The sequence below is a fragment of the Podarcis liolepis genome (assembly GCF_965112155.1).
Source record: "Podarcis liolepis genome assembly, chromosome: 9".
Taxonomy (NCBI): Eukaryota; Metazoa; Chordata; class Lepidosauria; order Squamata; family Lacertidae; genus Podarcis; species Podarcis liolepis.
The window spans coordinates 30749126-30893304 of NC_139564.1; the positions used below are offsets into that span (position 1 = coordinate 30749126).

General features: G+C 40.5%; 1 long non-coding RNA gene across 1 annotated transcript; it reads right to left on the reverse strand.

Moving 5' to 3' along the window:
• Nucleotides 1-9566: 9566 nt before the first annotated feature.
• LOC310686572 lies at nt 9567-89708 on the reverse strand. Its single transcript, XR_014515999.1, has 3 exons — nt 89633-89708; nt 79848-79943; nt 9567-9644 (listed from the first exon to the last, which is right to left on the reverse strand). It is a non-coding gene; the product is annotated as an uncharacterized lncRNA (long non-coding RNA).
• Between the last annotated feature and the right edge of the window lie 54471 nt (nt 89709-144179).

The following is a 144179-nucleotide window of genomic DNA, read 5'->3' on the forward strand; positions in this document are numbered from 1 at the left end:
CCCCTGGAATGGCTGGCTTGGGGGCTTTCCATGATTGCCACCAGCAAAGAGCTTTCCAGTGGAACTTCTGCTTGCAACACTGAGCGGGTGAAATGTGGAGCTCTGCACCAGTGGAGTGATAGTGGTGTCATCTTGCAAGTAGAGGCTGGCAATGAGGTAAAGCGGGGTTGGATTGCACCCTAAATAAAATAAAGTTTTAATGCAGTTAACTAATTTTTTTCTAAGGAGTTCCTCATATCCATGTTCCCAAATTCCATCTAATAAAACATTCAAGGTGACTTGGGAGGTTATTGCTCAAGCATGACATTTGAGGAATTTTGAGAAAAGCTGTAAAAAGTGTTGCTAAGAGCAGCTGGGTTTCTCAAAAGAGGTTTGCATATCCCTGTTTAAAATTATATCATTTACTGGTCCAGCTTTGGTTGGTAAACTATACAAACATTCATGTTTTATGGATGGAAGCCATTTTGAAAAAAGATATACTGTACTTGCATTTATTTTGAATCTTCTATGCGATGAGCCCAGGAAAAGAAATCAACAGCTATTTTGGCAATCAACTGTAGTTTAAGGTAGTGACTGTCTTTTTAAGTTTTAAACAATCACCCTTCTCAATGGAAAAAAAATCATTGGATCCGTTATGCAATTCCCAAATACTGTAGATTCAAGAAGGAAAACAAACAGAAAATGTGCACTATTTACAGCATCTGCAAAGAATGGGGGAAGTTGCACAACTGAATTCATACTAATTTAGTAATTTTATCTTCCTTCCATGAACTTCTGGAATAGCTTTTATAAGATTATATTAGGTGATATCATACTCCACCTTGCCTCAGCCAAATATGCAACAGTCAATGTTAAGTGCTGGAAATATGGCACTAATAGTGCCAATTGGTTCCATATTTATATAGAATGTCCTAAGTTTTTATCCTAGTGGAAATCGATTATGAGCCATATAAAAGATAGGATTTCTTATGAACTACATTTACTTTTATTGATACTTTTTTGTTATTTAAGAATGGACACTCCTCTTAGTGGCATGAGTCTTCTGTCTTCTTTTGATGCCCCGCCTCTCTGGGTGACATCATTGAGCATGCCTTCTCTTCTGAACGACTCACTCTGTCACAGCAGGCTGTGCCCCTGAGTCCTACTCAGTTTCCACAGGCTAAGAAGGGGCAACACCTGGATCACTTGCCTTGTCAAGCCTAGATGCATCTGGGGGCAGCAGAAGGGATTCATCAAGCATACTACTCTACATGGTCTTATTATCCTCCCACTTCTCCTATTTCTAGCCCAATTCCATTTGCCTTCTCTCCTAATAAAGCAATAGACTGAATTGTTCTGGCACTTTTTGACATCATTCTTTGGCCTCTCTGCACCAAACCCCTCACACATTTCCTGTGGATCAGAGCGCTCTTGCACTCAGACCCTCCTTGTTGGCTTGTCACAGGAATCTGGTCGGCCACTGTAAGAACAGGATGCTGGACGAGTTGGGCATTTGAGAATTCATCCAGGCCCGTCTGGATGCATTGTCATGCATTTTAAAATCTTAGTAGTTTTCACTATTGATCAAAATGCATGATACTATTCCTCCAAAGGCTGGTGTGCTATGTAATATCAGCAATAGGTCAGTACACTTCAGAGTGTGCATCTTGTTTGCAATATAATATAAATGCAAGTGTTCATATTATATTAGAAACAGATGCAATTTCATGTAATCCATACTGATCAGGCCTTTCAATTACTTTTTGCTTTAGCCTTTCCAGAATTACTTCTGACATTTTATTCACTGGCATAGTAATCACAGGTCATTTTAAGTGACCCATAACTAGCCCTTTGCCAAAGAGGCTTAGAATATATTTTCTTTCTTTCTTTCTTCATTTGTGGAACTGGAAGTTTTGGAGTAAAGGTTATCCAGGAAAGGGTGAGTTAAAATTCCACAGAGCAAATTGCATGGACAGATTTCCATACAATCATATGCACAATAGAAGACAAAATAAAAAATGTGATTGAGAGCAATGAATAGCAGGCTCCCCAGCAGAATGTTGCCTCTCTCTTTTTTTGGGAAACTTCTTGTTCCTTTATTTTTGAACTGGAAGTGACAAAGGTGGGGAAACACTTCTCCAACTTTTCGAGAGGGACCATAACACCCACTGCTGAGAGCCCAGTGCCAGTCCAATACTTACTGCTGCCTGAAGCAGAGCCCAGATGGTATCCTCAAACCTGCAGCTGAGTAGATCAAATCCAACCACCTGCCTTTTGCTTCAGGCAAATTTACTGCACAAAGAGCTATAACTGCTCTATACAAACAGGTGTAAACCACCGATCTGGGCCCACATTCTGTATCCAAGTCATTAAGCACATTTGGAAAAGGTGAGACACACTGGCTATTCACTGGAACATTATTGCCCTCTCATAAAAACCCGCAATGCTTCGGTGAGTTTAACAGAAGAAGCGACTGTGCATTGCTACCTGGAAAAAGTAATGGTTCCAAGCCCTTAGCGGTTGCTTTTTCACAAAAATTAGGACACAGTATTGTTCCTAATATTGGTTAACTTTCTATCATCGTGGCACAGAACTTACTTAAAAGTTTATGTTGGTTTATACTTCAGGCCTGATCCTGACTGAGCAATTATGCCTGCTGAAGAGTTGCACGTCTACTTTAAAGGAATGTTAATGTCTATACACAGTGACTTCAAATTCACCTTAATGCAGCTAGGTTTAGGATCAAGTATTATAAGCAGACACAATATGATGAGGAAAGGTAAGGGGATATTGTTAAACTGTATTCAAGGGGAGAACTTTTAGGAAGCACATCTTTGTCCATAGCTGCTCTCCTCCTGCCCAATCAATGCATGCCCCCTCTTTATGAATCTTTGACAGATAAACTTTTTTACAAACTTTTTTACAGCGAGTATGATTCGCTAACATTACACAACATGTTGTAGCTCCATGATAAAGAGCATATGCTTTGCACACAAAAGCACCATGCATCTCTGAGTATTAGATACAGGTGAAACTTGAAAAACTAGAATATTGTGGAAAAGTTCATTTGTTTCAGTAATTCAACTTAAAAGGTGAAACTAATATATGAGATAGACTCATGACATGCAAAGCGAGGTATGCATCTCATTTGGAAACCAAGGACCCAGAGTCTGGAGGAAGAATGGGGAGGCACACAACGCCAAATGCTTGAAGTCCAATGTGAAGTTTCCACAGTCTGTGTTGATTTGGGGAGCCATGTCATCAGCTGGTGTTGGTCCACTGTGCTTCATTATGTCCAGGGTCAATGCAGCCATCTACCTAAAGATTTTGGAGCACTTCATGCTACCTTCTGCAGACGAGCTTTATGGGGATACTGATTTCATTTTCCAGCAGGACTTTGTCACCTGCCCACACTGCCAAAAGTACCAAAACCTGGTTCAATGCCCATGGGATTACTGTGCTTGATTGGCCAGCAAACCCGCCTAACCTGAACCCCATGGAGAATCTATGGGGCATTGCCAAGAGAAAGATGAGAGACATGAGACCGAGCAATGCAGAAGAGCTGAAGGCTGCTATTGAAGCTTCCTGGTCTTCCATAATACCTCAGCCGTGCCACAGGCTGATAGCATCCATGTCACGCCGCATTGAGGCAGTAATCGATGCAAAAGGGGACCAAACCAAGTACTGAGTACATATGCATGCTTCAACTTCTCAGAGGTACAATATTGCTCTATTTGCAGTCCTTGTTTTGCTGATATCATTTAATATTCTAATTTTCTGAGATTGTTCATTTGGGGTTTTCATCAGCTGTACGCCATAAACATCACAATTATAACAAATGAAGGCTTGATATACCTCGCTTTGCATGTCATGAGTCTATCTCATTTATTAGTTTCACCTTTTAAGTTGAATTACTGAAATAAACGAACTTTTCCACAATATTCTAATTTTTCGAGTTTCACCTGTAGCTACCTATCATTTGCAATAAAAACAAAAAATTCCAAACCCCAAAATTCAAAAAATACCATGGTGGTGAACAACAAAACTGAAACAAATACAGAATGCATCCTAAAACAACAGATCAGTATACTACATAAGCATAGCTAGATCACCCTGCAGAAAAAACCCCTGGGTGAAAAACAGGGTTGGGAAAAAATCATTTCCTGTTTAATATAGCCATTGGCAGCTGCATATGGCTGCTTGACCACTGTGCTACAGTTTTTTCCCTACCTGCTACACCAGTGGTGGCTTCATCTCTGACCCTCCAGATGTTGACAACATGGACGTACTGGCCAAACCAATCCAGTGCTGCTGCCTGTGGTCAAACCCCAGCCCCACTACCAGTGGCAGATCTTGCGGTCTCAAATTTCAACAGTGCCCAGTGTAATGCCAGAATTTGGTGCACACCCCTAGCTCTTGTCTTCTACACTACATAATAGTTATGGTGCCCCTGAAACTCCATGCACAGTGTGACCAAACTGGTTGCACTTCCCCATATCTGCCTCTGCCACTACCCTGCTCTGCCCCAGCCCTGCCCAGGTAGGCTGCATCAGCGCCAGAGATGCAAGGGTAGCTCCACAGCTCTGCCCCACCACACTGGCCACTACTGTTTGGATACTACAACTCCCATCATCTCTGACCATTGGCCATACTGGCTAAGGGCAGCCCTGAGGGCACAAGTGAGCCACCCTTGTTCAGAACTATCTGATAGTATAGAAAATAGGCTAACTTGGCAAATGAATCACAGAAGCTAGATTCTTTCTGAAGTACAGCTTTTCATCAAATGCACCAAGAACAAGAGATAGCATTGCAATGGCAGACTGTCCTGAACCCCAGTCCTGCCAGACAGCAAGTCAGTAGGTCAATTCCAAACTTCAAAATCCAGGGGTCAATACACACAAGCAAAATCCAAAACCCAAAGGTCAGGAAACACAGTCCAGAGTCAATTCAAGTAGCCCAGTTTAAAGTCTAACAGTTGGGATACAGTCCAGAGTCAGACCCGAAGCACAGTCCTATAGAGGTCCTAGTCAAGGTCCATCAACACACGCAATTAAGCAGACCTAGCACTTCAGCTCTGCTTCCCTTTCGTACTTTGCCTGGCGACTGCAGCATCTGGGCTCGATGAGGCATGGGACTCTCACCTGTTCCAAGCCTACTCCAGCTGAGGAATCACACAGCTCCTCCCAGAGCTAGTGAGCCCCACCTGGCCAGCTAAAGAGCTGGAAGGTGAGCCCTTGCCCCCTTCAACCTCCTGTAGTGCCCCTCCTGCTATTCCCTATGCCTCAGAGCCCGCTGTAGACAGGGGCCCCTCTGGCTCTTGTGGTGGGTCCTGCAGTTCTGGTTCCTGTGCACTGACCCCCCATCCCTTTGCCATCCTCCATCACCCTTTGAATACTCCTTTCCCCATTCCCTGCTTGCCACAGTATTTCCAACACCCAGATACACCCCCTCACCAGGATCTTCTTCTTCCTCTTCCTCTTCCCTGTCATCCTGCCAGTTCACGACACAGACTTTCTCCTCCACACTATGTGCCTTTCAGTGTCTGCTTGTAATGTACTGTATGCACATAGGCACATTGCATAAGCACAGTGTAGATGTGTGTTGGGAATGGGGCAAAGTGAGTCATAGCTATCATAGCTGGGGCTTGACATTCTCAGGAACAAGTGGATAGTACCACAACCTAATGGCAAGCAACATGTGACTAATAATAATTAATAATAGTAATAATAATAGATTACTGCTTCTAACAATAAGCCTCACCAGCAGTGTAGGTAGGCACAGTCAAAATTTCTGCACATTTGAGTGCTGAAACCATATTTGTCTTGGGCATCTGGCAATGTCATTTATTATGTTCACATGGCCTTGCATGCAGTTAAGCATGCACTGTGTATTATTTTATGATGTTTGAATTGGAATCACACTTTCTGGGTTCAAGTATTCATGCTTTTGCAGATTCTTATGTAAAGCCGGAGAGAGCCTGTTTCCAATTTCATTACCGTTTATCGCTAATCCAAAATGACTGCAGCGTTACCTACAGTCAGGAAGCTGGATAGGGGCTTGTGTGTTTTGGAGATCTCAGGCTCTTCCCAGGAAGTACTATGAAACTAGTGATTTGGTTACATGAAGGGAAGGCATAAGTCAATTCGTGGACATGACAGCTGCCTAATCGGCATTTACTTTGCCAACATTTAAGGGGTATCATAGATAGATACTGGTTGCCTAACAAGTCCTCGTCCATTTAAGGTCAGCTCTTCCATTCACATGTTTATAAAATGTTGCTCAAATTTCAACAAAACTAAGAACATATGATTTCTCTCTCTCTTTCCCCATCCCTGTTACATTTTGCTATGACTGAGTGGGATTAGACTTCAAAATATTATATGAGCCAGTTATTGTCATGCAAACAAATTAGGATGACTCCAGAACTCTTGGTGTAAGACTCCTAGAATGTGAAGCGACAGATCTTCTGTGACTGAGGGATCTCCTTTGATAATGGCATAGAAGTATGGGGTGTTAGGGGAGCGGTAGGATCTCTGATGGGGAACACCTGCCAAATGGCCATCCAATCTCTGTTTTAAAAAATCCAGTGAAGGCAAGCCCACCACCTTCTGAAGGAGTCCATTCCACTGTCAAACAGCTATTACCAACAGAAAGCTCATGCTTTCTAGCAGAATCTCCTCTTGCTATGAATGTTTTTTTTCTTCTTAGTTATCTACCACAAGGTTTTTTTTACAAAACATTTGGACATAACACATTATGAGCTGCAGTTTATTGCTGAGATTTGTTAGGACCTCCCAGACCTTATAATTCTCAGAAGGATTATTGTTAAATCACTTTAGTTCAGTGAGGGGAATAGAGGTGTCCTAACAACTCTCAGCTTCCAGTATTTATTTTTTAGGGGGCATGACTGTTAAAAGTGGTATCATAGTGCTCTGAATGTATGAATGTGGCCTGTGTGTTGCTGATATTAATTGCTTTTATAGTTTTAATAATGTTTTTGATATGCTGTATTTTATTGATTACATCTGTATACTCACCCACCTCTGGGCTGAAGGGTGGTTTAAAAATAATTAGTGAAATATAACATTCATCATATTCAGAATAGACCCATTTAAATCAATAGGCTTAAGTAAGTCCATTAATTTCAATAGGCCTACTCTGAGTATTTCTAGTGTTGGATGATGATATAAGAAGAACAATAATAACAATGTATATATCCTGAACGCAGGTCAGCTTTGAAACATTTTATAATATTATGCATGGAGAGATATTTTAAATGTATACAATATTTTTAAGCAAGTGTCTAAAAACACAGAAAACCATATAGGATTTCCATATGGGAATGAATTGCCCCCTTTGTACCCATTTTATTGTTCGCTGCAGATAGTTAAATGACACAGATTGCATTCATTTTATTTTTCTCCTAAAAACTTAGAGGCATTTTTACAGATCCCAAGCATACAGTTCACCCAATAACTGAACCCTGTCACAGATGTACTGTAACCACAGCGGAAATGTTTCTCCAGAGTATTTCTGACTACTCCATGTTTTAACACAAGGTCTATGAAAGCTAAAGCAAAAATTATCCCCAGCTTTTCATGACCTTGATCTTCAGGAATCCATGTCTCTTTATACTTCATTCTGACATCTTTCAGAAGGCTTAGCGCAATGATATCACACATTTTAGCTTACTCAAAAAACCTCAAAGGCTAAAATCATATGCACACTTAAGTTGTTTCCAAACTGTCACTATTTTGTGGATGGGATTCAGTCATATACTGGCAAATGTAAGTTGAACAATTAAAGTGGATTTGCTGCTCTTGTACAACAAACTAGGTAACTTCCTCTCTTATTCTGTGCCTTCTGAACACATTTCAAAGGCAGATTCATATACAGTGTGTGTCAGGTGTTTCTTCATGTATAGAAAATTGTGGCCAGATCATTTCTCCAGGAAGGTGCATCAACTGAAGTTGATGAAAAGTACTATGAGGTATGGGTGTCACTTGAGCCAATCAACAATGTGGAATCTTATTTTTAAGTGAAAACATTCCCATAAATGACAGAACTTCCATTTCTTGATAAACCACCATAATCCAACAGTACTTCTGTTTGTTCTACTCAGTTTCAGTTTATCACCAAAGGTATTTTATTTCTAGAAGCCAGACTAAAACAGAATTAATATATATATATCCAGGAATGCCAGGAAGTCAACCACCATCTTGTGTTTTTTATAGGGAAATGTCTCACTGAACATTACAAAAATCAGAAGAACCCAAGGGATGTTTTTTAAGAGCCTTGCTTTCATTCTCAGCTGTGACAGCACTAATGTCTACAAACAGAAATTGTGTCTGGAGTAGGTAAATAGGAGGCAAGACAAAAGTAAGTGGGCATGAAGTAGGACCACATATTATTCAGTTATGATGTCAGTGGAAGGTAAATGCTATGGAAGTAACCCAATTCAACTTGAGCAAGCCACCTTGCTCAGGACAAGGGCATGACTAGATCATAAACACTTACCTGAGCCCCACTCTTAAGATGAGTCCCAGCCCTGGAACATACAATTCCTGGTGGGTGAGACTAGTTAGTCCCAAAGGCATTCCATATTCAGCCCCACAGATCACACAGTCTGGAGGGGCTTGCATCTAAATACACCTCTAACCTCCCAAGGTCTACAGATAATGACGTCATGACTCCCATTCTACTACAGGAAAGCCTCATCTGTCCATTCCAATTGCTAATCACAGCTAATGGATACAGAGAATGCTAAACAGGCTAAATGTTATGTAAGAATTGGTGTAGTACTCTTTTGTAATGTGTTACTGAGTTTTTAACTAATATTTTACTGAGTAGCTACAACCCTGCTGAGGAGTCTAAGGAATAGTCTCATCATGCACAGCTTTGCAGATCATATTCTACATGGATGAAAAGTGTGTAAGAGACTTTGGACACACACAATCAGAAACCAACACTGTTAGAGCTCCATGAAAAAGACATGCACCTCAGAGCTTATAACACTAGTATATGTAGCATATGTACCATTTTAAATATTTCAGTAGCAGCCAATTCCTGTTATTTCCAAGATCTAGAAAATAATGACAAAAGTAGATGCACATGACGCGTACAGTATGAGTGAAATACTATGGATAACACTGGTAGGACTGACAAATAGATGTATTGTCCTGCATCTAAGCAACCCACTGCGAAGTCTTTACAAAAATGGTGGAAAGCTCTCCATTATTTGAAAGCATCTACCATCTTAAGGGAAATGAAGAGGCAGCACAAGCCCCCAAACTGGCCTTAACATGCAGCAAATTCACAGCTGGCTGCACAGCAAAGCTGTTTTTGGTTTGGTTTGGTTTGGTTTTTACATTTTGCAGCCAGAACCATTTCCCCCCTTTTTATGTTTGAGCAATTATCATCGTTTTCAAAGCAATGGAAATTGATTTGGCCATGGAATGGGACAATCTAGTTGCTATGTCACGTGATTGTCAGCTATGAGAAGATCCACAGTACCAATTTGATTGAAGACTCTTAAGAGACAACAGAGAAAGCGTTTCAGTTTACCTTAATAGATGATTTGGTACGGCCCTTGGGATGCATTGGTAGCACATGTGACTCCAGATGGAAGTCTTTGTGTTGAAATCACACCAGGGTCATGCATCTGCCTTTGGGGAGAGGGCATAGATCAGGAGTAAAGTACACATTTAGGCTATGGAGGAAACACCTCTGTGTAAAAACCTGGAAAACTCTTGCCTCTTCAAAGTAGACAGTATTGGACTATATGGGCCTGGTAGACAGCAACTTCCTATGTTCCCAGTCATCTAGATTAGGTCTGAATAAAGGTCAAGAACAGCATATTACTTTTTAAGATTATCTTCTACAGGCTCTACGTTATAGAAGTACACAAATCATTCTGGAAACAATTTCATTTTAAAAGTTACATTGAAACTGGCTGTGCAAAGTGCATATATAGGAATGAAATTTTATTTGTATGCAAATAGCAATATTGGCACATGTATCTATGTATTGCATTTCTAAAATGAATACATATGTTCCAAATGCAAGTGTATAGGCAGCCATTTTAGGCACAGACATGACCTAGCACAGAAATGGCTTCAGAAAAATTGATCGTAAAGTCTGCTAAAGAGCAAATAATTTTGGTTTATGGCTTCCTCTGCTCATCTCTGAGGAAGAAGAACTCTGAAAATCTGGTGTCCAGGTATGTAAAAGAGAACAGGAAATGATTCTTTATATTTCCTTCTTTCCTAGGCCTCCTTCTTTCCTTCTTTCCCCATTTTCACCCTCATGCCTTGGATATTTTATACACTATTCATCCTCAGGCATTCTCCTTTAATGCATAGTATCTAATCAAGAAATGAAAAGCCATGAATACACTGTACACTTTGACTCAAAACACATTTGCTCAGATGTATGCTCTTTCAATTTTGAATTAGTTCTATTATGATCACAGTCTGTACCACTTTAAATCCAAGAATTACACTTGACTTGCCCATTATTATTATTATTATTATTATTATTATTATTAATAATAATAATATACCGCCCTACACCCGAAGGTCTCAGGGTGGTTCACAGAACAAAATCTGTTACTAGCTGGTTCCCTCACCTCCCTGCATTCCTTCCCCAAAGCTTAACTTTCTTTTGGTGTTTGTGGATGGATGACTTCTCATTGGGTCCCAGTTCAAAATAGGGAAAAGGTCCAACACTTCTCAAAGAGATGGCAGTGTGTGGCAACCCCACCTGCAGGGAAAACAGCAGCCACCAGGACAAGTGCTGGTGGTGTGGGTCAATGAGGGGCCTGAGTTCTAGCTGTGGCTAAAATAAAACAGATATAGGGTGGAACAGTAAAACCTTAAATGGAACCCTTAAATCAAACTCAACAAATTGACTACAGTGATATTAACAATTGATACTAACACAGAGAGAGTGGTGACACCACCAAGCAAGCATGGCAATCTAGCACAAGACTCTCCTCCCAATCTGTTAGAATTAATCTAAAGAAAGCCCGTAAAACCATCAAAAAGATCACTGAAAATTAAATACATTCGTCTGGTGTGAAACGAGCACACAGGGAGTGAAACGGTTTACATTCTCAACTACTTTGCCTTCACTATGAGCTATGGAATTTTGACAGCAGACAATGACACCTGTAAAAATAGTATTTTACAAAATGGGTTAGATGCTAGTTGATAAAGAAAGTATCTCTCTCTCTCTCTCTATATATATATAGATATGATTACAAAAATATGCGCATTGTCTCTTTTTTCAAGTTGCGTTTTCTATGGATCAGTTTCATTTGTTGTGAGACATTAGTGTTATGTACAGTGTTAGGTTAGGGAGTAAAGAGGGGGGAATGGTGAGTGGGGTGGGGTTGGGTGGCAATGCTTCTATTATTCTACTAAGTGTATATGGGGGATTTTGTGGCAGCGTCACTTGTGCGGGTTCTCTTACTATTCACTTGTTGTATTTCCTTGGTGGTGAGAGAGGTTGGGGGTGGCCTAGGGTGTGGTTGGTTGTCTTTGGTTGGCTGTAGTGAGATTTGTTTTTGTGGGTGAGTGGGGTATGTCTGAGTGTTTTTGGATCAGGTTAGCCAGACTGATTTGTATGCTGCTGGAAGATGGAAGTATGTAGGAGACAACACGCTCTCTGATTTAAAGGCAATTATTATTATTATTTTAAAAAAGGGAATTATAATTCTCAAGGAGGGTAAGATAATGCCAGAATCATAAAAATTCTACTTTGATAATAATGAAGAAATTTGGCAAAGCCTTCTCATGTAAGAAGCACACATGTGGCATAAGACCAAACTGTGCTGGCAGAACACTGTGACTATGTTCCCTGGAAAATTCTCTTAACACGTTTTCACCAAGACTGCAGATTAAGCAGATAATTCTTGAAGCCACAATACTCTGATTCCCAGAACACTCACAGATCCTCCTCTGCTAACAGTGGAAGACATGCCGGAGAAAAGTCAACAACAGAAAGTTGCTAGGTGTTTGATATTTTAAAAACAAAACAAAACATGTTTATTCTTTTATATACAGAATTGTTGTAGGTCTATCTCAGGGGTAGGCAACCTAAGGCCCAGGGGCCGGATGCGGCCCAATCACCTTCTCAGTCTGGCCTGCAGACGGTCCGGGAATCAGCATGTTTTTACAAGAGTAGAATGTGTGGTTTTATTTAAAATACATCTATGGATTATTTGTGGGGCATAGGAATTCGTTCATTCCCCCCCCCCCCGAAAAAAATATAGTCCAGCCCACCACATGGTCTGAGGGACGGTGGACCGGTCCACAGCTGAAAAAGGTTGCTGACTCCTAGTCTATCTTGAGAGACAATGGAGTGCACCTGTGGGGATGAAGTTAAACTGCTGCATTAGTAGCACCGAAGTGACTCACCCAGGGCACAAGCCTGGGCAGTTTGTATGGAGGTCCTAGACTGCCCAGATGAGAAGATCCCATTCTTGGCCTCACTAATGTGGTCCAAAGGAAAGCAGAACAATATGTTTGGCACAAGCTTGGCAACAGGAGTTGTCAGAAGGAGATGCACAGCTTGCCAACCAAGCATCTTAGGAATTCCACTCTATATTTGTGTAGCCTTTTCTTCTCCCAAATATATCCCACAAGGCAGCAGAGGTTTAGGATCAGAGTTTTCCTTCTCTTATACGGGCTGCCTTCCCAGGTAGACTAGACCCGTCTGTCCCTCATTTCCCTCTAAAGCACATACAGAAACTATCTTCTTGACTGTTGGACCCAGGGGTGCCAACTTTAATAAAATTGGGGGGACGATGACTAGGCATAAGCAATCACAAGATGCAGTGCACACACATCACTTGAATGGCAAATGTCCATCAACTTTGGGGGGCTTCGCCCCCTCAAATATTTTATTGGGGGGGCACAGACCCCTTGGGCCATAGGAACTGCTCCTATGCTTGGACCCACTATTGGTCTCATCCACTCTATCCACTGGAGCCTGTCTTTGCATGCAGAGAAAATCCCTAGCTCTCTGAGGGTTTGAGACCCATCAGCTACCCTGACCTGGTTTAGCAGGCCAGTTGTTGTTCCCGGGTGTGGCCACTGTTGCAGGCTGACAGCTTCTAGGAGCCACAGGAGAGAGCTGAGTGCAGAGTGGGGACCAAAGGTGGACAAACTATCCCTGAAGGAACATGATGTGTCCCACACCAGAGGTACTACACCTCCCCTAACACCAAATACACCCAGTACTAAATATCACAATAATATTCCACTGGATGGTAGAACACTGAAATATACTTGGAGTGATTTCATGCTCTTTATTGCAGCTTGTAAAACAGTAATTGAATTTTCCCCAAAACCTCAGGCTTTTATATACATTATTTACACAATGAGTCCCGTCTGATTGGCTGATTCTGCTTCCCTCCTGGAGCATGATTGGTCTTTTCCTGCAGGCCAATCATTTGTTGCATTCTACGATACTATCAGCCTAATAGGCTGATTAACTTTCTCTTGGAGCCTGATTAGTCTTCTCCTGCAAGCCAATCAGTTGTTGCATCCTAGGATCTTACCTGCCTATTGTTCTAGGATCCAAGCTTAGTATATAACAAACATACACACCACTAAACTAAGATACAAAATGGAAGGCCAAGTTCTACCACTATGTAGTTGTTGTAACACCTGGCAGTGCCGGATTTAGGGCGGTGGGGTTGGTTCCCCTGTACAAGATGCCAAGCCACGGGATTGCAAATCATCCTCATCATTCCTATATTTATATGGGTACCTATTAAAAGTACGAAAACATGAAATATTTGGGGGGCACTGAATTTTGTACTTGCTCAAGGTGCCATATTACCAAAGTCCACCCCTCCATCTGGTAAAAGGCGCTTCTAGCCACTGAGCCTTTCTGGGACTCCAGTGACAAAGTGAGATGCAAAAACAGCCCCAGACTGCATACCTGTTGCCTCACAGGAAGCACAACCCCACCGAAGGCAGGCAACTGACCAATTTCTCGGACACAGGAAACACTCTCAGTGCCTCCACTGATGCACAACTTAGTTTCCCTCACCCGTCGCACCACTGCATCCAGGCACTGTTCCAGGGCCTGCACATCCTTTCCTGATTTAGATGTTATGGAGAAATAAAAGCTGAGTGCCATCTGCATACTGTTGGCACCTTGACCCCAAACCCCTAGTGACCACTCCCAGAGGCTTCAAATAGATGTTAAATAGCATGGGGTATAAAATAGTGCCTTCTGCAGCCCATAACATAACATGTCTACTCAGAAGCATCCCATAACATAACTGCTACGCCCAAAAGTATTCTCCCAATGCCACTCTCTGAACTCAGTCCATTAGATAGGACTAGAACCACTGTAAATAGTGCTCATAGTAAATGATAGAACCATCTTACACAGGAAGCAGTGATAGCTACCAACTTGTATGGGTTTAAAAGAGAATTAGCCATTATTGCTATGTTCTACCGCCTCTTTCAGAGGTGCCATGGGAATTGCAAGTGGGCAGAGTGCTGTTCCATTCATGTTCAAATTGGAGGCCACTGTGAGAACAGGATACTGGACTAGATGGGCCATTGGCCTGATCCTGCAGGCTCATCTTATGTTTGGAGCGTTGCTCTGCAGACCCTCTTCCAAGAACAAATGTAAAGCCTGGGACTCCTTCTCCCCCCCCCCCCCCGCCCAATATTCAACACAATTCTGTTCTTTTCCATCTCTAAACCAAACAACTTTTTCATAATTTATATAATCTGATTCATTTGGCCTGTTCAGGGTTAAGTCTGTAGAATGTAGCCTTACCAGATTCTTAATACAATAGTGACTTGCAGTAAATTAAGCTATTTTGGCACTTCCACTTTTTGTGATCTCTTTATTGCAATCAGCTGTTCCTTTGCTCAGGATTGTGTCACTTAGGAGGATTCCAAAACTGAAATTAATTCATCATTTGCAATGATTCTGGGTATGAATGTCATTCATGGTTTGGCTGCTAATAAGACATTATACGTGATGGGGTCAATATATAGAACTCATTCCTTCTGTTGATTACATTTTCCTTCTTCTGATTTGCCTCGATGCTGCTCACGCTCTCACAACCACCAATTTACATGATGTGCTGTCTGTGGAATGTTGTGGTCATTTCATTTCATTTTCTATCCTTTCTTTCTTTGTAATATTCTCTAATTGGTGATTCACTTGTCTGTCATTTCAACATCTTGAATTGTATTATTCTCATTTTTTCACTTGTGCACATTTATTTTTTTTTGCATTTAATTATGTCTTCTTTCTGATGCAAAGTTAAAATGGGGTGTATTATTTGGTCTGGTTTTATTTTTCTGACAGTATTCACTCTGCAGTAGTTTAAGGGGTTTCTATCAGGGCATTACAGAACTGGATCTACCTTAGGTTTTATATCTTGGATTTCATTATTTGCCCAGATGCTCACTAGTGCAAAAAAATAAAAGAAACTTCTTTTAAAAGTTGTGCTAATTTTTACCAGCTAAGAATTCTGTCTTCTGAGTATCAACTTCCATCCCTCATCAACCTTTTCTTTCAGTTACCTATTCCCAAATTCCAACATATCTTATTTCATTGGTCTCAGGACAGGCAGAACTACAGAAAGGATTATTTGTTATCCACATTTATTCAGAAGCGACTATGTGGGCCAATAATTTCTCCTCTAACAGTAAACACCACCAACACTTGTTCACAGACAAATATCTGAAAAAGAATGGTGGGTTAACTCAGGAAATAACAATAATTCTAAACTAGACAAAATCACTATAAACTGCTCAGTCAATAGTATGTTTCCATAATGACTGAGTAAAAGTTACACTACTTGTGATGGAAAGCGTTTGGAGATGTGGGCATTCAAGGGCTGATATGAAAGATATTTGGTGGACTCATTCAATAATTAAAATCTTTTGTGGAGATGTGATGAAGACAGTATCTTTAATGACACCTTATACTTTCTCATTAGACCCCCTGATAATTTCATTAGGATATTTAGATCAACAAATATACCATAAGGAGTTAATATAGAATCTCACAGTAGCTGCTCATCTGGATTTTTCACAGAAATGGAAAACTGGGTCCCCATCGTAACTGAAAGAGTAGTCAGCAATTTTTTTCAAGGCGGCAATATAAACTTACGGAATTGATTAGTGTGACAGATGGTAGACAAGAGGAGAACATCTTAACGATAAATGGATTCCACCAATTGAAGAGTAAATAAAATATATATGTTCGTGAATATAATCACTTTTCTGTGCGGTAAAATACTAATTATTTGTTGTAATTAATGTATGTCCTTGAGATTTAATAAAGTGTGATAAGAAAGACATTGTACCTTTTTGAATGGTTGTTTGTTTGTTTTTTGATGTTGTCTCAATTATTCTGCTAAGAGATCAAGTTCCATAGCTTAACTATGTGTTGTGTGAAGTACTTCCTTTTATCTGTTCTTCCAACATTCCACATCATTGGAAGTGTTATAAGAGAAACTTTGGAAAAAAAACTCTTTAAAAAAAGAGATCAGTTCAATAATGCCCAGATGATGCGTTTTGTCCTCAGAAACAAGTCTGCCATTAAATAAATAGTGGGGGGGGGGGGTTGCTCAACAGTTTTGAAATGTACTTATTTTGATATGGGCATGTTCCTTTTTTTATTAACATGTTGAGATTTTCCAATGTAAAATAGAATACAGTTCTTTCCTAAAAGGTTAGGCTGCAAGCCTAATGTTTCAATGTTGATGGCAGATGGGGAGGGACCAGAAGGCAGCACAATTGCTTCTCCACCCAATCCTGTCCTCGGAAATGATTGCTGCTGATGGAGAGGGAGAGGCAAGAAGTTGCCGCCTGCAGATATTCTTCTGGCAGAAGCCAATGTTGCTGATATCACGTGATCCACTTTCAATACTGTTTGTGCCTGAAAAAGACTTTGGGTGAAGGAAGACATATTGCTTTGTTCCAATTGGTGCATATCCTAGAACTTCCTGCTGTAATCCTGTAACTTTTTATACTACAAATGTTCCCTTTTTTTTTTATTTTGTCCAACTTTTGTAGCATTATAACACAGGAGTGCTCCTCCAGCTGGCAATAATGAAGAAATGCTGAGGTAGCACTGCAGAACAAAATGGAAGGGTGGGTGAGCAGTTCAGCATAACTGCTAAGACACTACAGTGGTACCTCAGGTTAAGTACTTAATTCTTTCCGGAGGTCCATACTTAACCTGAAACTGTTCTTAACCTGAAGCACCACATTAGCTAATGGGGCCTCCTGTTGCCGCTGTGCCGCCGGAGCATGATTTCTGTTCTCATCCTGAAGCAAAGTTCTTAACCTGAAGCACTATTTCTGGGTTAGCGGAATCTGTAACCTGAAGCGTATTTAACCTGAAGCGTATGTAACCTGAGGTACCACTGTATTATTGCATCAATAATATATTGCAGAATACACTTGCAAAAACAAACAAACCCCAAACCCACCAGTTTGGAGTGGCCCTAAGTCAAATGTGAAAATGTGAAAGTGGGTCCCATGTTGCAGGCTAGGAGTCTGAGGACTGGATGAAAGCAGCACTCTTCCATCTTCATTTTGCTTATAATATTGCAAAGAATAGCAATCTGGAGTGACCCTGTGTCTTTGTTCCTTGCACACTCTCTCTCTCTCTCTCTCTCTGTGTGTGTGTGTGTGTGTGTGTGTGTGTTGCAGACTGGCACACCCACATCAAGAAACTTACTGTCAAACAAATCTTTATTTTCCAAACATCAGCACCGCTATGTTACTACTAGCAGCTGCTTTTCAACTAAGAGAAGAAGACTTCAGGATCCACAGTCTCTTAAAACCTGTGGGTTGCTTTGCTATTTTCATTCTTCTTTTATGAGCATAAAAGGAGTGGGGAGGGGGATACAGCTGGTAAGTTGGGATGAATTCTTTTTTCATTAACTTCCCTGTATTTGAGGCAAGGCATCCCATTTCAGGCTAACTCAGCAAAGGGAACTCTGCTGGTTACAGGAATGTATCAGTCATCATAACCGGCATCACTGCATTTTCCATTGCAAGGCAGATAAGTTCATGCCAAACAACGGTTATATAAAGCCAAAATAATGTTCTTGTAAACAAGTCTACGTAAACACAGGGTTAGCAGTCAGGCAGATTTCTCCAAAATTACATATCTAAGAATATAAGAATTGACTTCTTGTGTTTGACCAATATTTATTTAGTCCAGCAGGCTCTTCCCAGCAGTGACCAGCTAGTTGCCTCTGGAAGCTTACAGGAAGGTCAACAGGTAAAGGTCATCTCCTGGGTTTGTTGGGGTTTTTTGTTTTGGTCCCCAGAAAAGAGCAGGCAAGTGAAGAATGTTGAGGTATCATGAAGGGATTTGGAACTTGCAGCCCTCCATATGTTGTTTAATGCCAAGTCCCATAAACTGCCAGCCAATATTGCCAATGGTCAGGTGTGATGGGAGTTGTAGTCCAGACACATCTGAAGGGCCACATTTTCTCCTATTGGTAGATATCACTCTTCCTTGAATTTTTTTATAACCATAATTAGAATACTTCAAATAGCTAGTAGTAGGGTCACACAGTCTTTGTCAACCATTGAGAAACTCTTTGGCTGGCTACACCTCAGGGCAGGACTGCCCACAAAAAATCCTTAATTCAAACAGGCCCATTACTGAGCAAAGCCTTACTCATGGACCATGAGTTGGCTGCTCCCACTCCAGTCCACCAGCAACACATAAAAGCCTGACGTGTCCCCTTTTGGCCCTACCAGTGTGGGATCTCCAACGGTGGTATGCTCAGAGACATGGAAGTTGCCGTAGCACTGTGCTACTTCACTTGGTATGTGGTGAACCAGCTTCACTTTGCCACTGCTGATTCAAGTATGCAGAGAGGTTCCTATTTTACTCCCATAATCGTACATAAATTTCAGAAACATTCTAACCACTGATACCATATTTCTACGCCATGCTGTTTGCCAGTGAATCAAGCTATCACCCAGTAACTGTGCTACTTTAGATATGGTACAATATCATCCAGACTCTAAAATTAATAAGATATCCTCTATTTATTGTTAACTATCAAGTTGTATTAGGGTAAATGTTGTTATCCTTAAATTGGTTGCCATTTCTTTAAGGGTTTTGTTGTTTTTTGCTTTTGTAGGGTTATTATTATTACTAGGAGCTGCCACCTCTGCCTATCTGCCAACTCCACCTTCATATCTGAGCTTCCATAGCTTCTTGCCTATCTTCCACCTGTCTCAGCTCTAGCATTCACACTTCAGTCTTCAATCTTCAATCAGTCTTCAAGCTTCTGTAGCTGCTGCTGCTTCTGGTCAGCACTCAAACAGTCACCATGCTAGAACTGGACTATTTATGTTCCAGCCAGCCTACCATTCAACCAATCAGATTTGAGTGGCATAGAATTCTCTCCCTTCATTAGACCACTTTTCCCATCCAATGAATGACCAAGAATTTCTACCCAGCAAGTCAACCAGAAGTGAAATTGTACAGTCCCATAACTCGGTATAGAAAGAACCCAGATTTTTCCAGACTAGTCTTATGCAACTAAGTAAAAATCAACTGACCAGCCACCAATGAAAACTTACTATTGGAAACTTCATATAACTTTACACAGCACCCACATACGCAGTAAACTCTTACACATTGTAGAAAAAGATCGTCTCAGTAAATTAAACACCTTTAAAAGGTGCTTTCTTCATTGACACAAAGGAGAAATGGATCTGTCAATGGATCGTATTTTAACTTCTGTAGCTCCTAGGACACCCTCCCAGGAAATATAGGACTGCAGCCTTCAACACCTAAAATATATCAATAAAAAACCCACTGCTGCCATTATGGGTATGCCAAAGAACTCCAGGGGGAAATATGGAAGTCTTTTATTGTTTGATTGGAAAATCCTGTCTATACTTGGAGAGATTTGCTTTATTTGTCAAAGAAGGACAATGAGCTGAATAGCCTGTGATAGCTGGAAAATTTTAAAACACTCATATTTCTCAATTCCTGGACTCAAAGTGCTGTTTCACAAATTCATTTACAACCATTCTTGTCAGTTGATGATTGACAGCTGAATTTATGAATTATCTCCATTGAAAGATATTGCCTTTGACATGATATGAGGTGCTATGAAAATACTACCTCTAGCAGGTTTCCACATACAAGTTTAATTTGACCTAGCAATATTATTTATTTGGTCCTATTGAGTTCTATGGCCTTTTAAGGCTGTTTTTGAATGGATTTGAAGACTTTGTATTATATGGTGCTACCCATGGTGGTCATTTTGTACACCGCCTTATAAAAAGCAGTTTAAAAATCATAAATTAAATAAGTAAATATTGAACAACAGAAAAGCACAACAGAAGGCTCTCAGAAACAAAAATGAAGCAAGCAACAAAATGGAAAATGGAGGGCAAGACATTTCCTACAAATAGTGGAATAAAACAGTTTATAGACAGCTGGAGAACATTGTAGAAGATTATTAGGAGGAACTGTGAATTTTTAGGCATTAGACTATTTTGTTCCATTCTCCCTTACAGAACTGAAATGTGTTTATAAATAAACAAAGTACATAGCCTAAGAGAAACTTGTAGGATATCTGAAACTACAAATGCAGGGAGTTCCAAGAGAAGGAAAAATAAATGGTGAGATAAAATGTTCTCTAATGCATGTGGAGACAACTCCTTAAGCTATCCTGAATAATTGGCATTTGAGAGGAACTTCATATCCATTTCAAGGCTTCTGGCCAATGAAAAGTGTGTCAGAACAATTTTTTTAAGAAGAGTTCATAAATTTTGTTTATATTATAAACATGTTGTAGAAATGACTGATGTGTACTATAAATGGTTTTAAGTACATTATTTATAAAGGGTCATTTCTGAGGATTATAAGTTGTAAGTATTTGTCAGCTCCTGCTGGACCAGAACTGTGTGTTGTAGATGGCAGTTTTATCATGGGTTTATGCCTTCTAATAGACTATGGAGCACTGTGTAAGAATCCAGTAATAGCCATTTATTTGATGGATAGTCACTTAAACAATCCTCTCACACACTTTTATTGTTATTATACACTTTATATCACTTGTATTTGTGGTTTTAATCATTGATTTATTGATCTTATGATGTAAAAACACTTGAATATAACAGGTATTATTTAAAACCGATGTCCAAAGAAGTACAATGTATCAATATTCTACAATGTACAATATGCAGAACAGGGTGTTACAGAGGATAAATGACACACATATTGACTTGACTTTTCAGGAAAGTAAAATGAAGGACCAGTTTAACCAGAAGGCCATACTTTCCTAAAGATCATTTGTCCTAGTTTAATTTGCAGCTGAATCTGTGAATTGACTCAGTTGAAAAGTACTAGATTTGAAGTGGTGCCAGCAGGAAGAGAGTAATTGTCAGGTAGAACTATGGTCTTATTCTTTCATATAAGTAAAATCAGGGCGAGTGGAAGAGTTGAGTCATGATTCAGCTAATAGCTCTGGCCTCCCTCCATTCACACAGCTGAGGAAGGCCTGAAGAGGTGAACCTTCTCGCAGAATTATTTCCCCCACAACTGTAAACTTTGTTGTTGTTGTTTTATAATAATATTTATTAGTTTTCCAACAAATTGAACACAGCACTACAAAAAACCAAAAAAAAGAAAAAAACATACAACAATACAATACAATACAAAAAAAACACTGCAAAACACTAACATACAACTAACAAAACAAAACAAAAACCATTTAAAATACAGTCCAGTTTCAATATCTTATCTTTCTTTCACTAATTTCCACGACCTCCTCACACCTCCCTTTTTGTATTCCACTTCTATTAATTGTTTCAGCAATTCCTTTCCATCTTAACACAATTGTCTTAACACATTCTAACCTTATTTTTCCCTTTAATGCTCTATTAATCTATTTATACTTAATTCCTTATAACATTTCTACTAAAGCCATATAACTTCATTCCAACATTTTTCTAACATTCATTAATTTTACAGTATTTCTGTAAATAGTCTTTAAACTTTTTCCAGTCTTCTTCCACCGACTCCTCTCCCTGGTCTCGGATTCTGCCAGTCATTTCTGCCAATTCCATGTAGTCCATCAACTTCATCTGCCATTCTTCCCTGGTGGGTAAATCTTGTGTCTTCCAATACTTCGCGATGAGTATTCTTGCTGCTGTTGTTGCATACATAAAAAAAGTTCTATCCTTCTTTAACAAGAAGCCAAGAAGCACAACTGTGAACTTTGATCATGTTGAGTTGGGATACTAAATTCGAATGGATGTCTATAGAAATAATTCATGGGGAGAGTGGCAAGGTCTATGACTTGTAAATCTAGATTGTTTAGATTATCAGCAGTCTATGTTGGTTGGGATGGGAGTGGCGCTGTGGTTTAAATCACGGAGCCTCTTGGGCTTGCCGATCAGAAGGTTGGCGGTTCGAATCCCCACAATGAGGTGAGCTCCTGTTGCTTGGTCCCAGCTCCTGCCAACCTAGCAGTTTGAAAGCACGTCAAAGTGCAAGTAGATAAATAGGTACCACTCCGACAGGAAGGTAAACAGCATTTCCGTGCACTGCTCTGGTTTCAGTGTTCCATTGTGCCATAACACCATGCTGGCCACATGACCCAGAAAAACTGTCTGCGGACGAACACCGGCTCCCTTGGCCCATAAAGCGAGATGAGCGCCACAACCCCAGAGTCATCTGCAACAGGACTTAATTTTCAGGGGTCCTTTACCTTTGCCTTTATGTTGGTAGTAGGGAACAGTTTAGTGAGATCCAATAGTTCAGAAAGGCTTATGCTACATAATCAGTGTTTAGTTGTCTTGTCTTGGTTTTTTTAAGAAAAAAAGTTGCCTGAACTCACCATGAAGTTGTTACAATAAATGCCACACTTTTAACCGGTGTGTGTGTGCTGATACTGCATACCCTTGAGTAGCCCCCCCCCCCAAAAAAACCTGCACATCATTATCAATGTATTTATTAGGGCTGTACACCAGATCCAGCCAAGTCCTGAGCTAAATCAGGTGTTTTGGGGAAAACTTGGTTGCCAGATGAACTGGGCTGAGATAGCCACATTTCAGTATGTGTCAGTTTGAATAGTCCAGAGTGATTTGTGGCTTTCAAGGGGCAAGACAGGAAGCAGGAGGGAGAGGCAGGTAAGGTGGGAAAACCTTCCTTGCTGCCAGATGCCTCCTCAGCCGCAGGATCATCCTATCCGTCAGCAGTTGTTGAGTGGAGGGGGTGAGCTTGCAGGATACAGGTGATGCTTCATATGCAGCTTTCTTTTACACTTGCAGAGCATCACCCTCCTCCCCTATACCCAACAGCCTTTAAATGTGATGCTGGAATAGGGTTTTGAAGTATGCCCAGGAATAGCTGAAGGCAAAGGGCTCAGGTGAAGAAATTCTGGCACTCTAGCTGCCCTGCCCTTTGCTGATTAAAATGGAATTTGTTGGGCACAGTGGAGAGGGTAGTTGCCAGCAATTGCCTTGTTCTTCTCACTTACTTCTGGGACAGGGTTGCCATCTTTTGAAGAACAAAAAAGAGGACACATTTTTTAACTTTTAACTATAAATCTCTATGACGACTCTCATTTTACGGACCCATGAAAAAGAAGACTTGTCCTGGAACAAGAGGACATGTGGCAACTCTAAACAGGAGCACTCAGTGTGGAGCTGCCTTCACTCGGGAGTCCTGGAACCAGCTTTGTGCAGGCTACGACTTCCAGCCAGACTCCCTTTTCAGGGATGGAAACTGGAATTCTGCCTGAACTGTCAGCTGTTGGCATCTAGCCTGCTTGGACATGACAGGTATGGAGGACCAAAAAAACTGAATTATAAAGGAATGGTCATACTGCCTCCTAAGTAGCTTTGTTTTTACTGCTAGAAGATTCAGCAGCAGCAAAAAGCAGATGCTTATTTGGTGACAGAGGAATATAAACTTTGACAATGCCTATCAAGAAGACTTTATTCATTCAGCTCTGCCCAACCCAATCAAGGTCATCTATATTATTTTTCTTTCTCTAATAGACATATGCAAAGCCCACAGGTGGGATTCAAATTTAAATTCTTTCTGGTTTTCCCATTGCCCGGAGCAGATTTCTGAAGAAAAGCTGTGTACCAATTCAAACCCCATTCAGTTCTGTTTGCAACCTTTAGTGCTGCAGATATAACTTCAGCTAAAGGCTGCAAGTGTTTTACTTGCAATCACATTGAATAGTGAGTTGTCTCATCTTAAGTCAGCAGAAACCAGCTTTTGTTGGCATGTGCTCATGAGAAAGAAGATTGCTTTGTCCAAGTGAGTTTAAATATTGCCCTCAGTGAAGTTTGGTCCATTGGACACTGCCCCACTGACCTTTGTCTGTTTTCAACCATTCCCCACTTGCTGACTTTCTTACTTACAGCTAGATACCTGGCTGTCAGCTCCTCCTCTCCCCCCCCCCTTCTCATTTTTGCCCTTGTAAAACACAGCAGTGAGGACAACCAGGACAAAACTAGATTGAGTTTGCTCCTGCTCTCACTGCCTCTGACTCCACTTTCCTGTAACTCAGACTCCACCTGCTGTTGCCCTCCTTTACTTCTAGCCTACCAGTGTTGATGGGCTCCAGCCTCCTCTAATTGCCAGAATTCAGATGAAAGACACCTTGCAAGTGCCATTGTAGACAAGTACCTTAACTGTCAATGACTGCTTGTCTCTATTTTAAAAAAATATTGTTCCTTCCAATATCTTCAAGGGCTTTTTGCTGTTCTCTCAGCCTACTGAAATTCCTTACTGAGGCTCAGCAAGCATCATTCTTTCATTCATTGAACTTTGTGGCACAATAAAATAGATTTGGTTAAAATAGAGGACAAATGCTATAAAGACAGCAATAGCAATCTAGTGCTTGAAATATGGCTCCCTTGAGTAAATGAAAAAAGTTCAACCTAATAGGAAGACAGACAATGGCACAACCCTATTTAGTTGAAATATCCAGCAATATAAATGTAATGATCACAACCCAGCACCAAGTCAAGCCCATTTATTTCAGCATATGTGTTGGATAATGCCATGATACACAAAACATGTCTGACAGAAAAATCCTGGCATTAAAGGCTGCCATGTGACCCTTTTAGCAAATGGGTTCAATCAATCTGCATTTACTGTTCTGCCTATTGTAAAGCAAGACTCTCTGAGCAATGCACTTCAAGGTGAGATTGGCTGATCATGTTTTGCTCTTCCACAACTAACTTTAACCTGTGTGATTATCCTTGGCTCACCAACATGGTGCCATGGGCACCAGTGTGCCCTCCTGTACCTCCTAAGGCACTCATGAAAGTTATTGGTAAATGTTCTCTCAAAAATCCACAATACATGAAAAACTGTGCTTCCTATTTGTGCTGGCTCAGCCTCTCCCACATCAACACACACACCCTTGAACATGACACATTTCATGAGATGCGTGGAGTGGACACCCACCTGTTCTAACCAAAGAAGAGATGCAAAGACTTTCTCTCAGTAGCCGATGTCAGTAGCCGATGTGTATATTTGTTTTCCAGTTGATGGTAGGGGCATCTTCACACCATTTTGTGTTATGCCACCTTCCCGTGACAGTATTTTTGTGATGGTTGCCCTATCACATTCTTAAAATTCCAAAATTGCCCCTGAAAAGTTGGCAACCCATGGATTATCAACTGTCTTTAAATGCTTTCCATGTTCTACACTTCACATGAAAATGACATCTCACTTCCAATACCAAACTATCATGTTTGTAGCATCCTCATGTGTCAGGGAACTGACATCGGAGCTAGAGGCGGAGGGAAGGCTCTCAAATGATGCTGGAGAAGGGCCCAGCAGGGAGAGAGGCAGCTCAACAGATGGGGAAGCAAATCAGCGCAACACCAGGGATAAAAGGGGGCAGATGGGGGAATCGGAGAGAGGGCTCCAGGACTCTTCACCAGACACCAGCGGGGAGAGCACGGGTCCTCCGCTTCCCATGCCCTCCCTGTGCAGAAGACTTCCGCGCAGGGAGAGTAGGAGGAGACTTGGCGTCAAACAACTTTTATGTTGGAAAAGGTTTAAGAAACGCCCACTGACGGATTCTGCTAGCGACTGAGGCAGCCACGAAGTGAAGGGCTGTCCAGACAGAAAGGTTTAACAAGGCAACACAGCCAGGAGTGGCGGTAACTTACGCACGAGCAACCCCACACTCATTACATCATGCAAGCACAATATTGGGAATGTGGGATGCTGCTGTGACTCACTTTGGTTTAGGCTGCAAATTAGTGGTGGCTTCCAAGCTACCATTTAAAGACCAATGTCCTAGAACACTCATAACAGTGTTCAGGATATACTTGCATGACAGAGCTCTGAAGAACATAAGTTTGTATGATTCAGAAATTTAATTAGGAAGTTCAAAGGAATAGGAAAGAAGTCCACAATGTTTGTTTAAAAAACTTTACATTTTCACAAAAATAGTATGTTGTGTTTCAGAAGTATGCAACCAAGCACAGAGTTGATCAAGTGCAATACTATGTGATAAACAGAATCTGTGTCCACAATGTACTAATGATTTGTAAACAATCACAGTGTGTCATCACCATTACAATGAATGCATCGCCTTGGATTTCTGTTGAAATATAGCAGTTTGACAACTCAGAATTTGCAGTAGTGGTATGACAAAAGTGCTAAGCAGCCAGAGAACACATATGGACTGTGAGTTACAAATTAAACTCCTATGAACACTGCAGCAACAACAACAACCTCAGCAATAAGAAATTATTCAGAAATGCCCTAAATTCAACATGCTCAATTCAACTCAGATTATCACCACTATGAAGAGCAGTTCAACTCATCATGTGAATTGGCCCTGTTGTGCTGCAAACTGTGGACAGGATCCAAAGAGGTATGAAACAACTTCTGCAACTCCACGGAGTTTGTGTTTTTGTTGAGCAGCAGTTCCCGATGCCACATGCCAAACTTCTTTTGAAACTGGTCAAAGTCTCGAATGTGATTTGCAATATTGCATGGAAGAGAGAGAGAGAGAGAGAGAGAGAGAGAGAAACCCACCAGACTAGCTCAAGTTTGCTATGTGATCCTGGGCTCTAGGCAGTGAAAAAGCCATGCATGTACACAACCAATGTGAACCCTTTGTCTCCATTTTCTTCCTTTGTGTTGTTTCTCTTAGTATCCTAAATGACAGACATAGAATGGAGGTTTAACAGAAGCAACCAAATGAATACAGAGGATGATTAGGAAATAAAAACCCTGTGTGTGTGTGTGTGTGTGTGTGTGTGTGTGTGTGCTCTGTTTAAAAAAGGAACTCTAAACCTGTGCATTTCTGGCCAAAAGTCTGCTATAAAAAGGATACCGAAATCAACAGAGCCAATTTGCTCCATGAGTGGCAGCTGGTGCCCTGAAATCAGATAGCATGCAGAGACTGTGCTACAAGCCACACACAAAACCACTGACCACAGTCAAATCAAGCTGAAAATACACACCCAGTATCCAGTACAAGAACACATAATGAGTGAGTCATAGACACAAAGAGATTCATTAGAGACACATTCACAGAGTTAGCTGGCTTCTCCACCTCCCATTCTGAGATGACAATGATGGTGATCATAGAATGATTTGCAATTGCATTAATCTCATTTAAGAATGGCATTTTCTGAAAATCACCTCCCATGGATTTAAGTTCCCATTTCACTCAATCTAGACGATAAGAGGGTTGTGTATTGTTGTTGTTTTACTGTTGCACTAAGAATACAAAGAATTCTCACATATTGTACACATATATACACCCCAGGCTCCCTGAAGGAACTGGTGCATAAGCTGATATATATAGCATTATATAAAACTGTATGAAAATACTCATTACAAAACTATGCTACAGAAATATAGTAGTTTGGGACTTGACTTTTAATATGTATTATACTTATAACTTTTTATCTATAATTAAATAATATATTGGCCTGCTTGGCAATATCTCATCTCTCCTACCTCAGTTGTCTGGCCCAGAGCACTACCTCAGGCCTAGAATTCTGTTTTTCTAGGTTATCAATTTAGCATCCCAGGCCTAAGTCACGTCACCCCAGGACGGTTCCAGAGAGCAGGCATGCTAACTGAGACAACCACTTCTTACCACATAGGTAAAGGTAAAGGTAATGGACTCCTGAACGGTCCAGTCAAAGGCGACTATGGGGTTGTGGCACTCATCTCGCTTTCAGGCTGAGGGAGCCAGCATTTGTCCACAGACAGCTTTCTGGGTCATGTGGCCAGCATGACTAAACTGCTTCTAGTGCAACAGAACACCGAGACTGAAGTCAGAGCACACAGAAACACCATTTACCTTCCCACCACAGCAGTACCTATTTATCTATTTGCACTGGTATGCTTTCGAACTGCTAGGCTGGCAGAAGCTGGGACAGAGCAACGGGAGCTCACCACATACAACCAACCAGACACATTCACTGCCTTTCATGCCCAACTAACTTGGATGGACCTGATCCAACAGGCTTCCTTTTAATATAAAAGTTACCATGCACTCTTATAGTAAACACCATTGAATAAGTAAATACTATTGAGTTCAGTGGGACTTACTCCCTGGCAAGTGTGTGTTATGATTACAACTTACTACTCCCATATTAGGGATTGCCCAAGTTTATGCTACCATGAGACACCATTAATTCTCATATAAAAATTTCTATTAAGTGGACACCTTGTAGACCGGCTCACTACAATGTAGCTGAGGGTTGTCTCATGGCAACACTGTCACCTCAGTATATCTGGCTTTAGTTTTAGAGGATCAGGCCCTGAGCAGAACAATACACTTGGGTTTATTTAGGAAATATTCAAGCAACAGTAAAGTTTCCTTGGAAGTGCTGTATACATATTTCCTTCCACTCACCCCCCCCCAAAAAAACCACTTTAAACTGGTAACCAGTCAACAGTGGGTGATGAATTTTTCCATGCAGGAATGTGTTCATACACTAGTCAAAACAAATAAAGACAAGAGGGGAGTACTACAATGGTTCCAATTTAAAATCTATCATTTTGGCATAAGCACCAATCCACTTACATTGTTGAGGTTTTGAAAACTTTTAGAGACACAAAGTACAGACAGGTACAGACAGCAGAACAGGCTTCCCTGTATGTTAGTGCCATCTAGTGGTCCTATATGTCTTCAGAGTCTGATAATATCCATTGCAAAAGAGAAAAAATAAGACTGAGGATAAATATTATATTATGTTATTATAAAATGTGCTACCTGCCCTTCACAGTCAAAGGAATAGCACATTATACAGGGTTCTCATCAGTAATATTCCAAGTAATACCCTAATGAACATTTCCCACCTTCTCATCTTTTAAAAAATATATAGACAGCAATCATATATATTTACTGAGGATAAAAGTCTTATCGGAAATAACTTTTAATAGATATACATAGGGAAGCGCTGTAAGTTGGTTTTACTCTTTACTCTGTGTCATATTAATTTTCGGTGTTCTGAGCATTAAAATTTGAATGAATGTAAACATGGAAGCAAATTCAAGACAGGGTAACATTTCTGTCAACCTTCTGGTCCATCCCAAAGCATTGCATTAGCCAAGAGATCCTATCCATCTGTCACCAGGCAGAAAAATAATGTGATAGCAAATCTGTATATTAATAGACTCTTGGCCCAGTTCATGCAATTTCCTCATCCCTTTTGTTGTTGAGATGGCAATCCAGCACAATAGCAGGTCTACCTATTTGGTACACCCGCGAGCAATTATATCTGTTCTGAGCATGTTCAGTGCTGTTTTTTGAAGACCACCCCTCCAGAATTGCAAAGCTCAGGGCCAGCCTTGTTTGATCCTTTAGTACTTATTTCAGAAATTTGTGTGCATGAGCACCACTGGACAAACTTTGAGTTTCTTGTTCATAAAACAAATGGGATTGTCTTTTTCTTATTTATACCATATTTATTAATGGATAATTGGGATGACAAATTGTTTGCTAAAATGTTCTTGACACATTTCCTGCAGCAGCTAACTCTCATTAAAGGCTGATGGAACTAATTATGCTAAGAGGAGATGGAAGGGAAGGAAAGAGAAAAGAAGGGAGTCAGTTTTTCTTTATATCTGTTGTCAAAGGCATGCTGGAACATAAAAAATGTAGGAAGAGCCTACTGGATCAGGCCAATGGCCTATCTAGCCCAACATCCTGTTCTCACAGTGCCCAACCAGACGCTGACAGGAAACTCTCATGCAGGACCCAAGCTCAACAGCATTCCACCCATTCCTGGTTTCCAGCAACTAGTATTCAGAAGCCTTACTGCCTCCAACCATGGCTAATAGAATTTGCCTTTTTCTCAGCTGCCACAATGACCCTGAACAATATATCATGGTCAGAAACCTTCACCTCACTGCTCACCCCTAAATCTAGATTGTTTATGAATAAATAATAAAACACATGTTCCAACAGTCCTTGTGGGACTTCCTATATCTCTCCATGAAGAGACCTGTCCATTTATTCCTACTCTCTGCTCCCTGTTACTTAACAAATTCTTAATCTGCACGAGGATCTGTCCTCTTATTCCCTGACTTCTAAGGTTACTCATGAATTGTTGGTGAGTTACCGTGTTGAAAGCATTTAAAAGAGCAAGTACACTATTATTCACCTTTAGAAATATGCTTGCCTACACTCTCAAAGCACTTTTAATAGTAGGTTCATTAAATAGGACTTGCCCTTGCAGAAGTCATGCTGGCCCTGCTTCAGCCAGGCTTGCTCTTCTTTATATTTGGTTATTTTATCTTAACAATACTTTCCACCAATTTATCCAGGACAGCGGTTAAGCTAACAGGATTGCAATTTTCAGGGTTGCCCCGAATCCCTTTTTAAAAATTGTTACATTGGCTTTCCAGTATTACTTCCATTCATCAGGTACAGGGGGTGATCTGAGCAATATGTTTTATATTTTGTTTAAAGACCAGCAATTTCACATTTGACTTCTGTCATATGATTTCTGGTGAATTACTTGTACAACTGGAAAAAAGAAACCCTACAAAATCAATTTTGGATTTATTCCAGGTGCTTTTTGCAAAGACTATTGATGAGGAGAAGAAAGATGACAACTTCCAAACATTGCTGGATATGTACTCAGAGGACATTGATTCTGTTGTTTTTGAAGACAAATTACAACACTTCCTGCATTGTGTCAACAATGAGGACTTTGAATCATCAAAATCTCCTACTGCCTTTTACAAGGTCATTATTAGTGGTTTGAGTGTCTCATTTCCAAATGTAGAGACAACTCTTTAAAGGTTTTAAACCTTACCCATATTAAATGTAACTGGTGAAAGATATTTCAACACCCTTACAAGAGTCAAAGTATATGTGTACTACTATATCTCGAGAATATTTAACTAGTTTAGCATTTTTTGTGATTGAACGTTCTACATTTTAAGATGTAAATATTAACAAGTTGATTGTTTATTTTGTGTGAAGCAAATGTAAAAAAAACCCACACCACACACTATAAAGCTGATGGCTATCTATTTAGCTCCATCATATTTTCAGACACATTGCATATTTTTGGGTAGACTAATAATCATCATCCTGAAGGTCAGTTCAAGAGCCTTGCAAACCATAAATCTGCCACTGTCCTCATAGAGGAACTAGCTGTGAACCTTTCTGCAGAGATCAATGGACACTTCCAATGTTGGATCTCTCTTTCCCAAGGTAAACCTCTTCTGCAAAGACATGTCTGTTTCTCACTCTAATGGTTTTGCTTTGTGAGGCATCCAACCAACTCAGATCCCCATTCTGCATCTTTCTTGTGTCGTGGGATGAACCACTTACCATTGTTTGGTGGTGATTGGTGATTGTGGCCTAGTGTAGCCATGGAAGAATCAAGGGAGGACTTCTGGTGGCTCCTTAATCTAGGTAGAGGGGAAAGGCTGGAGCCCAACCTCTTCCCCACTCCAAGGAATTGTGGTAAAGGGTTAGGAGGGGTGCTTCTGTCTGGATGCTCAGACAGGGGTTGATAGGCCAGGAAGCACACACACCCCATGGTGTTCCTGGAGGGATCACCCCAATTTGATGTATGTCATAGGACAATCCTTAACACAGGATTGACCCTGGAAATAATTTGCCAGCAGACGGGTTGGTTGATACACACCCAATGATTCATCCCTTGACTCCCAGTGACTATGGGCTCACTGCACAGTAGGATGCCCAATAATATCTAAACCAAGGGATGTAAACAGTGCAGTGAATACCTCTGTCCCACTTTATTTCTTAAAAAATCAACTGCTTAAATTTTGATAAAGTTTTGGTATGTTCGCACCTTACTCAGCATTAACAATTCCCATACCTAACCAGATCGAAGCTGATAGTTTAAGCCCTGTTGCAGCTGAAGATCAGGAGAGAGGTTAAGTGACTCTCAGCTCCCTATTTTTTACCTTTTAAAAAATGAGAGAGAAATATTTTATGGTCCCATGGAATGGTCTGAGAGCACATAACGCAGTCACCACACTAAAACTGAGCAGGTGTGAGTCTGATCAGTGGCTGGATGTAAAATTTCTGGGAAACTTCTTCGAGTTCTGAGATGAAGGAAAGGCTTGATATTAAAGTACAAAATAAACAGGTACCTCAGTCCACAGCAGCGTAGTTTGGGATATTAGGAAGGGAAGAGGAAATGGGTGTGCTGAACAAATGATTCCAACCCTCAAAACAAACTCCATTCAAACAGTATTCTAGGAAAGACTGGTGTGAATGCTTTTGCTTCTGTTCAGATGCCATTATGAGGATTGGGACATGGAATTTTGCAAAATGGATTTTTGTTAGTTATGATAATAGAAATATTATATGAAGTTTCGAGGGACTATTTGGGTCAATGAAAGAAGCTGATAATATAAAGAACAGGTGAAGCTTGTAATCACAATACCTCAGCAATCACCTTTGTCTTCATAGCTTTATTCTCTGACCTTCTGGGAGGTATTACACCTTTCAGTGTGTCACAGAAAGTAATTTATAAGTTTTTAGTAAGGGCCAAAGTAAAGTATCTGAGCTACACAGTTCCTAACAGAGAGCCTCATAAAAGATAAATTGGGAAAAACAACCCACTCAGTGCTTTAAAGAGCCCATTCTCTCAAGAGGTCATTGAAGACAAATAAATTTCGTAGGTCTTTCCTAAGCAATATTTTAGGTGTAGTTAATATGTCCCTGAATACCAGTAACAAGTAGATGCAAAGGTCAATTTATTAATATATTTTCAATGGAGTCTTTATTAAGCAGCAGACTCCTTGTTCAGCATCCAACTCATTGAAGGGGGGTTGGGTGGGAATCAGAGCATCAGTTCTAGGGAGGAACCTGTCCCGCCGATTCATACATTTCAGACACCTGGCTAAGCAATATTCAGTTAGCCAAATGTCCTTGGAAGCTATTTTACTTCTAACTCCAATGCAGGCCAAAAATAACTTTTCGACCTGGTGGGAAGCAGGAAAGTCCCACACCCCAGCTAACAGTCAGATGAAGTATGACCTCACAATCTATGGTTCAGTTCAATTTAAAATTCACTTTTTCCATACCTTTATCTGTTGTTCTTTTGTTTGGCCTAGCCATCCCCCAACCTAAGGAATGCAACAAAACCTCAGAAACAGATTTGTGATGGAGACATGTCACCTACTACCAGCTGATAATAAGTTGCTTGACTTTGATGTGAAAAAGATGCAAAATAGATGATTGTTTAGAATACGTTTCTAGTTCTCTGCCCTTATACCCCTTTAAAAAGAAACTTCTGTGTCATGCGTCTAGCAACAACCTAACCAATGTGGGTTTTCACCACCCAGCCAGTAATTTCTGTTCCAAGTGCTTCTTTAGGTAGATATTACCATTCAGCAGGAAGAATTCAGTTCACATGTGCTCACCCCAGGGTATAAGGGAGTCTATAGCCTTAGTCATGCATGTATGGGAGTCTATAGCCTCTGTCATGTGTTACTCAGGTGTAATGAGTTGCCATATTTATTTGGAGCTGGGTTGCTCCTTTCTTAAGCAACTATTCATTGCCTGCCTTTGTCTAAAGAGAAAGCCCAGCAAAAGAGCTCTTACATGCATTGAAGGGCTTTATGTGATTGGACGGCTTTACATCTGGGACTTTACATCCAATCATGTGGAGCAACACACAGTTCTTTGAGGATGAATTTGCAATATTGAGGTGGGGCGACATAACCCCCAGTAAACTATCAAAAATGTATAGAACCAACTCAAATTTATGCTGGAGGTGCAGAGAGTTAGAGGGAACATTATACCACATGTGGTGGGGTTGTAAGAAAATAAAAAGCTTTTGGGACCTCATATATAATGCATTTTAAAAATTGTTCAAGAAACGTTTAGCAAAAGACCGGAAGCCTTCCTCTTAGGTAGGCATCCCCAACCTGCGGCCCTCCAGATGTTTTGGCCTACAACTCCCATGATATCTAGCTAACAGGACTAGTGGTCAGGGATGATGGGAATTTTAGTCCAAAACATCTGGAGGACCGAAGGTTGGGGATGCCTGCTCTTAGGTATAATGGCACCAGACATCCCAAGAAAGAAAAGATGAATCTTTTTGAATGCTACAACGGCAGCAAAGATGCTGGTTGCCAAGGGGTGGAAGGGAGATAAAATTCCACCAGAAGAGGAGTGGCAAGTAAAACTGTTAGAATATATGGAATTAGCATATATGATGGAAAAAAATTAGAGATCGGTTGACCCAAAAGTTTAAAGAGGAGTGGGAGATGTATAGACAATATCCAAAAGAAGAGTGTCCCCATATAAAAACTTTAGAATGCTTCAAATAACTCTCGAATTGAAGTAAGGTAAAAAGAATATAAACAAGACTTAAGGTAAAGGTAAAGGTACCCCTGCCCGTACGGGCCAGTCTTGCCAGACTCTAGGGTTGTGCGCTCATCTCACTCTATAGGCTGGGAGCCAGCGCTGTCCGCAGACACTTCCGGGTCATGTGGCCAGCGTGACAAGCTGCATCTGGTGAGCCAGCGCAGCACACAGAACGCCGTTTACCTTCCCGCTGGTAAGCGGTCCCTATTTATCTACTTGCACCCGGAGTAGTGATCGGCAAGTCCTAGGCGCTGAGGTTTTACCCACAGCGCCACCCAAACAAGACTTAGTACAGATCAAATTTATTGGAATATCAGAGGCAAGGAATCAAGGAAACAAGGACCCATATCAAGGAAGTCGGAAGTTGAAATATTTCTGTGCATTGGTGAAGCAATGTTACATATTTTTGTTTATTTGTTTGTAAAAGATGTATTGTATCTTTTTTCTTATGTATAATTTTGCTATGTCTTTGCTTTGTTTTTTTCTTCTTTGCTCTTTTTTCTAAATGTTCTTTGTGTGTATGTGTTGATTTTAAACCAATAAAGATTAATATAAAAAAATGCCCTGCTCCAAAGTAATCACAGTAACACCCTACACATGAATAACACAGGGCTGGTGTGTATTTAGATGTATGTATATAGGGTCTGTGCATTGGTTTGCTAAAAGTGTGGAGGAAAGGGCTAGGATCAGGAGGCATGTCACTGATCTCTCTCACACTCAACCATTCTATCTGAATACATACTTGAACATGGCTCCTGTGATAGGGGAAAATGAAGAAGGCGGTGTAGAAGTTAGTAAGTCATTTTTGAAAGATGAAATACAAAGCACCCATCAAGAAAATGGCTATCAATTAGTCTTTGATGACACTTTCTTTGTGGGGGGTGGGGGAAATCACCACCTTGACTATGTAGCTCTATGTATGGCCTCACACCACCAACCCAGCACCCTATTTTTTAGTGCTGTCTGTGATAAAGAGGACAGAGCAAAGTCTAATTAACGGTTATGTCCATATACCAGTGGGAAGGACACCTAAAGAGACATGCTTGATGACCAAAGTCTACCAAACTGGATAATGTGGCTGCATAGTTTCAGAGCAGCCGATGGACTAAGGGTCTAACATTAAATATATTTTTTGCACATAAAGCTGCTATCTGTTTCAAATAAACATATTTACTGGGGGTATGTCCTGGAAGCAGACTTTCTAATGATCCAGCATGAGAAACTCAGTAGCCTGTCAGCTTGGAAATTTATTGTTATTGTCACATTTTTGTAGAGATGTTTGCACAAACAGCTGTTTGTCTTTGGTAAACCACGCCAAGTAGCTGATATTTTAATAGAGGCTTTTTTTATTGTCGTCGTTGCTTTCTCAGGAAAGTTGGGCTTATTTGTGAAACCTCAAGTGAAGCAACTCGGGGATGCAAATTTGCAGCATGTGATGTGGGAGCCCTTCAAAGGGAGCCTTTCTCCACAGGGTAGGTGGTTAGAGTCCTTTTGCCAGATACGTACTTCAAAAAGTGCAGAGAGCTGTGAATCAATAAAATGCTTGTGTACTTTACAAACTTGGAAGTATTGCTCTTCTTCATCAGAGTTTACAACTCTTTCCTAAAACAAAACCCAGCCATTATGACAAACTATTCTCAGCTCACCACCTGATGTTTTACAACTCACTCTGTAATTGTTCCAAGGCAGCAGCCATGTGTGGAGGACTGAGAGAGACAAACATATTGAGCAGGTTGTGACTGTTGTGTGGTAATAAAATTTGAAAACCTAAGAGGGGAAACTTACTTCACAACAGGGCAGAGGGCCACAAGTGGAAGCTGCATTCCCCAATTGGATGCTTCCTCAGCCCACAATATCCAGTTAATTGATTTTCCACATAACAGGAACACAGTAGGAACATAAGTATCTAATATTAATTTATTAAGAGTATTTTTAGTATTATCTCTTTCTTGCTTATTGAGAATATTTTCCATCATGCAATCCCAGAGTGCGATGCAACACAATCAAAACATGGACAAATTTTAATAGCATTAAAATAGAACTAATTACAATAGAACTAAGAACAGGTAAAAAATCAACATGTTCATTCACCCACGGCGGCCTTGTTGTAGTGACAGACTATGTATGACGAAAGTGAAAAGCCTGTAAAAAAAATGGACACACAGGTAGGTTTCTACTTGAGTGCTGAAATGCCAAAATAATTGCTGCGTGTCATACTGTACATCAGGAGGGAGGCCACTTCAGAACTGTGGTGCCACCACAAGGAAGGTCTTATCTCACATCACCACACAATGTACTTCTCCCAATAATGGGACAATGAGAAGGGCCTTTTGCTATGTTGGTGAACATGTGACCCTCCAAATGTAGTTGGACCACAATCCCATCATTCCTAACCAACCACTGACCATGCTGGCTAGCTCCTTGATTGGAAACTGGTTCAAAAATAACCTCTAGGAGACACCAGGGGAGGGCTGCTGCCTTAATGCCCTGCTTTTGCTTTGCACAGAAACCACTGATGGAAGGTGATGTTGGACTAGGTGAACCCTTGATCTGATTCAATGGGGTCTTTTTTCATCTAGATATATTAAGAGAGATCTGTAAAACATGTTGTGCAAAATATAATTCATATAAAACAACTGTAATGTCTTCCTTCCTACTACAAAATTTAAGAAAGCATAACAGCATTTATTTAGTGTTGCTAACCCATTCTACATCCTAAAAAACAACAGACAATTCACTCTTTAGCACAGTTCAGTAGGACAGTTCAAGCCAAGCAGAGAATGCTATCATTCTAGTGAAATCACACTGCATTTTCCATAAGGAAATCTTTACGAATAACATGTCTTTCTTTCTACTAATGATTTGGGTGAGGAAGGTAGGCAGCCAAGTCTCTCTTATTTGCTTTGGAAGGTCAGCTCTGTCATTTAGCATCTACGGTTTTCCCCCATTATAATTATGAGGCATGTCTGAATCCTTCAATGGTGGGTGGACAATTTCACATGTCAAAACTTTCCTTTCAGGTAATAACAAAACGGCATGAATGGCAAAGGTGTTCCATGAACCTTCAAATTAAATAGCCCTACATCATATTGGTTGTTCAGCTGAAATAACCAGCTAGGCGGTAGTGCTTATGGAAAGACCCCAGGAAGAGAGAGAGTGATTAAACGGGACTAGTATTTAGTCTTTCAAGCATGGAAACCATACTTTGGCACCCCAAAAAAGAGGGGAAAGAGAACCATTTGTGCAATATTAATATAATAATAAGTGTTATGTGAAAGTATTAATGATGCTTAAAGAAAGAGATGGAAGTAGGGGAGGGGGTGGAATCTCCTGATTCCCACCACATCTTCAAAAGGCCATTCATTGTGTGCTTTGACTTTTGTTCTAAGAAGAAATTGTGTGGTCTGTAGAAGTCAACGTGAAATAACACTGGAGCCTTGACTGGAGCCAAGGATTTTTTTGTATGCCAAGACTCAGTCTCCCACAGTTGTACAGTAAGACAAAAAGCATTTGATTAGGTATTTCATTCCTAAGAAAGAAGCCACGCTAACACCTTTTACAGACACTGCTGTAGAGCTACATCACAATGTAGCGCTGAACTTAACTGTCCGTCAAGGCAAGTTGAAGATTGCTTTCACAGCTGCAGGTAGGCCTTTTCTGAGCTGCCACTGGGTCCAGAGTCTTTTTAGAGGAGAAGTGATTCTTCTCTTGCAGGCCTTAGCAAGGCAGCATTTTTGTTTTCACAGAGGAGTTGGCCAGATTAAAAAAGGACAATACAGCCAAAATGAATTTACTCCTAAATAAGGTGTACCTCTTTCCCCTGACCTTGGATCCACTCTGACCACAAATTGCTTTAACTGGTTTTAACGTATTTTTACATTTCTGCAACCCACCCTTGGAATGCCTTGGTGAAGTGTGGGTAAGAAATATAAGTAAGAGTGGCAATAAAGATTCTCCTCAGCATTCTTATCTGGGAATTTACTGTATTCTGATAATCCCTGAATACCCAAAACTGAGAGACCTCTTTGGCAACCTAGAGGAGGAAGCTTCAGCCTGTAAAGGGCTCTGACATCTAGCTGCTTCAGCAGCTGTTTCTTGGGGAAGGTCTAATACTCCCAAGGCCTATTAAAGCTCAGAAATACAGCCAGAGAGTAGCAACTGGAGCAGCTGAGAGCTGAGCGGCCTTGTAAACATCTTTTGTCACCTCCACCTATCAGTGACTTTTGCACTTGCCTCCATGAGCCAGGAACCGCAAGAGACATCATCAGCAACTTAGGCAAGGAAACCCCACCTGCAATGAATATGAATCACAGAACAAGGATTGGTACAATCAGTTCTCAAATGAGAATTTATATTGCAGGCTTCCTTTGCTTCAAACAGCTACATGTGACCTGAAGGCGTGTCCACAAATTACCAGTTCCAATCCTAAGGAAAGTTTGCTAGTTCCCAAATTATTGTTGTGGTCGGTGATCAGCATGCAAGGAAACAAAACAGAAAGCAAAGCCCATAAAACACATTGTTCAAATGTGTACAAAAGAGTAAAAGAGAATAAAATAAGGTGGATAAAAAGCAACAGAGTAAAATAAGATGGGCATCAACAACAAGAGAATGTCTATAAACTATTACTCTACGACCCAGTGAAGAATTCCAACAGTCTGATTTTTATTGCCCTTAAAGTGTACTCGTGAACTTCAGCTAGAAGGAAAGTAATAAATGTTTTAAATGAATAATGTTTGTGAGATAGTACCTGAGTATTTGACAGCCAAATATATTTTATTTCAATATGCAAGAATATATAAAAAAATGAATATATTCAGTGATTGACAGTACTGTTGGCAATAAATGGAATTAGGAATCTGACAGCATACACAAGATACTATGTAATATTTTTGACATAACTCAGAGCTCAGGAGATGAAATGCCAAAAACTGCAGTGCACTTAAATTTCATGGTAAATTTCGAAGTCAAAATCTGACTTTGATTTTGAAATTCCACATTCAAAATGTAAATGGCATAATTGGATTAATTGGTGGACGCTATATAAGATAGAATTGTAGACCTGGAAGGGACCACAAGGGTCATCTAGCCCAAGCCCCTGCAATGCAGGAATCACAAGAGGATCAAATGGTCCAGACATCAATTGAACTGCTTGGGTGTGTAGAGGAAGGGTGGGCAGGAGATACAATACAATATAATACGATACAATAAATTCCAATACAATACAATAATCTTTCATTATCCCATACAGAACAACGAAATTGAAAATCTACATCAAACATTCAGAAACCAACAAGCCTGCTATCCCAGCCTGGTTAGCCCCCTAAAAACTCTGATACCCCATAATTAAATACAATATACTCCCATAGAGACTACCTTACAGTGCGTTTAAAACCAAAATCGCATTTGGATAGAAACTGTTTCTCAGGAGGCTAGTCCTAGTCTTTATAGACCTGTGCCTGCTTCCAGAAGGCAGAAGCTGAAAGAGATCATTTCTGGGGTGTGCACTATCCTGCACTATCTCTGCAGCTTTCTTATGGCACCTGGAAGCATAGATTTGATCCAAGGTAGGGAGAGTGCAGCCAATTATTCTCTCCGCAGTCTTTACAACCCTGGACAACATTGTTAATAAATAAGTTAATACACTCTCAACAGTACAATGGTAAAATGCCATCAACTTTTCACCTGCTGGACACCCCAGTCCAAAGTTCCTGGAGGATTACAGATCAGTGGAAGACTGTATTACATGGCTGGTCTGGTTTTCTTGGAAGATTCAGGTCAGATAAAAGAAAATACTTCTTTATGCAGCACAGAGCTTGCTCCCACAGGAGACAGCAATGGCTACCATCCTAGCTGGCTTTAGAAGAGACTAGACATATTGATGGAGGACAGGGCTATCAATGGCTGCTAGTCATGATGGCTATGTTCTGCCAGCACAACTTAGCCATAAGTTCATTAAAATTGATTTCAGCATTAATCTTTGCCTTATCACTGAATCAATACTATCTGCCATTATGAATAACTTTGCTAAATGAATAACTTTGCTAAATATTAAATTATTGGGTTAGATTTTGCTGTTCTGGTGGCCCCTGTTGTAAAGATGACTTAAAAGTTCTCTGTGTGGTGTCTGATTGGTGAGTATTTAAGTATTGGCTTAAATGTTTTAGGTCAGATCAATAAGTTATTACAACTGCGGAATTGGTCTAACGTCCTGCTTATTTTATCGCCTCATTGATTGTTAAGCAAAGGGGATGGGGAAAACATTGAGCATGGTGACCATAGGACACAGGACAAGTTTCATGTCCTGCTACGTGTTCCACATGTTACAAGTTACATGTTCCACAAAGGGATGGGAAGACTTCTAAATGGGGCTGCCATTTCAACCATAATTAGGGAAGATGGACATGAATGTCTGAATTGGCCCTTAGGGATGTCTTACTAAGGAACCACCCTAGAATATTAATGTGAATGAAATGTATTGTACTGATACTGATTTCTGATTATTACATGTAGAAAATCAGTAGAAAGTCAAGCATACTTGCATTTCCTTGGTTTTACTGCAATTTTACTTGGCACTCAAAGAGTACTTTAAGAAATCTACATACTTCTAGATTTGTAGAGTATGACATGTACATATTGGGCTGTATCCAGAGCATGCTAGTCATGCTTTATTCCCACTGAAACCAATGAGAAAAATTAGTAATGACTATCTGAACGTGACTAACCTATTCTGGATCCAACCCATTGAGATGGAGGCATTCAAAAATCTGTCCAAGTGATTGCCAGCAACCAGAATCTGTAGTAGTCATTTGCTCATTTCACTTGTTCTCTGTTTTAGTATGAGAAACTCACATACTGTAAAATGAGTGCATATATTTTCATCTGACAAATGCTGGAAGGTATATTATTGGCCAGAGACCTGGATTTTGAAGAAATTGATTAGAGCTTTCAGTCCATGGTGCTTGCATTATCAAGATACAAAAGGCTTGTGTTTATTCAAGATTAATACAGAAATTAATGGAGAAACAAGAAGTCTACATTTGTGTCACTGACAAGAAAATTGAGCTTTAAATTGAGCTGTCCTGCACTGTTAATGTGTTTTTCATAATATGGGAATGGTGGAATTAAATCAACCAAGTGAGTATTTCTTCTTCAGAAGGAAATTGGGGTTAGTTTGCCATTGTAAAAACACTGGAAAATGAATGAATATTAAGAAAGGAAAGGAAATAAAAGATAGCCCAAGGCTATAAGGAATTCTGTGTTCCATACAAGGTGATTAAACACACACAGTTGCAATATAATTTATTTAGCATTCACCTAAATCAGGCATAGGCAAACTCGGTCCTCCAGATGTTTTGAGACTACAATTCCCGTCATCCCTGACCACTGGTCCTGTTAGCTAGGGATGATGGGAGTTGTAGTCCCAAAACATCTAGAGGGCCGAGTTTGCCTGTGCCTGACCTAAATGCACTGCATTGTACTGGAATCTAAAACAACAACATTTTTTTCATTTGTTTCTACAGCACACTGAAGTAGTTTTTGCTGTTTCCTCTATGTGTCCTACAGTAAGGCCCCACACTCTTGCAGGTATGCCTGTCAACCGTCTTCCTCTGAATCTCATTTGCAAAAGTAGAAGAGGTTCATCTGAGAACTCAGGGATAGGGGAAAGTGGAAAACTTCCTTTGGCAAACCCTCAACCTTTCACCTGCAAAAGAAAAGGCCCCATCAAATAATGCCCCTTCCCTGGAAGAAGTGCAGAAGGAAATGTTCCATCTTGCATTTCTCCCTAATCCCGAACCACAATTATATCATGTTCCTGCATGGCCATTTTAAGCCAAATCTATACAGATTTTGCAAGAGCTTTGAATACAAAATAACTAGTTTTATTATTCTGTGTGAGCATATATCTGTATCGCATATATTAGCTTCTCGTGGTACATTCATATCTTAAAATCTTAATACGAAAAGGAAACCCAGGCTGTGATCCAATGCATGTTTTCATGGGAAGTGAGCACTATAGGACCCTGATACTATACTATGTTTTCTTTGCAGCCCCTAAAGCAGGTCATACGTTAGATAAATACTCATTTTCTTTCTTTCTTTCATGTTAAGGGGGATGGAGAATCCTTTTCAATAGAAAGTCTGAGAAGTCTTCAGGCTTATTTCAAGTCTTGCATATCAAGCTACTGCAAACTTAAAAAACAAAGCGTTTTTAAAGCGTTTTGCCTTCAGATCTCGCTAAGCATTATTCAGGTGTAACATTTGATTATTATAGAAGCAGATATTTCAAAACGTGTTTAGCAGTGTTGTTAAATTAACAGATTCAGAGGCGAAACAATAATTCTGTCCTTCTCCCTCTGTACCTTTTAAACTAGGGAAAAAACTTGTATGGACACCAAATTAGATCCTACCCTTCCCAGTGGGATTACTTTATTTGAAATTCAGGCCCTGTCTTCTCTTCTCTCCCCTTCTCCAAGCCCCATGTCACCACTAATCAAAATTATTCTTTCTTATTTATATCTCAAAGTCTCATACATTATTATTTTTTATTTTGCAAAGTCAGAATTCTTGACACACTGTGTGGCCCATGTTGAAAATGAAATAAACTAAAGTTCTGGGGGTTTTGTACAGTTCTACGAAGACAAATATGTATTGGCAACATTTCAGAACTTCTCATTGAGGAGGCTGAATTTTGAATTCATAATCCCCCTCTCTCAAACTTTGAAAGCTTTCTAGACATTATTATTATTATTATTATTATTATTATTATTATTATTATTATTATTATTGCCTAGGACCTCTTTGGGATGCATAGGCAGCTATATTAATGGTTAGATGGGGTGTGTGGGTGTGGGTGTAATTAATGCCTTTTCTATATACCATTCAGAAAATTCATCTCACTATTTGACAAGGGGGTGATTGACTATACCCACTGTAACCAGCAAGCTAATGCAAGTCAAAAGAGTTCCATCCTAGAATAATTCCCTTATATCCTGATGCTGTTCGTTTATTCAAAGCATTTTTACTCTGCTCTTCAGCCAAAAAGAGTGGCTTACATAAGGTAATAAAAACAAGATGGTCCCTGCCCGCAGGCTTGTGGTCTGAATGACACAACCCATAAAGAAAGTAGGATGAAGGAATCCAAAAGCAAGCAAGCCTGCAGTACAATCCTTAAATTGAATTCAGCAGGACTTGCTCCTAGGTATAGGACTGCAGTTTCAGACACTAATTCTGAAAGTTACAAAGTTTATTAAAGCAGAAGATGTGTGGGAAGGAGTGGATTTACATTGCAATTATGTCACAATTAGCTGCCTCCTTCTCGTACCCCGGGGTGAGTATCTGGGCCTGAGGGCAGGTGAGAATTGTTTCCAAGGAAGAGGAGGTGATAGTTAAGCTCTTCTGAAAATTGCAGCTCTTTGATGGAGTCTCCTAACAGCTCTCAGCACCTTTAACAAACTACAGTTCCCATAATTCTTTGGGGAAAGCCATGACTGGTTGCAGTGGTATGATACTGCTTCAAATGTATACCACAAATGAGGCCTAGTTCACTTAAGACAGGGTCTGAGAAGAGTTAGCAGACAATTAAATTTGAGTCTACCATGTTCTGTGCATGTTTCGGGTTGCACTTATGACTATGACTTTAAATGTACAGTGCTGATGCAGCCTTACCTGTGAGTAAGCCCAACTGTACACCGTAGGAGTACTTCTGGGTAAGCATATGTAAAAGGTAAAGGTAAAGGGACCCCTGACCATTAGGTCCAGTCATTACCGACTCTGGGGTTGCGGTGCTCATCTTGCTTTATTGGCCGAGGGAGCCAGTGTACAGCTTTCGGGTCATTTGGCCAGCATGACTAAGCCGCTTCTGGTGAACCAGAGCAGCGCACGGAAATGCCACCTGCTGGAGCGGTACCTATTTATCTACTTGCACTTTGACGTGCTTTCAAACTGCTAGGTTGGCAGGAGCAGGGACAGAGCAACGGGAGCTCACCAGGTCGTGGGGATTTGAACCGCCAACCTTCTGATCGGCAAGCCCTAAGCTCTGTGGTTTAACCCTCAGCGCCACCCGCGTAGCACTGAGCTATTGAAAGTTTAATCTCTGCTCTCCAGGTGCCATTCTATTACATGGGAGTAGGGATAGTCAAATCTGTCAATTTCAATTTCTCTCACTTTTCTCATTTTTCCAATCTTAATTTCAGTTTATTTATTTGTACTGATGATTTATAATGTATACATTTTAATGCAATTTTGCCCAATATATACATTTTGCAAGTGTTTTCCCATAATGCAATGCATTTAAGTATTTCTTTTCATTAATATATGCATGTTTTTGCATCCTTTACCCTAGTATATGCATTTCAGTGCATAACCTAGCTGGCAAACTGCACTGAAAAATTCAGTGATGTGTAAATTTAAAGGATTTGTGTGTTTGAGTTCACATATTGTTTCAGGAAGTGCAATTTAGACAGGTTTGCCTTTAAATGCTAATTTAATGGGATTTCTCCCTCACCCCTGCTTGGGAATAAACTGCATTGAACAAAGTGAGACTTGTTTTCAAGTAAACATGCAAAAGATTGCACTGGAAATAATGTTGAGGACACAATAATGAAAAACACGTATTTGCAACAAACCCACATTTTAAATAAAATTGTGACAGTGCAAGGGGGGAAAGGATGTGTTTTTGTTTTCCCTAAAGCACCATCACAACCATCTACCATCTGCAGAGTTGTAGAAATTCACTCTACAACAGCAGAAGCTTTTGTCTGTGACCTTTCTAAAGTCTTCCCAGTTTTAACTTGTGGAGTAATGCTACAACTGACAAGTCAGAAGGGATTATAAGTGAAATCCCATGTCTCTTACTATGGTATCATGAACCGCGCTGCTATAATATTATTGCTGTAGGTTAATGTGATCCTTTATACACGCCCCCTCCTTTCCTTCCACAGTAGCCTTTTTTCCGAGAAGCAAAATGGTGTCATTTGAATTGCAAATCCCATCGCATATATAGTTTTATTCTTTCAACTCAGGATGAGTGACAGTGCTATATTAGATTTAACAAACCTTACCCAGTTTTAAATACATTTCTGGTATTGAAAGCTAATAGAGCTGAAAACTGAATGGGCAAAGGCTCTGTTCTGGTATTCATTCCTTTATTGGGGCCCATGAAAGGACCGTATGGAGGGAACCTGATAGAAAGTTTGTGGCATCGCTAAATAGAACTCAGTCCAAGGTAGTAAAATAAAAGGTTAGCTCAGCGGTCTTTTATGCCATTTCATTAGTGGTCGCCAACTCTTTCAAAACCAGGGCCAGGGGCTGTACAGACTGTTTGATTCAGCTGGGCCCAGAACTTAATGGAGTACAGGCCTCAAAGAATCACTGAACCAAGCCTTTTGAAAGGTTCTGTGTTTCAAGAGCGCAGCTCCTTTGCAGCACATGGCAGATGAAACAGAGTCATAAGAATGTGTGGCATGCACCGTGTAATACTTGCTCAGGCAGCCTCGTACAAATGTCTGTTGTGGCGGAAGATTCCCAAACACGTCTGCCTCTTTTTATTATTTTAATCTCATTGACTTTTTTTTTTTAAAAAAAACTTCATTATTATAGAAACTCATTTTCATGTACAGCATGTGGAAAGAATATATTTTTTAATGCTACCACCTCCATGGTTCATATATGGTGAGAGCAATTCATTCTCAACACTCTTTTTTTTTTTTGCCATAAAAGAGTATAGTGGTACCTCGGGTTAAGTACTTAATTCGTTCCAGAGGTCCGTTCTTAACCTGAAACTGTTCTTAACCTGAAGCACCACTTTAGCTAATGGGGCCTCCCGCTGCCACTGTGCCACCGGAGAACAATTTCTGTTCTCATCTTGAAGCAAAGTTCTTAAGCCGAGGTACTATTTCTGGGTTAGCGGAGTCTGTAACCTGAAGCGTCTGTAACCTGAAGCATATGTAACCTGAGGTACCACTGTATCCTTTCATTTTCTATAGTATAGCATTTCCTCTGTCCCAGGACAGGGTGGGTTTGTCTTGGTCTCTTTCATTCTGGAATGGGGACACATGAGAAGAGCATCAAGGCATCTTGGTGCAAGGGTGATGTCTGACCAGTGGGGTGGGGTGTGTGTGGGTGTGTGTGGGTGTGTGTGTGTGTGTGTGTGTGTGTGTGAGAGAGAGAGAGAGAGAGAGAGAGAGAGAGAGAGAGAGAGAGAGATCTATTGTCTTCATAAGGTGGTGGCCCCACTTCTCAACTTCTTCAAACAAAGTGTGATAACCCACCCACTTGCCCCACTCTAGCAGTTTGGGATCACTTAAGTCACCCTTTGGAATGGGAAGGGGGAATGGATAGTGTTTATCCTGATTAGCTATGGGGGGTGTCACCCTTTTTCACCTACACTGTACTGTCTAGATACACAATGGTGGGACCTTCGTTTTATTTGTCTAATTGGTTACTGTTTCCTTTCCTTGGTCATAATTTGCAGGAATTACAGGCAGGGATGAAGGTAAGAGACATTGCCCTGTTAGCACCCTAAGGCATCCGGGGGGGGGGGTGAAGTCCTGTTTCTGTGCTACCTCTCTATGCCGTCCAGCTAGAAAGGGAATTGTTGTTGTGCCAATGTTGGTTTCAGCCCACTGAAAGCCACCATCAGGAGTGGGGTACAGCAGTCAAGTCCGCCTCTCATTTTGGCCTTTCCATGTTCAAGTGATGGATCAGTGAACTGTCTGAAGTAGCCAGGTTAATATTTCTCAACAGGGAAAACAGGTGGCGTCTCAAGTTATAGGAAGACCACAGCTGAGGTGAGTGTGTCAGCTACTTGTTATTTGACCATTGTATTGAATAAAATATGGTGTAGTGGTCAATGTTGAACTACAACCTTGAAGAAGCCTGCTGGGTGACTTTGAGCTAGTCACTATCTCTCAACCCAACTTACCTTACAGATAAGTTGTGAGGATAAAATGGAGCAGGAGAGACGTGTATGCACCACCTTGAGCTCCTTGGAGAAAAGAGGGGGTATAAATGTAATAGTAAATAAATAAAAGTTGTGGCCTTAAAAATAGTCTCCTATGCCTTCATTCTAGTTCCAACGTGTTCAAATGTTCTTCTGTTGCAGAACTGCATAAGGTGAAACTAAGGTCAGGATCACTGGTCCCAGACATTCCAGCCTGGCCCCCTACACTGCTTGCATTGGAGGACGTTTGAAGCAGGAAGTCTGCTGCACTCATGTAGGGTTGACAAAGAAAGAGCAAAAAAGAGGACAGAGTTTCCAACTTCTACTTTTAACTATGGATCGCTATGATGACTCTACCCATGAGAAAGAGGGCATGTCCTGGAAAAAGAGGACACGATTTAGGATCTAGAAATGATCAATGTCATGTTTGCTTTGACAAGCTTTTCCAGCTGAGTGAAAATATCTCTGCCGCAGATGTTTATTCTGCACTGTTTTTAAACCTAGCTTTACTTGTCATTTTTTGCATTGTTTTTAAAAGCTATTTCAGTTCTCTTTATGTACATCACATTGAGACCCATGTGGAAGGTGATTCATAAACTAAGTAAATGATACAGCACAGGCTACCCTCACATTCCTTATTAGATCAGTGATTCTAAAAATGTGTTTTCGGCAGAATGCGTAATCAGTTATTTTTTACCTTCAGGGCAAAATGTTCATTCAAAGGAATATTGATTCTTTGTGTAGTCCACCCACTTCTGCTGCAACACAAATATCCAATAATTTCAGAGAGGTTTGTTAGCTCCCTCTCTTTGTTTTAGGGGAATACTGTTACCTAGCCTGTTATATACGAAGATTGCAGTCCTAACACTTATAAGGGAGTGTGGCCCACTTGAATACAGCAGTAATTACTTCCGAGTAAAAAATGGATAGGATTGCACTGCAAATTGCATACAATTTATGATGTGGTAGTTCAATGGCTGTAATCAATTGACTATTAAATATAAACAGACTTGGGAATGAGATTGAATACAAAAAAAATAGAGCTCATCAAAGCTTTGACAGTAATTAGATAGTGTATTTTTTTCTTTGTTTTCATCTTAAAATTTATTTGAGAAAAACAATTGTACAGCAAGGAGTCTCAAGCAGCATTCAATGTCGTACCAAAGAAAAAACAAGAATATCAAATTTTTGCATATTTCATCTATTGAAAAGAAGTAAGAACACTTTACTAAGAGTAAATTAAGACTCTGCTTAACTATGAATTGGCTTCCAACTTAATTCCCATCACAATTTATTTATTTTTAAAATGGCTTCTTATGTATTTAGAAAGAACAACTATTCTGGGCTTCTTTACAACAGGGGTGAAGAACCTGTAGCCCTTCAGTTGTTATTGAACTCCAGCTTTCATCGGTCCCAGCCAGCATGGCCAATGGTTAGAGATCATGGGAGGACTGAGAAATAGCCATTGCTGCTTTACTAGATCAGTTATCAAGAGATAATTATTGTGGATGCCTCATAAATGCTCCTCAAAAGATTTTCTCCCCATATTTTGGAGTTCCCGATTACCAAGTCTTGTTTCTAACTTAAACAAGAATTTAACTGTAAATTTTAATAATGCACAGTTGTCCATTGATAAAACACTGGAAAAAATGACCTGGTGTAGGTATCATTCCATCATAATTGCTTTTGTGTGCACTTTTAGCTATGTGCATTTGTACCAGTGCACCACAACTGCCCACCCCCCGACGTCATTTTTATGTGATTCCATGTAATGCTGTCTCAGGGTTATTTTTGTGAAGTGTTCCATGAAAAACTGCAGGAACCTTGGAGCTACTTCCTGAAAGCATTCCTATGGCATCTGTCAGTTGTAAAGCATCATTTGTTGCCCCGCTGTTTGGCATCAAGCTAAATTCAAGAGATTGCTCATTAAGGTGCCTGGAAGAGGGGAGGTCAATATTAGGTGTTTTACTGGTCTATTTTATTAACCAAATGTATCAACTGTCCTTCATTGCCTAGTAATCAGGGGGCAGTTTCCAACACAGTAACTAAAAGCATAATACAAATAAATCAAATCATACAAAACTAATAAGATAAAATCCAGTGTAACACAATTATAGGTAAACAGCAGCAAATCAGGAAGAGTTATTACACAGCAATCCATATCACTGATCAACCATGCTGAAAGGGGGGGTGTCAGATGATGTGTTCCTCAACACAGCCCTGTCCACTTCCACTAGCCTCTGCCAGGAATGGAAATGGGGGAACAACGCTGGTGAAGAGCACTCGCCCTGAAAGCAGGGAGACAGCTGATAGTAACCATTCCATTAGTAGTCACTGGAAGCCCATGCAAATGGGATGCTTAGGGTGGGTAGGAGGCTTTCTTAGCACATGATCGACTTGACCCTAAACCTCCACTGTTGTCATCACATGATGAAAATGGACCTTATCTGGGCCTTTTCAGTGTGCCAGCCAGGGAGCTGGTGCAGCAAAATGAGTTTTTAACCCGCCTCCAAATGAGAAGAGGGTGCTGTGGATGTGGCAGCGGCTACCCTGCCCATTTAGTCCCATTGCTGCCATATAGTGGTTTTGATTGCCACCTACGACCTCAGGCACAAATTCAAGTCAAAATACCTTAAATGCGTCCAAAGGTCTGAAACCATAGGTGTGTTTTAAGCAGGCTTCAGAAGCTTAATTGTAGCTATCTCTGCTTCTAGGGAGAGCGAGTTCTACAGCCAGGATGCCACTACAGAGAAGACCCTGTCTCCATACTACAGAGCATTACCCTTGTCAATTGCAGATTATTGGAGAAATAAAAATTTAATTCATGGTGAGCTGTATTGTATTGCTGAGGACTGATAAAAATTCAAAATCAGTCCAGGGGGGAAAGAGACAGAGATTTAAGAACGAGGGCTGTAATGTGTCATACTTTTTCGACATGCCAAGCAGATCTACAATCTTCATCCTCTAAGTAGAAATGAAACAATGCAGACATTTGGACCACTCTTGGCAGAGATTTGCCTTCACACTTATGAGGCTTTTCACTACCATGCAGAGCAGTCATAAACCAAGGCTAGTTAAGCAGGCTGGTTTCTGTTTTGCTTTGTCAGAGCAGCAGAGTATAATCCAAAGCAGTCAAAGCATCATGAAGAAACTACTCTGAAACAATGAAAATCAGACCATGGTTTCAAGTCATCCTTTCCAAATTGGGTCACACCTAAGCTGGAGCTCTGGATAAGGGGGCAAATAACTATCTATCTATCTATCATCTATCTATCTATTTCTTGTTAACAGTTGAAACAGTTTAGTCACTCTTTTTATATGTATTAAAGCCATATAACCTTAATGGAAACTTAGTAATGATCAGCCACAAAGAGGTGAACAGCAGTTTTGATTTATAAAGGAATCATAGTTTCTGCATTAACTATGGACTTGCCAATGGCATTTCTGAAAATCAGGAGTTTGATTTGGCATATCTCCCAGCTCTGGGAGTTATCTGAGGCTGTTATCTGAGAGGGTCACATCACCAGAAAAGAGGAAATGCATTACCAAGAAAGAAAGAGGGCACTCTCTGCTGAGTTCTACAAGGGTAAAACAGATGAGGAGGAGAAAGCAGTAAGCCATGATCTCCCCCTGGACTGTAAGAAGTCAAGTGGGCTTGGAAGAATCAAGACTGAGGTTGATAGAATAGTGCCCTGTTAGTGCTAAATGGCTTCTGCTGTTTGTGGAATTACTCTGATGCCATCCAAAGACTTGGCTCTAGAGGGCATGGGTTTAGTACAAGTCAGTGGATGATTTCAGACTAATTCATACTTCGAACAGATATATTGAAATCAATAGACTCACGTTAGCCATATAGATTTAAAGGGGTCTTTTCTGAGAATGTCTTAGACATATATCACCCGATAAAAATGTATCTCAAGCATAACTCATATTTGACACATACACTTGACCAAGAATTTAGCTGATGGAATTAAGACTCTTACAATGCCTAGTTTCTTGAGCTATGAGCCTAGAGCACACTGATAGAAAGAGTCCTGATGAAGAAATCATTAGTCAAATTGGTCAACAGAGCTATTTAACTGAATGGAAATCAGGCTATTATAAGGTTCTGGTACTAACATGTCCCATCTCTTGATGAGATGAGAACTTAGAACATAGTTGCCCATCCAATTTGACACATTCACAATTGTGCTCTTACATTGTTATGTTGCTGATGACCAGAAATGACCTGCTGTTGGTGTGTCACTGATTTGGATAGCAATGGCAGAGGTACATTTGGTTGCAGAGAAGATTAGGAGTGTCTACTGTTCAGAAAAGTTGTCAACTGAAGTGTCATGACTTTTTTATTTCCCTCATGCAAGTCAATTGTGTTAAGCTTTTCATTAAGGGACTGCTTATAACCCTGATTGCTCCTGCAAATTCCATTTCACCAAACACTTCTCTCAGACTTGTCTAAGCTCCAGTACTCCAAAAGATGTTTTCTGCTATTGCAAACTGCAGTGGTGTTTTGCTTATTATCTACTTGATGGATGATGCACTTTTTAGAATCAAGATGTGGTTCTTGTTCTCCCTTTGATGTTCCAGGAATGGCAAGACTTGTTCCAATGTGGTCTGCCATGATTAATGTGCTCATAAATCCTAAATCTGGAAAGAACAGAAATATACTAAATAATCTGTGAATCTTGCTTTTGTGCCCCAATAGCAAACATCAGAGCAAAGCAACTGCCGTCGTTTTCAAAACTTATGCCTGCAAATCTCTGCTAACCCAATCTTCTTGTCCTAGTGTTTTTTTTTTTAAATCTATGGTTGGACACCTGGATTCTGTATCTAAGTTATCCAGGAGGGAAGATACATACCGATATAGTGTAAATGGAATCATGTTAAAATACGGCAACTTCCTGGGTATACTTCCTGGGCAACTTCCATATAGCAATCAAGGAAGTTTATCCTTTTTCATTCTGTTTTTTCACATTCATTCTTTATGATACAAGTGGTTAAATATCTATGTCTTTTGTTATGAGGGCCTATGTGAAAGGCAGAGTTATATAAAACAAATGGCAAATCTACCAATTTTATATTTGTATTTATTGATTTAAACAGTCACCTGCTCTGCACCTTCGGGAACAGAATAGGCTCATAAGAAATCTTGAGCTGCAGCCAATTTATGTTCCTAAAAACAGAACTTAGCCACTCTTTTTACTTTTAAAAACCAAAGCAATCTGGTTCCAAAATTATGTGAAAAAGGAAAGTTATTTGCTGTGGCCATACTCCCTGTCTCTTCTTACATAGCTACTATGGACACTGCTTCCTCTCAATAGCAAGTGATCTCTATGAAAAGCAGGCACTGCATCCGATTTTAAAAATAACACTCTCCTCCCCCTTAATGAGCTCCAATCACTTTGCTCTGTGAAAAGGGAAGTGAAAACTTTCCCCAACTTTTCATTCTTTTTCCTGAACTTAACATTTTACCTCTCCCAGTTGACCTGCCACATGTACAAACTTATGAATGACTTTGCTTGAATGAAAGTAGCCTCCTTGTAACAGAGGAACATGAAGCTTGCCTTTATTTAGTGAAGAGAAATTGCTAGTTTCCTGTATGGAAAAATGAAAAGAAAAAGAAAGTGATATGGGGAAAGGGAAATTTAAAACTGGGGACAGAAAAACTTGAAGAGTTTTATTTGAGATAAAGTGGTTCCACCTACCCCAATAAATAAGTAGAAGACAGTAGGAATGAACTACACTGGCCTAAAAATAGTCAAAAGTTGTGAAAAACAGAGTGAAAAACAGAGTGAAAAACAGACTCTGCATAGATATCTTTATTTAGAAAGCTGTGCTTGGATTTACAAAGAATGCAACAAACACCAGGTAGAAGCGTTCAATGCTCTTCAAATTTGACATCCTGTGAAACTGACTTAGCTTCACTGAAGCCAGATATAAGAGGAGGAGAAGGAAAGTAAGTGGGGGAAGCAAGCACACAGCGTGTACCAGGTTTATTAACTGAGATTGTTATGCTGCCATCTCTCTCACGTACACATACAGAGAATGGGAAGGAGAATCTTCATAGGTTTCCATGTATAGTACAATAAAAGTATGTTAAGTCATTGAATAGTTTTAAGAATTAAGAATACAAAGTATCTCCTGAAAAAATATTTGGAGGGAATCAGAAATACCCTCAGGAAGTTAGGCTGACACTCCTGGAATGTAAAGTTCAAAAGTCTGCTTTCAGTATTTTCACTGTAAACGAAAGAGCTAAATGCAACTGCAGTGGTAACATGAAGTGAGTGGAACAAAAGAGGAACACTGAAGAGGAACTACAGGTGAAACTTGGTAGCTTTGACTTGATTCTGCCTTTCCCCACTTAACATCTCACTGATACGCTACTTCTAAACTAGAAGCTTTTAAAAGGGAGGGAAGTAAATTAAATAGTAAAATGAATCTCATTGTGTGACAAAAACAAGCTAGCCACTTTGTTATGAACTTCAGAAGCACCACCCATATTTGGCACCTCGATTATGTGGACAAGATGCAAGCTTCTTCTTCTTTACATATTCATTAAGAGTTCCCAACAGCTGCAAGAAATAGTTCATTTGGTTTCGGTCCTCCTCTAGGACTCACTTACTAACACAAGGTTATTTATGTTCCAGGAGAGAAAGTCAAAATGCATACTTGTCTCCTCAAAGGGCTGATAGCACAAGAGCAGCCATCAAGCCCACAATGCCGGCTCTTTCAGAACGTTCCATGAAGTGATTTCGCCAAGACCATCAGCTATGGCAAGGAAGTGAAGCAATTTTGCATGCTCCTTCAGACCTAACCCCTTTCCCATATCTCTCAATCTGACATGGGGCAAATGAGAGACAAAAGACACTAAGTGTGGGACGCAAGCTCTGAGCGGCACAGGCATCTTGAAAAGTCACAAGGTTAATGTCTTTTGCACACAGGGCATTGTCAGGATTCATGGTGTAGAGTTTCAGACAAACGATTTGCTGTACTAAAAGCGGAGGGAAGAGTGTTTCTAAAGAAAGAAAATACATTGGGATGTAAAATGAGGCCTATGCTAAATAAGCCCTTCGGAATAATGATGAACCTTTGTTTTTATTCTTCAGAAAGGGTTCAGTAAAGAACTGGACAGTGGGGGAAGGGGAGAAAAGATGTTTCCTTAGTACTTTAATAAAGTAAACCTATCCTGAGACTGCAGCCTACAAAAAGAAAGTCAAATCCAATAGGACTACGCCAAAGAAGGTCTGACTTTTTCAAACTAGTTGCAAATAAAGGTCATCTCAAGATTTGCTTTATTCAACATCTTAGTCATCTGAAAAGTTATTTCAGTTATTCCCCACAGTTCTAATAACAGGATTTAAGTGCTTAAGACATTATGAAGAACACATGTCTTCTTACTTAGTATGTTTATATTGTCCCTGGATCTGCCTGGACTCCAAACGTCCCTCTGTTTCAACCAGCATGGCTAAAAGTCAGGGGTGATGAGAGCTGTATTCTAATAACAGCCTACAGCTTTCCCCAAATTATCAGTGCATACAACTTTGACTTAAGACATGGAACTTCATGTCAGCTCTTGGTTCCAAGACTTCACTTGCTGTATGCCTTCTTTCCAGGTTAAACCTGTAACAAGATGTTGAAGTATGGAGTGCTGCTGTTTAGGATTCCACCCACTCCATTCCTTCATCTTTCCCTCTGGTTTTCCATCTCTCCTCCTCTCCCAATAATTTGACAGTCTCCTGCAGCCAGCATGGCCAATGAGCACCTTCAATCCTCATTCAGCTATCTTTGAGGTCCCCCCCCCCCCCAGGGATCTTATAAATCTGAGCTTTTTGGAATTCTGCAAACCTCAAGATCCTTCCCATGGCAGATGATACTTCCCTCCATCAAATGGATTTTGGATAGGAAAGCAATTGCTCTCACAACCTAAACTACAGTTGCATGCAATTGATGGCACCGGTGAATTTTTTTATCAATATTAATGCATGCTCTTCATCTGTTTGAATGATTTTGCAAGGCTGGAATGCATTTTTTCCATTCTATTTTTTTTTTAATACAATCTAAAAAGAAAAAGATTAAAAAGGGGGGGGAAAACCATCATATATATGTGGCCCTCATCAGACATTAAAAGTGTTTTCTTTCTGAGCTGGTTTGCAGGTATTCAAGAATGGTATAAATTAAAGGAAAAGCATATTACAATTACATTGCAGTTCTGAACCTCAAGAACCATTAAACATTCCAAATACCACCATATCTCGTTGGAACAATCTGAGCATTATTTACCTCATTTATATCAAAAATAAAAAATAAATATTCTTTTTCTTTACTTGTCCTGGACTTAATTTTAACTTTTGTATTAATTTTTCCATTGCAACTAGAAAGCAAACCTGGCTATACCATGCCACTTGACAGAATAGGTATACTCTCAAACTGCTTCCAGTTTGTAATAATGATCTTCCATGCTGCTATTAACAAGTATTAGACAAATTCCTCATTTGCTTCATCTTTGAATTGTGATCATGTCTCTTGCTTGCCTCCATGGAGGGCAGAGAGTGGTATATATTTGTGTTATGGATGGGGGTGGGGGTCGGACCTCCATCTTGCCAGGCAGGGATACAGCCTACTGTACAAAGCTAAGAGTCGCACCCATTGTTCCTCCCAATTTTGCCTCTTGCCCTGCCAATCACTGGTACGTGGTCTTCAGAAAGTTGCCCACATGGGAACATGGCTCATGTGCTGAAAACTCTCAGCAATGAAAGAATTTCAACCAATGCATCATTCAGATAACTACTTTGAAATAATTACTGGCACTAAATCAAATAGCTACACAAGGAAGACAAAGGAGATCTTTGTATTATACACACAGACATACACTCCAGAATGAATTCTATTATAATAGATGATACCCATCACAGTTATTATTTTATATCATTCTGAGCTGAGAATCATGGTTAAAATCATGGTTTCCTATTTTACAACCTTTTTCTTCTTTTAAATATGTTCTTGGATTAACTTAAAAGAAAATCAAAGCATATGGTCCATTGGAACACAAGCACTGGAAAAAAGACATCTATGACCAAAAAAAAACAATTTATATGTTTGATTTTTGTATTGGCTCTACACATTGGATTCTAATTGGTGGATAGGAATGCTACAGTTTTACTGTCAGTAAGGGATGGATTGTCGGGGATTACTGTAATTGTATCTCTCCCTGTAATGTATATGCTTTTGAAACATCAGTTGTTTCACTTGTTATTTTAAGTATCCTTATTTCAGTTATAATGTATTGTGTTTTCAGGATGTAAACTGGGATGTAACAAGCCACATTTAAAACAGTTAATTCCCAGCTACATTTCAAGAAGGAAGCATTTAATTCATGCCCTCCAGCAATCCCTGCTTACAAGGTAGAGACCCAGGTTTTTGGTACCTGGCAAATCAGTGGAAGATGGATGGGTCTGGGAAGAAAAATGATGGCAGCTGACTGGTGACTGTGAAGTGGTACTCTGTCGCAGTTGGCAGCAAGATTAATCCCACTCTCAAAATACTCAAAAGCAAGGTATTTCCATTTTGCCCTATAAGGCATTTTAGCTTGGCATTATTTTTTCCAAGTATATCTTAAATTACCCTGCTTGCTCTAGTTAATGGGCACAGCATAAACAGGCAGCGAAGGGGATTCACCAATATGCAATGATGGTGAGGTGAATGGGTTGCGTCTCTGATATCCTTGATTGACAAGCTTTTCCAGCTGGATGAAAATGTCCCTGCCACATTTATTCATTTCGTATTGTTTTAAAATAGAGCTCCAGTTATTTTCTGTATTGTTTTTAAAACTATTTTAGCTGTTTTTTTATTATATGTTTACAGATCTTGAAACACATACAAAAGGTGATTCATCCATTCACAAAAAAATAAATATGAGAGTAGGAATGGTACAACTAGTCCCTGGTTTCCTCAGTGGAATGTTGGAAGGTAACTGTGGTCTCTGAAATAATGTCCACCTACTGTTAGCTAAGCAGTGCATAGGCAAGACGGTAGATCTTGATCTACTGGTCAATTTACTGTAGATTCAGTTGGATTTCTGGCATTTCGGTGTAACAACAGAGTAGGAAAATGAGTCTCTCACATACTGAAATGGGGAAAAAGTGGTAGTCAGTATTGGATTTTATGTGTCTGCAAGGATTGTGAACTCTATTCAGTTCTGGCACTCACTATAGGTTCATAGGCTCAGTGCCTGTCTTTAGCACCAGATTCTGGTTAGTAGGTCTCAGGATTCCAGTAAAAAAATTAAAAGTAGAACCCACAAGCCTGAAGTCTGCCCACCCTGGGCCACTTGTACTCATTCACCTTACTTGGTGAGTTCCATATTCCGTATCTGCAGTCCTTAAATTCTTTAAAAGCCATTTGCCATGCTAGACAGGAAGAAAAACAACTTAAACCTGTGGACGGAGGGGAAGGTCCTTACTTTCTCTATAGAAACCGTAATTTCAGGAAGTGCCTTTGTCAGTCCCAGTAAATTTTTGACAGTGACGCGTAACCTCTGCCATTGACCCGATAAGTCTCAACTGCATTTTAATTGTCCCATCTGCAGAGCTATGAAGAATTTCTCTGTGTATACTGTAAAATAAAATATATACATTTCACGCAGCTGAGAAACAGAATATCTCCTATATCCAGAACTGCTGGCAGCACAATAGCACTTTTTACTCATGAAAAACACCGAAGCCATCCCACCTTCGCAAGCCCCAAATTCAGGTGTGCTGGAAAAGCCAAAAGTGTAAAAGTAAACATTTAGAGAGAAGAGCATAATCACGGGAAAGATTGAAAGGGCATAAATCATTCCGAGTAGAAGTGCAAAGTTGAGTGAAAATACTGCTGGCTTGACAGGTTTCCTTTTCTCTCTCAAAGCAGGCATTGACTAATATGACAGAATGTAAGGCTCAGATATCAGCAACTAAAGTCATTAAAAACAGAATAAAATATTGTTTTACAGAATTATCATAATATTTCTGTTCTCTGTGTTGGTAATTAAAAATCACAGCAAGGGATTGAAACAGGAATAGCCAACATGGTGCCCTGCAGATGTTGTGGCCTACAACTCCCATTATTCTTAAGCATTGGCCATGGTGACCAAGGCTGATGGGAGTCCAAAATATCTGGAAGGCTCCACATTGGCTATCACTGAATTAAAGAAGCTCCCAAAGCTAGTTCAGCACGACTAAAAGCTCATTTTTCATGAGCAATTATTTATCAAAAGTACACCAAACATTGTAGTAAAATTGTTTTTAAAAACACACTGACACTCTGATATAATTTACCAAACCACTTGTTACCTGAGGTAACAAGCATTTCACTTATTCAGTCAAAACTCCCCCAAACAGACCTTTGTGTTGCAAAACATTGAAATGTGTTCATGAAATAAATAGTATTTATGTCAAAAACAAAACAAACATTGAATAGTGAAAAGAAGCAAGCATTGCCAGTGGGTATTTGTCTATTTACAGTTGGACGCAGGATTTCTCAGTTCTTGATAGGGTTGGGCGGCCCTATTGAGAGAGGTGCCTTCCTTATTTGTACTGTCATTGAGATTTAATGGGAACTTGGACCCCATATAAATGGGGGAAAGCTGATAACAGGACTATCAAATCTATGTGCGAATGTATGTATGTATGTATGTATGTATGTATGTATGTATTTGTGTGTGCTGAAGGTACGTGTATGAATGCACCTGAACACACTGAGAATCCCCCTTCAGACCTTCTAGTGAAAATATCTTATAAAATACATATTAGAGGAAAATTGTTTTGCAAAAAAATTGCATATTAGGCAAAATTGTCCCAGGAAACTGCTGATAAATTTTCAGGAGGTGATGGTTTATTAAACAAAATAATAATTGCGAAATGATGAGGAAATGTGGACAACTGAATTTAAGATTGGGAAAATGAAAAACTTAGAGAAACCAAGATGTATGGATTCACGCATCACTACCACCAACCTTGTGGATCAGATTTGAGGAGTATCTGGGGAGTGCAAGGGGGAGGCGAAATCCGACTGTGTGAGCAAAAGTAACCTGCTCTCAGATGAACCCAATTTGATGTGTCTCCATGTTTCCACAGAAATATTTTTGTTTAGTGATATAAGCAATCTCAGCAGCAACAACAACTTAAGCAGAAATTTCTAAGATCATTTGCGACTTGCAGAACAATCTCCTTGTGGGTTGTTTGCCTTTTATTGATCAGACAGGCATGGAGTAGCAACTGCCCTTGGGGGGCGGAAATCATCTTCAGTTTCCTGGATCATAAACACATACAGAACTCAAACTGTAAATATAGTTTTATAGTGAGCATGGAACAGGTGATAATAACACCACGATGCTCCTTGCTGGGATTCATTTTCTGCTGTCAAGCACACAGGTGTAAGTCATTTATTGCTATCTACTGCTTTCTGGTAATTGAGAAAGGAAATAAATTCTTCAATTTCTCAACGATGGCATGATATTAATTGGATAAAGGGTTCAAAAGTGAACCTGAAAATGAGTTTCATAAGGGGGGGGGGGATTCTCCCAAACTACCTGGAAGTATTTTATAGCATTTACTTTGTTGTATCAATTTACAAAGCCAGCTGTTGTGACCAGATGTCAAGGAATTGTTTTACATAAGCCACGTTTAACAATTATGTATTCTCCCTTTATCACCTCAGATGGGAACACTTAATTTGACTATGAGTGTTTTGGTTATTAGCCAGTTCTAGCATTAGCACTTGGTTTGAAGATCAGATGTTTGACAAAACAGCCTACAGTGAGAAAGCTGTGATTTACTTCTACACCTTAGAACTTACAAGGCCTCCACACATGCTGCAGGCTTCCATGAATACATTTCATACATATGGTCTAGGGAGGGAAGGGGAGATAAATATGTTTTAATGTACTTCCATGATAGAAAGTTGAACTTTGGAACACGCCGAGCCAAACACTCCCCAATTGTTTCAAGTCTAAAAATGGAAATGCTTTAAGCTCCTTCCCTTGAACCTTGGAACCTGACATCTGTTTGGTAACTGTGATCAGCGCAAAGCAAACTAAGTCACACGTGGGATGGAGTGTTAGATTAAGGGAATTCTTGCTTCACACTTCTGAGGCAGCTGTATACTGGGAGAAATAGGAAATGCAGTGGCGGGCAAAAAGATAGAATAAATATATATTAAAAAGTAAAGAATGTAAAATTGAAAACAAGGTATGCCACACTATCTCTGAAATGTTGTTGTTGTTTAGTCGTTTAGTCGTGTCCGACTCTTCGTGACCCCATGGACCAGAGCACACCAGGCACTCCTGTCTTCCACTGCCTCCCGCAGTTTGGTCAAACTCATGCTGCTAGCTTCAAGAACACTGTCCAACCATCTCGTCCTCTGTCTTCCCCTTCTCCTTCTGTCCTTCCAGTGAGCACTCAGGGCTGATTTCCTTAAGAATGGATAGGTTTGATCTTCTTGCAGTCCACAGGACTCTCAAGAGTCTCCTCCAGCACCATAATTCAAAAGCATCAATTCTTCGGCGATCTGCCTTCTTTATGGACCAGCCTTCTCTATGGAATGGAGGATGGCAATTGAAAATGGCAAGCAAGAATGTATCCCTGTAGGGAGAAAGTGTTTTTGCATGCAGAATGCAATCAATATTTATTAGTGTGTTATATCACATGGTATGTGATATTCATATTGCTATATAGCCAGATTATTCTACAAGCATGGGGGCGGGGAGGATCTTGGCTTCAGTTAAGGTTATGGATGTAAGAAGGCAGCAATTTCTGTTCTGACCTGTACTTGTCACCATCAGCACTGTTTCCATGCTGCTGCATAATCTTTTCCATCCTCCATCTCCTCCTATTGCTTTTGGGGCTGCCAAATCATGTCAAATCCTGATGAAGCCAAAAAGTCTATGGCATGAGGGACAATTCAAAAGGTGTATATCCAGTATTTTTATTTTTATTTTTGCAATGGTACTCACTAATATGGAGTACTGGCATTTCTCTCTCTCCTCTATGATGTGGGAACACTGTGATCAGAATATGAATACCAGTGGCTCGTTTTTTACCAGAGGACTCTGTTTATCTACCACCACCTTCAGTCCAAAGTGGTGCATTCCATTCCACTACTTCAGAACGCCTGCCTCTCATTTTGCTACATCATGCTTACATCTTTCAGTCCAGCAAGGTGGTCAGCACCAGAGACACAGGTAAGCTTCCTGGCAAATTCTAAAAAATTATATGGCAATGGGACCTAGATGACCGTTTGCTGTTGCTCCTGCTTACAACAAATAGCAAAGCAGAGAACATTGCCAAGACTTCAGCAATTGTATTATATTTCTGCAAACAGTTCAATGGAGTTTGTGATGCAAAAGATGCAGGGGGCAAAGTGTCATTTCTGCAAATCCACACTGAATTGCTGCAGAAAATATCATTGTATAAATTACCCCCAGTTCCTTGTAAATTGCACATGGTTATTTTTGGGTCATGGATTAGCATTGTCCTTCATCTCATCGGTTTCACAGCCCAGGGAAGCGAAGTATCACACCATTGTCATTTCATTTCCACATCATGAGGAATGTGTAAATTTTATGCAGAGAGAATGAGGCAATCACAATTCTCAAGGGTGTAGAGGCATTTGAGGCAAGGTATTTCCAGGCCTACTAGTTCATGGGCAGATATTAAATATACCATCCTTCCGAAAAATGTCTGTGCATATATAGGACCCTTTGAGGCTATTGAAGAAAAGGGGCAAAATGAATTATATGCTGGAGGCAGTGGCTGTGACATTGTCAGGCAAGGTTGTGTTACAGAAGGACATTTGGAATTCTTCCAAACTAAATTTACATTATATTACCCCATTTAAGTAGACCTGGGAACCCCTTCATTAAAATGGGACTTATTAGTGTCTGGGCTGCCTTTTACAAACTAAAATATCTGCCAGAGACTTTCATAAAGGCAAAGGAATTTTAAGTAGGTAAATGAATGGTACTATGAGGGGTTCCCAGAGTTTGTTTATTGGAAGCATTCAAAACATATTTCTGTGATTAACACAATTATTTCTTCTTATTATTGCAATTGACTTTCTATAGACTGAAAGCAAGACATATGATGTCATGTTTTCTCCATAAACTATTTATGCAGCATTTATAGAGTGGCAGCTGTATTTAAAATGTAGAAAGAAAATATTCACCTTAAATATAGCACTGAAGTGGAAATCAAGTTCAGATTATTGTCCAACTCATCTGAATTTTAATGCAATTCTTACGCACGCACGCACACACACACACAGAGAGAGAGAGAGAGAGAGAGAGATTGAGATTATGCATTAGATGTTCAGAACCTCTTAAGAAATTCCAACAGTATTATTGAACTTATTTTTTCCACCGAAATTTCTTAACAATTTCTTGCACATGCACACACACATACCTGATTGTACCACCAAACATTAATCTCAAATTTTCATTTTGGGTGCAACTTGGTATCAACAGTGCAAATTGTTGTTGTTTAGTTGTTTAGTCATTTAGTTGTGTCCGACTCTTCGTGACCCCATGGACCAGAGCATGCCAGGCATCCCTGTCTTCCACTGCCTCCTGCAGTTTGATCAAACTCAGGTTGGTAGCTTTGAGAACACTGTCCAACCATTTCGTCCTCTGTCACCCCCTTCTCCTTGTGCCCTCAATCTTTCCCAACATCAGGGTCTTTTCCAGGGAGTCTTCTCTTCTCATGAGGTGGCTCATACTGGAGCCTCAGCTTCAGGATCTGTCCCTCCAGTGAGCATTCAGGGCTGATTTCCTTAAGAATTGATAGGTTTGATCTTCTTGCAGTCCATGGGACTCTCAAGAGTCTCCTCCAACACCATAATTCAAAAGCATCAATTCTTCAAGGACCAGTCTTCTTTATGGTCCAGCTCTAACTTCCATACATCACTACTGGGAAAACAGTGCAATACCAGGAGCTAATAAGATGAAGAGTGACCAACCTACCCAGGGTCTTGAAGACAGTTCTCCACTCCAGAGCAACTGCATTAATGCAACCTTCCATTTCTTTATGTTTTAAAAATTCATATCCCACCTCCCATTACAGAGGGGGAAATAAAAGAGCTAAAAGCCATTCTGAAATGCATACAAAGATAAAAATCAATAGCAGTAAACAAAACGTAGATTTCCCAGCTGCAAAAGTTCGAAGGTCACAATATACTGGCAAACACTTATCTCCATTAAACTGATTTTGTTTGTATTCATTTTGGGTTTTTGCTTCAGTGTTTTCTGTGCTGGGCTCTAGCAGGTGTTTTCAGGAGGTAGTTTAAAAAAAAATTACATTTGAAAGGGCCTAAGCTGTGCAAAAAATGTGTAACTGGTTTGCAAAAGACAGTCACAAGCTTGCTGAGTGCTATCTTTTAATTGAGCAAGTTCAGTTCTTGTACAGGTTAATTGCCAATAGCATTACTTAAGAAACTTTAGTGAATGTGAAACTGACCAGAATGAAAGCAACATTGGGTTAGATTTCAAAGTGGAAGGGAGATCAGCCCTACAATCATTCTCTTTCACTAATAGCAACATGGTTTTTCTGTAAGTGATCTAGCCACTCCAAAGTTACATATAAAATGAAGCACACATTTTTCTCGGACTCCATTAATAAAGGAAACAATAAGCCTAATGTGTCCATACTAGAAAGTACTTGAGCTGTGCATAATTTTAAACATGTGGAGTTATCAGAATGACATCAGTGAGAACATTCACTGGTTGGACTCCACCTCCCACTGAAATCAGTGAGGGGACCCTCCTAAAGATAATCATGAGTGCATATTTTAGACTTAGTGCATTATTTTGCTAGCTTGTGCCCTAATAATATTTTGTGATAGTATAATACAGGATTGCAATATTGTGAACAGAGGTTAAAAAAGGGGAATAATGCAACTTTTAATATCAAATTGTGCTACTTAATAGCACTCAACAAGGAAAAAATATTTATTTTAGTAATAAGAATCCCAAGAACTTTGTAATTCGGGGGGGGATTATCCACCACAATACAAATGAAAAGTCTGTTAAAAAAAAATTCTCCTCTTCTTTCCTTTTATTTCCATGGCACAGATTTATAGATGTTTGTACAGTTGCCAGAGAAAAGACTGGAAATCTCTACTTTACTATCAGGCCCAGAACAAAAATTAGCTCTGATTACATGCAGAAAAGAGTAATCAAAAAAGATAAAAGCTGCTTTTTTAATATTAACCTAACTTCAAAAACAAATCTATGTCAAATGCATCAGACATCCGCTAGTTTATGAAACATTTTCCCAGCCACATGGTACATTAAACCATAAAAACGTCTAGTTATCGTAGCTGTTCCCTTGCACTATGTTATAGCAGGACTAGTTCCTTACAGCACTATAGAAAGCTACAAAATGCATGGGAGTAAAATATAGAATTGTTTGAGATATTTTCAGCTTTTCAAAGCTAAATTTGAATGCCTTTGGTTTTATAGGGCCTTGTTATATAGCATTCTCTTTCATCATGCAGTGTACTTCCATGATTCACTCCGGCTAAGGCCAGATACATTAACAGAGCAGGCTCTTCTCACGCATAACGTTAGCTGAATGAGGACTTGTGCACACAAATAGTCCTGTACATGTCCGATTTCCCCTGACCAATCTGCCAACTGAAGCTATGCTGATAAACAAGATGAGTCATCAGTAGCAGCTGGTGGGACTGCATTGGTCTCCTGGCTTCTCAACACCACGAGTCTCCACCAGTTACTGAGTGGGAGAGCCAGGGCAGCAGGGAGTTCACCAAAGTGCAGACAGGAGAGAATTCAGGAGAGCAATGGAGCCATCTGCATAGCCCCCCTGGTTGCTACTGCGACATATGATAGTGTGCACTAGCAACTTCCTGCATTGGAACAGGAGTTTTCAGGTCATCGGAACACATAATAGAATTCCCAGCTTGACCCCTCTCGGTCATTCCCAATTCTGCAACAAAAGGCGATTCCCTGCTCCCAGGGACACAGTTCTTAAGAACGTTTTGGATCTGCCAACATAGTTTGGATTTGATATCCCGCTTTATCACTACCCGAAGGAGTCTCAAAGCGGCTAACATTCTCCTTTCCCTTCCTCCCCCACAACAAACACTCTGTGAGGTGAGTGGGGCTGAGAGAGAGAAGTGTGACTAGCCCAAGGTCACCCAGCAGCTGCATGTGGAGGAGCGGAGACGCGAACCCGGTTCACCAGATTACGAATCTACCGCTCTTAACCACTACACCACACTGGCTTCTCATCTCATCTCACTGAGAAAAACAACCCCCATAAGAATGTGATGCAACCCTATCCGTGACGTTTTGCTTGCCTAAATCAACTTTGCTCTTGGAAACACACATATTAGCAATTTTCAAACTGCATCAGGGCCATCTGCAACCTTTTAATTGATGCTAAGTTGAACTAGCTCTGCTACAATCTGCTGTTCGCTTTGTAGCTCTTTTGAGGTGAATGTTAGCGTCTGTTGGATATCCATACTGTCTTGTGCTTGCTAATAAATTTCGCATCTGTCAGTGACATGCAGCAGCTTAGGGAGAGGGAAATGAATTAATATCCAGTAACACTATAAAGTATTACATGCTCCATCTGGAACTTCCGTTTGGAATGAATGGGGGGTTATGCAAAAGCACCTAAAATGCTTTCTTGCGCACCTCCCATTCATTCACTTCAGTGGGGCTTGCCTGGAAGAAAATTGTAAAGAATGGTGTCCAAGAGAGTAGCAAATGCAATCCAAATTCCCCAAGTGGCCATTACACAAGTCTGCTTCTTTCCCATTTTGGGGTGGGGGAAGGTTAGCTGTAGGTGTACCCTAGAACAAGATCTATTCTGCTTATTTTTATCATATTTTCTCCTCTGGCCATTCATATCCAAAGCCTGGACAGGGAAATGAATAGCCGAAGGGTACTGGGTGTAGAGGACAGAGACCATATTGTACTTGGCAGAGATTTCATCTCTTTAGTACATAGAGATTGCGGTAGGATGCATTAACTTGAAGATCTGAGGATCTGTATGCTTAAAAAAAAGCCATCTTCTGAAAAGACATTACCTCACAAGAATAAAATGTTGCACTGCATTAATGCTCCAGGCTTGAATTAAAGCTCTATGGAATGAATGCAAAGTATCAGCAGTTTTGAAACTTAGATCTGATGCATATGGTACTTTTTATTGTTTGAGAGGTGCAATGATTGGATATTTGAAATCTTTCTGCTGGCAACAGAAGTCAATGGTGAGGTTTCCTGATGATTTATCAAAAGGATTGAATGGGTTCAGCACTCCATATTGCCTCCTGCTCCTGGCTGATGGAGTGATTTTGCAGTTGTTCTACCTGTGATATCCTCTACCAGGATGACTTCCGAGGGTTGACAATAAGAACAAAGCTCAGCAAGGCTTTCTTGAGGCCTGCACGCTTCACAGAGTTACTCCTGCCCTGTTTCAAAGTAGTTGCAGGGAACTGATGGAAAGAGATAGGGAGCCTTAGGCATGGAAACCACATGCAACCCTCCAGAACCCCTATCCAGCCCCCTGAGCTGCCCTTTACCCCACATCTCCTCTCCCCAGGACACTCCTCACTAACCCTGTTCCAGTCTGCCTTCAGTTGCTTTGCCCTGTCTGGAATATGTCCTTTACTGTGATATTGCTTCTTGGAAGCCTACATGGGGGACTTAGGCTGCATTCAAAAGTGGGGGCTTAGTCTGTTACTAGTGCTTCTGTCTCATTCTCTAATGTTCCTCGCACACTGCAGTACCTATATACCACCATGCCATGCTAAATTTCACCCACACCAGTAATCTGTACTGCAATGTCAAACAAAGTTTAGAAATCAGGATCCCCACCTCTGCTCAGTAGGCTCAACACTCATTCTTCTCCCCCTTCTTATGTGTGATTCAAAAAAGCATGTAACATTCTGCAGGCTTTGTTGGAATTGATCAGTGTTACTTTTCTACAGATTTAATAAAATCTTCTATTTTAAAAATCTGCACTTCTTCACATTTTGTGCTTATCCAACCCCAAAGTGCATGCCAAAAGCATATATTAGGCGCAAGTGTGTCCAAAATGCATATTAGGGGAAATTGCTTGCAAATATGTGTATATTGGGTTAAATGCATCCAAATCATATTATGAATTTTCATGCATTTTTTAAATAAAAAAATGATAGCAGATGTGAAAATGGGAACAATTAAATGTGAGATTGAAAAGATGAGAAACAGAGAGCCTAAATGGATAAATGTGTCCATTCCTACCAGCACAGCATCCAAAAGAATCTCATTTAAATGTCTGCTACCTCTTCCCTGATTCCAAGTTAAGACTGTCACCAGATGCAGACTCCATGGCTTCAACATCAACACCCACCACTCAGAAAGAATTCCCCCATCACTCTGCTAGATACAGAGTTCTGGAGAACTTAAAAGCTTGCAGACTGCTTTGTGATATTTTGGTTGACCTCATAAAAGTATTGACGATACAGTGGTACTTTGGTCCCTGAATAGCTTGATTCCCGAACAAATCAGCTCCTGAATGCCGCAAACCCAGAAGTAAGTGTTCCGGTTTGCGAACGTCTTTCGGAAGCTGAACGTCCAACGCGGCTTCCGCTTGAGTGCAGAAAGCCCTTGCGGCCAATTGGTACCACTGCATATGGATTTTGGCCATGGTTGTTTTTTTCTCATAGGACAACATAGCTGCCTTTGCTTTTTTATGGCATACTATGTGGCCCTATAAAGCAACCAAAGCAAGCCTGGTTTCTCAGTCTGAACAACTTGCTACTTGGGCATAGCTTAAAGCATTTGAGTGACCCACCCAACAACAAGCCATCACACTGAAGCAAGGAAGTTGGGGCTCAGTCCTATGCTGCTCTCTGGCAATCCTTACATACAGTCACAACATTGTGGCTGCACCTGTACATTAAGGGGGGAGGGAGCCCAAAGTGTGGAAGAGGCAGGAATAGAAAAGAAGGGAAATTATTCAGTCGTGGCAATCCTGAGAAGCTGCACTTTTTCAATGTAGCTTGGAGATAAATGTAGGCTAGGGACACCAAGTCCCACCAACCTGAACCAGAGTCCAACACCACCTGGGTGCCATTTTTGCTACCCCAGCAGGAACTAGTGAAGAAGCAAGTGAGGTTTGTCTCAGCCATGATCCTAAGTGTGCAGGGTGTGTGTGCTTCCTTCCTTTCATGTTTCTCTGCCTCGTTCAAAAACAATATTGCACATTTCCCCATTGGTTTGACGAGCAAGCTATTGCGTGTCGAGGTCCCCAGGTCCACCCCAATAACTCACACATCACACAGAAGTTTTTGTTTAAGATTTTTGGCATAATTTTGGCCACAACTTTATTAAAATACAAATTTGTGAGTGGTTGCGTAGGCATTGGTTGCGACTATCTGCCCCCACCATGGGGGACAGTCTGACATTCCGCACGATGCGGAAGTCAGAATGGGGGAATACACTTGGGGGTTACGCGGAGCAGGGAACCTGCCCTCACCCCAAGTGCAACTAGGAGCTCATTGCTATGGCCCGAGCCCCCTTGACAGAGTGGACAAGCAATAGTTAGCCCCCAATTCCTTTAACGGAATCCCTTGCAGCAGCAGCATTAGAGGGGCAGGCACAGCCAATCCATGCCCCTCAACCAACCAAACCATAAACCAATGCCTAACCGCGAACCTTACAAGTTGTGACGATTTGCTACGCAGTAGGCAAAAACCAAATGGCCCCAGCCAATCAGCCAGATGGACAAAATTCCTACCAGGCCCCCGCTCCAAAGCAGACGACCCCATGACAGGCATAGCAAGGTCAAAGCGAACAACCCTATTCTAGGGAGGGAGGGACGGGCAATCTGATGCACGGGCGAAAAGAGGAAGCTCTAGCCTCGTGCAAGGAGTTTTACTATTTCTGGCTGTCAATCAAAAAATGGCAACATTAACTTCTTCCCAACAACAAGGGAAGCCCCAATCGTATCAGTGGCCAACAATCAATTAGCCCGCCCCCCAACTTTGGAGTGTCCTGGCAGCCCCCACCGCAACACGTGCTCTCCATGAAGGACAACACGCTTTCCTGCAATAGGATAACTTGCATATCTACCTGCCAAGAGCTACATTTAAAAAATAATATTGATATCTGTTGTTCCTGATACTCGGATATTTTTATGCTAGCTGAACTGAAAATGCTTTTTGAAAAACTAAAAACAATAAAACATGCAAAGAAAAAGCTAAAGTACATCAAATGTGGAAACTTATTCATACACTTAGGAAGCTTCCTTATAACTGAGTCAGACCATTGGGTCCCCCTTGATCAGTATCATTTACACTGTATGGCAATGACTCTCAGGTATTTCAGACAGAAGTACCTCTCATTCCTACCTGGAGATGCCAGGGATTCAACCTAGGACCTTCTGTAAGCAAAGCAGATGCTCTATCATTGAGCTGCAGCCCTTCCCCGATGGAGGACCACAGGTGATTCTTTTCTGGGATGCTTCAATTCCTATTTATCCTAATTTCCTTAAAAGATGAGCAGTACCAGTTGGCTATTACATGTAAGTGCTGACACTAGTGATATCCAACTATGTTGTGCTGCTTTTGCTGCTGCAGAAAGGTGAATGTGGCTCTCTCTAGACTTTAATAATGTTAAAGTTAGTGCTAATGAATATTGCAAACATGTAATTATAGAACCAGAAAAGCACAAAAAAGGAATGTGGAAAATCAAAGGATGAAATAATAACAACATAATTCTGCCACTTCTTTTACTTTGCAATCACAAAATGCGCTTTGGGAATAACACAGTTTGAATGTTGTAGCATTCATTATTTCGCTTTGGTTCAGCAGACTGGGAAGACAAAACATTTTATATTTGCCTTGTAATTCTGCACTGCAGGATTCTTTAAGTTTATAAATTTGATTTGGTATTGTTCTGTTTACTATTTCCTATTTATAGTTCAAATGAAAAACAATGTATTGGGAATTAGGACATGGTTTCCATTATCTGCCTGTTATCGGTAATGATGTATGAAAGCAGAAAAGATCTTGGATTTTAAAAGGCCAGTTGTTCATGCAAGGCTGATGACATTAAAAATGGGGTTTTGACTAGAGGTTGGATGACATAAAATTCACCGGGCTAATAATCATGTGTGCTCTATATATTGGAAAGAAATTGTCCCCCCATGCTTTTGCCTAATATATAGTTTTAATACTATACTCTCTTTAAAGCAAGATACATACATGAATGCAAACAAACTAACTATAAACTGATGGTTTGTTTTATCTATTGCATGTGAAATTCACATTAAACCAAACTGATGATTTGGCTTCGGGAGGTTGACTTTCTGCCAAGGGATTTCAGACAGTCTACCTGCTCTGCCCCACTCCCTAGGAGTCTGTATTATAAGTTGCTGCCTTGTTGGTGACTGCCATTAAGTGGTTGCCAAAAGATTGTCAACATAGGGTCAGAGAACATAAGGTAGAGCCCCAAGCCAAGATCAGAGACTCAAGAACCATTATGGCAATAAGCCCTTGGTTCAGACTACAAGTCAAGAACTTTTGTACAACTCACTCCTTTGTACAACTCACACATTGAGTCGTTTTAGCAGTCAAGGAGATTGCAAAGAGCTGCCGCCAAAATTAACAAGGGGAACCTTTTGAAATGTATCTCCCATTATCCTTGATTATTGGCCATGCTGTCTGGGGAAGATGGGAGGTTTAGTCCAACAACATCTGGAGGGCCCCAGGTTCCCATCTTTCTAAGAAGATACTGTATGTCATCATTCCCTGTACTGGCTCCTCCAGTCCTTTGATCTGTTTCCATTAGTTTCTTTTAACAATAAATAAAATAGTATTATAACTGATCGATACACTGTACCATTGACACAGACACTAATATGATGCACTAGTACACCACTGACTTTCCCTGTGCAAGTTTGTGTCGCTCTCTCCCAAGTGCAATGTGGCCAGTTCTCCAGACACCATCTTACACCCTGCGCCTTCCTGTTCTGCTATCCAATAGTATCACTTCAGACAAAACTGGGAAAAGTCAGTTTAGGAAGAGAATGTGGCCAGAGAGAGAGAGAGAGAGATCCCAAACATGTGGGTCAGTATTATTTATGGTTGTTTGAAATACAACCTGCTCAAACTAGCCAAACTTGGTCTGCATTATGTTGACCTGCTAAACAATGCTTAAATTCTGTTGTCAAAATGTGACAAGCCAAATGCTTCTCTGGATGATGCCAAGCAGACATACATGAGCATGGTGGGTGGGTGTTTAAAGTAGTCCTACAAAGATGCTCCAAGACATTCATAATGCTGTAATCTGGACCATTTTTTCTCCCTTTTGCTCTGAGGACTTTTGGAAGAATTGTTGGCATGCCTGCAACAGAGACTTTCCTCATCAGCAGCCCTTTTCAAGAACAATAGAATCCAGACAGGATTAAGATCAGTGAAAGCAAGAGGGTGACATTTTATTCTATGGTAGCTGGAATTCATCTTTGGGCGTACTTTCTCCAGAGATCCAGTATCTTTAAATCCTTCTGCCAGTAGTTCTAACCAGAAGATCCATCTCTTCTTGAAACAATGAGGGCCTCCCACCCAAAACCATAAATGATTGGTTCAAGCTGATATATTCCATGTTTCACTCCCAACTACTCCAAAGAGTGAATTATGGACAAAATTTTCTTCACAACAGCATGTATAAATAAGAAGAGAATTTGTCATTTTGTGTTTCAAGTGACATATCTGGAAGCCATTTCAAACATCCACTGAAAAAGCCAGCCTGGAATTTCTCCTCATCCCATATTGTCCCTGTAAATGATAATGTAACATTCTGTTTCAGACACTCAGAATGCAACAGAATGCATGAGATGTTTGGTTCTGTAAACAGAACTAAAACGAAGCAGTTGCTGGATGACATGGATCAGAGCCTCTTTCTTGGGTCAGAGAGCTGACCAACTATGTCTGTTCACCACAAATGCACTTTGGGCTTATGTTTCTTGAACAGCAATCCTGGCAAACATATTTTGAAACTGAGGAGAATATCACAAGCAAGTTAGACTAGGGCATGGTGGTTATCTTTTTACCATCTTTAGTTTGAAAGACAACCAGATGCCAGTAGGAAACCAGCAAGCAGGACCCAGCCACTGATATTCAGAAGCATTACTGCCTCAGATGGTGGAAGCAGAGAATTTGTGGCACTGAAGCACAGCAGAGAGAGTAGACCAGCAGTGGTACAAAGAAGAAAGTAGTTGGGCCCCACTACCAGAGTCCTCAGCTCGCCATCCCACTATTGTGAAAACCTTGATATATAATTGAGTTCACATAGCTTCTCCTGTTCTTGGGCATGTATGTGTTACATGACAGATACGCAGTGGCTGTACACTACATTTTCAGTATGCAACTTGGATGAGTGCAGAATTGGCTAAAGCTTTATATTGCAAAGAAATCTTCATGGTTTTCTATAAAAACAGAGAATCCATAAACTTCATTTTTCCTTCTGTTGTGGTTTATGGTAAAACCTTGCATACCTCCAGTTCCAATGAAATAAATTTACCTGCTTTATTTCTTTGTCAGGGTTGAATTGCAAAAGGGCAGTTCTAGTTAATGTAAATTTAGTGCTGAGTGTTATTCGTAGGTGCACAGCACACTGAGAGTTATCTAATAGATGGCTGGTCAAAGATTGCTCCATGATCTTGCCAAAACAAGCCTACCATTTTTGTCATATGTATGGAATTGGACATGGAACCTGAAGGTTTCTTATATTTTTTTGGACTAGTAGCCCTTGATAACCTTAACCTCCAATAATTTGTCTTTTAAAGTAATCAAAGCGAGTGGCTATCACCACATATTGGGAAAAAGAACTACTGTATATAGATTAAGATATAACACATGAAGTTTTTTGTTCTAAAAGTTAGCCATGGAAAATGTATCCTTTGAGCTTCTTAAAAATGCAAGCTTCATTTCACCCAAGTTAATGAGAGTATTATCACAATCTCAAAAGAACACAGAGTACTTAATAATGGTCATTGTGTCTATGTTTTAGATATCTGTTAAAACTCTAATACTCCTACACAAAATCTAATAATTACAAAAAGCACATTAGTTCAAGTTAATATAACCATGGATAATTCATCTTTAATTAACAACATTAAACAAATGTGAAGTTAGAGAAGAATCTCAGTGCAGCATATTGAGGAAAATTGATTCATTGCTAAAAAATAAGACCGAAACATTAGAAGGCTGCATCTGATTTAAAGGGAGAAAGAAAGGTTTGAGTGACATATAAAATGCATGCAACCCCAATTATTCACCTTGACAGAGCCAACACAAGATATCAGATCATGCACAAGATATCAGCTCAAACCCATGACCCTGGGAAAATACAGATTCTGAATTTTGAACATCATTGTTCTTCAGCATGCCTGGGTCTGGTATTTTGGTGCAAATCTCACTGCAGGCAGGACAGATGAAACATTTAGATCCAGTTTCAAATTCCAATTCTCTTTGGTGTTGGAGTATTGAGGGTTTGATGAAGCCACACACAATAAAAATTCAATAACTAAGAGGGAAATAAACTAAAGGGATCATGTGTGTTTCACCACAGCAGTAAAGCTGTATTCCAGTATTGTCTTTTAAACATTGGATTTTTTTTTTTAATTCAATGTATCAATCATCATAGGATGGTTTTTCCTTTGTCATCCTATGTTTACCCATTCACCTCTCTTTTCTGTTTCATATCTTTCCCCTGCTTAGCTTCTGCCCATTTGAAATTTAGATATGAATTTGCTCAATTGCACTTTCACATTTTCTTTTCAATTCACAGACAACAACCCATGCATTGAAGCATGCTTTCTTAATTAACTGTGTTGCCGTGAATGCAAAAAAATAAAGCAAACTACCTTTCCTCCAGCCACTAGCTTCAATACATTCCCCTGCACTGTCAGGGTAAGGAAATGCTATTTGCACCAGAACTCATATAAAGTCTATGGGTTGAGGGAGCAGGAATGCAGCTGGATTGTGTCTATGCATCTCTTGCCAATCTGTCAATTATCCACAGGTAAGAACCTTCAAAGAGTCTTAGTGAATTGTACCAAAGGTCCAACTAAGCACAGCATCCACTTCACAGAGCAGTCAAACAGATGCCTCAGGAAGCCCGTAAACAAGGCAGTATCCCACTCCCCAACAACTGCATAGCTATCATGACTAGTAACCACTGATTGACTTATCCTCCTCAAAGTTGAACACCATCCTAGCATGCATACACATATGTCCATGTGTATGTGTGATTAAAGCAAATAGATGCTGCACTGAAGGCCTTTTCTGGCAAAGAGAAGCATCACTGGGGTGAATATGTCAGTTGCATGACAGAAAGCAACTGCTGATGATTTTCTCACCAGTGGTAACAAACTCTAGCCTGGAGCAGGCATGGAGCTGAGGACTTTCTGCACTGGTCAGCATGAACTAACTCACTCAACCTTAGGTTGCTTTCCCTCTGTTTCTATGTGATGTCAGTAATTTGTTGCAATTCCTCACTGTCTGTGGAAACCCTAAATGTTCCCTGTGTGGAATAGTTGTTAGACACTGCATCTCTTGTTATGCCTTTCCTTTGCCAGTACTCTCTCAGTATGTTTTTGATCAAGCCCTGCTCTTGACACTTTTATGATTTCCCCCCAAGTTGGTTTACTTTCACCATAATCCATCTTTCTTTTCTTGGAGGTTCCAAGACTCCCACCATTCAGTAAAATTGATGGCATCCTCCATTTCCAAGTTGATATTGATCTCAAGGATTCTCCATTTACTTGCCAGCTGTTTTCCACCAAAATTGCTACCTAATCAGGCTTGTTTTTTAAAAAAAATATCCAGCCAAAGTCTTTTTATTAAAGAGTCATTTTAGCAGGAGACATTGGCAGGTAACCTTGAAATTTCTGTTTTTTCTACATAATCCTTGTCAGATGGAGATGCTGTGTAGTCAAAATAAGAAGACAATCACTCTAGGATAGGCAATGAGTCGGCAAGCTTGTGACTCAAGGGCACATTTTACAAGCAATTTATTCTTTATTTCACACCAGAGGTTACACATAAGGAGTTGATGACATTAGAGGGCCAATTCCTACAATTTTAAATCCAAGGCAGAGCCGCTTATTCCTTCTGCCATCAGAGGAGCTTATCAAGAGCAAGGTGCCAGGAGGAATGGGCTGTCTTTTGAGGAAAGATACAGATGATTTAGGAAGACAGGAATCTGCTTTACACTGAATCAGACCAGTATGGTCTAATCTGCTAGTGGCTCTGTGGGGATAAAAATGGGGGGGGGGACCCACTAGGTGCATCCAGACATCAAAGCTGAGACACTTGGGACAAAACAGCACATGACACTGACTGTTTGAAGGAAATTGATGTACCTATTTTGTTGTATTGCTGGCTGCAAAGTGGAGTCTAAAGGAGTCTGCAGGGGCATATAGGTGTGGAAGGGAAGGTTAAGTTTTCTTCTTTCTGCCACGGTCCCAACAAAAATAGCCTCACCAAAATACAAGTAAAAACGTCTACCATATCAGCCTGATCCACATGCTTATTAACTTGAAACGTGTAGTGAGATGTTACTTCCACACCATGAAACCATTCTGTCAGGGGACTGCCACTGGAACAGGGGAGAAAGCCAGGGGGATACAGAGAGCCTCCAGCGCTCCTGAGGAGCAGCGCCTCGTCCAGCGGTGGAGAAAGCCACGCCTCCAGTGGAGCAGAGTGGGAAGGGGGCAGCCAAGCGAGGGGAGGGCTCGAAGATGCTACTGAGAGCCCAAGCGCCTCACCTAGCCCAGCTGGCCAGGAGGCAGGCATGGCGTTTCCGTCACCCAGCTTACACAGAGGGATGAAACGTAAGGAGGGAACACAGAGATTTGGGGTGTCTAAGTTCTTATGTTGGGGGAGAAACCGGAAGGGGCCACTCCCAGAATCTGCAAGTGACTGAGATGGACATGAACTTTCTGGTTCTGCACTGTAATTGGTTGAACAAATAAAAACCTGTTAAAGGTCGGAGTCCTGCCTGGTTACTCATGAGCAACCACCTCACCACCTGACACATTCGTCCTCTTTTTCCTCTTCCATTCTCCTCTCTCTAACCAGACCCAATGGGGCACTCCTGCCATTCTCCTGTCTTTCTCTACCAAAAACAACAAAGAGCCAAAACCCCATACAAATCACTGGGACATGAACAATGTCCATAGGGAATACTGGATTTCTAAGTGGACAGATTTGGAATCCAGATGCAATCTGTCTATAACCTTAAAATAGCTGACTATCAATGACAATAAAACATACATGGCCAGTCTAATACCATGTCTAGTTTGGCCCCTAAAAAGCTGACATGTTTGGGGGGGAAATATGTTCAAGTCTCTACAAAGTACTCAACTTGGCTTGTTGAACTATCCAATATATATTCTACCAAGGCAAATGATCAATGTACTTAAATGCCTAGGGCATGACATGACCCAACCCAAGTTAAGTATTTTAAAGGGTAGATTCTGTTCAGAGTTAGGGATGCTTAAGGCCATTAATTTCAATGGGCTTTAGCGTGTCTAACCCTGGATAGGGTCAGGTTGCATCGCCATTGACTTCACTAAAGGATGTTTTAAATACACACACTTAACCCTCAGAATTAAATTCATGGGATTTGCAAGAGCTGAGCTTCATCTGCATTGTGCCCCTAATTCAATTATGAATGGCATGCTTTTATTTTGAATTTTTCAAATAATTTAAAGCTAATTGTTCATGCTTTAAAGTTTTCAACATGTTGAACTATACTGATTGTCCAGAAACTGTAGTGGTTAGGACATTTTAATGTCCTGCCATGTCTGTAATGAAGTGTAATAAAAAATTACAAGGCACTTTTTGTTGATGCTTGGAAGTTGAATAAGCAGTCAGGGGAGAATTTCCTTTTTCTTTCAACCAAGACTTAGAAGTCTGAGGCCCTCCAGCTAGTTAATAAAAAATGTTTATCTCCTACCTTTTTATTCCCATAACCATTCTGATGTTGCATGCATAAAATTTCAGCTTCCTAGTGGCATAGTTCACTTTAGCATGCTTGGTTGTGGGGCCTTAAGAGCAAATGGAAATCAATCATGCAGGGCCTCTCTGGTTTAAAGGCAACATGGCTGGAGTTCTTATATTATAAATCATTCATGCTGAAAGGTGGGTATAGAGTCATAATCAAAATGAGTGGGTCTGGGAACAATCTTGGCTGTGCACACAAAAAATCATGTGAACCTTTCACACAGAAGTTTGAGCACTGATTCATTACAATGAGGCACACATTTATCCTGACTTAATCTGAGCAGAAATGCCACACAACTTTCAAATGTTTAAGAGCAAAAACGCTTGATGCTAAATCCATGTGTAATATTGTTGTTTAGGAGCCAAACAGTCTACTACCAGATAGTAGTCAGTGGGTTGCATAACTGATTAAAAATTATTCTAGGACTTCTGCTGAATCAGAGGGATCAGACTAAAAATTCCAGCATGCTATTATGGTGGACCGTAGACATCCTTGAGCCCTGTTTTTCAATCTTAGGTTCCCAGATTACAGCTCTCATCATTCATTTTCAGTGAAGCGAATGTTCAGGGACAGTGGGAGTTGTAGTCCAAAAGTATAGATTGTACACTAACCTAGAGAGCAGACAAGATATAGAGCAGGAACTATGCATCCAACAAGCCGAGGACAAAGATTTATTTATAGATCATGGATGTTTCTGCCCATGCAAAGCCTAATTTCATGTTCCCCAGAAGCTTATATGGTCCTATCATCTCTTGAGGAACCCATGAGCTGCCTAATGTGCCTAGTCCCTGCCCACTGCTATATAACAACAGTGGATGATAGGCTGTTCAGGATCAGGACTCTGTTTCATGGGAAGCATGCACAGTTAAAACCTTCCTCCACTTTAGTTCTGGTGACCTCCCCAAGCTGCTTTCATATGAGTCAGGACAGACACTTCCACTGGAACCAATATGGAGATATAGGAGAAGGAAATAAGATATAGCAAAGATGGACTGATGAAGAATTTTTACGTGTAAGAAGGAATTGTAGGCATGTAACCAGAGCACAGTTAAAAGCAAAATTGCCATGGATGTTTAGTTGAGATTCCTCCATTACAGGAATGACCATTGGAGTCCCTTCCAACTCTGTGATTCTATGTTTCTTCATGCAACACACCCCAATCCAGATTTTGTTAAGGTTTAGTTTTAAATTACATTTTGCTTCTTTTGCCCCAAGTGTTAAAAAGGCAAGCAACCACATGAACTGTAAACATAACTGGAAATGCCTGTTGAAACATCCATGTAACAACATTCTAATATTACATTACAGTATTTGACAAGTTTCAAGATCGCATTCAGATTTTCTGCTATTATATCAATTTACTAGTATGTTTCACTGAAATATCAATATTGATTTATTGATTCATTGCAGCAAAACAAGCATCAGCAAACTATTCATTACTTTGGAATGCCATGAAAGTAAAGTAGCATTAGCCATTCACAAAGCAGCCTGACAATATTCTTCCAACAAGCTTGTGGTACCAAATAAATACAGCCAAGACATCTTCTCTTTAATCCAGAAGTGACCAAAGAGTCCACTTTATCCCACAATGCTATGTGAAATATGCCTGACAGATCTGAGAGCCAATATACACACTCCAGAGGAAACCACCAAGGCTTCTTATTATTAAATGGAATAAGCAGGCAATGAAACTGTCTCAGTTTCAGCTTTTTTGAGGAAGAAATTTATATTCATTCAGCATATCTTAAGTCTTTCATCAGCTTAGATAACAAAGCATGTCCTCTACTCCAAATGTTTAAATGGTGCAAAGAGAATGGGAATAATGGGAAGTTAGGGAGGAAAGTAAGGGAGGGGGTGTCATTCTCTTATAAAACTACAATTTTCGGGATTATCTGGGTGAAGTATGACAATTTAACCAGTTCATTTTTTATATGCAAATATTAGGTTTGCAGCACCAGGCTTGGAGATTGTGCTTCTACCAACATACCACAGGATACAAGTGCTATGCTTCTTATCTTATTACAACCTACCTTCCTGTCTTCTGTGGGGCAAATTCTCAACAGGAAGCTGATGTATATTGAGTCAACCCACTGGGGGAAAAGATGGATTTTTCTGGAGGGGGTGTTCTAGGGGGGAAAAACCACAGATTTTTAAGTTGCTTTTTAAGTACTTTTTACATATTGAAAGTCACTTTGTTACTTTAAGAACATAAAATGCATCATGTATAACTTGGTTTATAGTCATAGAATTCTTACATATGACGTATTTAATGTACAATTTATTCAGACAATAATTGCAAACTGAAATTTATTTTAAGTTTTTGTTACGAATGAAGTTACATGCTGGCGAACCTACCATCATTTTGGTTTTGCAGTTTACAAGCAGATGAAAACAAACGATCAGCATTATATTAAACAAATTATTTATTCTAAAAAAGTATTGTGTTTTCTACAGTCCTCAATATCATCAAGCAAATAAAGAGAGCCAAAAAAGGAGAAGGGGAACAAAACTCAACAAACACTACCTGAAATTGAATCAGTCTCTTTTTCTAAGCTATCACTATCCATTTCTGTTTCTTCATATTTGTCATCAAATTTATCACGGGCTTCTAGAAACTGAAAAGTTGCCCAGATTGAAACAAGCTTCTACCCTTTCATGTGTCAGTTTATGTCTTGATTTGGTGTAAGTATTTCCAAACTCAAACCAGTTTTTTTCACATTCTGCAGAAGATGGAGGAATATGAAAATGGTAAGAAGCAAGAGAAGATGGGGACTGGGTTGTGAAAAGGCCCAACCAATATGTAGAAGGGGGGATATGCTTGGCAGAATCCCAGGCTGCATTCCTTGGCCTAGTACCTGAAGATGTTTTGTAGTCTGCAATATCTGAAAGTACCTTTCCAACATCAAGCTGAAAGCATGCTGCTTGGTTTGTAATCCAGTCAACATCAGAAGCACTAGTTCTGGCCTTGAATCTTGGATCCAACAGATTTGCAGCATCATGAACTGGATGGCAACAAAATTATGTTATTCTGCACTTTCTCCCACTCCCAGTCCTTTGATGCCTAATCAGAAGAACAGAAAGCCTCTCCTCTTCCCAAAGGCGAGGGGTTGTGAGCGGGAATCGCTTTCCAGGTCCACAGGGGGGCGTGGTCAGGCCCCCCTGCATCTCTGGAGTCCTGGGCCTGCATCACACACTCCAGCCAGCCAATCCGGCTTGCTGGTGGGCATGGTTTAGCTGTTTAAAATGGCCACAGGCCCACGGGCTCCTCCTTATACAAGGCTTCCTCGGATCACTCGCCCGCCCTCCCTTTAGGTTTGGCCTCAGCACCTGACCTTGCTATGGACCTCGGTTGGTCACCTTGGTTGTCCAAGGGGCCTGGAAGGAATTTTTTCCACTTGGGAGATTGGCTCTAGCTGCTTGGTTTCTTCACCTACCTCATAGCAAATAGTCACAACTTTGTAAGGTTTGGCGGTTAGGCATTGGAAATGGCGTCGTGTGTTGGAGGGGAGGTTGTGGCCATCACCTACCCATCTCCTGGAAGGATATTCTGTTAAAGGAATCCAGTGGACCTGTTTGGGAGTTGCCTGTCCGATGCCTAGGGCCATGGCACGACCCTCCAGTGACATTAGGGGAAAGTTTCCAGTTGATTCACATCAACAAGCTCTCCCTATAGGTTGTTAACCCTTGTGTGACTCCCTGCAAAGTGGGCAGAAGTCAAGTATGGTCAGTTCGGTTCCAATGCCTAAACCAATACCACTCACATTCTGTAACCAATAACGTTGTGGCCTTTTTTAGCCCATTGACCTAAAATACTTTTGTCCATGTGTCTTATTTCATCACAAAACGGGGAACGGGGCCTCAACTCCCAAACAGGTCCACCAATAAAGGTCACAAGCAAAGATGTCACTGGATCCTCCTGTGACAATGACTGTGCCCTTCAAAAGGCAGAATTGATTGCATCTTGTGCTTGTGTTTGAGTGCAGCTGCTTGTCCTTGGTGTACAGAGTACCAGCACCACTTTGTTTCTGCCCATGGCAGCCATTTTGTGGTGGCACCCACATGTTTCCCCCCTCCCCAATATCTATGTGTACCAGCACCTCCGTTTTCACCAGAAAGAAGCCTTTCATTTCAAGAATGACAATACATGTACCCTACTGCACTAAAGCCCTTCTCAGGTGAATTTGACCTGAAACCAAGAGTAAATGAAATTTATTGTATGCATGTCAGTTTCCATAGGTTAGCCCCATAGCTTAATGAAAAAGTGAAGACTTGAGAAGCATAATGGTGTGTGGAGTTGAAACATTAGCTTTATCACATACCCAAATACTTATTCACTCAACAAAAATAATGTAAGACCTTGTTGTGGGTATTAATATATTCTCCCTCCAAATCCTTAAAAGCCATCACTGATTTAAGGTTGGTTGGTTTTTCCAGCTTGTCAGATAGACACTGGTGTGTTCATCTTTAGAAAATGATATATGACCTGAGGAGCAGGTTTGCAGAGGCACTGAAACTCATTTCAGTATCCAGCTACTTCCAAGTAGAAAAACATTTATCAACTCAATTAAAAAGAATGCACAGAATAATATCCCAGACATTAAAATCCCAATATTGCTACACAGAGGAAATTTTACTATTTATTTTCTGTTACATTTCCAGGCCTAGTGCGCCACTTGATATTATACTTCCAAACTGAGAGAGAAAACCCCTAAACAAACTTAGGATAGCCATAAAGCTTTATTCCTCAGCCAACAATATCATCAACGAAACTTCCAATTTCCTTTGTTTTCAAGTTCCATGTAAACCCCTTGTTGCCATTTAGCATGACTTTTTAAAGCACTGTTTCCATGCACTGGAATAGACAATATTATGATCTGTTGCAAAATAGCCTGACCACAAATTCACGTTTTGTGCTGTTAACATGCAATTCTAGTCAGACAAAATCTATCTTGCTTTATTATATCCTCCATTTTGACCTTTATCTCATTCTTATTTCCTTTAGGAAAAGAAATCAAATGTGTAGGCAAAAGTATTATTTTACCAATTAGTTCTTGAACTAATTCACTAAATCTCTATCCCCCCCACCCCGCAATCCAGACTCACACACATTCCACAGACGAATACAAAACAGTTTTCCATATTTATCCAAATATTAAGTGTGCCAGTTCAACCACCTGAACCTTGATAAAGAAAAACTACATTTCATAGATTGTATATCTCAAGTCACATACTTCAGTTCACATCCTAGCTGCTATAACCCACCAAGTCCCAAGCTGGGCTCAGGTGCAATGCACAAAGCTAACCAGGGAACAAAATAGCTCAGATAAGAGCATCACCCAGCCACTTGCTACAGAAGACAAATAGCAAACCTTGGAACTATATTTGGCCTAGGGCAATATACCCTCCCAAATCCAAAAGGGTAAGTTAACTGAACTCTCGACAATTTGCAAAACCCATCAGCAAAACAGAGTAAAGGGCTTTGCACAGTTCAATACTACCTACCAGCTTGGTAGGTAGTACCAGTCCACAGAAAACTAATGGTGCTTGGATTCTGTTGAAATTACTCAGACATTTTCTGTGGCACCCAGCCTCTTATTGTTGCAGGCCCTAATCTTATCCCATAGAATCCACTGCAGTGCAGAATCAACCTGTTCTGCATTGTACAGTGGTACCTCTGGTTATGAACTTAATTCATTCTGGAGGTCCATTCTTAACCTGAAACCGTTCTTAACCTGAGGTACCATTTTAGCTAATGACGCCTCTCACTGCCTCTGCACCAATGCATACAATTTCTGTTCTCATCCTGAGGTAAAGTTCTCAACCCGAGGTACTACTTCCAGGTTAGCGGAGTCTGTAACTCAAAGTGTTTGTCACCTGAGGTGTTTGTAACCTGAGGTACTACTGTATGTGCAAACTGAATTGTGCATCTTTGAAATTCAGAAATGTGCTAGGTTTCACTACAGCAGTGATTCAAAGAGTCAAGAATGCTCAGAAGTGAAATCTAAAATGTGAAAGGGATTATTTGCCTTTATAGTTGCATGAAAGCTAAGTTGTACTTCTCAGCAGTGCTTTGAACTTCATTGCCCGTCTCCTTTTTTAAATCCAAACAACCTCCACCCACTCACACCATTAAAATCCACTTTGGTTTATGTATCTTTGGCAAATGAAAATCTAACAACTGATGCCACATTTGTTATGAAAGGAAATGGCCACTTTGTGAACATAAAGGCTGCATTGTCACCCTAGCACAGCCTTCGTCATGTGAAATATCATTAACCTGAGGTAATAAAACCCTCTATAAATGGCATTTTCCTCAGGAACAAGGGCCATGCCTGCCAAACCATCATGTGGTTCCCAGTTTTACATTTGCTCAGAGTAGTAATTCAGCAGCACGATTGCCTCTTTGTAAGAAGCATCTACAATAAAATAATTTATGGCTTTAATTAGGTAGGGTGCTTATTTCTTTTGCATTGGAGGCCTTAAGGGGGTCAGTTAGTGATGCTTCGTGACCAGATTCATTAGTACCACTTATTTTCATTTACCAATGACATAATGAAATGGTAGGTTTAACTTCTTTTACCTGGTTAATTCTTCACACCAAGTGATACAGAGTTTTTTCTGAGCGAGGTAGGACATTATCACCCTATTCTTAACTGAAACTGCTGCCCCATAGGTAGCTTTCAGAGGGGAGCCAGGGGTTGTGCCAAGAGTCAGAAATGAAGGCCAGACCAGAGCTACAAAGTCCATTGCTGCCTAGGAACATCTCAGCTGAAACAGGAATTATTTTATAGCCCTTCCCCTGGAGGAGATTCCAAAAACCGCCATGAGTGGGCAGGGCCAGTCAGAGTCAGAAAATAGTTCACTGCCAGGAAGTTACTGGGACAAGCACATGTGGAAAACGAAAAAGATAAATGGAAGGTGTGTAAGACAAAAATATACATTTTAAGGCAAGAATAGGGGACATTTGGCTCTGCAGTTAAACTTCAACTCCCTTCAACCTAACCATTAACCACCATTAATGGTGAGGCTGAGGCTGATGGGCGTTGTAGTTCAGCCAAAGATTTCCCCCCTCCATTGAGGCATCGGAGGCATTGTTGAAGGTGTTTATAGAGGAAGCAATGTGGGATATAGGGCAGAAGGAAGTCACAGATGTCAAGAGCCACAATAGAAAATGATCTGAGATGGGTAATAACAGATGGGAAATGTGGTTTAGCAAAAAGGTGGATACCAACAGAGCAAATAGAGAATCAGTAATGTAGAAATAGAAAAGGGAAGAAAAGGTGGAGGTGGTAAGTTCTAATGATTGAATTCTAATTATTGTGAATTGTGCAAGCCCTCACAAGGTAGCTAGCAAAAAAAAACAAACAAGTTAAAAACAGAACAATTGAATACATAATATGTAAAAAAACCAAACAAACCATGTAATGAACAATGTGTTAAAAATCAAAAATTATATTCAGTTGTATCTAAATCTTCTCTAGATGGTTGCTGGACAGGAGGGGATGGATTTTTATTTTATTTTTAATGTCCTCTCCATTCCACTTATTGTCAGCTGAGCTTGAGAAACACCGTGTCAGGGAACTGCCATCAGTGCCGGAGGGAGAGAGCAAAAGCCAGAGGGATTTCAGAGAGCGTCCAAGGATCGGGAGAAGCAGCCCATCTTCTGGGGAAGAGAATCAGCGTAGCACCAGTGGAGAAGGGGGACAGCTGGGGGAAGTGGCGAGGCGGTCCCAGGACTCCTTGCCGGGGACCAGCAGGGAGAGTAGGGGTCCTCCACTGCCCACGCCCTCCTTGCGCAGAAGGCTTTCGCGCAGAGAGAGTAGGAGGAGACTAGGCGTCAAAGAGCTTCTTTGCTGGAAAAAGTTTAAGAAACGCCCACTGACGGATGCTGCCAGCGATTGAGTCAGCCACGGGTGAGTGGCTGTCCAGACAGAAAAGGTTCATTTAGGCAACCCAGCCAGGTGTTTGCACCCAGCCGGGGAGATAAGCACCGGCTTACGCACGAGCAACCCCTAGAACCATTACACACCGTTATTGACTTTAAAGTGCTGTGTTGTTTTTAAAAAGGCCAGTTCTAGGTTATTTGCTTTATCACAAATTGTCTCCACATAATTTAGCAGAATTTTACAGAATTATAATTCAAAGTAGCTATTGCTACTGAGTTTCTGTTAAGTTTTAGCCCTTTTCCATTATAGGTTTTGTTTTAAACATTTTTGTACTTCTGAAAAATTCTTAGTATTAGATGTACCATCAAGTGGCCAAAACCATAAGCCTTGTGAGATCTCTAAGCAATCTTACTCCAGCACTAGAAAATTTACTGTGAGGAGTATGGGGAGTAATCTGGTATTGGCAGAGAGAGTGACTAGATGACCTAATAATTTCTTCTTACTACTTTCGATGAGATGATGAATAAGGACCAGCCCTTTTAATAAATTGCTATGTGCACAGACAGGAAGCCATCCAACTGCTTCTCAACTGGCTCCAGTAAATTTAAAGTCAATTCCAAATATACCCAATGTATTCTCTGAGCATCAATCCTTTTGCTGCCCAAATGGTGCCATCAATGCACAAGAGGAAAGTTTCAGCAGGCTTGAGGGATCTCCAAGGTTTGCAGAAGTACAAAAGACCCCGGGGAAGGGGGGATTAACCCTAAAGAAAGGAATCCAAAAACTCCTTGAGGGCTGAGTATGCTCAGTGGCCATAGAATGTTACCTGGCCATTTGGGGGGACGGGACACAGAAAAATGGAATAGGAGAGGGAAGGGAGAATCATGGAAGACGGTAAAGTTGGCTGGCTGGAACTCTCAACAGGAACAATCCACACTGCAAAAGTTAGTTGAAGGTCTCACTTGTGACATCTCATTTGTTATCACTGTTGCAATACTGTGTGTTTGTTAGTCAGAGTACATGAATATGCACATGTGTAGGTGTGTACCTAATTCAACGTCGTACAAATTAAAGTAAATTTGGACATTTCTGCATGGTGAGGTCACTTAGTCAAATATCAGAAATGGCCACCAGCCAGAAAACTTTGGATTGAACTCAGCATGACTAGTGTGTGGCTTTTGAATTCTCTTTTGAATCAGACTTCCCCAACCCCACTTCCAATTCTGAAAGTTAAAGGAGGTTCCAACCAACTTTGTTCTGTGGTTTGGAGCCTGGACTTGGAGAGGAGAACAGTTGTAGGGAAACATTGAAGGGCAATGAAATCAACAGAAATAAATTAGTTGACTTGTGACTAATTCGTCCCACTGATTTTGGTAGGGCTTAAGCATAACTAATTTTGTCTGGATGTGGGCCCTTGTATGTTAAAAGATTTTTATTTTGGCCAGTGTTATTTATGGATAAATATGTGAAAGGGCATTTTGTGATTTCTTTTAAAAAAAAAAGCACAGGGAGGAAATAGCTACAGTAGAGCTTTTTTAAAAAAAGTACCTGCATGGTTCAGCCAAAATTTAGCATTATTAAGTCCAGCTGATTTCAAGGGCACAGTAAGACTAAACCGTGGTTTACTTTGGCTGAATTGTACTTTGTGGCTAAAATACAGCTGAAAATTAAAATCAATTTTTAAAATCATACAATCTCAAAACATCAAGTTTACTCAAAATACCAGTTTAAACCACTGGTATTGTACTCAAACATTTTAGTAGATTATATTTGATGGTATATCCTGAGAAGTTTTGTAACTGTATATGTAAAACTACAAACAATGACCATCATAATACCGGTAATTTGCATTTATTTTGGCCCATTTTGAAGACAGTTAATGGGACATTAATTGCAACAGGTGACATCCATCATTAGTCATAACCCAGAGGAGATTCATTGAAATCAATGGATTTAAGGTAAGCCAAATAAGTCTACTCTGAGAATGATTTAGTTGGATAATGGTCATTGGTTTCTCAGTAATGTGTCCTATTGATTTCAATCATAATAAAGCACAAATAACTTTATCAGGATTTGGGCATTAAAAAAATATTATGTCAATCCATCAAGAACAGAAGTAGTCAATACATGTCCTGTACCCCTGACCTACCTGTCAGCAAGTCAGCCCAAAGTTCCAAGTCTGAGGGTCAATCCACCCTCAAGTGAAGTCCAAAGTCTGAAGTTTGGGAAATGAGGTTCAGGGTCAATCCATGTTGTTGTTGTTGTTGTTGTTGTTGTTGTTTAGTCGTGTCCAACTCTTCATGACCCCATGGACCAGAGCACACCAGGCACTCCTGTCTTCCACTGCCTCCCCCAGTTTGGTCAAACTCATGCTGGTAGCTTCAAGAACACTATCCAAGCATCTCGTCCTCTGTCGTCTCCTTCTCCTTGTGCCCTCCATCTTTCCCAACATCAGGGTCTTTTCCAGGGAGTCTTCTCTTCTCATGAGGTGGCCAAAGTATTGGAGCCTCAGCTTCATGATCTGTCCTTCCAGTGAGCACTCAGGGCTGATTTCCAAAGTCCAGCAGTCAGGATACAGTCCAGAGTCAAACCTGAAACACAGTCCCGTGGAGGTCCAGGAGCATTCAAGTCAAGGTTCATCAACACAGGCAGTTAAGCAGACCCAGCACCTCAGCTCTGCTTCCTTTTTGCCCCTTGCATGCTGATTGCAGCATCTGGGCTTGATGAAGCATGGGGCCCTCACCTGCTCCAATCCTACTCCAGCTGGGGAATCACACACCTCCTCCCAGAGCTAACGAGCCCCACCTGGCCAGCTAGGGAGCTGGGCTGTGGGTGCTTGTCTGCCTCAGCCTCCTGTAGTGCCCCTCCCACTGCTTCCTACGCCTCAGAGCCCATCATGTTTGTAGAGACAGGGGCCCTTCTAGCTCAGGTGATGGGTCCTGCTGCCCCGGGTCCTGTGCACTGACTGCCATCCCCTCACCATCCTTCGTCACCCCATGAGTACTTCCTATATCAATCTTTCCTCCACCCTCAGCCTGCTCAGGTGTGTTCCAAGCCCAGCTACATCCCTCACCAGGATCCCCTTCCTCCTCCCTATTATCCTGCCAGTTCATGACAATGTGATTGTCTTCTGCATGGTTTGGACTGCAATTCCCATTACCCCATGGTGACTGGGTTTGATGGTAGTTGTACAAACATCTAGAGGGCACTGACATTGGCTACCACTGATCTAGAAGATGTTGATACTTGTAGATGTTGATACTTGCTGGCAATGCTTGTTATAGAAATTAATTGCTCACCCACCATTTGGCATTAAAATTATAGGCATTCAGCACAAAGAGAATAACTTTCTTCCCCAGAACTTGTGGACAACAGAGAAGGGAGATTGAGTGGAACAAAATAACATTAAATTTAATGAAAAAGTAAAAGGGTGTAAGTAAAGTGAAAACTAGTTCTTGAAAATCATGGCATATTTTGAAGCACAGCAGGCAGGGATATCTGAAATAAATGGATTGTCCATGGAAAGCTCACAAAACCACTAGTATTTAACATCTCTGTCCAACTTGGAATTGTCTTTCTCCATTAAGATGAGATTTCCTTAATAGTGTGTGTTACCTTCACACCCCATGCGTCAGCTAACCCACTTCCTGAAGGAAAGTAGCTTCCCTCAACCCGCACTCTTACTGATCCTACAGATTTACTGTGTTTAAGTCTAAAATTGTTTTGCTATTTTATTTTGAATAAGCCATCTTCTTCTTGACCCACTTGAGACTCAATATGGATTTCTGGCAGCCAAAGAAAGTTAACAACTTGTCTTTCACAAGCTGTTTTTGGTGGATCGGCTGTCCTGCCAAATGAATGGAACGAAGATTAATTTCAATAATAGAATTCAAAAGACATCCTTTTCCCAACTATCCAGTGATTATTACCTCTGTGGAAATCCCCCTGAAGATTGCAGGATGTGTGGCTGAAAGGTAGGGAGCTGTAGAAGAAAACCACATAACAGGGAGAGCTGGCTGATAGGAAGTTCTCTTTTGGATTCATGGTGCTTTGGAGCCAAAAAACATCTGGAAAGGAGACAAAGAAAACTCTTTTCTGAGATAAACTTCAAACTATACTCACAGGTTTCCCCTTGATTTCCTTAACTGCTCTCTTTTCACACATAACTAAGGGTATGTTTTCATATTCTCACAACCAACAGGTAAGATAATTGAATATAAGTAAAAAGTCATTAAAAAGGTAAAGGGACCCCTGACCATTAGGTCCAATCGTGGCCGACTCTGGGGTTGCGGCGCTTATCTTGCTTTATTGGCTGAGGGAGCCGGCGTACACCTTCCGGGTCATGTGGCCAGCATGACTAAGCTGCTTCTGGCGAACCAGAGCAGCGCACGGAAACGCCGTTTACCTTCCCGCAGGAGCGGTACCTATTTATCTGCTTGCACTGTGACGTGCTTTCGAACTGCTAGGTTGGCAGGAGCTGGGACCGAGCAACAGGAGCTCACCCCATCGTGGGGATTCAAACTGCCAACCTTCTGATCGGCAAGTCCTAGGCTCTGTGGTTTAACCCATAGTGCCACCCGTATCCCCCTAAAAGTCATTAGGCATGCTTAAAACAAAGTGACTTAGGCAGCAAACCAGGTTATTTTCTATGAATTAACATATTATATGTTGTCAAACATGAGTCCCCTATGCATCTTAGCTATCAACAGAAGGGCAGAGCAATCTTATTGTTTGGGACAGCAACCACTACATCCAAAATTCTGCTTTGGGTGTTTCTCTTCCATTCCTTACCTTATTCCACCCTCCCCCACTGACTGCAGTGGGATGAAATTAGCTGCCTAACAGAGGAAATAACCAGCAAGCAGCTTTAATAATGTGCATGATTCCCTCAACTGAATGAAAGATTTTAACAAGGAAAAAGGAATAGGAGTGTTGAGGGGAAAGCAAACTCTAATTCAAGGTCTCAATCCAGCTCATGGGTTAATTTTGGCCCTCAAGACCATTTTTCCAAAATCAAGCCCACTTGTGATATCATCTGATCAGCAGGGTTTAATCCTGCACTGGCTGAGTGTTCCTGTTCCCAGCAGAGCACAGGGGCACACTGCCCAACTGCAGGATGCCATGAAAACCCCTTCCTGATTTGTGAGTGGGGGCTTTCATTTTAGCAGGGGAGTCATTGCTGGTGTTCCATGCAAACCTCTTCCTAAAACAAGAGATTTGCATCAGAACCCTCTGCTAAAGTAAATGAGAAGCAACCTTCATTTTAGCAGGGTTTGCATCAGAATAAAATTCTGAAAAAGACAGTGGGAAACTTCAGTTTAATGGTGCCTTGCAAAGTGCTTTCAAGCCCCAAATTGCACCTGATGTCATTAGGCTGGCAGCCACAACCACCTGTCAAATTTGGCTCAAGGAGCCAAAAAGGTTCACCAACCCGGTGTTAAAGTTATAACCAATGTCTGTGGTGGTTCTGGCTGTTTTGCCCATAAGGAGAGGCCCCACCTGCCCCACAATCCATCTATCAATCAGTTTGCTTGAGGACATTTAGAATCTTGGGGGGGGGGGGCTTGTCCAGCCACCCTCAAAAATGTAAATGATAGCTCTTACTGGTTCTCAGTACAGAAATTAGGTCGATATTAGAGCAATGAGTTTTATTAAACCTCACTTTAAACTTGCCCGTTTCACAAGATAAGCCAAGTACTGACCTTTGGGGTGGGGTGTGGAGGCAGAGAATTAAGAGTCAAGTGTATAAATGTGCTGTGCTGTTCAGAATTTTCAGATCATTCAAGGTCATTTCCCATTGTCTGTGATATAAAGGTTATGGTGTGGTTCTCTTATTTTCCTTCATACCAGACTGCCATATGTCTATAAACTGCTTTGAAATTCACCCGTTTCTCATTTATTTGACCTGATTGTGTTGGAATTTTATTAAAAAGCAAGCATGTTACTTAAAATATACGACAATACACAGATCTTGTCATTACTGTTGCTTTATGTCCACATGAGCTTTTGGTGCATGCTTTATATTAATATGGTGCATGATATGTGCACGTGCTGTTTTACAATATATGTGCCATAATAGGGGGTATTTTATTTTTTTTGCTGAAGTTAAATCTTAGAATAAGATGGGAGCACTTCCAGGAAAATCTCCTCGTGAACAGTCGTCTTTTAAAAGATTTCTTTTTAAGCTTACCAGACAATTTATAAGCCAGCATGGGCATGTTTCAACTCAATTAATAATGCAAAGGTGAGAGAAAACCAAACAAACAAAAAGAAAGGGGAAAATAGTTGTGACTTTTGGATGGTTTGGATATAGAAGCATCTTACAAAAGTTGTGCCATTTCTAAAACCTCCAGTTTCTTTTTAGTGACTGCTGGGTTATTTAGAACAGCGCTGGGGAACCTCAGGCACAAAACCGAATTTGGTCCACCAGGGGTTCAGATTTGTCCTGCCCAACTACACTCACTTGCCTTACATTTATGTTGTGGGGTAGAGGTTAGGCTGAGAGGCAGTGATAGGCCCAAAGTCACCCAGTGAGTTTCAGGGCTACATGGGGACTTGAACCCTGGTCCCCTAGGTCCTAGTCTAACACACTCTAACCACTTCAACCTATGCCATAGGATGTCATGTGTGAAGCAAGTAGAGACACAGCTAGCAACTCACAGCTGGGAATCTTAAAGTGTGCTGCCAGTTGTGCACTGGCAATATAAAGCAGGCTTCAGTTCTACTGCCATTCAACTGAGAATGGTAGAGCCGAAGCCAGTGGGATCAACTGCATGAGTGAGTTCCCCACAGGAATCAGGCTTTGAGAAAGCCAAAGCCTCAGGCACTTTAGAGCACCACAGAGGGGCAAGGGGAAATTCTGGTGGACCTTATTAGGCCTGCAGTTCAGAGGTCTCCAAGTTAGTTTTCCTTATCAAAATTGCCCTCTCAGCCTGCTTTTGTCCTGCGAAGCTTCAGCTACTATAGCTTTTGCCACATAGGAGGAAGCAATTTAAACCTGGAAAACAACTTTTGGAGAAAGAGATGAGGCAGCCCCCGCTATTCTCCCTCACCCACCGCAATGTGATTTGCAGCTTTCTGCAGCTGCTTTGTGTTTTGAAAGCAACAACCCTACACTCTTTGAATAGGGGAAATCATGACCAAGTGACTGTCAGAGACTGTTGACTCTGCATATATAACTACTACCCAGAACTCTTCATAAATCTGGAGCTCATAAAGAAAACATTTGTTTAGCTACCAAATGCTGAAACCACTGAAATTGGCAACATTTTCCCCCACGGAGTTGAGGATATCTTGTAACTCCAAGCCATACAGCAAATATGGCCAAGATTATCAACATAATGAAACATTAGCACTTCCCAAGCAAACAAATATCTCAATAGGAACCAGGAACACCAGGAATGTCACTGCCACCTTCTGCTACCTAGACACTTGATATCTTTTTTCTAACTTGTTGCCTAAACCTGACCATTCTTGGTGGACAAACCCATCTCATTCTAAGGATGATTGTATAGCAGTGTGCAGGTATTCCTGATCGTTGGACATGACTCCAGCTTTTCAGAATGTGTCAATTCCCATTTTCACCCATTGTCAGCTCTTCAGAATCTAGCCATAGTCATGCAACCATGCTGAAAGAACTCCATTCACAAACAACAGTGGAAGTTGTTAATAACAACAACAACAACAACAACAACAACAACAACAACAACAACAACAACAACAACATACTTTTTATACCCCAACCATCTGGCTGGATTTCCCCAGCCACTCTGGGTGTTTCCCAACAGAACACCAAACATTAAAACTTCCCTAAACAGGGCTGCCTTTAGATGTCTTCTAAAAGTCAGATAGTTATGAATAGTTGGGGTAGCAATGCTTCTGAATATTGGTTGCTGGCAGTCCTTTTCTGGAAGCAGTATATGCCGGCTGTATCGCCACCTCTTTTTACCTTTCCTGCTGCTGCCAATTCCCACAGCAGCAGGCACAGCCTCCCAGAGGCACTTTGGCAGAACCCTTGTACGTTCACCAAAATACCTTCCAGGAAGGTGCCTGCCAATCATAAAAAGGTCACACCAGAGCAGAGGTGATTTGGCACGACCCATTTACAATCGTCAGGAAAGTTTCTGGAAGATGCTTTGGCGATCATAAAAGGGTTGCGCCAAAGCATCTCTGGGAGGCTTTGTCTACCACTGTGGAAAAGAACAGCGGACGAGGGGGAGGAGGTGGTAGGCAAAGGTGCAAGGGAGTGAGGAGTGAAGTGGTGGGTGGGCAAGCGACAGGGACAGGGGCAGGGGATGTGAGCAAGCAAACGGTGGCAGGATGGGTGGGTATGCATACTGGCACCTTTTTCATATAAATAAAGCACTCATTGCTGGAAACGACAGGAGTGGAGAGTGTTAGATTTCTGTTACGTCACTGTGCAGTTTTTGGAGTCACAAGACTCTGTTGACATTCCAGACTGTTAGAAGTCTCACGGGAGATGGGAGATGGATGTTGATGTTACTGGTTTCCCGTTTATTTGTTTCTTGTTGTTCTCTGTCTCTCACAGAGAGCAGATGCATATTCTTTTCTGTCCTGAGTAGTTAGAAATAAACGTAGCGATGTAGCACATATTTCTTACTCCTTCTGCTGCTGTCTGTGTACTCTGCGTAATGGGGAGCATGCCTGAAGCCTCATTAAAGGCTTAGGTCGTTAATCACCATTGGAGCAGAGGTCGATGGATTCTGAAGATACGACGAGGAGGAGAGCCATTACAGCTCGTAGTACAGAAGCTCCAACAGAGAGTGCTCTTGTGTTTTGGTGCTTCTTGCAGGTTTCCCACAGGTATCCGATTGGCCACTGTGAGAATGACCCAGATGGGCCATTGGCTTGATCCATCAGGATATTCTTATGTTCTAAAATGAATGAAGAAGAAAATATGGGCCTTTGTGTCAGAGCAATCTCTGAGTTTGGCACAACCATATTTCTCTTTGCCCACCGGGGTGAAAGTACTGCATGTACATAATCTACAACTCCACACAATGTAAAGCTGAACAATAAATTTAAAATGTGTTGGTTTACACATTCTAATCTTACACTGCAGCTTTTGTCCAACAGTTGCCTTAAGATGAAGACGAGCTGACATCTTACATAAAATTTTAGTTTTTCTTAGCTTTCAGTGGCATTTAAAAAAAAAAAAACATTTAAGGTATAAAGACATGAGCATGAGCCAAGAAGAAACACAAGGTACCAGGAGGTAGGATCAGTTTGCTTATATCAGCTTGACCAGCCAAATGGGCATTTTGCTCCCTCATGCTTCTGAATTATGTCAGGCGGGAATCTTAATAAGTTTGCCAACAATACGCTAACAAGATCTGAATATAGAAGATTATGCCTCAGTACATAGAGTACATAGACCTGCTCCTCAGGTCCTATAACTCCATGTTTGCATGGAAAGAAAAAAGAAAAAGAAAAAAATGCAACTTTTATTGTTTTCATTGCATGTGCCAGCTAAGACTTATTATAAAATCATGCTTTGTGGTCACACCTTCCCAGATGATGAGACTAGGGGTTATGGCAAAAAGAGTGAGCAAGATTTCCCAATAGCATTAAATTTGACTCATTGGACAAGGATGAGCAAAAGCTGCTTAGCTGCGTCTTCCAAATAAAACCCTTTTCTTTTTAAAACAACATGACAGTGTAATAGGTTCCTCCCCACCCCCCCTTTGCAACTCTTCTACAAGAAATCTCATTGTTGAATAATAATTGATCCCAGCGTTCCATCTCACAAGCAAGCCAAATTCTTTGGGCCTTCCCTGTTCAAAATTAACTGCAGACCAAGCAGAGCCAAAGTCCAGTTGTCCAGGATACTTTATTGCAAAAACATGCTGTAACTGGTTTTTTCCCCCTATTCCTGCTTTTTGACTGGCTGGCCAAGCAGATGGAAACCTATCGTCATGTTTATCTGTTCCTGGATCTTTGTTACAAACCTTTGCAAAACGTAGACCAGCATGATCACACTAATCACCAGGAAGCCTATCTGTATTCTAGGGAGGCAATATATCTGTTGGAGTCTTCTGTGGAAAAAAAGTTAAAGAGCTCCCCTAGAAAAGTCAAGGGTGTTTTTTCTGTTAGTTCATTTTAATGAACTGTTTAATTGAACAGCCGTTTCAGAAAAGCAACTTCAAATTAAGCTGAGTTGCTGAGGTTGACTTTTTTGGTTTTCTCTGCAGCTGAGAGAGAATTGAAAGTGTTTAGGCATGCTCCAAATTATCTGAGCACATGCTTTGCAGTTACTGTGAGGAAGCGTCTTAAGGGTATTTGGAAAGGCAAAGTAAATGAAGGCACCAAAAGCAGCAACTAGGAAAAATAGCAAAGGAAGCAAGCAAGAAAGAAAGGGACAATTCCCCTGAATATTATATCATGCAACATAAGGGATCCTGCCCAGTGCTGGAAGCTATGATCTTGTTCCAGAAAAGCACTTAAGAACATAATCAACTTTAATCATATGCCTTGTCCCATTTGGTACAATTTTCAAAAGCCATATGGCTCTGATCTTTAAAAGCATTCTTACAGCTTCCTTTCAATGGGGCCTGAACTGGAGCATTTTGAGGACTGGTTTGTTTGTGATGTAGGGAGTGCATGTGTGATTAATTGTTGATAGAATTTAGAATTCCTCTGAAATTGACTTCTGGGGGTGGGACTGAGTACCCAAGTCCTTTGCTCCTTCAGCTAGAAAGGAGTGTGACACCAGCTCTGATTTAAAACAAAAATGGTCATGAAACACTTCAAGGGGGTTGTCAGATGGGCAGACCAAAAGTCCCCTCAGACTCAAAGCAGAAAACAGCCAGGGCTATATACATACAGCTTTAGTGGGTACTAGATACACATGCAGTTTAGAAAACATTCTGCAGCATATGTCACAACTTTGACAGCTATTTGAAGAAATAAAGAATTGGTGTCTCTAATAAAGACATTTATTAGCACCTCACCTCACCCCACTCTCAGTCATGTGCCACCCATCTCCTTGCTTTCTCTGAACTACAGCACTCTTGCCTATCTGCCCAACTCAGTTCAAAGCATTCACCCTTTCTGGATGCCATTGTCATATTTTGACTATTTGTTATCCTTGCTTGCCCTTTCCCTCAACTTTACTCCTCCTTTGCCCTTCTTTATTTCAGCTCTTTGCCTCCTCTATCTCCCTTCCATCTCAGCAGTTGCTCATTTGCTTCTCTGCTTGTGGTTGACCTGTTGGCATGTTATCTTCAATGAGTGCACAGTCTGGGTACCTATGTACAAAAATACTGATGATGATACTAAAATTATATCCCAGCCAGCCAGTGTGGCAAAACACTAGCAACAAAACAATGAAAACATCTAAAAACAATTCCAATGCAGATACAGAGTGGGAAAGTTATTTACTTAAAAGGCTTGTTGAAGCACCTTCAGTAGGTGCTACAAAGTCAATGGAGATAGCACTTGTCTGATATTTAATGGTATCTGAGCTACACAGCCATCCATATGTAATGTTCAAGGAGTGTAAAGCCCATGTACCTGTATACATAAGAGCTGAGCTGTGCAAATCAACAAATATGCACTCTTTCACACAAACACTTGTACTCCACCCGTGTACAGTGTAACATGTGAAAAAGCCTAGAGGGCTCTGGCTCCCATTACTATAGATGTCTTGCCTTCTGACTCTCCTGTTTTGCCCTTTTGGCCCTTTTTCTACTCTACCTCCTCAGTACCCCTGGTTGTGCTCCTTGACTTTCTGAGAACAGCACATGGCCACATAGATCCCTAGGCTATTTGTCCTTAGCCTTTCATATTCCATACCGTCATACCTATCTGGCTTGTCAACACTATATGACTGACCATTTAGATTCCCTAAACATTCCAAGGCATCGCAGCTGCTCAAAGACTAGGAGTGGAAGTAATCACTCTTTAGGCTACAGTTTCCAAACCAATCCCAAATTAAATTCCTGAGTGGCTTTAAGTTTTCTGTCATCAATAGGTTTCTTGCAGGAATAAAAAAGCTAGCAAAGAAGGTTCCCCCCACCCCCATCCTCAGCCAGTCTTTTCCCACTTTTTTCTTCCTTATGTGATGAGCTTCTTCAATGCACCAAATCTTCTGTGGTTTGCATTGTGTGTTCAGACCCAGAAACCGCCCCCCTAAATAAAGTCACACTTGACTCAGACTTTAGTTTTGGTTTTTGACAGAATTTAGGCCACAACTTTATTGATTACAGTAGATGAGTGGTTGCATAGGCTCTGGTTCGACTAGTTCGACCGTTTTCCCATCCCTATCAGCTGAACCAGTGCCTATCCGCAACCTTACAAGTTGTGACGATTTGCTACTTGGCAGACAAAACCCAAATGGCAACAGCCAATCAGCCAAGTGGGAAAATTCCTGCCGTGCCCCTGTCCCAATGACAGACGACACACAACGGCATAGCAAGGTCAATTGCAAAATGCTCTAAAAATAGGGAGAGGTGGGTGGGTGTTCCAAATGCACGAGCCGAAAGAGAAGCTCTGGGCCACCTGCATGGGTATATATAGGTCCCTCAATCTGTTTAGACTGTGCCCCATTGGCCAGATTGAACCCAACATCGAGGACCTACCAATCGGGTGTTGTGGCTGACCAATCTTACCCTCCCACAACACAGGTGGTCAGTCTCCGGGTCTCACCACAACACTCTTCTAGGGAGGACACGATTTATCATACATTTAAGTATTGTGACACATTATTTACCTTATTCAGGAGTTTTGAGTCTCTCCGATAACTTACCCTGCTGCTTGTAAAGTCACAAACCCTTCCCATAACCTATAGCTTAAGGAAACCTACATATCATGAAGACAATGTTTTCAATTAATTTTTAATGGAAAATATGTCACAGCAACCACATTGCTTATTCAGTCGCATACTATTCTAACTGTAAATGTCTACTGCAAAACAGCATGCGACACCAAAATCCAGATGTGGAATTTAACTACCACAGGAACTATTTCAAATAAGTGCAGTATCAACATCTTTAACATTCCAGAGTCATATCCAGGACACTGATTGCTTCTGACGCATGATATGGAAGACACAGAAACCATTTCACAGAACATTAGCTGTTCCATTCACATTGCTGCTATCATTATCACTGTAGTGATTTTTTTAAAAAATGGAGATACACATTTGCTTCTGCTTTTTCAATCTCTTGATTAGATCAGAATATGCACAAAAATGTGCAAACTATTTGGCACGCAGAATGCCACATAATGAAATATAATGATATAATGAGGTTACCAGTGTGACATGGCCCAAAACTGAGGCTTAATTCTTTAATGCTACCCAACAACGAAGGATGGGGAAGAAATGTGATTCAGTTTGCATTCAAAGCCAAATATATTAAATTTGGCTTTCTGAAACATTATGAAGACCAAAATGCAGCCATCCTTCAAAGTTAACATTATCCAAATTTTGCGATGCAGTCCTCCAACCAAGCAATGTTTACAGTAGTATATACGTTAGGCTGGAATGTGCATTAAAAAGAATGTATTGGTTAAAAAATCGCTTCAGAAATGCAGAGAAATGAATTTATGATTGGGGAGAAATGAGAAACTAGGAGAACCAAAATTAACAGTTCCTTCCACCCTACTGCCAGCCAAACCAGAAAATTAGCAAACATAAATGGAATTAAGGATCATAGAATGTTGATGCTGATTGCCCTAGATTACTTTTCAGATGTGAAGTTAATGCACTAGAAAACAAAAGGCAAGAAGAAATAGTAACATATTTACAGTGGGATGTGTACCTGGTGAATTAAGATGCATTAGATTTAATTTCTAATCTTCTCTTAAAGCAAGTTGGTTAAACTTTTTTTGGTCTGAGGGATGCATTCATTGTTTGCCTGGTAAGCAGGGGGCTGGTGGGCCACTGGCAATAGCTTGGCAGTTGGATCTGGGCCACGGATTTGCCACGTTTGTGTTAAATACTTTCGCAAAAACTTCATTCAGTGTTTCCAGTTGGGTAAAGAATCTCCAGTTTTTCAGTGATACATCAGTTCTTGACACCATGGCAAGAGTGTTAATCAGATCAATATTTTGTATTATGACATAGAAGTAGATGGACACATTGTATTTTACACAATCCAATCATACTGTTGCTCCCATGAGATCTTGTGAGATCTAGCTGGAAGCTGCCACTGAAGCCCAATCACTGTAATTGAGGCTTTGGCAGGGTGGGTGGCACCAATTTAATCTCAGGTGTATAATTAAGATAATTGTCACTGTGGGGTTTATTGCTAAATACCTACTTTGAGAGGTGGCTTTATTCCTATTGGTCGTCTAAAACACATCGAAATCCTATCCTGTATGTGTTTGAAATAATATGAGTATGATTTTAGTCTGAAGTCCCTTGCAAACTCAACAAGTGATGTTGATGTTGACATTCCTATTATTATTATTATTATTATTATTATTATTTATTAAATTTGTATACAGTCCTATACCCATAGATTTCAGGGCAGTTCACAATATAAAATTACAATATAAAAAACACAAAGAACATAAGAAAAATAAGGGGGGAAAACACAAAACAATAACCCCCCTTCCACAAAAGATTGCATAGTAGCCCTGACTGGTGGCTGCACCATCTACAAACATTTTAAGAACCATGGACTGCTAAATCAATAATAGAATAGGCAGTCCAAATTTCAGGGAGCATTTTAGAAATTATGGAAGCTTTTTGTTAAATTGCTCTGCAATAACTGCTTCATTTGATTTACAGCTTCCCCCTTATTGTCCTATCCATTTTTTAATTGTCACAATTATTCCTATGCAGCAAAAAGGGACTCAAAAGTAAAGGATGAGAAGCTCCTAAAGTCTTAGACTTTCATTTTTAGAAATTTAGAGTTTAATGTGCTCCAGCTCTGAAGCTTGACTGGGTCATGTGTAACTTATTTGATTTGTTCTGCGTATCATTTATTTAAATTCTCCTTAAATGAAAACTTGGATACAAGTAGTTGGCAGAAACAAAAGCATGAAGATATGGGATACTAAGCAATCAAAAGCTCTCTTTTTTCTGCTAGTGTGCGTTACTATAAACACTGATGCTAAGATTTTTACCACACTGTATTTTTTGTCATTGTGCCAATTTAGGCATTACACTTCACGTGCACACAGTCTGTCCAAGCTGTCCCTGAATATGTGCTCCTGTATACAACCGTAGTGTATAAAACCAGGTGAACACAGTAACTGACAAACGGCAGCTACTAGGATTGCATAAACTTGATCAAATGCCTCCATGAACATAACAGTTGATGCAGGTCATAACACATTCATTCAGTTCTGCACTGCAGTGGAGCACACAGGGAATGCCAAGATGGTTTCTGAGGACAGAGAGTATGAGTCTATATAATCTATTGCAAAAGAGTGCCCGTTTCAGATCAGGTTGGCAGGGCGGCTGTGAAGGCAGGGAGACTTAGGCACACCAGGGAAGGCAGCTATGATATGAATTGATCTGCCTTTCCCAGAACCTATGGGAGCTGGGGGGAGAAGTGGAGAACCATCAACCACTTTTTTGGAAAGTTATTGAATCCTTGGAGTCCTAAATTAGTGGAAGGTTCATTTGGAGAAGCCTGGAGTAAGCAAAAATGTAGCATTCTTGTCCTATGATGGTGGCAGGAAGCTGCTGTCAGACCCATGTTCCATCTACCTCAGCATTTGCTTACATTGGTTGACAGAGACCCTCTAAGGTTCCAGATAGGAAGACTCTCCCAACCATACCTGGAGATGCTGAGGACTGAACCTGGGACTTTCTGCATACAAAGCAGATGTTCTACCACTGAGCTTATTGTGTTTCCCAACAGTTTCAAGAGAGTGGGGAAGAAACAGAAATATAATAACGGAAGGTTTTCAAGCAGTTGCCCAGCTGTTGTCTACAGAAAATGTAATAGATCACAAAGAACTAGCAAACCAGAATGCTGGTATGCAGTGTATAAACATTTAATAGTATCTAACATAGGGCTTCCCATGTGTTTTGCTACTTTTATTATTAAAAGTAAAGCTACACACACACAAGATACCGTTGTCTAGTCCTGTTCAGGAGTGGCAGCACTGAAAACCAAAGGGCATGCTAGACAGTTAGTGACAATCCTTTCTGCATAATGTAAAGCAATTAAGATCATTTCTTTTATGTTGTCTGGTGGATCTCAGCTAACTATGTAGTAGTCTGTGTACATATCCATTCACAACTACATGCAGGAAAGAGGAAGAACAGAACTATGAGTCATTTTTATAATATATATATATATATATATATATATATATATATATATATATATATATATATATATCAGCATGTGGGCTCAGAAGACAAACATCAATTTCATATCCCAGACACCATCCTAATACAAATGACCTAAACTCCAGTATTTTCCATGTGTACTTTTAAACTCTGTCTTCTCCCTGCTGTGCTCTGGAAATTGCTAGTGTATAGCACAAATAAACATCAACCTTCTCTGAAGTTATTGTCATGAAACCCTCCAGAAGGCTGGGATACTTTCTCTGCAGATCTCAGAGCAGAGCAGCAGGCATCTCCCTTTGTTGACAATGCAGTTTGTTTCCAAATCTCTCAGCACGCTTCTTTTTCAGCCACTTGTTCTTGAAACTTGAACCAGAACTAGTGCGTGCAATTAATTTTAAAAGGGCGTGCTGACTGGTTGGGAAGGAGTTGATGGAGGTTCCTTGGTGTTATTGACGCCATGTGTGATGGGCTATATGAAACCTCTCGGCATTCAGAAACAAGATATTTTCACATATTGCAATTTTGTACAACCAAGTGGGTGGTCGCATACATGCTCCTTAGTTTTCTTCATGAATTGAAATGTTGTGCATGTAGTGGAGGGAGGAGACTGAATTTACCCTTAGCAACTATGGACTGAATGGCATCACAGGAAAATATGATAAGATTTCACAATCCTGAGCATCTAATCAGAAACAAGATTTACACCTTTGAAAGAGTTTTCTTTCTTCCTACGGTAATTTTTCACAATTCTGTTAAAGACCTCCTTCAATACATTTTTCATGCATCTGGAAGAGAAACAGTCATTTAGCTGTGTATATCTGAATATATATGAAGCGAAGCAGGCCCAGTTGAGGTTGTGTCTAGATTAGTGACTTTTTAAGGAACTAGACGCATGTTGCTTAGGATTCCCGGAAGGAAGGAAGGAAGGAAGGAAGGAAGGAAGGAAGGAAGGAAGGAAGGAAGGAAGGAAGGATATAAATGCACTTAAATAAAAACAATATCCAACACAAAATATAATATTTTTTTTTTTTTGAAAAGTCATTTTCTTTCTTATCTTTTCTTATCTTTCTTATCCAAAGTGAACTCTGAAGAATCCAAATACAATGATCTGGTTAGATTTTTGTTTATTCTTCTCTACTAATGTCCTCTACTAATTATCTCTTTTTTCATTATGGGACATTATATTAGACTGTATTGTTGTTGCATGATTTAAATTTTCTTAAAAGAAAAAGTACCAAAGGAGTATTATTCCTGTTCTTACCTAATATCCATGGAGTTACTAATCAATGATGTGTCATGTTTACAAGATGGGTCTCTAAGCAAACCTTTCCAGCAAAAATCTATTATTTTTAAAAGTAATGGTTACATCCCAGTTGTTCTGGAATTCATTATTGGAAATGGAGTTGTGCCCTGTTTAATCTATCAGTGGCACCCAAAATGATTTCAGCTGTTCAAAATCTTGATAAAAAACATTTCATGAATCTGAGGAAAAATAGTGTGCAGAATGTTCATGAGTCATCATTATCAACTATTCTGCTGCCAATGTTATATTATGGCTAATTATGTAAAACCCATAGAGCTTTTCCTAAGCCCATTTCCCTACAGCTTGATGATGATGATGATGGTGGTGGTGGTGGTGGTGGTGGTGGTGATGATGATTTTTACACCAGGCATTTTTTTAAAAGAAAATAAAAATCCTGCCTACTGAAATGACCTCCCCAGGGCACAAGTCTGGGCAGTGTGTATGTAGGTCCTGGGCTGCCCAGATGACAAGACACACACACACACACACACACACACACACACTTTTGGTCTCACTGATGTGGTCCAAAGGAAAGCAAAGCAATACATTTGGCACCAGCTTGCTGCCACTGTTGTTAGAAGGATGCATACAAGGCAGCACTCAACCGTCTTAGGGACTCCACTCTGGATTTGTGTAGGGTTTACTCCTTAGACTTTTATCTCCCAAATATATCCCACAAGGCAATGCAAGCTTAAGACCATTGTTTCCCTTCTCCTAGGTAAGCTACCTTCCCAGGTGGATGAGCCCCTCATATCCCTCTACAGCATGTGCAGAACCCGCCTTCTTGACTGTTGGTCCCACTCTTAGTCTTGTCCATTCAATCTGCTGGAGCCTGTTTTTGCATGCATGGGAAGTCCCTAACCAAGGAATACACGAGGCTGAAAGATAAGGGGTAGTTCCTGTGTTCCAAACAGAGTAAGAATCAGAATTCAGGCTTGATAACATTCTCCAGAGGAGGTGGAGAACCTGGGGCTCTGCAGATATTAGAGGATTTCAACTCCCATCTGCCACAGCTAGCACAACAAATTGTCAGGCATGATGGGAGTTGTAGTCCAGCAGCTTCTGGAAGGTCACCAGTTCCCCACTCCTATTTTGCAGGGTCAGAGACTGGTACCCCTCTCTGCAAAAGGACAAAAACTAATTAAATTATCATTTGCTAAACCCCTTCAAATAGGATAGCATTGGGTTTTCATTTTATCCTTCTTCAGAAGCCACTTCTGGGGATTTTCCCCAATCTGGACCACTTTACTGGGAGAAATCCTTGAGACCCTCAGAAAATCTTTTCACACCATGTTTTAAAGCTATTTTAAAGGAACATTTGTTCACATCTGCCAATATTCAGGGACATATAAAAAACAGAAGTTGTTAAGATTTATGAAAGATGATGACTTCTTACTGAACATTCACCTTGACTTTTTATGAGCTCATATTTATTAGTTAGTGAAACCAGGTGCATTTCCAGTTGTGAGGGTTTTACTTCAACTGGTAAATTTTAGTGTCACATATAAAATTATAGATTCATATTGAGTTGCCAGGGTAATTGACATCTGTCTTTACCAAAGTCTTCAGCGCTCTTCACTTTGAACTACATAGCTGACTTGTATTAATATAGCATTAACCTTATCTGATTTTACTTACTAAAATGTTGTAAAATCACTACCAGGGTGGGTTTGGAACTGGTTATAGTCCACATTACATTTTGTACTTCTTGTCATTTTAAACTTATATTTTGTGCATATCAGTTTCATTGCAATGTGCACTTTTGACTGTACTTTTGCAGTTTATAGACTATATTTTTCAGTTCTGTGTGGACTGTAATTTTTTTTTCAGTTCTGGGAGTTTCAGTGTTTTGCCCATGCAATTATTTTTCCATCTGAGCCATTGCTACTGATGGCCATACTAGAGCAACCCTTACTTTAACACTGATAGTTGGCTTGCATTACATCACCTTATGGAACCATGCAGTTCTTCATTCAGACAAACTTGGCTTCTGTGAGCAGGAAAACATAAATAAGACTGAGAACATGCATAACTGGTTGCTGGATTGAAGTTGTAAATAGTGCCTGCTGCATTCAGTGCCCTTTCCAATCTGTCCAACAGAATCTTGACATGGAAAATATGCAATCATGAATAAGTATTTGCATTCCATTATAATGGCTCACTGTATCATTCTTCCTGATATAGTAGGTTACAACACGGGGAAAGCTGTGCAGGACTTTTTTGAGGATTTTTTTAAAGCTCAGAAATTACACTTTCATCATCCTACAATCCTATCATGATCCTGACCCAGTGCAGCAGCCAGGATTCTGGCATGGAGGAGCTGGACTAGAAGGAGCAGGGATGTAAGCAACAGTGGTGCTCGACCAAGACTCATGACCTGGGAACAAGCCTGAACCAGATGTGTCAACAAGGAGGCCCAGAAAAACCTGAACTAAGACTGGCATAGACAACACTCTCTGTGACAGAGTCTCTTGAAGAACTGCCCCTTTCTACACCAAAAGCCTTACGCTCCCCATGCACATATGAGGATAAGGGGGGGAGGAGGCTTGCTTGAACACACCAATCCGTGACCACACTGTGAGCATTTGCATGTTCCTGAACATTCCTGAACATTCCTATTGTACCTAGCCTGCTTTCTGATATGGCAAGTTTCATTGGGGAACATGAGCTTCACATCAGAGTACTGTGAAAAAGAGGACTACCCATAAGAAAATGGACGTGGTATTGTATGCATGTGAGCAAACATTCAAGTGACTTTGGATGAGCCCTAAGTCCTGTTCATGAGAAAGTAATCAGCTGTACTGGCTGCAGCAGGAAATAACGGCATTGGAAACAATGACCCATTCTCCTTTGGCTTGTTCATCTCTCTGTTGTCCAGGTAGCTTTACTTTTAATTATTTCCTTCCTCCTAAGACACAGCTGTCATTACCATTCAGTTGCAGCTACCATTTTCACATCTGCTAGACTCCTCCTTTCAAGCACCATACCTCCCCCCTTCAACCTTTATGAAGAGATTTTGTTTCTTTCTTGTGCAAACAGGAGAAACAAACCCAAAAGAACTGAATGGAGTTGAATGAACACATCAGCATACACTGTGGATTACAAGTGACCTGAATTGCCGTTGTTACTGTTGTTGATCCCCAGGCTGTCAGTTTTTTCATGGGAGAGATCCAAGTGTGTGCCAGAAATATACATTTATGCAATTTAAGTAGATTAGAGCACTCCGTCACCCTAGAGCAACAAATTTCTTAAAAACAAACTTCAGGGGGTGAGTGAAGAAAAAGGGGTCATCACTAACCACTGATGCATTCAATAGATATTGAAAAAAGATTACATTTCTACACTGTGGGAGTTGTCTTCTCTATACACTACACAGCATTATGGATCTTATACTCAATAGAATAAAAGAGGAGGGGAGTGTGTCTCATCATCATCATTTTACAACACCATCACTTTACGGTTTTTCATAAACAGAAAAAAAGACGAGTCACTTCCCTGTCCAAAAGGCTCTTACAATCTGGAACATACAAAAAAATAATAATTGCCCAGTAGCACCTTAGAGACCAACTAAGTTTGTTCTTGGTATAAGCTTTCGTGTGCATGCACACTTCTGGAACATGTAAGTGTGCAAATTGCTGATCCTCAGAGTAGACTGAGGAGTGTTGAGAGAGCTGGCAAAGGGGGTTGCTAACTAGAAAGGCAAAATGATACCATCCACATCAGCTTATATGGGGGATTAAAAAACAACAGCAATCTACCAGAATCCTGAACACATGAGGTTTTCAATGAAATATTTTTAAGGAAATATTTGGGGTCATGACCATCTCAAATACTTCAGAACTCATCACATGCAAGGCAAAATTGCCTTAACCATGGAGTGACTGACTACGGATATTCTCCTGCCCTTTAAAGAAAGCAGTCCTCATTCTGTGTATAAGATCCTAGCAGAGATACTACATCGCTATGATGAAAGTGGGTGTTAAACCGTGCATTTAAAAGACCACTCAGTGACACAACGAGTGTCAGATGCTCTCGTATAAAAACTGAACCAGCATTTTCTGACTAGCCAGCATTTTGTTTCAAAATTATACTTCTGCTCCTGATAAATTTCAATGGAAATGAGACCAATGTAATGTGCCAAGTAGCATTGCCTTGCCAAACGATGTGAAATGAACGAGGATCAAGGAACATCATCTCTTCAATATGGTTAACCTAGATAACATCTTCCAGACATTTGCATGAAATTAAAAGGGAGTTAACCTAAACAGAGAGGAGCTGAATCATCTCCAACTTGCAGATATTCCTTGTGAAATGTCACATGTGACCTACAAAGTCAGTGAAGCACTTAACCATAAAAACTAAAAATGCAAAGAGCTGTGCTTTGACTCAGAATGAAAGACATGTTGAAATAATGGAAAGAAGACCCAGAGAAAGTACTTTTGCTCTAAACAAATGCATGTGAGATAGAAGGAAATCAAGTGCAGGAATGGGGTAAAGAGGAGTCAAAATATTATGGATCAGCTGCTGGCAAGTTTAATTTAATATTTATATAAGACAATTGTATTGTTATGGGAAGGCTCTGTGTTGCAAGGAACCTGACGGGTGCGGCACTATCTACTCTGTACATGGCACCCACTTGTGAGATCCCTGTTCCTGCAACATTGTTCTCTGCAGATAGCATTTTCCCCAGAGCAGTGGAAAAAACCTATCCACTTCTACAGAAAAAGCAAAGCAGTGTAAGCAAGGACACCATTTGGTAATCACTAAACCTGCTTTCAATGCCCTTAGCTGCTCAGAATCCAGTCTGACCCTAGGTGTATTATTATCAATATTGCCTAAGGCACCTTGAAGGGTTCTCATGTTACCCTCACCACAACTCTGGAAGGTAGATTAGGCTGAGAGGTAGCCTAAGGTCACCCACTGAGCTTCAAAGGATTTCAATCTGGTTCTCAGTCCTGGTTCTCAGTCCTAGTCCAACATATTCAATCATACGTCACATGAGCACAGCTCTCTTCTCTGTCATTTACATGCTCATATTGATAAATAAGGAAAGCAAAAGGCAGAGTGTTCAGCCCCTTGGGGGCCCTTAAGCAGAACCCTCAAACTTCAAATGCTGTTGAGGAGGGGGCATTCAGCACCTCAGCGTACACATATTCCATCTGTACTGTGGGAATTGCTCTGGCTGCCGATTAGCTATTGGGCCATGTTCAAGGTCTTGCTGTAAACATATAAAGCCTTGAACAACTTGAAATCAGGTTACCTGAAAGAGCTTCTGCCCTGAATAGACTTGTGAGATGTATTAGATCATCAGGTGAAATTCTACTCAGGCCATGGCACCCTACAGAATATCATAGGGTGGTGACCCCCAAAAAGGACAGTTTCTGATATTGCCCATACGTTATGGAATGCCCTTCCCTCTGCCATAAGTGAAGCAGCAACCATCAGTTGCTTCAGAAGTCTTGTGATGACTTTACCTTTTTGCCCAGACTTTCCTTGACCCGTAAGATTGTACCATTTCACTTGTTTGACTCTTCTGAATTTGTGTTTTATTTGCTTTGATATGCTTTTATGTACAGTGGTACCTCGGGTTAAGTACTTAATTCGTTCCAGAGGTCGGTTCTTAACCTGAAACTGTTCTTAACCTGAAGCACCACTTTAGCTAATGGGGCCTCCCGCTGCCGCTGTGCCACTGGAGCACGATTTCTGTTCTTATCCAGAAGCAAAATTCTTAACCTGAAGCACTATTTCTGGGTTAGCGAAGTGTGTAACCTGAAGCTTATGTAACCCGAGGTACCACTGTAGTTTTATATGGTTATTTCACTGGTTTCAGGTTTTTTAAAATGTTTTAATGACACATTGTTTGTTTTTTACACTACACCACCTAGAGATTTTCAAAATATAAAGTGGTATATAAATGATTTTATTTTATTGTCTGCATTAAAGAATTTTATGTGCCACTTCATACCATAAATCCATTGAGATAGTGTATATTATAACAGCAGAATAAAACACAACAGCACAAGCTTCACCTCAAATTTGTGACAATAAAAAGTATGTTGTTCTTTAAGTGAAGTTGGCTCCACGCAGGTCATTCACACAACATTCTAGACATTAAACAGTTGTGAGCAGATCCTGAATGAATATTCATTTAATTTTTAATTATTATTTTTTTACAGAAACCCCAATGGCAGATGCAGTACCTCTACTAGTAAAGAAACAAAAATTAGAATAGCAATGAAGTATTACTAGGTTCATGAACACTGCTAACATGGGATCTCCAGTCCTCCAAAAGACTAGTGAATATCTATAGTGTGAATGTCTCTCCCATTATTATTTTTTAAACTCCAATATGATCTAATTCAAAGAAGCAATCAAATGAACCTACCTGGATCATATCTGCTAGAAGTGCTGGTCAGGAAATTATATCAAGTGGTGAATAAATATATTTAAAGAACTTTTGCTAAAAACATAAATTTGCTTCACTGTGCTTATGTATGAGCAGAGGATAAATATACTCATCACAGTCATTAGTATTTGAAAGGAACTTAGAAATAATCTTGACATTTCTGATAGAGTATATATACTCTAAGACAGAGACAGTTGGGCAGCACCACTGGAGACAAGGAAATTAACCCCATTTTCCCTATTATGTGAGGAGATAACATTTGAACAACACTCTCCTAGGAGCTATCCTAGACACATCACTTGGAACCATTTCCCTGGCCTGAAAAGATCCTGCAGGCAGGAATCAGTCAATTGCACTGACTATAGTTACATGCTCCATAAGTTTATTGCTTTGACTTTGGCAAACCTGAATAACTGGAAAGTTGATAAAGACTCTGGAAACAGCAAAGTAATTTTTTATTGAGAGTTTTGGCAACAGGATAGGTGTGTGCTTGACAATACATAACGGAGGAAAACAATCTAGCCACAGACTATGTTTCCAGCTCATCTGCAGAAGCAGGGAATGCTGTGATTTCTGGAATGCTTGTGGTTAACCTCATAGCACAAATACATTATTCTCCAGGTCCATCCTTCATTATGTTGCCCCTTTTTTATGAAATGTGTCCACAAAGTCAACATATGGCCAGCTACTAATCAGCAAGCCGACAAGCCAGCCTTGAATTGTTGTCTTTGGGGCCAAAAGGAAAGTTCACTTACTCTCCTCCTATAATTTTCCATTTGGGATGTTGTGACCTGCTATGAGATAAGAACCCCAGTCCTTCTTGTAATTCAAACAGCCTGTATACACATGCATTAATGTTAGATGTCATGCAAATATCTCATGGTGCAAATAATCTACAAATCCTTGCAACAGCAATTTGCTCTGAACAGTAACATTTTTTCAAGGTTTTGCTGGATCACTGTACCTAATTTCAGACCCGGCAAAATAAAAACAAAACTTGGAAATGAAGCAATGTGACAAGGAAAACAAAAACAATGAGCTGCTGTAAAGCCACTGGAATATATTTAGTCTGTCACAGCCAAATTGAACATGAAAGTACTGATCCAAATTGTGTACCGACATACAACACAACAAGAGGAACAAAATCACTTCTGTTGTTTCTCTGTGTCTGGCTGTACGGATACTACAAATGCATATCCGACTTATAAAACATGTCATAGGTTCTTCAAAAGAATCCTTGGCATTGGAGTTTGGTGCTGATGCAGACAATTTTGTTACCAATCACAACCCTTCATGAAAGAAATTCAGATACTTAGAGAAGCTTGGGAGTGTTCCTATGCTTAAGGTGAGTATAAAAAAACAAGGTTCCATCATTATAAGCCGGAGTGAGGAACTTCAGGTCTGGGGGCCAAATGTGGCTTCTTTTCCTCTTTATTTGACCCTCAGAACTGTCCCCAAACCATACCTCATCTCCTCAGGCCAAACTCCGTACATCACACTAGCTGATAATAACTGTTGCTTGTCTGGATGGAGGCTATAGGGCTGTTTGAATATGTATACAAAGGTGTAGAAAGATCAACTTTACATCCATTGCTCCAACCACTTTGTTTCTTAACCTGCCTGCCACTGGGATGTAGCCCTTCAGCTGAAATGGTCATCCATCCCTGCTTATAAACCCTCAAAATTATATTGCTCATGTAGGCTTGATAACCCAAATAATAGGACAGCTGCTGTGTTGATAACTTGAAATTTGGCATACCTGAAGAGGTCTATAAAAGTGAGTGCCAAATTTCAGGCTGATCTAAAGTCTGTTGGCACAGATACAGCTAATGAAAAAGTGCTGCAAACTAACACCTTGCCCATTTTTCAGGTTATTAAGACAGCATATCCTACATTTCTTTCTGATTCTGGTGAAAATTATTGAAGATAGTGTAATGTAGCCCACATTTTCATAGGTTTGGTGCAGTTCTTATCACTGGTTCAACAGTTATTAATGTTTTCCTGTCCCATTAAAGCCTATGGAAAACAAGTATTGGCAAAATAGTGTGTGTGTGACTGAAAGGAAAAGCAAAGCGAAAGGTCTTGCCAGCAGTGCAACGTTTGCAAAGTGGCTGTTAGCTGATACTGAGCATGGGAGAGAGAAATAGGAGATAGTGGTTGCAAAAGAGATTTCTTATTTATTTATTTTATTCCATTTGTATCTCACTTTCCATCCAACACGGAACTCTATGCAGCATCTTTTTTTATATACCTAGTTATATCCATGTACTGACCAGACCTATAGCAACTGAGCAGCACCAAGGTCTAATAGTCATACAGTGGGCCTTGGACATAAATAACAAAAAAGTAAATGTGGCCCCCATACTGCTGGGTAGATTTAAACAGACAACCAATTGATTCATATAAATTCTAATTTCATGGCAGAAAGAAGAATTCAATCACCACATTTATTCCCTTTACCTTAGTTCTGAAACACTTGAGTTTTACATTCCTATATTCTAGATCCATATCCTATAGACATTAAGACTTTGGACTAATTAATTGTATTATTGTACAAGAAGAGATAGCCCAGTAAAGACCCTTTGGTCCAAACTATAATTGTCAGAGTGTAGTGGCTTCACAGTTTTTGCCTAGTTTATTTTATTTTTAATAATCTTGTATTTATATTATCTGCTGTAGTTATTCCTTTTATAAATATCTCTTTCTTAAAATTCTGTGATTGGAACTGTCCAGCAACAAAAACAGGTAGCTTAACTTTAGTGACAGCTCTTATAATGTTCATACCATGAGAAAATAACTGGAAAGATTTCAGATATGTGTAACCTGACCTGTGTGGTACTTCATTTGATTGAGTACAATTGTTGAGTTCCCCCATGCACTTTCCCAGTAGAAAAAGAGGATAAATACACATTTTTGTTCACAAGGTCTGATACACTGAGTATAATAATAATAATAATAATAATAATAATAATAATAATATATTTATACCCCGCCCATCTGGCTGGGTTTCCCCAGTCGCTCTGGGCGGCTTCCAACAAAGATGAAAAATACACTAAAATGTTATATATTAAAAACTTCCCTGAACAGGGCTGCCTTCAGATGTCTTCTGAATGTCAGGTAGTTGTTTATCGCTTTGACATCTGATGGGAGGGCGTTCCACAGGGCGGGCGCCACTACCGAGAAGGCCCTCTGCCTGGTTCCCTGTAACTTGGCCTCTCGCAGTGAGGGAACCGCCAGAAGGCCCTCGGAGCTGGACCTCAGTGTCCGGGCAGAACGATGGGGGAGGAGACGCTCCTTCAGATATACTGGACCGAGGCTGTTTAGGGCTTTAAAGGTCAGCACCAACACTTTGAATTGTGCTCGGAAACGTACTGGGAGCCAATGTAGGTCTTTCAAGACCGGTGTTATATGGTCTCGGCGGCCGCTCCCAGTCACCAGTCTAGCTGCCACATTCTGGATTAGTTGTAGTTTCCGGGTCACCTTCAAAGGTAGTCCCATGTAGAGCGCGTTGCAGTAGTCCAAGCGGGAGATAACCAGAGCATGCACCACTCTGGCGAGACAGTTCGCGGGCAGGTAGGGTCTCAGCCTACGTACCAGATGGAGCTGGTAAACAGCTGCCCTGGATACAGATTTGACCTGTGCCTCCATGGACAGCTGTGAGTCCAAAATGACTCCCAGGCTGCGTACCTGGTCCTTCAGGGGCACAGTTACCCCATTCAGGACCAGGGAATCCTCCACACCTGCCCGCCTCCTGTCCCCCAAAAACAGTACTTCTGTCTTGTCAGGATTCAACCTCAATCTGTTAGCCGCCATCCATCCTCCAACCGCCTCCAGACACTCACACAGGACCTTCACCGCCTTCACTGCTTCTGATTTAAAAGAGAGGTAGAGCTGGGTATCATCTGCATACTAATGAACACCCAGCCCAAACCTCCTGATGATCTCTCCCAGTGGCTGCATGTAAATGTTGAAAAGCATGGGGGAGAGGACAGAACCCTGAGGCACCCCACAAGTGAGAGCCCAGGGGTCTGAACACTCATCCCCCACCACCACTTTCTGAACATGGCCCAGGAGGAAGGAGCGTAACCACTGTATGACAGTGCCCCCAGCTCCCAGCCCCTCAAGACGGTCCAGAAGGATGTTATGGCCGATGGTATCAAATGCTGCTGAGAGATCCAGCAGAACTAGGAAACAGCTCTCACCTTTGTCCCTAGCCCGCCGGAGGACTAGTGTGTATGCATGCACGCACAAATATATGTTGCTCGGAGGAGTTCGGGAAAGAAATCAGGAGTAAGGAGTTCAACAATGATATTCTGTTTCCTCAAACTAATATGTGCAAACAGCCTTGTTTGCATTTTCAAAATTAAGCATGCTAAACCTGAACAGGGAGTATCAGACTCGTGCCTGAAGCCAACTGTTCTTTCTCTTTGGTGTATGTGCATTCAGTGGAAGGCTAGAATATAATCCTATACATACACAACTGGGCATAGACAAGCTCTTCCATGTGATCTGGAACCAGGTAAAAAAACCAAAACAGAACAGGGCCCCTGATTTGAACAGGTGGCCATCTAACCTATGTTTAAAAACTGCCATGGAGGGGAGTTCATCACCTTCTGAAGCAGCCCATTCCACTGTTAAACAGCTCTTAGCATCAGGAAGTTCTTCCCAATGTTCAGTCAGAATCTCCCTTTTTGTAATTTGAACCCATTAATTTGGGTCCTACCCTCCAGAGCAACAGAAAACAAGCCTACTGAATATGTGGTGTGTGTTTCTTGCATCCATACATCCATGTCTGCAGGATAGTCACTTTCCAACATTTCTCCAATGAAAATAGGGATATGCTATTCTCATCTGAAGGACCACTGCTTGTAGACCACCAGTGCCATTACCAAATGCTGCGCCATTACCTTCTGACCTTATAGTAGTCTGTCCCTTCCATCAACTTAAAAACCAATAGATTGATTCACCAAAATAAGAAAGCATACTTATACAGTGGAACCTCAACTTACAACCATAATCCATTCTGGAGGTCCGGTCATAACTAGAAATGTACATAAGTAGAGGCACACTTTTCCATAGAAAGTAATGGAAAAGTGAATTTTCTAGACGATGAAAAACACCCCCTAAAACAGCAATTTAACATGGATTTTACTGTCTAACGAGACCATAGATCCATAAGATGAAGGCAATAATCAATGTACTGTGCTATAAAATAAAAAGTATTGTAGATGAAAAAAAATTCTTATGTGCACTGAGGGTGGGTAGGCTTACCTGGCTACAAGCTGGGGGTGGGGCAAGGGTCAGTAAAGAACTGATTCACTTTGGCCAGGTCGCTTTCTTTTCTTGCCAGGCCAGGTTCTTCTCTGGACTTCTTCAGGTTAGTTCCTTGGTGGGGTTTGGGGCTGCAGTGCGCCCTGCTGTGCCTCTTGCAGGCAGCACCTCTACCGCAGCTTCAGGGGTGGGATGGGGGCCCTCTTCCCAGCAGCAGAGGCCTCTGCGCTGCTCTGCAGCCGGCAGAGTGAGCTCCGGGCTGCTGGCAAGGCCTCTGTTCATATCTAGAGGAAAGTTGATAAGTCGAAGCACCTACTGAAGGTCGTAACTGGAATCGTACGTAAGTAGAGCCGTATGTAAATCGAGTTTCCACTGTAGTACAATAGGCTATCAACACCTGAAAATATACTACAGCAGCTGCAGGATGTGAAATTGTTCTCCACTGGTCATGCACATGTATTTATGTAAGATGCATCCATTCCCCAAGCAGATATTCAACTCCTAATCCTTTTATGTTGCATTATGTAATGTCAGTGAATATATAAAAACTGCAGAGATGAAAAGGCACTTTGGGCTAGTTCTCTATCCTTAAAAACTAAAAATAATATTATTTAACTTTTTTATTTTAAAAAAACCTAGTCTATTATGTTTCATAGAAATTCTCTTTATGAAATTTTAGGATTTTGATAGAATATGTTGTTATTTATAAAGATATACTTTTAATCATCATTTTAGACACCACATCATGAGTTCTGTCAGTAAGAAAACTATCTTTCAAAAAAGAAAACTGGTTTTTCTTTTGTTTTATCTGTCTTTGACTGGCATCTTAACTACTTATTATTATCAGGAGTACATTTCATTGAACAGAACAGGATGATTTTTATTATGAAGTTTCATTATAAGCATGCAGTCCTGTTTTGTTGCTATCAGCTGTTAGTTGCTGGATTTGGGCTTTGTTATTTCTTGCCATTGAAAAAATAAATTATATTAATAGGGCAGGAATATGTCATAATGAAAATGAAATATATAATTGGACAAAATGTGTTATGAATGACTTCTACATTGACATTATAAACTACAACTCAAAAGGGTAGGAACTCTCAAATATTTCACTTAAACATGCCCTTCATACCTCCGTACTTTACAAAAGAAACTAAATCCACAAATGTTTGGATTTAGTCACATTTATGTTTGTCTTCTCTAATGTGAAAACAAAGGTTTCATCCCGGCCAAACCTCAGGAAACAGCTGCTCGAACAAAGAAAATGTAAAAAAATTAAAAATGAAGATACGTTTTCCCCTTTATCTTAATGTAAATAACATTAAGTATAAGCAATACATTTAATCAAGATACCCTGGTCCCTTGATGCTAATGTCCCATCTGAGCAATGCAGTCATGCCAATAAACTAAAAGCATCCAAATAGGTGTGGATCATAATCCTCTTACATCATTCCTTCATCTTCTAGATTTGGATCATATTATTCCTCAGATGAATATCAAAGAAGAAGCTTTTTTTAAAAAAAAAATGCAACCTATTTCTCCTGTTAATTGCACCCTAGCCACAAGTTTCAGGTTCATATCTGCCTTCCAGACCTATCATACTTCAGATGACCTGATTTGTTAATCACATTATATAAACTCTTCAGAGCAACGTTTGTGTTTTATTTTGTATTTTAGCTATAGCATAATACATAAAACTGTCATTGCCAATAGCCATATTCTGGAAAACATTGTGCAGAAAATGCAGTGGAGTAAGAAGAGAGTCATGTAAATTAGTTCTGAAAAACAGTCTTGATACAGTTGCACGTTTTTCCCATCATCATGGTAACTGATCACCATCTCTGTAGCCTGAGCTTTCCCATGAACAAAGTTGACCATATCTTCTGGTTGAGGCTTTGCTTAGTTATTCTGAGAGACAACATCAACCATCCCCTTGTCATGATAGGGCACAAAGGGATATGCTGCTTATAGCTTTCATCAGGAGCTTCCATTCACAAAAAAACAAATAGTGGCATATGTCTTGAACACCCATTTTCTGCTCTCTTGCTAAAGTTGGCCTTTTCTATTTAGTTTTTTGAAATATGGCTATAAGCTTGTCCAGCAAAACATACAGTCATCGAGCTCAACACTATTGCTTACATTGTGGACAAGTGGGGTCTCACATGCCCTCCTAATTCAACATGCTATATAGTGCAAGGACAGGGAACTGGTGGTCTCCATATGTTTTGTTTCAACTCCCACCAGTCTTAGTCCACACAAATAATACAGCAGCAGCAGCAGCAACAAACTTCCAATTTAGGAATGAAAATTCTTACTCAGATCCCACTGACACAGAAGACTGATCCTGCTTTGTCATTATTTGAGTTGGGGAGCAGCAGTGGCAGACTCTGGCCTCCCAAATTTCAACGGTGCAGTGTGTGACGCTAAAATTCAGTGCCCCCCACCTGCCTCTTGTGCTCCTTTCTACATCATTGTTGTGATGCCCAATGCAGCGCTGGTGCCCAGTGCAAACGAACCAGTAGCACCACCCTAAAACTACCTCTGGGAGCAGAGTGCTACTGTGACTAAGTATTTGCAGTTTAAGGGTGGCATGGTTGCCTTAAGCTGGTGTGTTTATGAATGTCCTTCAGTGGCCAGACTCTCTGAGGCAGTACATCTGGCTCAACCTGCTCCCCATCCACCATTCCTCTAATGGGCGGAGGTAAAATCACACACAGAGTGGAGGGCTAAAGAGCACAGCCATTATTTTTGAGCAATAGCAATCTGGTTGTACACAGAAATTCTAGTTTAGCGAGTATGATTTCCATGAAGACCCTTTGCTTTTCAGTTAAGAAATTAACCCCTAAACGTGCTGCACCAACTTTGTGCTTCATGAAGGTACACTCTTTGCCTTCTAAATCTGTAATTCAAAAAATGCAGCCCTTTGTGTAACCCAGAGAGCCTTAATTCCCTCTACAGAAAGAAAAAGGTTTCCATTCTTGAAATGGTTGGCTTGGAATTTTCTTCTTGGCACCATTCTGACAATGCATTTTCATGGGAATCCATTCCAGTAATCATGGCCGGCATTGTCTTATGATGGGAAAAATATGTTTTTAGGAATGGCGCCCTCACATAGTTTAGCTTAAAACAATGCCAACTGGTATAAGATTATTTTTAAGTGCCAACTATGGCTATATTTATCACGTACAGTGAAGATTGCCAATAGACTAATTAGAAAACAGGAATATTATAGTGTACATAGTTTAAAATTAATATAGTTTGACAAAATAAATATGTCTCTCATTTTCATATTCTGCTTTCAATTGTAACTGAAGTTACAATTGCTTTAATTTTTCTTTCTTGCAAATAATTTCAGTAAAAACAAATGCATGCTTAAAGGAATTTTTCAGGCCAGTAGCTGGCATACAATCAAACCCTAAAATGCCATATGCCAATTTGTTCTTTAATATTGGGCATGTTTCAGCTATGTACTTCAGCAAAATTTCTGTATTCCATCTTTCATTTCTAATTTAGAGGAAACGCCTAAACCCATGAACAAACAATGCCAGTTCTCCACATGAAGGGCTGGTTTTGCTAGTGTTTAATCAGGAATTGCTGTTCTAATTTTGTTTTGTATTGTCCCTGTTTGCTCTCTTGCTTTATTATATTATACTAATGGAGAAGAGGTAAATAACTGAACCCCTCTAAGGCAGCAATCCTATATAAGCACTTCTGCTAAGTGGGACTTAGAGGGATTGTGTGTTCATGAATAAGGAACATATTATAAGTTTGACCTGGTGGGACCGTTATTCCCTCAGTCCTGTTTGCTGGATCTCACTTATTATAAACACAGAGTCAACCCAAACCGTTATCATAAATGGGGAGGAGAGATGAAGCAAATCTGCCCCTGCCAAAGGCAGGAATGGCATTGTTGAATGAATAAGTACAAATAAGTATATAAATACCAAGTTAAGGAGCATATTCATGGATGCTGGCCACATGCAATCTTTATTATGTAGAAGACATGGCCTGAAGTCCACATGGAGTTGGTGTCTTCCCCCACCACTGCTCTAATATTTAATGTTCATCATCAGCCTGGCATGTCTCCAGACCAAGAGAAAAGTGTGGTGCATACGTATCTTAGAGATGCTGCTTGCAGGTAATGCAGCCTTGACAATGCGCTCCAAGGAAACTCTACAGAGACTCATCAACTATTTTGCCCAAGCTTGGAGTTTGGCCTTACCATCAGCCTGAAGAAGGCCAACATCCTAGGCCAGGACATTGCCAGCATTCCATGTTTCGGCACTGGAGATCACACACTTGAGGTGGTAGACAATTCTAACTGGGTTCTACCATAACCAGCAACCTAAGGTGGACAAGCATATTGGCAAGGCAGTTGCTGCAATGGCTCACCTGTCCAAAAGGAGGGAATGTGGTGCTAATGACTGATACCAAGATGAAGATCAACAAGGCTTGCGTGTTGAACACACTGTTTTATGGAAATGAGTCTTGGGCAACTTACAACTGCCAGGAGTGATGCCTCAACACTTTCCATATGTACTGCATCAGGAAGATTTTGGGCATCATATGGTAGGACAGAGTCTCAAAACAAACCTGTGTTCTCCCAGCCCACATTCCTAGCATGTTTGCACTTCTGTCTCAGTGATGTCTACACTGGCTCAGTCATGTACACAGAACAGAAGGTGGCAGTATCCCTAAGGTGTGGCCTATGGGGAGCAGGCTTCAGGCACTAGGCCTATTGACAGACCAACTCTGAATTACAAAGATGTCTGCAAATGTGATATGAAGGTTGGCAACATTGCAGCTTCTGGAAGCTCATGACCAGGAGCTTGTGAATAGGACTCATAAACAGGGGACTGAAAAAACATTTATGTTAGGGATTATAGGGGCAGAAATCCCAAAGAAAATGTTAAAACTGTTTATGCATGCAACAACAACAGCTAGGATTCTTCATGTACAGAAATGGAAGGAAGAAGTTGCTACCACTAAAGAAGAATGGATAAGCAAGATAATGGACTGCGCATAACTGGCAAAATTAAGAGAATCTAATCATGAGCATTTTATGGAAGAATGGATGCCCTTTTTGAACAACTTAAAGAAATAATATAGAATGGCGAACTCATGAGTAGGATTTGAGCTATAAGCAACAGAAGTAATTAGATTATAATATACAGTAGTGGTTATAATTTAATAAATAGAAGACATGGTGAAGCACAAGAGGAGAAAACTCAACTTCATGGAAAATGGGGTGGGAAGTCAAAAAAAATAAGAGAAAATATGAAATTGTGTTTTTATTGTATATGTCAAAAATGTTGAAACTTAATAAAATATAATTTAAAAAAGGACTTGTGAACAGAGGTTTGCAAAGGAATGATGGGGGAGACTGTAAAGAGTGAGTGATTGACGGTGTGCTGTGCTAGAGCACATGGTCTGAGGAGGAGGAGCTACTGCTGAGAGGAACCCAGGCAGAATAAGGAAGTAAGTCGGGGAAAGTGAGTTGAATCGTAGCAGCAAAAGTGGAAGCCTTCATCTCCCCCACCTGCAACAAAATATGCCTATCCTGTATTAGTTTCTGCAGCCACAGCAGGCTCTGTAACTCTCCAGTGGTTTGACTTTACCCTTAAAGGCTCACTCTTCCATTGTCTCCTGAGACAGCAGCATGACAACAACAAAAAGTACTCCTCCTATAGCTTCTGTCATTTTTCAATTGATATGCCATGTCCAACTGTCAAAATTTTAAATTCATACAAGCCTGATATTTGGCACATTCTTATGTCTTTTGTAATGTCTGTGGTGTAAACAAGGTATCCTTCATAAAAATTCTGATACTGTATCAGATTTTTCAAGTCTTTATGAAAAGGTATCCCTTCCGCATCAAATATTTTATCTGGGTGTTATCCCACATTCAAAAATGCAACCTTTACCTTTTGAAAGCAGGACAAGTTGTTTGGAACTCCAATTCCACCCCATTCAACCTTTTTAAATAGTAGTTTAGCAGCTAGAAACATCTTTTGGTGCTCTTTTTGAAATGGCCTGGGCTAAGGTTATTTTCAGGCTTCAAATCATAGTATTACCATCTGCGCGTTGGAATGGGCCAAGGCTGGAACAGAATGCAGGAACAGATCAAGTTCTAAAAGGAATCTGGGACTGAGGTTAACAGCTAGTATTAGGTTGCTTTTATCAATATCCATCCAAAGAGGTTTACCACAATATATTTGTTGTATGTGTTTTGTATTTTTATTATAGGCCTCAATGCTTTTTTTGAGCGAAATTTTGCTTTGATGATGAAAGATAGATTATTACACTTGGCAAGAGGAAGTTGTTTACTTGGATTTAGCTTAGAAGACATCATGGCTGTTTTCGCTTGCAAAGTCTACCTCAGGGGATTTTGGAAACTGCTCTGGCAATATATGCTTCCCATCTTTACAGTACTAAGCCCCATTTCACACCCCTTTGCCTTAACATACATACCCCAGAAGACGTTCTTAAGGCTCACTATATGATTGCTAACCAGTTATAGTCGAGGCCTAGTTTTCACAGATTGATATAGCTTCACTAAACATGGACTCCACAATTCCACAGTACAGTGGTACCTCGGGTTACATATGCTTCAGGTTACAGACTCTGCTAAACCAGAAATAGTACCCCAGGTTAAGAACTTTGCTTCAGGATGAGAACAGAAATTGTGCAGCGGCAGCAGGAGGCTCCATTAGCTAAAGTGGTGCCTCAGGTTAAGAATAGTTTCAGGTTAAGAACGGACCTCCAGAACGAATTAAGTTCTTAACCTGAGGTACCACTGTAACATATGCTCAAGCAAATCTCATGGGTCATCCAGCTCCATGGTTAATGCTCAAGCCACCAGGCATCACTTATTTCAAGGATGCTGCTTCTGGGCTGCTGGACTATTTCTTACCCTGCCTCTTCCACTTACCTAGAAAAAGCTCAGTTTCTCTGGCATTCTACCTGGTACAAGGATTCATCACTCTTCTTATCTTTCCTGATGTTTGTATCTCAGCTTTAGGATGGTCCCCTGAAGCTTTTCTAATCTAATGAAATGTTCCTTAGGGCACCTTCTCCAGACAGAGGGCAACCTCAGCACATATACTATATATTCTAGCATAGAATCATTTGGGGTAACCTCCTGTTGTTTTCCACAAGGCTGAAATGATCTCAGGAAATGGTCTTGGACGGATCGTTATAAATCATGTCAAAGACCTCTCCCCATAGTCACAGTTCTCTTTTGCAGAGCTGTTATGCATGTTTAAAGGATCATATTTTCCCACACTTTTCATTTTTAGGGGGCTACACTCTCGCTCTGTACTGAAATTTTGTTTATAAAATACTTTTGAAAGAGTCAATATGTTTTTCGTATGAAAGTTTTTTTAAAAAACGAAAAGAAAATGAGTATGTTTGGGCAGACAGGCATATGATTCTGTTGATCTGCTATTGTATTTGTGTATACTGCAATGAGTGAGTCTATGCACCTTGCCAGCACCGCTTAATACATGAGGTTTCCATTCTGTTGCCTTCAGTGTTTTTGGAATCAAGTGAAGCTGAAACATCCTGGAAGAAAAGTTCAGTTTTTGCACCTCCTGGTTTCAATTATTTTTAAATATGACGCACAAACACTGCTTTTAAAGATATGTGACTGAAGCGCCATATAAGGATCGTTTGCTTTTTTGAAATACATGTAGTGGAAATCTGAGACCTGCTGGCTGCCAAGTTCCAATATTTGTATTAGAGTATTGGCAGGAGAAAGTAAGCCATTGTTCAGAGTACAATTTTGAGAGTGACTATCATACATAAGGGAAAATATATATTCTCATATTCTACTTCATGCTTATTGGACAATCCAATAATCCTTCATTAAACTATTTAAAAGTTGAAACAAACATTTCTGGTGTTGTTTCTTCAAGCTCTCAAAGGTAAATTAATGGTGTAACCTATACCAAGTCATGCTTAGACTCATATCTCGAAAGGGGGAGGGACTTAAAAATTACTGTGGTGTGATAAGGGTTTTCATATGTCCATCATTTCTTTAAAAAGTATAGAGTGAGCTATAGTGTGTTCATATTCATACTTTGTGTATGATAAATGCTATCTTGATGAGATAAATGGCAATGTCTGTGGCGAGACAAGGTCTGGTTGAGATCAAGTGGTGTTAAAGACCATAATAAGTTCAGGTAAAAAAATGCAGTCTTAACCTGGAAGCTCGTCTATGGAGTTGCAACTTGCTATATGGCCTGTTCTATTTGAAGTCAAGTAGATAATTTTGCTGGAGCTCCCTACAAAGAGCACTAATGATGGTACTAAGGACAAATCTTCAATGGTCCAGGTTTGGGGCTTTGAATCTAAACTATAACATGGAATCTTGACATGGTGCTCAATCTCTTTGTACCAGTGGAAATTCCAAATAGTTCCATAAGTAAACAGGGACACGTATAGAGGGCAGACTCTCATAAGGGCTTCCTCAAGTGTATCCATGAGCAATGCAGAGGTTAAAAAGGGCATGCAAATGGATGGAGCTGGAACTTGCAATCATCATGGCACATCCATTAATGTCAAATGTGTCATTTGCAGGAAAACCAAGGTTTCTTTCTTTTTTTAAAAAAAAGAAAGAAAGAAACCAAGTGTGGGTATCCTGAAACCACAGACTTCTTCTTCTTCTGATCCAACTGGGGGTGGGGTATCCCCATGATGCAATGAGTGATAGGATGAAAGCTGCCATTAATACCAATTAGATATTTTCTTTTTACCTATTGCTGTTTGCAGGGCAGGGGTGATTCATGGTATGAAAAGGCTAACCTCACTTCCCCACATGTTGTTCTCCTGATCTATATTTGGAAGGGTGATTGCTTTTACCTTTTTTAAAAATGGAAACAATACAGTTAACATCACATGTAGTTAGGCCCTACAGCTGTACTGGGAGACATGTATACCTTCAAATATTCTTGGGCCAAAGCTCCCATCATCCCTGACTCCCGTCTAGGCAGACGGGGCCTGATGGAATGCAACAACTTCTGCAAGGCCACAGGTTCCCCATACCTGCCCTAAAGGTAGCCTCTTTCACACTACCAGCTCCCAAGAATCATATAATATATTAACAGAGAGGTACTCATGCCCTTTTCTATCTGTACGTGTTCCACAGAGTTGCAGTACAACTCAGTTTTGTGCTCCCCCCTCCCAAGTTGGCCAAAGGTTCATTGTGCTACACATCTTTCTAAAAGTGTATGCCCCTATGAGGAAACTGTGTCAAGGGCTCTTAGTAGCTTTAGTAGCTCTAGCTTCTAATTACCTCGAGGTTTAATTGCCTCAAGGTTATGTTTCCTTGACAAGAAACTCCTAAAATTCCTAACCCATAAGAACATAGGAGACTGCCACATAGACCACTGGCCATCTAGCTGAATATACTCTATACCAGTTTCCCAACCTTAGGTCTCCAGTTGTTTTGGACTACAATTCCCATCATCCCTGACCACTGGTCTTGCTAGATGGGGATGATGGGAGTTGTAGTCCAAAGGCAGCTGGAGACCCAAAGTTGTGAAACACTGCTCTACACTGACTAGCAATGGTTCTCCAGGGTTCCAGGCCTTTCCCAGCCCTACTTGAAGATGCAGACATTTGAGCCTGGGTCCTTTTGCATGCCATGACCCATGATAAGCTTTTGCTCCAAGCAGCAGCCAATGCTCTCTCATGTCACATATAATATTGGCCACATTACATGACAACATATGCAATGAATGATTCTGATCTGTAACATCAACAAGTATAGACAGTTGTGGACAGGGCTCACTCAATATAAATCATTAGCAATGTTGTTTGTTCTGAAAAGAAACAACAGAATCAATGTCTGTCATCTGGTTTCAAGACTTTGCTGTGTCAATACACAGAAGTAACCTCAATTAAAATGTTTACTCTTGAAGTAAAAGAATCTCTAGCATATGGTACATGCATTGGGTGGAGGGGAGATTATCACTAAAAGTTTTTGACGTTGAGTTGATTTAGAACATGTTCTATGAAAACTGGAAAGAGAGGAAAGTTATACATTGTGGAAATCTCTGAGGTATCAATGTTTTCTAGGTTATTTATTCTTTAATAAATTCAATTCCATGGTATTTTCTCCATAGCTTTACTTATTTTCTCTACTTTAACATCAGGCATGAGTAGACTAAATATGGGGAAATAAATCCAGGACTTACCATGAGGTGATTTGGGTTATTTGGGAGGAATTAAAAGGTTTATACTTTATGTCAAATTTCCCTGCCATTGTGTAACATTTTATGCACCTCACAGTTTTGTTGAGGATTTGTTTTCTTTTGTTTTTGGTCTTCCTGATTCTGCCCACACATCCTTATAGTGAAAGCAGCATACTTTCAGGGTTGTAGCACCAGTTCCCTGGAATTTTGTACCCATTAAAGTGAAGCCTACACAGCCCAACATTGTTATGTTTTCAACACTTGATGAAAACTTTTCTTATTTTCCAAGTCTCTGTCTAATCCCCCCTGCAGTTTTAATTATTGTTCAATTTTTATGTTTTAACACTGCTTATGGTTGCACTGTGTTTTATATTCGTGTTTTATGCTGGTTTCTTGTTTAGCTGTACTGAATCTTTTTAATGTTTAGCTGTACTGTATTTTTTAAATTTACTATCAGGTAGAGTTGGCTTACTGATATTATAAGCTTGGGCCCACCTTTCTTATAGATTTACCTCCCTCTAGAAAATATTTTTCTTATTTTCTCCTCATTCCCCATCTCCATCTCAGTCTCAGTGCATCATGGTGCAAGTTGTCCTTTTCTAAAAGTGCATTCTCATGTGAATGCAATGTACAGGTACTAAGTCACTAAATAAAGTGCAACTAGAAAACTAAATTGGCAGCTAAGTCATCAAGCAGTTGGGTTTATAAATGAAATCAAGTCAATCAGCAACAACATCCTGCACCATAAGTCAATTGCTGTGTGTGTGTGTGTGTGTGTGAGAGAGAGAGAGAGAGAGAGAGAGAGAGAGAGGGAAGGCCCATTTAGGCATGAGGCTGGTTGGTTTATCTTCATTTATTAGTCATGAAAGTCAATACTTTTACACTTATACTCTTATAGAACTTACAAAATACATACTATGGATACCCAAACCAATATGTTATTATTCAGAGATACATACCATGCACTTTTCAGTGTCTCCTGACAATGATTGGTTTTGTAGGTCCTTCATTTTCTATCCTTGTGAGTTTAAGATTTTGGCTCATCTCTCTAATTAGAAACATAAGATTGGATAACTTTTGAGTTTTGTGAAATGGTTCTGTTTACTTGCAATGGGAAAATGAAGGAGCAATCAACAAAAACATATGACTCTGTGGACACATATTTCACAGTCTCGTCCAGACAATTTTTTATATCCTGCAGAAGTGGGTTTGGAGGCAATTCAAAAGTATCCCTTCTAGGCATGTTTATGTAAGAATGTAATGTGAGATATGAGTTTTGTCTTCTCCATTTTCATGATGGATGACCTGATAATGGGCGACACAGTCTATTTCACCTCTGTCCCACTACATAGATGCACTGGGCCATATATACCTTCAAAGCAGTATTCCCTAAAATGTTTCTATCAGCATCTCCATGATGACCCTCTAGGCATCAAATATGAACAGTGAGAACATGCAAAATTATGCATTTTGGAGATAGTTTTCATCTCCCTTCTTGCAGAGGTTTGCCAAACTACAACCAGAAGCATATAAGAACTTTTTATTTGGGCAATCCTTCAGTGGTCAGGAGTAGTAAGCATGAGTGATTTTAGCTCCATGCATGCTTTTTAATATATTCCACATTTTCAGAATGTATAATACTGTTTTCTACATTGTTCCCATTGGGGACAGCCCAAGTTAAAGATCTAAACATATGTAGGAATAAAGGCTGAACAGAGAGACCTGTCCTGCAGAGTCTTGCAAAGATAGTTGCCATTTTATGGTTCAATAATACTGAAATTAACAAAATTGATTTATGATTAGAAATTCCTTGCAGGGTATGAGTGTGGGTTTTAACCAAAGAAGGTGGAGCATTGACATCCTACATACAGACTTGTTATGGGGGGGGCGTGATCCAGCTGGCACAGAATCAGCTATTCAACATCCAGCATGATGAGTAAGGACTCCTAAGAGAATGCAACAATAGAGCAATAATTCATTTTTTCACCCATAATTAAACCATCACTATTAGATGTGTATAGCTCTGTGTTGCAGCTTAAACCGGGACCTGATGTGTTCAATTGTTCTGGTTTCCCTATCACATTCATAAATGCATACGTTATCCATCTCCCTATTCACAAATGCTTTCCAGCTGCTAAGAGCCTAAAGGTTAAGATTTTCAGTTTGATGCTATAGATTCAGGAAACCATAAGTAAGGTAGCACCTAGATAACTTGATTATTGTACTCCCCACCTTCCTCAATCAGTTTATGTCCTCTTTTAGGATAGCCTTTAAACTTTTGTCTCAGGGGTTGATAATTTGATGTAACCTTTGCTTTCTGTCAACAAGCTCAACTTTCTTGCATTTCATCTCCATCCTTACCAGAAAACTTGTGGAAATGCTTCTCTATCTAGATCGAGGTGGAGAACACTTTTCAGCTTGAGGGCCACATTCCCTTATGACCATCCTTCTGGAGGCCACATGCAAACAGTGGGTGTGACTCAAGTGGGAGTGGTCTGACACACACCACTCTCCATTCTCCATTCAGACAAGAAAGAGGTATTATCACAGTTCAGGAACACATTCCAGTCAAGCAAAAACAGCAGAAGAGGGCACAGAGCAGGACCAGTGAAGGATATGGCCTGGAAGAGTGTGGTCTGGACTCGGCAGAGTCCTGAGGGCCAGGTAGAGAGACCTGGAGGGCCACATGAGGTTCCTCATACCTGATCTAGGTCAAGGGATCTAAGACACACAAGCTTTGTTACATGCAATCCTTTAGCTTAATTTATCCATGTTAATTTGATCAGGTCACTAGTTTTCTGCATCAGTTCTGCTAGATCAGTAGCTGTCTTTTCCCTTGGTAAGAATAAAGCCAGATGTTCCAAAAAGATGTCCCACTAATTCCCTCAAGCAGCCATTCATCTTAAGATATTTGTTTGTCTTTAAGATACCACAAGACATTTTGTCCTCAACATTTGTGTCTCAGCAAGCATGGTAATATCTCACTGTGGCCTGTGCCTCATTCTGAAGCCTTCCTAACCTGGGTGGGATTCTCTCTACTCCCTACTTGTAAATACTTACTCCTGCACATGTGCAGTATATCCATGACAACCCCATGCACACATTTTGCAGGATAGAATCTTTGAGGGAAACTGTGAAGTCCTGCCTTACCCTTTACCCATTTTATTCAACTTAAGTCGCCCCTTTCTAGTTATCGCAAAACCTTGTGTTATAACAGTTACAATGAGTTTTCAAATATGCATTATATCAGCCTTCCCCAATTTGGTGCCCTCCAGATGTTCTGGACTGTTAACTCATCTCATACCTGACCATTGGCCATGCAGATTGGGTCTGATGGGAACTGTAGTCCAAAACATCTGGAGAGCACCAGGTTTGGGGAATGCTGCTTTACGTAATAGCTCATTGATTCTTTCTGGTCCCTGCAGGTTATAAGAGAACCTCCTCCCTTACCTTCTAACCTACTCCAAAAAATGATTCATGCTAGCTGCTTAGCAAAGACAAAAATCTGTCACCTGTGAAACAGATAACAGTATGTGCTGCTGTAAACACAGCCAATGTAACAGTAGACCACAAGCTAGTTTCTTCTCATTTGGGTCAGTTTGGGTGCTGGTAGGCATCAGCCACAATCAATACTTCTCCACTATTCTCACTAACACATTCCTATCATTCTAGCAGACAGCCTTCTCTCTGTTATTCTTGATTTATTTTTTACTCCTTCTTTCCTAATTGTTTTAAGATACTTGACGCTTTTTGCAGCATGACATTTTGCTGACTTATGAGCAGCTCAAAACAGATGCTTGCTAGGAAAACAGCTGAGATTAAAACCATGCCTTTTATTTAGGCCTAGGTGGAGTGCTTCTGGGAAGCCAGTTTCTAATGGTTCATCTGGTTACAGGATGTTGCTTTGGGGCTAGGGGTGATGGAAGCATTTAGCATGTTTTTTGCCTCCAAAAGAAGGACCCTCAAGAGAGTTGCTGGCCATCAGAATTGCTGGTTGTCAGCAGATGCTATCATGAGTAAATAATATTTGAAAGCTCATATTTTAAAGTGTTTAACTGCATTCCTATAATAAAAACCATTTCTGAAAGGTATCTCCTTTATGATAACTTAGGGCACTATCCAGTTACGGTAACTTTAAACTACTTTTCAATCTGATTGGTTTCAAAAGGAAGCCACTTTAGGGCAAAACTACATGTGATACTTGCCTTTCAAGACAAACTTTTTCTTTTTTCTTTATAGGGATGTGGGTGGTGTTGTGGGTTAAACCACAGAGCCTAGGACTTGCCGATCAGAAGGTCGGCGGTTTGAATCCCCATGACGGGGTAAGCTCCCGTTGCTCAGTCCCAGCTCCTGCCCACCTAGCAGTTCGAAAGCACGTCAAAGTGCAAGTAGATAAATAGGTACCACACCTGCGGGAAGGTAAACGGAGTTTCCATGCGCTGCTCTGGTTCGCCAGAAGCGGCTTAGTCATGCTGGCCACATGACCCGGAAGCTGCACACCGGCTCCCTCAGCCAATAAAGCGAGATGAGCACCGCAACCCCAGAGTCGGTCACAACTGGACCTAATGGTCAGGGGTCCCTTTACCTTTACCTTTACATGTGATACTTGCCTTTCAAGGCAAACTTTTTTGCTCACAAATTGCCATTATGGAAGGCCAGAATGTGATTGCAACCTTGACCTACATAGGAGTAGATTGAGGATCACACACACACACACACACACACACACACACAGCCCCTAGTGTAAGAGGTACATGAAAATAATGTCACTGACAATAGTATTATTGTAAAGCCATGAGAATGTCCTCAAGAAGAAAACTGAGCAGGCATTTTTTTTCTTTTCCGTATCCTATGGTAAATGATGCTACATGACCACTTGATGGAAAATTACATGATCTGAGGATGACATGAGGAAAGATTTGGGTGAAAAATATTGAGGGTATGCTCTGGTCACTGATGAGGATACATGTCTCCAGGCACTGCAAGCAGTTTATGTTTTTTTTTAAAAAGGGTTGCATGAAACAGTGCAGTGTGATTTTATATTTTTAACAAGCTTGCTTCAGTTTGGGAAGATATTTTTACACTGCATCTCTTGAATACCATGAGCTGCTGGCGAAATGATCTGTACATTCCACACACTTCTGTGTGTGCATCCCTGTCCCTCTGCACGTTGTTAACCTTCATCCAATAAGGCAAACACCTGAAGAGGGCTAATATCATCCCAGGGTAGACCACTGCCTCTGGCAAATACCCTGTGTGTGGTGGTAACTATTAAGACACATGAATGCACACGGAGGTCATACAGAGTGTTCTTCCACAACTGCTGAGCATAAAACAAAGGAGGAAATCTGAGGAGAAACAAAAATATTCTGAATATAAAACCGTAGCCCTGCGAGTGAGCGCATATTGTTGTTCTCCTATGCACCAAGGTGAGAAAAGGGGAAAGGTTCTGCAATGAAGGTCAACCCTTTATTTCTGCTCTTAAATTTCCTATAAATTGCTTAGCCTGCGCAAAAATCAAGTGAGCTTAATGTAACATCCATATGTTCTATGGTTAAGGAGGTTAACCTAACTTTCACAGATTCTTAGGTTCAACTATGGACCGTCTGCATCTGGTCTTTGTCAAGATTTATTCATTGTTTAGGAGAAATTATGTCCTAGTGTCACAAAGACCATGCAACATAGAAGCACTCTAAAATAAAATATGGTTTTCAACCAGGCTCAACATTTTATTAGGTTTTCTGCTTTGCAAGGACTGGACAAACCACTTGAAAGTAGACCATTGAGTGCTAACACCCAGACTGCCGAACAAGCCTTCTAATATTGCTCTCAACAGATAATATTATTTTAGTTTAGGTCTCCGGTGGCTTCGAAACCTAGTATGGAAACTTTTAATGGTTCTCAACCAAGGTGGGTTGTAAAATAACTAAAAATAGCTCACAGAAACCTTAAGTAATTGTACAAAAAAAGAAAGTGGTCTCACTAAGGTTTCTAGTTGGCAGTCCACCTTGCCAAAATAATAATAATAATTAGCAGCAGCAGCACAATAAGATCTAGAGAAAACCCTTTATCAGCATAACAGGAACTTGCAGAATGGCTCTGACAACAATCAAAATAAAAATAGTAGGAGCAACTATTCCAGGGATCAGAACAACCATAAGTATTATTACTTTAAAACTGTAAAACTATCATAGTTTTATCATATTCAGCACAAGCAGTATTGTATCCAGATATACTTTATTTATCCTGAGTTTTAAAAATGCACTCAAAATGCACATGATGCTTAAATCTGAAACGAGTTAGTCTGGAGCAAACCCTTTGACTTGAGGAGTATAAATATATGAAAAGCTTTCGACTATGCTTTTCTTAATAAGGATGATATCCTAATTTGTGGCTTCTCAGAAAGGTAAATTTAATAATCTCCTAATGGCCCCTTTTAGTGCATCAACGACTTGCCTAAGGGAATTGGAGCAGATTCTTTCTAACATATTAGAAACTGGTGGAACCCTTGTGTTGTTCACATTGGTATATGTCTTTTAATGGCTTTAATATCAAGCATCCTTTCAAGGGAGTTGTAACAGGGGGTTGCAATGAATATTCTCCCATTGCTGCTGAGCTCAGAAATCAAAGCATGACTAACATTTCAAGGGGACCTAGTTTCAGCAAAAACAAAAAACAGAGCTGGAAATGACTGGCTTATGTATGTGCTTGTTCATGCTATCAGCTGCTAAATGCTTGCCAACTTTTTTATTTGGTTATTGACCAAAAAAAAAGAATACACAGAGAAAAAGCAATGACTACATTTGTTCTGGTTTAACTTTAACAGTAGTCCAAGCAGAAAAATAATTGGCTAGCTCTGCACAAAGCAAAGTAGAAATTTGCTTTTGGCTCTCCCCCGCCTCTCTCAATCAGCTAATTGAACAAGGAAGGTGAATGTAGGCATCCTGTAGGTTTTCTGCAGGATTCTTACCACTTGCTTGGCATTTATTTACTGTTCCAGTATTTTATTTATTGCCCAACATTTGACATGGACTGCAAAGCTGAGGGCCTGAGGTTGGGACCTAGACTGATGGGCTGTCTTAGAGTATGTTCAGATATCAGAGTCTTCTTGTGAAAGGTAACATCTGCACTCAGCAGACAGCATAGCACCTCTGGATTTTAGGCAGGCCTAGTATAAATGTTAGGAGTGTAGCCTTCTGCCCTTGATAAGTCAACAGAACATTTCCTTTTTCTGCAGCCCCAGGCCCCACCTTTCCTTGTTGGCCACTTACACTTCATCCTCCAAAGTGGGGGACACCGAAAAAGGGGCACAGATTTGCATAAGCTAATGTGTTTCTATATATGCCAATTTAGATGGGGAAATACTACAATTTAAATAGAAATACAAGACACTTCACCATAGGAAGGAGGTTTGTGCCCAGTTGACCGATGCACTTGCTTAGTCTGCTGTCCAGATGTGAAGTGCTGATGGACAACTTTAAAGCCTCTGCTCTTATTTGTTCTGGTTATCTTTAAACGAGTCTTGTACTGGAGAGTCCTTCAAATAAAGAACTGTCCTCTATAAAAATTCTACATGTGGCCCCTCTATTCCATATCCAGCCTTCCTGCTCAAGCCCCAGCTCCAGCAACTATTTCCAGCAGCCCTCAGCTAGAGAACACACTCCTAGATATAGCAGTGACTACTTTCTACTGTGGGTGTCTGGAGGAGTTTGTGGACGCTTTTCTACACTTGTCACATTGGTGCTATTCCACTCTGTGATTGCAGTGCTGAAGACCATTCTAACTGCCCTTATGAATGATGTTTTTTTTTCCCCATTTCTCTCCCATCACTGGTGACTGGTCTAAGGGAACCTTAGACTGCCCGTGCCTGCCTTCTTGCTTACAAAATGTCAGAGGCTGATTCTGCCTCACATTGGCTCTGGTTCCATCTATTATTTATTTATTTATTTATTTATGAATGCATGATGCATTCATGAATGAATGAATGAATGAATGAATGAATGAATGAATTATCCTGCTGTATCTCCTAAAAGAACCCAGGTCTCTGTGCCTTCTGCTCTACCAATCCCAACAAGCACCAGCCAAGACTATTTGCCTTGGAAGGGATGCAGGTAACAGGGTCAATGTAGATGAAAACTGACCGAGAGAGAAAGCTTCTGTGGCGGTTTCATTCCAGCAACTGAGGTTGTGGCCTGTCCTCTATTCTTCCTGATTATTAAAAGGGCAGGGGGTGGAGTGTCTTGTCTCAAAGCACCATCTAAACCATTCACAAATGGGGAAAGGGGAAGAGAGGTATCACTATGATCTCTCTCTCTCTCTTTGTCCCTCCCTCCTCCTGAACCTGCCATTCCTTGTCCCAGAGTTCCAAAAGGAGCAAAATGTAGTAAGATAGAAAAAGAGGAAAAGTAAACAATAAATTCAATTGTTGTTGTTACTTAAGCAAGTAAGTAAGTAATAAAAAGGGAGATATGGAGCTTAGACGAGCTCCAAGAAAAATAATAATGAGCCCTGACCTATTCTGAGGACATGGAAGGGCAGGAAAGCCTTCCCTTGGGAAAATTAGCAGTCAACTTTGCCTTTTGCTAGGAGAAGGCATTTTCCTCAAAATAAAACCTGCCATCTCCCAGCCCGACTATGCTCCCAAACATGCTTTTACATCAAACAAAATAAAATGATCACAAACAAATTACTGTTGATTAATATACTTTCAAAAGCAGAATGTTGATTTGCAATAAACGAGTTTCTGTGAAGCATTTAGTGACTCAAGGAATACTTATTTAGCTCCGAGCTCCTGTTGTTTTGTCCCAGCTCCTGCCAACCTAGCAGTTCGAAAGCACACCAATGCAAGTGGATAAATTAGGTACCACTGCGTCGGGAAGGTAAACGGTGTTTCTGTGCACTCTGGTTTCTGTCATCGTATTCCGTTGCACCAGAAGCAGTTTAGTCATGCTAGCCACATAACCTAGAAAGCTGTCTGTGGACAAACACCAGCTCCCTCTGCCTGAAAGTGAGATGAGCGCCGCACCCCATAGTCATCTTTGACTGGACTTAACTGCCCAGGGGTCCTTTAACTTTATCTAATGTAGCTGGCCTTTTTTGAACAATATATTTATTGGTGTTCTGATTGAAAACAACAACAAGCAAACATAAATTCAGGCAGCATAAACCATTGGGATATCTGTATTTTAAAGCAAGGCACTCTGGTGGGCTAAGTTATCCTGTTTCCTGTCTTAAACCTGGACCTCAGTTGTGTGCAAAGAACCCAGTTTGTTCATTTATTTTTTATTTAGATCCTGCTTTTCCAATTATATGTCCAGTGACTGCATGTACAAACCCATGATTTCTTTTTTTGCAGAAATTGCAAAACCTCCAAACCAGAAATAAACAGGGACTGATCATCCTTCCATGACTGCAATGTGTTTCTTGAATTTACAAGCAGGTTGCTGGGTACATGAATAGTAATGTTTTACAATAAAATTTAGAACAAAATTTTACAAAAGTCATGCTCACTATTTTTAATTACTGTATCAACTACATCATTTAGCCAATTTGAATAACCAAGTTTGGATAATCAAGTTTAGCAACTGTGCTAATAAAGAAGTAAATCTGGAACTCTACATATTCCATTAGGGAATTTCTAAGTGTACTCTAGGTTCTTTTTTAGCAACCTATTTAAAATTGTTAAGCTTTTGTTAATACTCTTTCAAGAATTCCTCAGAAAGTAAATTTGGCAATTAAAAAATAGAAAATTCAGCTTGGGTAGGATAGACATTTTTAATGATGTTTATTCTACTCGAAAGGGATAAGTTTCAGCTAAATGATACTTTTAACTTTGAGTCAATTTTCTTAATTAATGGTTGGGCATTATTGTTATAAAGATCCAGACTGCAGATAGACATATAGTGAGATAGCTTATCAGTCCTTTTGAGCAGTGGAATCAATTTATTTAAAAATGTGCCTGGAGCAATAATTCTCTCTTTAACATCTCAGAATGTTTGGTTGTTTTAAATTTATTACCTCATCTTATATATAGTGTACACGTGTAGATCCCATGTTGCCTCAAAGAAATCAAAAGATGTAACTGTTCCAAGAAATGTCTGGCTGTGTAAGAACAGAATGTGACTTTCCCCTCAAACATCCAGACTGCACATTCCCTCAAAAGTTATACACATCTGAGTAAAACCATCTAAATACTACAATATTCCATATTTCTGCCATTGATTTATACATTTCCTTCTAACATATTTATTTTCACCCATTTCATATCCACTTTCTTGCTCAACCATTCTGCAACTTTCAGTCGCTCTTAAAAGGGAAGATAAAATTTGCTACTAAAGACGTTCACATGAAGTAAAATCATATGTTATTCCCCTTTCCCAAATTTGCTCATATTCATGTACTATGAATTAAAATTCAGCCCCATAAGTCTTCATTATTCTGGCATTTAATCATATGGAAAATGTGGTAATTTAATTAAAACAAGTAACATAGGTTGGATATCCCTTGGGATGCAAACCAAGGGAAAATGATCTAATCCATCGGGTTTCCATTTTGAAAATGTATTAATATTAGACCACAAGACCACAGCAAAAAATGCTGTTCGTTTGCAATGCTGTAATCTGATGCTGAAACAATTTCAATAGAGGAAGCCAAAATGTACACTGTTCTGTCTCAGTGTCTGCACCAGGCGCTTGTCAAAGTATAATGTGACCTAGAAAGATCTTATAAGAATGCAAGCATGGCATTGCTTTTGATCAATTCCTGAACAAAACTCATGGATGGGAGTAAGATACAGGTGATGGAGAGAATACCCACAGGCATATTTTAGCTTTGGATACTTGCTAACAGCTAGATTAGTTTCCTAGGCATACAGTACTTTACATATTGCTTCAGGTTAAAAGAAAATTATTGTAACATAATATCCGAGGGTTAAAAAACTTGTGTGTCCCGCTGAATTTCCACTTTCTCCAAGATTAGAGAGGCATTTACTACTAGTTGAGATTTATACATAACCAGATTGGCAGCTTTGACCTGCTCACTGAGCAAATATTTTCCTGTTCACAAACACCAAATCCAGAGTGTTTGTTAGAAATCTGAAATCATCTTTCTTAACAAGAATCGTATTAAACCATTTTGATAGATAAAGTGATAGCTTAAGGTGGCTCCTGCATGCATGTTTCTATTCTGAAGACTGAGTTGGTGAATGATCCGTCACAGACACGCCTTTTACCAAAATAAAAATTGTAAATGCGCATATACAGTAAGCCCTCAACTTACACACATTTAACTTGTGGGCATTCAACTGTGGCAAAAAAATAAAAATAAAAAATTGAAAATTGAAAGGGGGCAAGGTTCCAGAGAAAATGACTTTGGCAACCCCACCTGTCATTGATTCCAATGGGCTTTGACTATACGTGATTTTGGCTTTAGACGCAATTCCCTAAACGTAAATCCTGCATAGGTTGTGGGCTTAGTGTATGTGCAAGAACTGGGTAATCAGATTTTCATAGTCTCTCATTGTCAAAGAGAGTTACACATACAACTCGGCTTCAGAGGGCCCCGTGTAGCAAGACAACAAGCAAGTCACTTCACCTGTCTATGGCATCTCAAAAAACCTTTCTCTTCTCAGAGCCTGCTATTGTATCTATACCATCTTCCAAATTTGGGGGGAAATGATCAGCACAGCTGTTTATTTATTTAATTACATAAGTATTTATAACCCACACATTCATGAATGTATATCAAGACAGTATACAACATATAGATAGATAGATAGATAGATTCTTTATTGTCATTACACTAGTGCAACATTGCACAAGTGCAACGAAATTGGATGCCATCCCTTAAAAACAACAAAAGCAAAACACAACAACAACCAAACAAACCACCTTCCAACCACACCCACACCCACACCCATCAAACTCCCAGGTCTCACTATCGAGTTACAGCATTCAAAAAGGCCACAGCTCTTGGATAGAAACTGTTTTTCAGTCTATTTGTCCTTGACTTGATGTTTCTATACCTCCTGCCAGAAGGCAGTAGTGCAAACAGACTGTATCCCGGGTGAGATGGATCCTGCAGGATGTTGTTTGCTTTCCTAAGGCAACGGGAACCGTACAGTTCTTCCAAAGGTGGGAGAGGGTGACCAATAATCCTTTGGGCTGTGGTTATGACCTTCTGGAGCACCTTCCTCTCCCTAGCTGTACAACTGGAGAACCAAGCACAAATACAGTATGTAAGTATGCTCTCTATGGAGCCTCGGTAGAAGGACGCCAGCAGTCTCTCACTCAGATTGTTCTTTTTTAAAAGTCTGAGGAAATAAATTCTCTGCTGGGCCTTCTTCACCAGAGCAGTGGTATTTGCGCTCCAAGTCATGCCCTGATCCATAGTCACTCCCAAAAACCTGAATTCCGCCACCCTCTCCACCCGTTCCCCGTTGATATACAAGGGCTGAATGTCCGCCTTTTTTTTCCTGTAATCCACCACCAATTCCTTGGTCTTAGCCGTATTAAGAGCCAGATTGTTCTCTCCACACCAAACACAGAGCCGCTCCACCTCGTCCCGATAGGCGGACTCATCCCCTCCTGAAATGAGCCCCACCACCGTAGTATCATCAGCAAACTTGATGATTTTGTTGCTGGAGTAGATGGCTGTACAGTCATACGTATAGAGAGCATAGAGCAGGGGACTCAACACACAACCCTGTGGTGAGCCGGTGTTAAGGCTAAGGGCTGTGGACACATGTGACCCTACTCTAACCCTCTGAGAACGTTCTGACAAAAAATCCAAAACCCAGAGACAGGTGGAGTTGGGGAGTCCAATCGTCTCTAGCTTGGACACCAGTCTATGGGGGAGGATAGTGTTAAAAGCAGAGCTAAAATCCACAAACAGCAGCCTCACATAATTCCCCGGCTGTTCCAGATGGGACAGAGCAGCATGGAGAGTGGTGGTGATAGCGTCTTCTGTGGGCCTGCTATTGTATCTATACCATCTTCCAAATTTGGGGGGAAATGATCAGCACAGCTGTTTATTTATTTAATTACATAAGTATTTATAACCCACACATTCATGAATGTATATCAAGACAGTATACAACATATAAATTATAAGAGCATCCACAAATAATTAATTAACAAATTAATTAATAAGTTAATGAACAGTAATTAAAAACTCATTGAAACATCAATAAAACTTCAGTAAATATTGTCTGGTTAAAAAGAAAAAAGAATTTATCTGTTGATGTCAATATATACAGATACATTAAAATTAAAAATTTGTCCATTTTTAATGCAATTCATTCAAAGACAGAACCTTTATTCTAAAAGGTGGGGAAATGAGAGAGGGGGGAATGTTATGACCAGGGAAAAATTAAGCTAAAATAAATTCCTATTTTCCACAAGGTAGAAGGAAAACAATATAGGCCTTCTTAACAGAAGGAAGAGCACATACCTTTGTGCAGTACAATGCAAAGCATATATGACTTCTTAATTGGTCCACTGGGAGTATAAATCCTGCAGCTATAGACCCCCCCCCCTTGATAGAACAAGGGAGCCAAAAACTTAGCAAGTCTGAAAGACTAAGGCAGAGTCTATTTTTAGATGCTGAGGTACTAGAGCAAAGAAGAAATGATGGAACTGAAGCAAAAAAATTCAAATACATATTGAAAATTTCAGATACAACATATTCATTAGGACTGAGCTAAATATTTGTCAGTTTCACTTTTCACATAGAGAGTTTCCCTTTCAACAAGATACAGCTTTATGTCAAAATGTAGGCAGCATATGCCAAAAAGCCGCACATTACAGGCACTTTCAAGGGATAAGCTTCCCAGGCTTGGAGCTTTTGAGGCAAGCTGTAAAGGGACATCCTTGGAGAAATAATGCAGGCTCAGTCAAACATGTTGTGCAATTCATGCACAGCCTTAAAAGAACAAGTCAATGGAAGCTCCTCAGCAGCAGCTGAAATGCAGTATGATCTCCAGCGAGGACCACATATGCATTGGTGGATATTGCTCAATATTTAAGAGGGAGAGTATTAGCTCCTGTCTTATGCCCAAAGGACCTGGATCAACAAAACATACTAGCTGTTGCTTCTACTTTGCCAAACCTTTATTAGGCATTACAAGTATGGGCTATCTTAAAACATCATAAAACATCCATATATAAAATTTAAAAATATATACAAATAAACAGCCACGTAAAATATATAATAATAAGGATTTTCATTGGGATTTCCAGCTAAATAGTGCCATTCACCACTCTAAGAGATACTATTAACAAAAACTCAGACACCCTTGCAGTTACTTTCAGGTTAATGTCCGACAAATAGAATCTGATATTTTCATTGTGCTGTGATGTTAGACTACCCAAAAAAGGGGATAGCACACTTTGCATAGCTGGTTGTACACTGGACAGTAGAAAAGGATATGTTCTACAGTGTCCGGCACATTCAAAGAACATCCACAATATCTATCATTTCTGGGGATGTTTAAATATCTGCCCTTGACAAAAGCTGAGGGGGAAACGTTCAATCGGGCTAACATAAAGGACTGGAATTATTAACTTTGAGACGTGTGACCCTGTTACCTATTGCATTTAAACCATAGAACTTGGGGGAGCAAATTTTATTTAAAGCTGACTCAATGTTTAGTTTTTCAGTGTCCCTTAATCTGGTTTGAATATTGCGATAAATAGATTGCTCACAAAAGTTCTAAGTCAATACAAATAGATCTGATTTTGCTATGTAAGAGTTGGAACCATCTGGATTTACAAGAGTCTTTAAGTAAGTCGGAAAGCAGATTCAAAGGTTGGCAACAAAAATGGCAACACAACCAGCATTTTACAGTGCTAGCCCACACCCAATATTCCATTGTGTGTATACCTAGTTCTGCACACATCATCTCATACTTGACTGAACTTGGAGCCTCGGGATACTAGCTGTTGGCTGTGGAAGAGCTGCACCATCCCATTGCTAGTCCAGGGCTAGCTCAAAGAAGGACCCATTTCAAATAAGTTCCACAGCTTCTACCTTTAATACTCCAAGCATAAATCCTCCCCCAGGTCCTGGGAAAATCAGAAGACCTATCCCTGCCCCACCCACAGTTAAGCATCTTTAAGAATAATTATGTAATAAGAAGTGGTAGGTTCCTTTCTGTGATGATCAAAAGAAATGAACAGTTCATTGTTCTTATGAAATGGTACTCTGAAAATGTTGTCACCATACATAATGTCTAGTATATAAATTTGAAAATCATGCTCACTATATCTTTGAATGTCTTTTTTCCATTTTAATTTGCAAGGATTATTCGTGCAGCATTTCATAGCCGAAAATAACATTAATAGTATTTAAACTTTTCATGTCTCACCATCCACAGCTAGAATAATATTAATTCTTCCCTGCCTCAGGGTAGCTTCTGCTTTTTTAAACAGACATTTATAGAGAAGTAAAAGAAAAACAAATTGAGTTACTCACTTCAAGAAAAGAGAGTCCTAAATTTATAATATAACCTATGTAATCCAAAACCATCAAAACTTTGCTATATATTAAATATCACTTATGGCTTAACCAGTTCAAATGCTTTCACCTATGCTGTGGTCAAGAAGCATCATGTACTCTGAAGCCCCAGTTTCTGTCAATCAGGACAGACACCTGCAGACCCAAGCCCTATGGCAGCCTATTATAGGGGTTTAAACTGCCAATCTGGAATTTCTCCCATATGATATCTATAGCTAAAAAATAAATATATTTGCTAATGAAGTCTACTCAACTTCAGACAGCAGAGGTATGTGACTTCCTCCATTTAAATTTAATTAGAATATGGGAAGGAATAATCCCAGAGCCTCTTTTACATTGCAAATATTCCAAAAGTATCAGACCTCTTGCCTTTTGCCATTTGTAGAGTTGACAGTACAATATCAAAGCTTGTAGCCGTTTAAAGCATTCTGAATCATTGTTGTCTTCTTCCCAGACATTCATATGGAAGATTTTAATGATACGCCAAAGAGCACAAGAAGAGCCTTGGTGGATCAGACCAAGGCCAATCTAGTCCAGCATCCTTTTCCTTTATAGCAGCCAACCAGATGCCACTGCAAAGTCCACAAGCAGGACATAAGGACAAAACCTATCCCTGCTGCTGTGGTTCTCACCCACTGGTGTTCAGGGAAATGCTGTCCCTGAACTGGAGGTTGCATAGAGCCATTGTGACTATTAGCCATCAACAAACTGTTTCATCCTCCATGAATCTGTCTATAAATAAGATTCCTCATATTCCAAAGCACTGCTTCTGACTATTATACATTCTGTTTCCCATCCCTCCTCTTCTCTCCCCTCCCTAGTCCGGGCTCTGGGGCAAGGGAAAACCATGGAGTCTGGAAAGGGCAAGTGTGTTCTTGAAAGGATAAGGCAGGAGATGATTCTGAAGATGTGTTATGTCAAGGTACCTGCCCATTCTTCCACCACAAGTTTCAGGGAGGATGTAAAAAAATGTTGCTCAGAAGCCTTGTAGGTTCCAAATCACCTTAATGTGCACAGGTCAAGTAATTTTACAGGATCATCGCATGCCTTTCTCCCAAGGTTTGAGTGTGTATTGGTTTAGTCTTAGGTACATCATCTAGAATATGTTCTGGATGATGCAGTTATCTGTCAGGCGGCAGAGGAACCAACCTTCACAGGAGGTTGCCAGGAACGGACAAGACAAGGAAAAGTCCTTACCATCTGCTTTTATTCAGTATTCACAGACAGAGGGTTGGGAATGCAGCCTCTCAGAATAATGATGTTGCCCTGCGTGAATCTCCATCCCCTCCATCTCTCCCACTTCCTCACGTCATTGTCACGGGTGCTGAAAAGTGCCCTTTGCCTTTGAGCTCTTTGCTCTTCTACTTTTAAGACCTGCCATGTTCTGGGAGAGGGAGGGTCTGGAATGCTTTCTGAAGACACTGAGTCCATCAGTTGTCACTCCCCTGGTGCTTCTTCTTTCTCCCCCTCCTGTCCCATTATTTCCCAGCTTTCCCCCTCATCTGCCTCTCAGCTATGACCTCCTTCAAACCCCTGTTGTAATTCTGAACTGTCTTCTTCCTCTCTAGAAGGAAGGGGAGGCTGGAGAGGCGGTCTCCACCATTCCTCCTCTGCCCAGTCCATGCCATTATCTCTATTTCATTTCTGAATGAGAAAGTCAACAAATAAAATAGCTATAAAGCATGCAGAGAATTTTGACTATATTGGCCCTGCACCTCCCCTGTTAACAGAATACTTAGCATTATCAAAAGTTCAGACAAAAGTGATTATGGGGAAAATTTTGCTAAACCTCAAAGAACTGTGATGGTGAAAATCCCAGTTCAAGGCATCAGCTTTCACAATGTTATTACCGTATTTTTCGCCCTATAGGACGCACTTTTCCCCCTCCAAAAATGAAGGGGAAATCTGGGTGCGTCCTATGGGGCGAATGCAGGCGTTCGCTGAAGCTTGGAGAGTGAGAGGGGTCGGTACGCACCTCTTGCTCTCCAGGCTTCAGGAAGACACCTGCAGCCTAGGCAGCCCTGCGGGAGGTCCCGCAGGGCTGTCTAGGCTGCGGATAGCAGCCTGCTTCCCGGAGCGCCGGGCATGCTGAAAACAGAGCGCCCGGCGCTTCGGGAACACATCCGCAGCCTAGGCAACCCACGCTGCGGATAGCAGCCTGCCACCCGGTAGGCATCGGCCAGCCCCACAAGCTTGGGGGACAGCAGGAAGGCGCAGCACCGCCATCCCGCTGTTCCTCAACCTGGTTCGGTTTCCCCGACCTGGTTTTTGGGGGGAAATAAAGGGGAAAATTTTTCCCTTTATTCCCCCCCCAAAAAAACTAGGTGCGTCGTATGGGACGGAGCGTCCTATGGGGCGAAAAATACGGTATAACTTGGACTGAGTACCACATCCTTTCTCCTCACCAACTAGCCACTCTAAGTGACATATTTGGTGATGTTTGGCATATGGCATCATTATTGCCCCAAAACTGCGCAGTCATAAATTATTTATAGATTAACTCACTAATCCCCCCTGTTTTATATGGGTAAATAAAGAGCAAAATATAAACATTTCGGTCTGGCTGAGTTTCAAGAATTATCTCCGTCCTCTGCAAATATATATATATATATATAACCAGAAACAGACGTATTATTTGATGGAGTTCATCAAACGTTCGTTTCTCTTCAAGTGAAGACAAACAAGGGAGAGTCCAAGAAACTCATTTCCCCACTCCACCCCCGTGTCCAAGCTATCGTGTCGAACAACACCTGGGTTTTTCAGAGACCCAGTGTTTTGAGAAAGGTGCATGAATTTCGTTACTTTCCAAAATCAGTTAAATTAAAGCACATGGGTCTGTCACCATTTTCCAGATGTTCTGCACTAAAAATTGCACTGCAAATCAAGCATGCACATACATACGCAAAGAAAAAGAAATATCGTAGGCAATAAAAAGTTTTTTTAAAAAACAAAACTATACATATTTTGCTCAAGGCAATGCATGTAATGCACTAAAGCAGCTTCTTTTGCCAGCAGGGTGGTGGGGTGGGGGTAGCCTGCATAGTAATGTACAGCATAATCTTATGTATGTTAATTCAAAAGCAAATCTCATTGAGTTTAGGGAAACATATTCCTAGGAAAGAAGGCATAGGATTAGAGCTGCAGATATATCTAAAGGTGTAGGCCTCCCTACATGGAAGTTGGGGGTCTGGATGGAAGGAGTGTACTTTCCAGCAACTGCCCTTTGTACACACAATGTGGCAAAAAGAAGTCACCAGCAGATCAGGGCTTGCGTAGAGGCAAACATCTGCTGGTGTGATGAGACAAATGCATATTTTAACCACTTGAGTTATGCTAGCAGGGAGGTGTGGAGATAAGCATAAAGAGAGGACCTGGAGAATATATCATCAGTGAAGACCCCCAAAACCACCCCCGAAAATAAATACACAATAGACACAGAATTTAGTTTAAGGTTTTTGGCATTAATTTTGGCCACAATTTTATTGATTACAGCATGTGAGTGGTTGCTTAGGCA